The sequence below is a fragment of the Miniopterus natalensis genome, chromosome 11 (genome assembly GCF_054644295.1).
Source record: "Miniopterus natalensis isolate mMinNat1 chromosome 11, mMinNat1.hap1, whole genome shotgun sequence".
Lineage (NCBI taxonomy): Eukaryota > Metazoa > Chordata > Mammalia > Chiroptera > Miniopteridae > Miniopterus > Miniopterus natalensis.
The window spans coordinates 50505735-50636694 of record NC_142091.1 but is presented as its reverse complement, the minus strand read 5'-3'; the positions used below and the strand labels follow the sequence as shown (position 1 = coordinate 50636694).

Here is a 130960-nt window from a genome sequence, read left to right as displayed (position 1 = left end):
ATGGGGCCCAGTGCCGTCACAGTTTTTGTTTTTCCAAGATAAGCTGGATTTTTATATGCGGTTTTCCTATGTTTAAACTTTGGCTTAATTTTTAAAATCTACATGGCTCAAATAATACTAATCTGGGGGACATTTCCTCCCAGTTTATCAATTTGAAATCTCTCATACACGTTGGAGTACATGGGGTGGGCTCCCAGGTCATCTCCCTCTGTGGGTTGGTCTGGTGTGAGGATCCTGGCGGAGCTGTGTGTGGAGGGGACTGCTGTGCTTATCTTTGCATATTTATGTGAAAGAATACAAGATATGTAAAGTTAAAAATAAGTCATAGAATAATATGTACAGTTTTATTTTATTTATGTAAATTTTTTTTAAAAAAGATGTATATGTAGAATTTTAAATGCATAAAAATTTCATAAAGGCCAAAACAAAGGATACACAAGAAACTGGTAAAGGTGTGGCCTCTGAGATCGACACTGAATTGGAGGCAAGAAAGGGAACCTCTGCTTTTTCAGTTTATACCTTTTTTTAGTTTATACCCTTGTGTAACATGTAGTACTTCATTTTTGGAAAGTAAAATGAAAAAAGTTGTTGGGAAGTGTTGTTATATGAAGAGTGTAAGCCTTCAGTGCTGAGTATTGAGGATGTAAAAAAGCAGAGTGTTATGGAGTGATCGGGAAGGACTACTGGGAAGACAAGGTTGGGCAGAATTCATTAAGGGAAAGGATGGCAGGAGCCCAAGCCCAGAGGTAGGAAAGATAGGGTGATTTGGGGACTGGTGAATAGTAAAATATGACAGGAGCCAAGGGTATAGAGAAGTGATGAGAGATAAGGAGGCTGTAGGAGCCACAGAGGGTGTGTGACAGGAGACAGTGGAATGAGAGCTGTGCTCCAGCATGACCAATTTGGCAACAGAGATGAGGAAGTTTGGAGGCAGGGCCACAGGGCGGGAACCTCTCATGTGACCTCTTCAGGCTCCCAGGTAGCTGTCACTAATTCCTGCCAGGGTGTTGCTTGGTGAACAAGGGTTATACCTATACACCTGATGAATAAGCTCATGGCACTTTCCGTTCCTCCACTCCCAGGAGTATGGGCTTGGGAAGCTTGCCAGCCTCTGCTGGTGCTCAGTGAGGTTTGTGCACCCCTGAAGCCAGCACATCTCCGAGACATTTTGGAGGTTCTGTAGGGTGACTGGCCATTTGCTGAAGTGTAGCCGTTAAGAACAAGCCCACACTTGGGAGTCAGGCAGACCTGGGCGTGAATTCCTTTTTTTTAAAAAATATATCTTTATTGATTTCAGAGAGAGGAAAGGAGAGGGAGAGAGAGAGCAACGTCAATGATGAGAGAGTCATTGATCGAGCCCACAACCTGGGCATGTGCCCTGACTGGGAATCGAACCCGGATCTCCTGGATCCTAGGTCGACGCTCAACCGCTGAGCCACGCCCAGCCGGGCATGGGCGTGAATTCTTGCCATTTACTGGTTATGTGGCCTTGGGATGGCACTTGACTCCTTTGAGCCTCAATGTCCTTGTTTGCAAATGAGGGTAATGTCATATACCTTCTAGGGTTGTTGTAGCTAACAGATTGATACTTAGCAAATAGGTGTGCTTTGCTTTACTTTTCTATGATGACACCTCCTCTGATTTGTAGTTATGTATATTTATATTACAGGGGTGGGCAAAGGTAGGTTTACAGTTGTTCACATGGAAAATAATACAATAATTAATAAATAATAATATAAGAATAAACTGATTCATGTACTCACAACTGTAAACCTACTTTTGCCCACTCCTGTATTCATGTTTAATATATAAAATATATATAGGGTGTCCCCCAAAAATGTATACACACACTTTGAATAATTATAAAGGCAGTGTTTATTAAATACATTTCATTTTCAAAATTGAGCTATCAGCTGTTAAAGTGAGTATACATTTTTTGGGGACACCCTGTATTTGTTTTTATGTATATATGGCCATATCAGTCTAGTCTGTTGGGTTGTAAGTTCTTGTTCAGTGGGGATAATTAGCTTAAAGCATGCAGAATGTTAAGCACAAAGTAGGGCTGAATAAATGTTGGATGAATGGAGTTTGTGTTCTCAAACCTACTCCAGCCTTTATAGCAGTTGACCTGTGATTGAACAGGAAGTGCCTGTAGGCTAGGACATATCTCCTCCATGGTTAAAACAAGTTTTGTTCAGCTGACATGTCAGGATGGCTTGTGATCATTTTGCTGTGGCAGATCTATATTTTGTGGTGCTTGATGTTTATACATTTTGGGAGGCCTTCTTTTAAAATATATAAAATTGCAGAATGCATGTCAACACATTGCTAGGGGCCTTCCTGGAGCTTTGGAAAGGGGCTTGTGAAAGTGAGGGGCCCTAGGGTTTGAGTTTTATTAGTTTCATAGTAAATCATCTCAGCATTTAGAGATTTATAGACCATTCACTACAGGTAGTAGCAGGAGTTATGAAGGGTGTGGAGATTTCTAAAAAGGGAAGAAATGCTGGTAACGGGTATGGGTTTTAGTAAAACTGCCATCCCCTGTATTTTTTTTTATTCAACAGGTATTTATTGAGCACCTACTATGTGCCAGGCACTATGTAGGCACTGGAATGTAGCTGTGAAAACCTGTGTTGTTTGTATCTAGACCTAGGTTGCAAAGAGTCCCAGTGTTGATCTGAGGCTGTGGCTTTATTGCCACAAGCAGAAAAGGCACTTTGGTTTCTTAGTTTCCCGTTCTGACCCCTCTCGCTTTCTCCTTTCTAGGCATTTTCTGGGAGTGAGAGCCACATGGTTAAATCAATGCTGATCGCACCTTAGCCATCCTAAGCAGTGATGAAAGAATCATAGATTGTTACCAGGGGGAGTGGCTTTTAACTGCTTAACCCTTCCTGACCCTGACTGTGTGAAATACATGTTTCCCCCATGTATCTAAAAGTAGAGCTTTCCTATGAAACCTTTCATAAGCTGAAATAGTGTAAAGCGAAGTAATTACCATAAATTTATGTGGAAAAATTTTTGAGTATCCAAGACCCCCCAAATAACTTACCAAATCACACTATATAACACATAAAACCTAAAATAACACAACCGTATAGTAAAAGCAGTATGGACAAAATAAGTTGAGATAAAGCACAGATGCTCACAGACACCATTCGAAGTCATGGCAGCTTGAGGCTGAATGTAGACCCCTGGGAAGGAGCTTGGCAGTGCCACTCTCACCGCTCACCGCTTGGGGTGAGTGCTGCCTCTCTAATAGCTCGCTGTAAAACAAATGCTGAATGCTATTTTTGCTTTTCACCGTTTTCCATAGAAGCAAAGATCCTTTGGATTTCAGTTTGCAAAAACAGGTACTAATGTAGGTCTTTCATAAAAGCGAGAGGTGTAACTTGAACTTTCAAAAAGTGGGGGACACCTCTAGTGATACAGGAGCCATCATTTTTCCATCGAAGGCTCTGCAGAACAAAACTGAGCAATTCCTTCTGACTCCAGAGCTTGTCAGGTGGGAGTGTTTCTTATGTCCTATTTCTGGAGGGGCAGCCGACCCCACAGCCTCAAAGAACAGAAGAATTGAGGCTTGGAGACACAGAGCACTGCCTCACTGTTTACACACAGCCAGTGCTCCGCTTGGCCACAGCGGGGTAGTGACTCAGACCTGGAACTGTGTTCCTGCACCGTTGCCAGATTTTGCATCAGGGGCGGGGAGGAAATTGAATGAATGAGTAGGAGCAAGTGGCTGCTAGATTTGTAACACTTTGGGAGGGAGCTGCTCCAGAACTGAAATTGAAAGCAAGCAGGTGAGCTGGGAGCCTCCACTTTACTCTTCAGGTGGCTGAGTCCTCCCTGTCTGATCTGAACTGGAGTTTTCTTAAGACCAACATGAAGCTCAAGGAAAGAGCGAGTGTGTCTGCTGCCTTTCCCGGCGAGAACAGGAGAGAAGGTTAGTCCTGTACTGGTTTCTTAAGGATTCAGTTTGCTGCAACGTAGTCTGATTCATGAAAACCAAGTAATGACTGAGAGAAAGGGAGTTTTCTATGGCTTGGTTGGGAGCGCCTACTGTTAAAAAACAACGAGCCTGGCCGGGCGTGGCTCAGCAGTTGAGCATTGACCTAGGATCTAGGCGATCAGGGTTTGGTTCCCATTCAGGGCACAGGCGCGGGCTGCAGGCTCGATCCCCAGTCGGGGGCATGCAGGAGGCAGCTGATCAATGATGACTCTCTCATCATTGATGTTTCTATCCATCTCTCCCTCTCCTTTCCTCTCTCTGAAATCAGTAAAGATATATTTAAAAAACAACAACAAACAAAACAACAACGATCTGCTTTAATTTGGAATGAATAGGACAAAAGTATCATTAGCTACACCTCCCTGATGTCATTACAAAAGATATTCTGTTGGCAAGTGGCATTGGGGAGGATAGCTGTTCTGCCTGGCTCCTTTGTGTTTTCAATTATGTGTAGTGTTGTTACATTTCAGCATGTGCCTCTGGCAGTAGTCTGAGATGAACCTCAGCGCCTTAAGATGGTATAGCTAGAAGATCCCTAAAACATCACCTGGTCCAGCCTTCTCATTTCACACTTAAGGAACCTTACTTATTGAAGAACATTAAACAGAAGCGTAAAACTGGGTGTTCTCTGAGATAGAAAGTGTTTCCTGTGCAGTTAGAGTGTCCCTAGCTGAGCACAGCCTGCTGGAAGGCTTTTCTTCTTGGGCGGCACTTTCTGAACTATGGGACTCAACCCTGTGAGGGACACAAGTGTGGCTGAAGGAAGGCGCCTCTTGATCTTAAATGGCTTTGCCTGGCAGGCGAGTTCTTTAAATAGAAGTTTAAGCAGGAGGCTGGGTGTTGTGCCTTAACTAGAAAGGAAGAAAATGTGTTCCTGAGCTGTTGTTCTGTGGCGGGCTGATGATACTGGAGCTTGCCGCGTGGAAACAGAAAAAACAGCTTGATTAGAGTGGAGTTTTAGAGTGAGCACAAGAAAAATCTAACAGGCACTGAAGCTGGAGTGTGTGCTGTAGGCCAGACACATTATCAGCCCTCTTCATAACTATCTTGGGGTTTCAGTGGCCTTCTCTTTTTACAGATAAATAAACCAACTCTCAGAAAGATCACTAACTCATTCAAGGTCATGCACAGCCAGTGTGCAGCAGAGCTGGGGTTTGAACTCCTGTCTGTATGACTCTAAGTGGTCTGGGAGTTCATGCTCTGCAGGCCTCACATGGCCTCTCCACAGGGGAGTCTAACCCCTCCTTGGACAGATGAGGAAACCAAGACCTAGAGAGGTTCCTTCCCCCTGGGGGCTGGAACTGGTTTGGTAGTAACAGAACTGGTACCTCTGCTCCTGTTATGTTGCTTCCCTGCCACCTTTTAAAAAAGAATTTGGGGAGGGGCGGCTATCTGGGTTTGATTTCCTCATTCTATCAGGTGTTTGGCTTTAATCTTTTTCTGATTATTGAGGTCCTATGAAGCCAAAATTAAAACATCCTATTAACCAAGGAGCAATTCTAAGTACTGAGGCCCCATGTGGGAAACTTGGGAAGCAGACGAGTCTGCAGCATGGGTTACTGGGTCAGAAGAGGTGATTTATGAAATGAGTTGGCCTCTGAGTGGATCTGAAAACATCTGGAGAGCCTAATGGAATAGAGAGCTTTCCCAGTCATGCTGGATGGCTTCAGTCTGTTGAATTCAGAGCTTGGAGAGGACAGACTTCCCTCCTTGCAAGATATGAGAGCTTAACTTCTCTCAGTTAACTTAGTGACTCTGTTATGCCCAGCTCCTTCTATGCCAGGCTCTGCCCCTTTTTGTCACCTCTGGGTGAGGAGAAACAGTGCTGACGGCCCCTCTGGGTGGTGGGTCAGGGGTTTGGCTGGATTTCAGTGTTTCTGCCTAGTTGGGTGTGCAATTGAGTCAGCTGTCTGTGGTGGGGGTGGGGAAAGCTCTTTCTTGGTCTGTGTCATGCACCCCAGGGCTGGTGGAGTCTCTCAGCCCTGGTGTAGGATCCTTTATCAGGGCCTTGTGGCCCCTGCCTCTCCCGCTCTCTCTGGGGAATCTGGGATACGTTGGGCTGCTGACATCAGAAAATGAGAGGGGTTCTGCATAGCCTCTCTCTGAAGGCGATGTGTGTTTGTGCTGAGGAGGTTGAGATAAAGGAGTTCAAGTGCCTGCTCTACGGGTATCGCTGCTCCGTACTGTAGGAGATACATGAGAAATAAGTGAAGGACTGCTCTCAGCCCTCCAGGCACTTAGGATCTTACTGGAGATAGCGGAGGGGTGAGGAGAACACACACACGTGAAATAAGTACAGAGCAACATGAGAGAGTTTATAATCAGTCACCAAATTGTAGGTTTCACGCCAAATACTCTCCCGTTCACAAAAGGGAGGGCCAGGTAATGTTTGTATTGTCCTCCGATGTGTTTTTAATCACTCAGTAATTCCTCTCTGGTGTTTGCATTCCATTCTTTGGTTCTCTCTGAGTGTGCTAACTTTCCCTTGCAGAGGTGGGGGGAGTGTTGCAGGGGAAGGCTAATTTCTTCAAATTATATTGTAACACAGCTGGGAGAGAGCCAAAGATGAAGCGTTCTTGGCTTGTCGGCGTCTCATTCTTCCTTCCTCTGGCAGTAAGAGCGGGAAGCCACTGCCCTGTATGGCTTATGATCCTTTAAGTTCTTGTTTCTTTGTTACCTGAGTCCAGACTTCTGTAGGGTTAGCGAGCCTGTTTGGAGGCATGGCCTCACTTTAAGGTAGGCGTCTCCTTAGTCATTTCTCTCATTCATTCAGCAGATACAACAATGCTACCCTCTGTCATAGGCCGATAATAGCAGTGAAAAGACAGGCAAGGTCCTTGCTCTTCTGGAATACACACACTGGTCAGAGAGACTGATAATAAACACACACATAAGTAAGACAAACAACAGTTAGTAATAATTAATGTAGGGTGATGTGCTGTGATGTGACTGGGAGCCTACTTCAGTGCGTGGTTGGGAAGAGCTCTGAGGTGGTGATGATTCTGCTGAGGTCTGAATGACAAGGAACCAGTCATGAGAGTGGGAGAAAGAGCATCCAGGCTGAAAGGACAGCTGGTACAAAGGTTGCTAAGTAGGAAAGAGCTTGGTGTTCAGGAAGCAGAAAGGAGGCCAGTGTGACTGGGACAGGATGGGGAAGGAGGAGAGTGGTATAAGAAGAGGAGGAGCTGGGCAGTGGTCAGGGCACCTAGGATCTTCTAAGACAAGGTAAGGAGCTTGGAGTGATGCTGTTCATGGAAATAAGGACACCTAGAGGAGGAGCATCAGGGTTGGTGGGAGTGGGGGAAGGAGGCTCATTCTATTTTTGTCCTGTTAAAGTTTAGACACCAGCAGTCATTACTGTACCAAGGCACAGCCAGGTTTAGCAAACGTTCATTGAATACCTTCTGTATGTCAGGCGTTGTGCAAGGCTCTTTAATGTATGTTTCCTCATTTTATCCTTACAGCTACCTTTTGGAAGGATATTATTATTATTATTATTATTATTTTTAAATATATCTTTATTGATTTCAGAGAGAGGAAAGGAGAGAGAGAGAGAGATAGAAACATCAATGATGAGAGAGTCATTGATTGAGCCCACAACCAGGCATGTGCCCTGACTGGGAATCAAACCCCGATCACCTGGATCCTAGGTCGGCTCTCAACCGCTGAGCCACGCCCGGCCGGGCATGATATTATTGTTATTCTTTATTTGCAAATGGGAGAACTGAGGCTCAGAGAGGTGAGGTGGCTTGCTCTGGTTTGAATCCAGGTCTTCTGACCCCAAGGCTCTGGGCTGACTTGTTGCTGACATACTGAAGGAGGCTGGTTAGTATTGTTTCTACTTGGAGAGAGCATGGGGACCATATGTTGGCTCATCAAGGCCTGATTCCCGTGATTCTGGAAGAAGGGCCTGTCTGAGTTCACTCCCATGTGCAGTGAGCTGTTGAAAATCTTGACATTTTCAAAATAGTGTGAACTCCAAAGACCCTTCCATAAGATTCTCAGTCCCCTTAAGGAAACTCCACATGGACAAGGTCGACACTGTGCTAAATGAGCAATTTTGTGAAAGTGTTAAGTAAAATGAAACAAAAGGGACTTAAGAAATGTTGAAGGAATGTGGAAAGCTGTTTCAGCGCTTGGTTGGTATATCTCTGCACTCTACAGCCCAAGTGGAAACTGAAGAAGATGGGGAGGCAATTCATTGTGTTCTTGGAGTTTCAGTTACCAATTTTGGGACCGAACTAAGAGCGTATTAGGTTTTCCAGAATCGTTGGTTTTCATGAAACACTGGGATTTGGAACAAAGTGCCTTGACTAGCCTGCAGGCAGTGCTGCAAGTGGCTTCAGGTCTGCAGGGTGATGCTTTTACAATATTCTGGCATCCACACTGAGGAGCCAGGAGGTCCAGAGTGGCTCATGCTGCTGAGCATACTGATGGAAGAGCCCTGATAGAGTCCCTCCTTAGGCTTTGAGGCTTATACTTTTCTTGCATTTTAAACCATTTCTTCTCTTTATAACATGGGCCAGATAAGAGCTAATGCTGACAGAGCAGCTTCGCCACACTCTCAGCATACCAATACCACCACTGTCAGAAAGCCAGATTCATCAGGAGACTATGACCTCCACTCTTGAGCGCTATGCGCATAACTCCAGGACTTCTCCCCATGCCAGAAAAATTATCATGCTAAGTCATTGGAACCTGTATGTGTAACCAACCAGAGTCACTGCTCACATTATAGTAAAAATCTATATGCATGGAAAATGAATCTTGCAAAAACGTTGCAAGAAACTACAGGACCCATTTACATTTTGACTATTCCTGTCTGTGGTTGTAGGTGGGCTCTCCTTTACGTTGAGCTCAAGTTGGTCTCCACATCTCCCTGGTCCTCACTCTGTTCTCTTTTGTGTTTGCTGTCCGACTTCTTTAGGGCCTAACCCAAGTCCTTCCCAGCCCAGGGCCTGTGAAGACGTGCTTATTTACGTGGATGGTTACCCGTGGCTCGCCTTTACGGGGCTCATCCTTCCCTGTCACCTTCCATCCGTGCTCCCTGGTCCTCTCCCAGTTGAGACTGGCTGCTGTTCAGCATGGAGGGGCTGTTCCAGGGAGGAAGAACAGGATCGAAGAATAAAGGCTAGGCTGTATTTGAGCTCATTTGCAGCGTTACTTTCTCAGTAGCATAAGAGAAACAGAAGCCCTTGCATGGAGGCGAGGGAGTTTCTGTGCTCCCTTGAAACCAGCCACTTGGCTTCCAGCCGGGCAATCTCCTTCACTACCAGGGAGCAAGGTGGCAATTCAGGTTTAAGAACAGGTATTTCGGGGGATTTGTCTGTGCCTGCTAAGTGCGTCTTGAGACATGGTTATAGTACATGAGATTCTTCATGAGTTTTAGAAAATCAAGAAATGGGCAGGCTGGGGGCTTTTGGGTGAGGAGACAGCAGGAAAAGCCTGAACACTTGGCAATCTCCAAATGGGTGTAAGGATCCATCATTTAATAGGCAACCTTGGTTTGGTAAGGGTGAGCCTGGAGTAGTAGAAAGAGATTAGAAGGATGATGGTATGCAGAAGTTGACTATTGTGGGCAAGTCATCTACCCTTTCTGGGCCTCTCTTTCCTTACCTGTAGCCTGGTGTGATGAAACACAGACTGCCCTACTGGGTGTTTGGGAAGATTAAATGAAATAAAATAGCCCAAGGACCTAACCCTCCCTCCTTTGCTCTCCAAATGCTGAACTGGAACCTTTGCCATTAGCAAGCTGGGTGAGTTTGATCAGAAATGATCAAATTTTAAGACCTCAATATTTTAGAGGCATTATTTTGGTTCATCTCTTTTCTCAATATATGAGTCTTTTTTTTTTCTTTTAAATTTAGTGTTCCAATAACATCCCATAACCCGAATACTCCTTTTCCGATTATGTAACATGGGGATAAAATATCTGCCCTGCCCAACTCAGTGGGCACTTGGGAGGGTCCAATGCGATGACGAATGTGACTACACTTAAGCCTTCGTTTAAATGCAGGAAATGATGCTGTGGTGGATACCTTTTTTGGCAAAAAGGGCCACATTCATGTTAGGGAGGAAACACTGGGGAGCTTCCTCTGTATTTGATGAAATAACAGCTGTGTTTTTGTCCACTTTTTAAAACTATCTTCCTTCTAATGTTAGAATGTAAAATTCATCTTAGCACCTACACTGTCCAGCTCAGGATTTACTTACCCAAGACTCTGGGCTTAGTTAAGCTGGTACACGTTGGGTGTGGGGAGCCCTGGAGTCACTATTAAGGTCATGCAATGTATATGAAGTGGTTGCTGGATGCTTCTCCAAGCACATAGAAGATGCCCTGTTTACTTGATTCCACCAGGGTTCCACTCAGCTGACCTTGTGATAAGACCGAAGGTTGGGAGTTACTGAGTGCCACATTGGTGGTGTCAGTCAGATTTTGGCCTTGGGCGCAAGGGGAGGGAGGGGGGAGAGGGAGTGGCAGTGGATGGCGCTGTTTTCCTGATCCTCTGTCTTTAGGGATTTCTATCACGGCCAGGAAGTTGCCAACCCCACAGACTCCTAAGAGAAGGGACAGCAGGTTATCATGCAAAGAGCATCACATTTAGAAATAGAAGGCCTGGATTCCTGTCCCAGTCTTGTCACTGATTGACAGAGTTATCTTGAACAAGTCACTTAACCTCTCTGTGCCATTTCCTCATTCATGTGATGGGGTCGACGGTGTTAATTGGTAGGATGTGTAAGGAAAGGCTTTTCTGACTGGAGAACCCTTGAAAAGTGATAGTGGATAGTGGTGGCGGTCCTTATTTTTATTCCCATTAAGAGCAGGGCTCCCCCTTCCTCCCCCCCCTTCGCAGGTAGAAATGAGGCAGGCTTAGATTAGAGTTTGCATTTTCAGATTCCCCAGTGCATGGGATGCCTCTCTCAAAGGAACTGGGGGGTAAGAAAGCCTAACCCTTGAACGTGGCACAAGAATTCCTGAGACAAGTGTTAAGGGAGCTTGCTTCCTGTTCTTATCTAGATGCTCATGTCTTGACTGATTTTTTGGGAAGATCAGGCTGCTGCCTTCCAGGTGAAGTCATAGGATTCCGAGGGCTTGCCTGAAACCAGGAGCTGGGAGTCCAGAGGCTGGCGGTGGTTGGGAGGGCTGGGAGGGCTGGGTGGTGCAGAGTTGCAGGACCGGGGAGCAGCCTGGCTCTGCCTGCTTTACACTTGGCTTGTTAGGATTCAGGCTGCCCTAACCTCAGTGCCAGCTTACCCCAGACACCAGAACACAGGGTGCTCTGAGCAGGCTTCAGGGCAGAGTAAGACAAACTTTGTAGGCCTAGGGATTTTTTTTCTTTTTAAATCTTCATGCTTTGCTCATTTAAATCTACTCATCTCCAGGCTCAGTGCTCAATTTGGAGATGGGGCTAATATTTTAACACTACCAAACAGATGAAATATGAACTCTGACAGCAAAAGCATTTTAACCATCTGTGTTAGGAGCCTTAAAAAATAACCATGTCCTGCTCATCTTACTTCTGGGACTTTCACCCGAGGAAGTCATTTGAATTGCAGAAAAAGCCTATATTCAAAGGTGTATTTATTATAATAGGGGGCAGGAGATTGCGCCTAAAATGTGCAGCATTAGAAGATGTTCATCCTTCTAGAATGTAAGTGTCACGGGGTAAAGACTTTCTGTTCACTCAGTATCTCTGGCACCGAAAGCAGAGCCTGGCACACAGATGGCCAGGAAATATTTTTTGAACAGTTGGTGATATGAGAAAAAATTATATCTATATGATGAGACTACTATTCAGCTATTTCAAATGAAGAAGTCTTAATGACATAGGAAATTTTCTGTTAATAGGATGTGATAAAAATAGGATGAAGATTTCTAAGTACAGAAAAATCACAACTTTTTTTTTCTTTTTTCTTTTTTTAAATAGAAGGGGGAAAAAAGCTAGGAAAGAGAATTTACCCAGGTATATGTCTAGATGGTGAGATCATGGGGTGGGTGTCCTTTTTACTGTCTGTATTTTCTAAAATTTCTCAAAGGACTCTGATTTTGTGATTGTGTAAAACATTTTAAAATAAGTCATATTCTTATAAAAAGGAGGTTAGGCTTGTTTGCTCAGGGAACAAACCAGCAGCTCTCGACCCAGCTCCTCCTTCCTTTCAAAGCACCAGGCAGCCTTTGTGAATACAAAACACCTACACACTTGGGTTGTGCTTGTCAGCCTGGCGTGGAAGCTGATCCCTCCTGACTTCAAAAGGGCGACAGAAACTCTACAGTGTTGAAATTGTGCAGGTCATGTTGCAGAGACGTGCCCATACATTTCCATCCATCACTGAAGTGAAGACATTTTATAGTAGGGAGAAGAATTTTAAGAAGATAGATTTTTCTGGGTGGGCGGTTAATTCTTAGCATTCTTTCCCTGGTTCATGGGTTTTGGAAGCTGTTGAAAGTGCCGTCTGCTTTCCTTCATTCTCGTTTTAGATCATGCCATCTTAAAGTAACTTTTTGCTAAGCCACTCAGTTTGTTGGAGTTGGTGCTTCATGGAATGCCTTTCTAAGATGTAGTGTTCTCCTGGAGCCAAGATATCCCTAGAACTAAAATCCCTGCTTCTTAGGTGGCCTCTGGCACTTGAGCTAAAAGTTTTTTTAAATTTTTTTTTATTGATTGATTGATTTGAGAGAGAGAGGAAGGGAGGGAGGGAGAAACATCAGTTTGTTGTTCCACTTATTTCTGCATTCATTGGTTGATTCTTATATGTGCGCTGACCAGGGATCGAACCCGCAACCTTGGCGTATGGGGCGATGCTCTAATCAGCTGAGCTGCCCCTCCAGGGCTGAGCTGGAAGACCCTGGCTTTTGAATACAGCTGGGTTGCAGCAGAGTAAGGGCCTCTCATCAGAAAGCCCGCTTTTTCGCCTGGGAGGAACCCGTGGTGACCGGGCCCTCAGACACTCCCGACCTGTTGTGTCTGTAATCCTCAGTCGCAGCACTTGTCCTTCATTCTCTCTCTTCCTCTCTTTAGCCACAACCAGCAGACCACAGCGTTCAGGCATCCTGTGAGTGGGCAGCTTTCTCCAGAAAACAGTGACTTGGTTCTTCAGGAAGAGTAAGTACTTTTATATATTCTTCTCGTCCAGGCAGAGGTTGGGAGCGTAAAGGCATTTGCTCAAAACAAAGCTCGTTGGACTGTTTCGTCTCTCAGCTGGAGGGGCGCTGAGTGGGTTGCTTGACTGAAGGTGAAATTCGAGAATTTCATTTTTCAATCTCTAGACTTCTCTCTGGGGCAAGAGGTGGAAGAGGGGAGATGATACGGGGATGTGTATGTGATTGGTATTGTCAGAGCCCCTTAAAAGCCCTCTTTCCCTTGAACAAATTCTTTTCCTCGAGTGATGTCTAACACATCCATCTGGTGTGAAAGTACCTTAAATATAGCCTCAGACCGAGCTGAACCAGCCTCTAAAGGAAGCCCCAAGTAAAGAGAGGAGGACTGGTGACACCCGTTGTCCCTGAATTCTTTGAGCTCTTTATGCTTGCTTTTCCCAACCCAGGAACTTTCTTGCTCCTCAATCCTCCCTCAATAGGGCCTCTGGGGTGCTCAGAGGTGGGTTCTACCACCCAGAACTGTCTACTTAAAAAGGCATGTGCAACCCAAGCAGGATGTGCTCTTCAACCAAAAATGAAGGCAGAGGACCCATGCAGGTGGCTGTGTTCCCTTCTGCTCGTCTAACTCCACTGTTTGAAGAAAACAGTTCTGTTTGAGAAACTCATAGAGACATTGACTTTACTTTTTTTTTTCGTTTAGAATAATTTTTCTTCTGTTCAATCACCTAGACTAGATAGGATCTTAAAATAAATGATCAGTATTCCCATTTTTACAGCATTTCACGCCCTTGGTACTTATATACCTTTAAGCTTTATATTATGGAAAATTTCAAACATATACAAAAGTAGAGAGATACAGTTATAAATCCAATGTATTCATTGCCCATTTTCAATACTTTGCAAAACATGGCTGATTTTATTTCATCTATACACTCCCCTCACCCTCTAGATCCTTTTGAAGCAAATTCCAAACACATCATTTCATCTCTATAGTATTTTCAGCTTAGAATAATTATTTCACAGAGCTTTTAAAGTTAGAAATCTATAATTACAATAATACTGTCATTCCTTGCGTGTTTACTCTGTGCTGGAGGTTTTACATGCATATCTCATTTAATATAGTAATCGTGAGGAGTAGGTCATCATCATCATTTAGAGATGAAGACACTGACACTCAAAGAAATAGTCACTTGCCCAACATTGCATGGCTAGAAGTAGAACAGCCAGGATGTTTTCCCAGCTTAATCTCTTTAGTCAGGTCTAACCCTGGCCCTGGTCAGATGCTGCTTGCTCAGTTATTTGGACACTGGTGGCCTATGGGACATGATGACCAGACTGTGGGGTTGGGGGTCTGTCTTTGAACACATTAGTACTATTAGAGAGAGAATAAGTAGAAGGTAACAACTATCTTGTCTCCTACATCGAGAAAGAACTGATGTGTAAAAACAGGCCAAATGTGGATTCTCTGAATTCCAGCTTGGAATGAGTTTGTTTATAGAGTCCTGAAGGTCAGAAGCTCTTGAAAGGTCATTGAGGTCAGCCCCCCCCCCCCCCCTTTCTTAGGCATCCTGGAGACACAGACGCCTGTCATTATTAAAGGTCTGGATAGGAAATCCATCAGAATGCTTAAACTGGGAAGTTATCAACTTAAATAAGAGCTTCTAGAAAAATGCAGACTTTTAATCGCTAAATACCTCTGTCACACCCTCTTTTTCCTCATTGTTAACAAAAACATTTTCCCCTGACCACTTCTGAGAAGGTAGCCTCTTTTATCCTATCTGTGTAGCCAAACTCAATTCCATTCAGTTTCCAAGGAAAAGATATTCTCTTCAAGGGTCACCGTTTCCCTCTAGAGTCCATTTCCTGGCTGTCATAAGGAGTGCTTGCTTGTCTCAGGTGGTGGGTGAAACTCTATGGCCAGACACTCCTTGAAGAAGGCAGAATGTGCTTTAGGCATTGAGAGGAAGGGATGATTTCTATGAGCTGATGTGGTGATTCTGCACTTACTCATTAAATAGTGAATGCCCACATTGTGTCAGAGGCTGTGCCAGACCCTGCAGTTATAGCAGCAAGTAGGGCAAATGTGGTCCTGTCTGTGAAGAGCTTACGGTTGAATAGGGAAGATAGATAATTAAACAGGAGATCACAAATGTGATCAGTGTTCATGACCAAGGAAACAGAGGGTTCAATGGGAGTTGATAGCAGAGGGTTCTAACCTGGCTTTGGGATCATGGAAGACCCCTCCATCTTGGGAATGTGTGTTAACTTGAGACCTGTCCAGTCAAGGTGAATAACCTGGGCAAGGACCTCAAGGCCAGAGAGGGTAGAGTGTGGGGGATCTATAGCAGCTCTAAACTGAAGAGCACCAGATGGATTCTGGAGATACTTGGGAGGTAAAATTGACAGGGTGTGGTGATCGATTGTCTGTGATGGGGCTGAGAGGGAAGGCCTTCTTGGAGTGGCTGGCCCTAAAGGGGAGGAAGGGGGAAGATTTAGATAAGTAAGGATAAGTGTGCACATGTATGAGAGTCAGTCACAGCTGGGGGAAGCGTGACCAGTCTTGGTGGGGTCAGAGGGCAAGAAGACTGATGTGTAGTGGAGGTTTGGGGAGTGTGGAGATAAGGTTGGAGGCGAAGGCTGCAGCCCATCATCTAAATGGCTTCCTCCTGAGCCACACTCGGGTTTACCTCCTGGTGGAGCTCTGGAGGGTGAGTGAGGCATGATTTCCCCTCACAGAAACCATTTAAAAAAAATAATGTGCCAAGGAATAAGGACTGTTTTCATCTTGTAAAGAGGAACTTAGTTTTGTTGTGTAGTGTGTTATGTGGCGAGGAAAAGAAAGGCTGAGAGGACCGTTTTTGTTCTTCACATATCAGTTCCCAGACTGTGTTGGGTGGAAAAGGAAAAATTGGCTCTTTTCTTTTTGTGCTTTAGACAGGGCCGGTTAAGGCCACATTGACTCCACTTGCAGAGCCTTCACCCTGATCTCTTGGTGTGAGTCCTTTTAGAGCAGTGGTTTTCAAAGTGCGGTCTCTGAACTAGCATGACCTGGGAATTTGTTACACGTGCAAATTCTCGAGCCCACCCCGGACTTCCTGAATCAGAGGCTCTGGAGTAGGACCTTGGAACCTATGTTTTAACAAGCGTCCAGGTGATTCTGATTCAGGTAAAAGTTTGAGAACCATAACCTACTGTCTCTGTCCCTCCTAAGTTATTCCCAGATTCTTCCATTCATCCTTGTCTCCTCCAGATACCCATCATTCTGTGGGCTGCAGTGATAACCTTAGGTGGTTTTTTTTTGTTTTGTTTTTTTTAAAATATATCTTTATTGATTTCAGAGAGAGGAAGGGAGAGGGAGAGAGAGATAGAAACATCAATGATGAGAGAGTCATTGATCGGCTGCCTAGCCCACAACCCGGGCATGTGCCCTGACCGGGAACCGAACCCCGATCTCCTGGATCCTAGGTCAATGCTCAACCACTGAGCCATGCCCAGCTGGGCACCTTAGATGGTTTTGAATCAGATAATCTTGGATTCCTTCTCCTGTGGGAGGGGAAAAAAAAGGTCTCCATTGTGATTCCCTTTAGAGTGTTACTGATATGAACAGATGACACATCTCCCTACTGTTGGCAGGTGGAGCTCACCTGAGTTGCTTGGTGTAACATGTGCATGCCCACCAAAAGATGCTTTCCCATCTTACATATTAGAAGCATGGAGAAGAGAAATACTGTGAAAGCTATGATTTGGCGGATCCAGTGGACATAAGCTCTGAGTATTCTAGTTACTGTGTCAGTAATACAGAATTAGTCAGGATAGGCTAGGGCCTGCTGTGGTAACAACATGAAACAAAATCTCAGTGACTTAAAACAAAGTTTATTTCTCGCTTTTACTGAGAAGTAAACCTTAATTGTCACCTTTACTGAGGGAGGCTCCATCTCTGTGGCTCAATGATTGCCAAAGGGAACTTTGGTGAATTGTGCACTGGCTCTTTCACTTACATTTCATCAGCTAAGGCAAGTTACATGACCACTCCTAATTTCAAAGGGGCAGGGAAGTGCATTTCTATCATGCACCTGGGAAGAGAATTAGAAATATTTGTTGGTCAGCACTAATGACTATACTTAATCCACAGTCTAGATTTATTAAGGGAAGTAGGACCTTTCAAATCTATCACTGACAAGCTTCGTTTGCTGCATGACTAGAGTGTTTACTACATAAATAGAGTATTTTCTGTTATGCTGCTGAGTTTATTGTCAGAACCAAGTTCCTTGTCAGTCAATGGGTCCTGCAGCCTTGTTCCCCAGAGGACACCCCTGCACACCCAAGCAAACAGGCATGTGGAAATCTCTGTTGGAGGAGCTAATATAGGCTCAGGCAGCATTAAGAAAAGTACAGTATGTAGAGAAAGGGGAGAATAGTTCTGGTATACCATGGTGTTTGTGGACTACTTTGTTTGTTCATTTCAAGTTTATAGAGCACCAAGGACATGGCAAGCCACAATCACTGTGCTCTGGGTGATAGAAAATTTCAAGAGGGATGTTGAGCAGTTGAGATTCCCTGAGGAGGGGGACCATTATGGTGAGGGGTCTGGCCTAGCATATTTAGTCTGCGGGAAAGAAGATGAAGGAGGATGAGCTGTAAGTCTCCAAGAAGGGCTGGATGGAGGAAGTGGGGTACATTTATTGTGTGGCTGCCAGAGGCAGGCATCCAGATCAATGGGTAAAATTTATAGGGAGGCCAATTCCAGTTCAGTCCACAATTTTCTAGGAAAGAGATTTTCTAGCATCCTTTGTTTCAAGATTAGAGTTTCTTTTTAAGAAAGAATAGTTTATTGATTTTTAGAGAGAGAAAGGGAGAAAAGGGAAACTTTGATGTGAGAGTGCAACATTGGCTGCCTCCTGCATGCCCCCTATTGGGGATCAAGCCTGCGACCTGGGCATGTGCCCCGACTGGGAATTGAACCAGCAACCTTTTGGTGCATGGGACAACACCCCACCAGCTGAGCCACAGAGGCTAGGGCAGGATCTGGAATTTCATCTTTAACAGTAAATGAAGTGACCTACCTTTTAGAGTGAGAGATGGCTTTTCCATTAACAATAATATTGTTATTATTTTTATTTACTTATTTTTAAAATATATCTTTATTGATTTCAGAGAGGTGGGGGGGAGAGAGTGAGAAACATCAATGATGAGAGAGTCATTGATTGTCTGCCTCCTGCACGCCCCCTGCTGGTGATCGAGCTTGCAACCCGGGCATGTGCCCTGACCGGGAATCGAATGCGATCTCCTGGATCCTAGGTCGATGTTCAAACGCTGAGCCACGCCTGGCCGGGCTTGTTATCATTTTTATAACTAACACTTATAGCCCTTACTATTTATTGCCAGGTACTTTTCTAATTGCTTTATGTATATTAATTTCCACAACAGTCCTATGAGGAAGATGCCATTATTATCATGGATACTGAGGCACAGAGAGGTTAAGAGTCTTACCAAAAGTCTCACAGCTAGTAAGTGACAGAATTCGGATTTGAATCCAGGTAGTCTGGTCCCAGATGCTGTGCCTCTGACCACTACACATGCTGCCTGTCATTTCTGTGATCTTCAAAAGACACTCCCCCTTCCTTGGCTGTACTCAGGCATTAGTGTGCTGCCTAAGTTGGCTACGGCTGCTTAGAGATTTTAATTGTAATTGTATTTGCAGTAATGAAATTTGATCTAATAACTGCATGCTTGTTTGGAAGATGCCAAGCCTCCTTGGTAGTCTTTTCTTCAGAAAATGGTCTCAAGCCTTTTAGCAGAGCCTCATTTCTAGTGATTGGATCATTTGGGCTCCTTTTCTTAAGCCTCTTTCCTGATTCTCAGTGATTTTTCTTAAATTGGAAGCTTGTGGTTGCTTAAATGGCCACACACAGGGGCCCTCCTGGAGGGGTAAGCCTTGGCACAAGGAACTTCCAGGCTGTGGTTTTGGTGCTATGCATAGGAGCATTTTCTCTTCGGTGCTGGTCTGCCTAGGAAGCCGGTGACAGACGCCTCTGCAGCTCTCGGTGAAGAGGAGAGAAGCATTCTGGAGCCTTGACGCTAGCAGCTGACTGACAGCAGACTATGTACACTGATCCCCAGGCTCTGTCGTGCACTTGATGGTGAGGTGGGGCCTAGTTGAGAGAGTATGCGCTCTGGAAGTTCAGATGCCTGCTGTTGTGCTCAGAGAAGCCAGCTGCAAGGCACCCAAGATCGCCTTCGAGTTTCCTAACAGGCAGAGGACCCCGGCCTAGCCTGTCTCTCCAGGCATCCTAGTGAGTTTAGCTTGCTTCTTCCCTTGGGGTCTGAGCAGCCCTCTGTTTTCTCATTGGATCGTTTGGAAAAGAACTACAAGTTGGAATCGCCTGGAATGTTATGAGTGGTGTTGGGAGGATAACACTTAAAAAACTATTATCTTGCTTAAGGTAAGAATTACCTTCCTTACCTTTGACTTCTATGGCGGTTAATTTTGCAGGCTTCAGGGCAGGCTCCCCAAGGTGGATGCCGATTATGGGCCTGGGGGTGGGATAGCTCCTGCTGCCTGGAGATGGCTGTCTCTCTTCCCTCCTGCAGTTACAAATGGGTAAAACCTGATAGTGAGAGATTAAGGGCACAGGATGGGGTGGCGTGTAATACAACTGAGCGGGAGAAGGAGTCTGTCCTGTTGCTCATCAGCTGAGCCCTGGGCTGCGAGGCCAAGGCTGATGCTGACGTGTTGCTCTCTGGCTATATAGCCAGTACCTTATCTCTCCAGACTGACAGTCTTGGGCTAGCTTTGCCTGTTGCATTTGGTTGCCATGGCAGCAGAAAAAATGAGGAAAAATGGAAATACCTGGCAGATACAGAAACTTGTACTGTTCAGTTTTCCTTCTTGGCCTAGGAGACGGCATTGGTGACAGTCACAGGTAGGGGAAGAGGTGGTGATAGTGTCCTTAGTTCATCCAGACACCCGGGTGCTGGCTTTGCTGTTGATGTTGATGTTGCAAAGGGCATTGGCACAGGGGATGCAGTCACTGCCACACAGCCATAAAGTGTCTGGCTTTGTATCGCTGGGTGACAATGCTGCAGCCTCGCTGTGTGTGGAAGGGAAGCTGCCGCTTGCAAACAGTCATTTTGTTTCCTCCTGTGACTTCCCTGGTCCTCTTCTTTTACCTCCCCCAGTCTGGGGTGTGCCCAGATCTCCATTAGAAAAGGCTGTTTTCTAGTGAGAGAAGTGGCTGCCTGCTAAGCCAGGAGGAGCAGGTAGGCTAGAAGAGGGCTCCTAAAGGCTTTTAGAATTGTAGCATCTCTGCAACAGCATAGCAGAGGTGGGAGGAAAAGCAGAGGTCAAGGTCTAGTTTTCCCTGGCACAGATAGAGACATGCACCCTGGACAGCAAAGAGCTTGGCCAGGGTCATTTGGCAGAGCGGGACTCATGCGGAGTTCAGGGCAGTGCTGGGGCTTGGGGGTGCAGGAGGGGAGCTCGCGAGCTCACTGGATTATTTTCATGCCAGCTGAGGGGTGCTGTTTGGGCTGGTTTCCAGCTCCCCGGGTGGGGTGGCGTGGAGAAATGGAGCTTGTGTTCCGGAGAGGATTGTGGGGGAAGGGGAAGAACACAGAGAGCCATAGTTGAGTAATGAGGCCATAGTTGCTGAATGAAAACCCGTGTCAGCCAGCCTCCCGGAGGTGTGGGGCGTGTACAGTGAGCGTTGGCGGTCTGTCTGTGTGTGTCTCTTTCTCCGGGAAGAGGGGTGTGGAGATGTCTGCCATTTGGGACAAGAACTTTCTTTTATTCTTGCTTTTCCTTGTGCATTGCTTTTCCGTACCCCTTAGATGGTGGGTGTCAGCGTCTTAAAAAATTTGCTGGTTGTTTTTTAATGTACTTCCTTTCATAGCAGTAGTTTTAGCTGAGTTCTCTGTGTAGGATCCTTGAGGACAGAACATGAATTTGGGGGCCTTTTCCTCAGGGATTAATGGAATATAGGTATCATCTCATGATGTTTTCTCAGTGAGAGAGCCCTGATTCCCCATAGCTCTCTAACCTCCTACCCTTGCCTTGAAGACTTCTGACATTATTATTCCCCTGGGGAAAGGGTGGGAGCCCCATGCCTCAGCCACGGGGTTACTATACTTTAAAGAAGCCGCAGATGAAGTGCTTATAGGGGTGTTTATAGGAAATTATTGTTGTTTAGAAGTTAATTGTTTGGCATCTTGAGCTTTCTAGAGAGAAGTGCCTTGGAAATAAAAATAAGGTACCTGAGATTTAAATTCTGGGGTCTCCACTGGTGATAGTCACAGCTGCTTTTCATTTAGTGGGGTGCTTTGTGGTTTTCTAGGTATTGTTTCAATCCACACAACCGCCTTATGAGAGCAGAGTGGTTTTCATCCCATTCTGCAGTAACGGAAACTGAGGCCCAGGGAAGCGATGTGACTTGTGGAGGAGCCAGTAAGCTGCAGAGCTCTGTCGAGACCTGGTTATTCTGGGCTCATGGTCTTTCTAGCACCCTAGAACCCTCTTGGTTTGGGGTTAGTCTTGGCTGAGAAGAACAAAAGCCTGCCTCTCTCATACTAGGGGACTTGCTGTGGGCTGAGGTCTCTGTGGCAGAGCCCAGATTTTCGGAGTCTAACTTCTGTTTTGGGCAAGTCGTGAATCTCTCTGAGCCTCAGTTTCCTTCTCTATTAAAAGGAGATGGGAAAACTGGCTTTGCAGGTTAAGTGAGATAATGTGGGCAAAATGCCTGGCACATAGTAGGTGCTGGACAAGTACATCCCAGTCTCTCTGCTTGCTTGACCTTGTGTACCTGTCCCTAAGGGTTGGTTACACTGGCTTGGCGACCTACCTATTGTGGTCCCATTTCAGTCTGCTGCTGTTCACAGTGTTGACTGTGAGGCAGCTGAGGATCCAATCCATTAACCAAACTCATCTAAGTTCAGACTCAACAGAAAGAAATGACTTCTGAATTATAACCTCCCTTTCTTACTCTTTCTGTCAGTGTTATATGCATTGGCCCCTTGGTATGCAGGAAGCAGAAGCAGCTCCTTTTACGGACAGAAATGGAAGAACAGAGAAAGAAACTTCCTACCCAGGCTCACCTGACACGTCCTTGAGGAAATTCAGAGTAAAATGAAGCCATTTTCCTGTTGAGCTTCTCCAGACTGATTTTTCTCTGGTCCTAACTTCGTTTGTTCCTTTCAAATGGGAGGCAATTGAGTTACAACTCCAGTTCACTGTTTTGAGCTTGAGCCCACACCCTTCCAGCAAAATAATCAGCATTCATATAGCACAAGTCAAGGAAAAAGTCTTTGTTCAAATCATCCCACTGTACTTTGGGAATCCAGATGGCACAGAAACCTAGCAAATAGGCTTTTATGTTAATAGAGTTTATTTAATGACATGGAGAGCAGGCCTTCCCATAGCATGTGCAGGGGTTTTGTTCCTGTCCTGGGATCTGTGTGACTCAACTGCTTGAGGACAGGCTGTTGGGAACTGAACCATCTTCCCCGCTGCTCAGCTCAGAGCCACATGCACTTCTCTGGGGAAGGGTTCTTGGGTAAAACCTGGTCTGAGGAGTTGAGGACAAATAGTGTCTGCCCCTCCAGGCTCTGAAGTGGGGACACACCCTAATGTGTAACTGGCTGAAGCAAATGTACCAGAAGGTGCGCATCCCCATGAGTGATGATCCCTTCAGTGTTGTCTCCTCAGGAGGCTTCACACAGGTACCATTGATATTCCCGTTGCTTAAAACGGTGTGGTGAGAAACCTCTAGAAGTTTCCATGAGAGCTAGCTTTCCGGCCAGGTGAGAAAATCATTTTTGAGACTTTTTTTATATTCTCATTTTTGGATACCAGATGGTGTCCCAAGCATGGCCACCACTTTTTAATTAAATTAATTAATTAATTAATTAATTAATTTTTAGTGTTAGTTGTAATTGTGGATAACTTGCAGTTATTTCCAGAAGTCGCAGTCACCCACGGAGCACCTATAGGCTCATTACCCACGTTGAGGAGATTCAGAGGCACATCCTCTGAAGACAGATCTTGTTACTCAGCCGAGTGGGTGGCTGTGCGCACCTTGTTCTGTGAGAGAGCCAGGCCGGGGGGCGACCAGGTAATGGTTGAGTCTGTTGCTTCAGTTGGGAGCTGTCCCTGCCCATGTGAGCCCTGGTGAAGACATGCTCCTTGTTTGTAGAGACAACAGGATCCCCTCCCTGCAGGAGGATTTAGTTTGGACTTCAGTCATATTTCCTAAGAAGCCAGCTTTCTCTGGGTGTGGCTTAGCAGAGGCCTCTGTAGTCACGGAGAATGGAGCTGTCTTCATGTGCCCGGCCCCATCCCTCACTGATGGTCAGTGTTGGAGCCACAACCAGTCCTCCTCCAGCTGAAATATGCTCACAGCTGGCTCCCTAAGTGGTCGTTGTACCCTGTTTCCTCACTCACCCAGGGCTGCAGGGCAGTCATCTTTTTTCCTATACTATTGGTCTGGGAGTTCCCTGGCCAGCCAGCATTTCAGAAGCTGGTGTGGGGAGGAGACAGGGCGTTGGAATGCAGGGGGATAAGTTTAAAGGAATGGGGAAAATGGTTATAATAAGTTTTCTTAAGATGCAAAACCATAAACATAGTATGCTCACAGTTATATAAAAACAAAACACCCTCCACTAAAAACAAAGGAAAATAAATATACCGGTTGTTAAAAATGATTTTCCTTTGGGTCGTGGGAATATGGTGATTTTTTTTTGTTCAGCTTTTTTCTTATATATCTCAAATATTCTATATATGCCTTAAATAAGTCTTAAATGGGAGCAAATTAAACTTGATAAAATCTCAAACATCGTTGGACTTTATGTTCTGAATTTTAGCTCAGAGTATAGCTGCCATAACTGAGGTGACCTGAGATTTCTTCTTATCTCACACCTCAGAAATTTGAAAAGTCAGGCAAGACCAGGTTCCAGGAAGGCCTTTGGGACATAGTTCTTCCTGGAAGCAGGGCCTGGACAAGGCAGCCTCTCAGAGCCCCTTCCCACCCCCGTCGGCGAGGATCTCTGCTGCGCACAGTCTCTGCCAACAGTGAGCAGGCTGAGTGTGGTGACATTCTCTGAGTGGGGAGCAGTAACAAAAGTCTGGCTGGGATGGAGGCGGGGGGCGGGGAATCTAGAGGGAGCGCTTGAGCTGATAAGGAGCCAGTGATCCTTCTGCCTGAAGGGACTTGCACCTCCAGTTGCCAGGCATCCGGCAGAACCCAGCCCCTTGGGAAGCTGGTGCCCACTGAAGTGGTCCTTCTGTGAAGAAGCTCCCTAATGCTGCAGAATACCGGGGCTCTGGCTCGGGGCGTGGGAAGGATCACTTATCCTTTGAGCAGCAGTGGTTTTTCAAGGAAGCGGCATATTTTATCTCCAAGGTAGAAACTAGGATTTTCCCTAGTCGCACCTCTGTAAAAGTGACGCTGGAGAAAGGCCATCAGAACACTTCTTCCTCAGCCGTGTCCTGCCTGGATCCTCCATCTCCATCTCTGTGGGGTCCTGGCCCAGGGCTCCAGGTCAGATTTTCTCCACTCCTCAGGCAAAGAGCCTCAGTTTTGCAGCCTCCTGGATCCTGTTGCCTGGCAGAGCAGTGGACAAAACCCAGCCACCTCCTGAGACTTCTGCTTTTAGGAAGGCTCACTGATCCTGGAGTTAGCAGCATCTGGGAATCAGCCCCGAGCCATTCAAGGATAGTATTGAATTTTCGTGGAGGCATTTGCCACCACACTGCTTTGAAAAACTCTTGCAAATGCTGGGGCTCTGTGGAGGCAGGTGAGAAGGGTTCTCTACAGTGTCTGTTGAGTGTTGGACCAGTATGTTCCCAAAATGCTGGCTGTCCCAGGGCAAGTGGAGCTTCTCCGTGGGACAAATGGTGTCACTGGATGCTGATAGGGGTGCACCCAGGGGACCCTCACTGGCATGCTTCATTTTTCCTGCTCTCCAGGCATGGCACAAGGGGTTAATATCTCCTGTGGCTCTATTTTGGGGCAACTGGAGTGTTCCCAGAATAGGACTCTTTGTTGAGTAGTCTATTTTGGGAGGCAGGCCCTACTGGCGTTTATGTAAGCGAGTCTCTGTGTGTATCTGGGGGTGTGGATGTGTGCGCAAGTGATTTCTTGTTACTAATTATAAGCAGCAGCTTTTGTGAGCCAGGGAATTGAAGGGGTGTGTGTGTGTAAGGGGTATGGATTGCTCTTGCTGTGAAGAGTGGAGTGCCCACTGTGTGTGCCCATGTCATGGGGCAGTTGCCATAGACACAAGAGTAAGAGAGTAAATGTGGGGACCTTAGGACAGCAGGCAGGGATGCCTGCCATGGCCCCTTTGTGGGGTGTCAGGATATGGAGATGTGCCCATCTGTCATCCTCTGGATTCCCTGATGCACATGGGGAGGCTGAGCGTGATGGCCCTCAGTCTGTAATCTGGAGTCAAGTGGTCTCCAAAAGGTTGGTCCTAGGTTATCTAAGGCCCATCAACCAGTTCTAACCAGGAATAAATCTGAGATTCCACTTCCTACTGCAGTCTGGCACTTATTCACTAGATTCTCCTACATCTCCCCACAGGCCAAATCCACATATGTTGAAGCAAGAGAGAAACCAAAGACCTTCCAGCATGGTCAGCGAAACATCCACGACTGGGACCACTTCCACCGTGGAGGCCAAGCCTGGCCCCAGGGTGAGCTCCTGGCTGCTCCTACCTTCTGTCCCCTCTTTGTAATCAGAAGCCCATTTGACCTTCACCCTAGTTTTGCAAAGGAGACATGCGAGAAGTATACTCCCACAATGATAGATAGGGAAATCGAGGCCAGTTGGGGGTATGCCACTTGTCCAAGAAAACAGGTGGTTGCTGACAGAACTGGGACTGGCATCTAGGCCCTTGGATGCATTCCTCATTTTCCAGGCATATCTTGGAGAGGACACATGTGTGCTGGAGACGGCCTGGAGAAATCTGTGACAGATGGGCCTGAGGAAGGGTGCCCTTGAAAAGAGCCCATAGGTTTCTGGGCTCAAGATATGGGAGCACTGACTGAAGGGCAGGGAAAAGAGCCAGCATTAAAGAGGAGACAATGCTGGGGACCTAACCCAGCTAGGAGGGAGACATATCTGGTCACTGGCAAAGTCTGTGACCAAAAAGTAGCTTTGTTCCAGGAAGCTGTAGGACATGTTGGGGCCAACAGCTGCTGATGAAAGTTGATTGAAATATCCCTTTAAATTTTTTCCTCTGTGACCCAGATGGGAAGCTTGCCAGGCCTTGGACTGGCCTTTTAATTAGAATGCTGTGGCCATGTGCGTGCCTGTTCCATGTCTCCTCACTGTTCTTTTGATCGGAGGCCTGGCACTTAGAGAAAGGCAGAGGGAGCCTGCAGCCCTCCCATCATATGAGTGCTTTTTTGTGCCTCCCTGAATCCTCCCTGCTGCTAGAGTTCAAGTCTGTTTTTTCCTAGATCATAAAGTCCAGCAACAAAGTCCACAGTTTTGGGAAGAGGGACCAGGCCATTCGGAGGAACCTCAATGTTCCCGTGGTGGTGAGGGGCTGGCTGCATAAGCAGGTGAGCAGGTTGAGGAGGGAGGGTGGGGAGGGAGGATGCCTTTCCTTACCCTGGCTCCCCTGGGAGCTGGGGACGGAACCCTTATTAGAGGGTTCTTTCTGTTCCTGAGTTTGTGTGAAGCAGGTAGATCTCGCCCACCGTGCTGAGCGATTTGCTGTTCATTTTTATGAATGGATTGTCCACTCAATGGCTACAGCATCCCTCCCGAAACCTACTTGACCACTTTGGCCCTTGGTGCCATTTGCCACCCTGGGGCCCAGACGCTAGTGTGGGTGGGCTAACAGGAATCCAGCCCTACTGCCAGCACTTGCCTTCCGGATGTTAAAGAGTCTTTGTTGTTGGGCCGAAAAATCCCTTTTTTCCCTCTTCCCCAGTCCACCACACATATCTAGCTCCCTAGCACCTCAGGTTCCACATCAGCCAAACTCAGCTCGTTGTCTCCTCACCTCTCACCTCTTTTACCCCCAGTCTGCTTTTCTGGATCTCAGGTTAGAACCCTCAAGCACCATCACCAGCTCCCCCCCCCTCCCACATCCATCTGGTCAGGAAGCCCTGTCGCCTGTGTCTCCCCGAGGCCATCCTTCATCTCCGTCTTCTTCATCAATTGCTCTGCCTCTGGTCCTCTGGCCATGGATAGGCTGTGAGCTCCCAGGGCCAGAGACCATGTCCCTCTCGCCTCCTTCCTCTCCTCCATTCATTCACCAGGTATCTGCCATGTTCTCACAGCAGATATAGGACGTGAATAACATGTAGTTCCTGCCCCTGAGGAACTGATGGTCTGTGGGGGGGCAGCAGGAGGAGCACAAATAGACACATGCCTCACATGTCATATCCTCACCCAGCACATTCTCTCACGTATCATAGTATCTGAAAAACACACAAATCCAAGTCGCTCCACGTTGAATGGAAGGGAAGTACAGTGTCTTATGGTAGAGACAAAATCAATCTCTTATGGTAAAGAAGTGAACTTAATCAAATGAGAACTTTGCTTCATTGATTAGTTAGCTAACTTAAACTCTTTGTTTCATACTATGTAAATCAGTTTTCTCATCAGCACAAGTGAAGGCATTTTATAGAATGGCATTTACTTAAACAAAACTTTTTCTTAAAAACTGATTTCATTTTTAAAGGAAGAACTATATTTATATTTTTGAACCTATATGTTTCTTTCTAAAAGATGGATGCTTATAATATAGTAATGTTTCCAGAAAAAAAAAAAATCTTCCTGGGGATCAATCACCATTGAATCTAAAATTTAATTTCCTAGTGAAAGAATGTCTCTGTGATAAAAATTCATTAATTTATTGGAAGAGAGAGTGCATATGGGCAAGTTAAGTTTGGGGGGGGGGGGGAACAGCATGCTCAGACATCGCCCTGATTTGTTTTTTTGCTTTGCAGGACAGCTCTGGGATGAGGCTGTGGAAAAGGAGATGGTTCGTGCTTGCTGATTATTGCTTGTTTTACTATAAAGGTGAGCTGGGGCTCGGGCCACCAGGGGCTCGAGGGGTGGTGGGTGATGCAGCTGGTGCTCAGAGTCGGTGAGTGAGCTCATTAATAACCTGTTGACCTGCCGAAGTGTTCATTTTTCCATATATGGATGGTTGGTGATGTCATGTTTACAAGTCCCAGCACTGGAAATTCCATTTATTGAGTTAAAATAAACAGGATCTGCTTTGCTACTACTTAGGGTCTCAAGATCTGGAGTTGTGTGAGCTTCTGCACCACTTAGGGCATCGGCACACCTTTGACGTAATCTGTAGAGGTGGGACATATAGGTGAATCATTGTATTTTGTAACCTGTTATCTGGATTTATCCACTGTGATATTGGATGGACAACTGGTGGATTGAGTTAGCCATGTGAACATTGATAGAGCCTCAGTACGTAGTTAGGCTGTGCAATGGTGAGGAGGAATTTAAGTCTTAAAATATGGAGGAAGAAATAGCTTATTTTAGGACAAGACTAGACTGGTAGGTGCTTTAGAAGACATCTGAAGCGCTTAGGCAGTTTAGGGGGGGTAAGAAGTTAATTGCATATTGGAGCATTTGGGGAGGCTTCTTAGAAGAGAAGGGATTTGATTTGGGCTTTTAAGGATAGGTACTGCTTTGCTTGTGTGGGGGGGGCAGGGAGTGGACATTACTCGCAGAGGAAGTAACTTTAGTAAAAGTACTAGAAGCAGAAGAAAGTGGAGTGACAGATCTGTGAGGCCAAAGTGAGTCTCCCATGGAGGCTGCACTGGGAGATGAGGCTCAGGAGGTGGGTTAAGGCCAAAAGGCAATAGGACTGTGACACCAGCCAGAGGAGGTTGGGCTTCATTCTGTGTCCAGTGGGCAGTATGTTTCCAAAGTGCTGCTGAGTAGGAGAGTCACAGGACTACTGTCGTCAGGAAGTGGCCTCTGGTGAAAGATGATTTGGAGGAGAATGGGAATAGAGTTGGAAAGTAGGACATTTCACACACGCTCTAACTTTGCCTGTGAGGTTTGGTCCACCCAGGTGCCCTTCCCCATCCTTGAAAACACTCTAAATATCACTTTCTGAAGCCTTCTTGACTTCCCTAGACTGTGTCAGCCCTGCCTTTGTGTTCTTGCAACACTTGGTATACTGTCGTATTTCAGGTTTTAGCAGGTTGAGTTGAGTGTGTTTACCTGTCTGTTTTAGCCCTTGGGGAGAGGGCCCCGTCTGATTCACCTGTGTAGCTCCAGCATTAGCACAGAGGTCCCTGGGGGACAGCTGAATGGACCATCAGTGAATGCAGTCATCCCGGGGAGAGATAAGGAGCCCTGAACTAGGGCAGTGGGATGGACCAGCCCAGGGAAGGTGCCACAGAAGGTTATTCTGATGTGTTTTTCCATTCAAAGACAGCCGAGAAGAAGTGGTCCTTGGGAGCATCCCTCTGCCCAGCTACGTCATATCGCCTGTGGGCCCTGAGGACCGCATAAGTCGCAAGTATTCCTTTAAGGTATAGCTTCCTCTCTTCTAGGGCTCAAATTCCATCCTATGAAACTGTGTTCCCAAAAAAGGCTTTATAAAAGCAGTTATTTTTTTTGGGGGGGGGGGGAGAAGTTAAACTGGAGAATTTCAGACTCATGTTAACAAAGTTATAAATTCTTTACACAAGAATAATATCACATCTTTAATTTGTATCTGAGCTTTTGAGCTCCCCAGCCTTGCTCAAATATTTAGACCTTGTTTTTCCTCTCTCTTCTAGTCCTATGATTGCAAGTTGGACACAACCCTTCTTATGCTTTCTTATCATTGTAATCGGCCATCAGTTACTTAGTGCAAATGATGGTCCCTCATAACTGATTTATATCAGTTATGTTATGAAAACTTACATTGAGCCCAGCTAGTGTGGCTCAGTGGTTGAACATCTGCCCATGTACCAAGAGGTCACCAGTTCAATTCCTGGTCGGGACATATGCCCAGGTTTCGAGCTCGATCCCCAGTGTGGGGCATGCAGGAGGCAGCCAATCGATGTCCCTCTCTCATCGATGTTTCTGTTTCTCTTTCTCTAAAATCAACAAAAACGTATTAAAAAAAAAAAAAACTTACTTTGAGGGTTAGGGGGCCTGCCTGTTGAAGAGATTTTCAGGTTTGTCTATTTTGTTTATCTTGCTGAAAAGCAATAAGAATCAAATTTGGTTTCTTTTCTGGATCATTGAAGATTCCTAGGGAAATCCCTTTACCAGTAAAACCCCTTTTGTATTTCCTTCGTTGCCATGCAATTTGGAGTGAGTGGGAGCATGATAATTGATGGCCAGCCTTTGGCAGCCTCTGGCATCTTCACCACCAGGGGTGGAGGCTCCAGAAAGGTGGTGATCAGGCCCAAACTTGGGAATCTTGAGGTCCTCTCCTTCAGTGGCCTCCACAGTTCCTCCACTGCTGATATTTCTTGGATCCCTGGGGATGGTGAGGGTAGGATGGGTTGAATGTCCACATTATTGGCAGTTGGAGGAGAAGTCTCACTGAAGCAAGTGGCTGCTGGTACCAGTTGCCACGGGGAAACACCTCTCAGAATAGAAGGCAGTGACATGCGTTTCAATCTGCTGTAAGGGCGCCTGCCTACACTACTTATACAGCTTGGCTATTTCCATGTTGGGGTACAATAGGAGTACTAGGCAGTAGGTACTAAAGCAGAGGTTGAACAGAAGTCAATTTTTCCAGCCAGATAGTTAAAGGACCATGGAAAGCACATGATAAGACACCTTCAGTTCTTTGGGAGGGTTAAGGGAAAGTGTTGATGTGCAGTTTCCATGGTATCATTGGCAAGTGGTCATCTGTATCAGCGTCTTGATCTGGGGTCCATTGTGGTGGTTGGAAAGTCAGGTCTCATTTTTCTCACCTTACCTTCCTGAGCTGATGCTTTGGCTGGTCATCGACAGGTGTGAGCTGTTGTCTTTCCCTGGACTGTCACTATCCCCGTGACTCCAGAATTGTGGTTTGATTCTTGGATCCTCTCCCTCATCATGTTGCATAATACAGTGTTGCCTTTTCTGATTTGAGTACTTTAATCCATGTTATCATTGAATACTTGTGGGGAGCCTGTGAGGTCAATATTATTAACTTCATTTATTTTTTAAAAAATATGTCTTTATTGATTTCAGAGAGAGGAAGGGAGAGGGAGAGAGAGAAACATCAATGATGAGAGTCATTGATCGACTGCCTCCTGCACGCCCCCTGCTGGGGACTGAGCCCGAAACCTGGGCCTGTGCCTTGATCGGGAGTTGAACCGCCATCTCCTGGGTCCTAGGTCGATGCTCAACTGCTGAGCCACGCCCGGCCGGGCTATTAGCTTCATTTTATAGGTCAGGAACACAAGGATCAGAGCACTGAAGAAACTTGCCCAAAGTCACAAATATGGAAGGTGATGGAGACAGAATCTAGACCTGCGCTCCATCCTCTTTGAGTTGAATTATAGGGCGGGAAGACAATTTCTTTCTCTCCCTCCCTCTTATTTCGGTTACCTCCTGCACACATTGTCAGAGGTGGGAGGTGACTTGCCTTAATGCTCATTGTTTCATTTTAGCAATGCTCTTCTATTTAGTAGTTCAGGAGTCTCTCCTGCTTATTGTTGGCTCTGAAAACATTTTGTTTAATGCGTTTCAGACTGGTCTTTTGCAGCCTGAAAGTCTCCCTGAGAAAACCTTCCTTTCTAGGGCCAAGTGTCGCTGTTGGGCAAGCAGTCAGGTCAATGATGTTGTCTGTCATTTTGGGGGACAGCATTTGGAATATTCTCAAAGTAACTGATCATAACTATTTACATCTCATCTTAACTCTTTATTGGGAGTTGTGAAAATAGATTCTTGGAAAACATCTTTTATGTGTTGTAGATTCTTCAACATTTTTTTTTCTTAGACTTCACTAAGAGTGTTCCCTAAATCTTTTGTCTGGGGGACAGATGGCATGCATGTGTTTGCAGGGGGACCTTTAGGGGAGACTCTCAGGATCTGAGAGCAGAGAACAGCTATTGTTGACAGATCTGGTGGTGGTCAGCTGGTTCTCCAGAAAGGGCTGTGGTTTCCTAAGGATGAAAGGGTACCCTTTCCCTTTGGGTTGCAGCATCTCTTTCCTTGGATTGTCCCTTTTAGGGGCCAGAGAGTGGGCACCCTGGGCTCAAATATTTATTGAGCACTTACTATATGCCAGGCATTGTTCCTGGAGATACAGCAGTGAACAAAATACACAAAGTCCCTGCTTTCATGGAGCTTATATTCTAAAATATATAATGTATAATGGCAGGTAATTATAAGTGCTGTAAATAATCTGTCACTGGATATCGAAATCTGGGGAAGTTACTTAACATCTCAGACCTTCATTTGCCACATCTGTAAAACAGAGATTCTGTCCCTACTTCTGTTGAGTTTAAAATGAGATTAATCTCTGCCTTGGCCGGTGTTACTCAGTGGTTAGAGCATCGGCCTACACACTGAAGGGCTGTGAGTTCTGTTCCCGGTCAGGGCATATGCAGGAAGCAACCAGTCAATGTGTCTCTCTCACATCGATGTGTATGTCTCTTGCTCCCCCTTCCTCCCTCCTTTCTACTCTCTGAAAAGCAAGAAAGCAATGGAAAAAATATCCTCATGTGAGGATTAACAACAAAAAAATTGAGATTAAACTCTTGGAAGTACTCAAGAGACACATAGCAGTTATTCAGTAAATCTGCACCCCCTGCCTTTTTTTTTTTTTTTTTTTTTTAACACCATCTTCCTATGTAGATTTGGTTAGGCTCTTCCTTGCAAATTTAAGACAGGTCCCTGCTTATCAGAGCACAAGGGAAGCAACTGGTGTTGCCTCTTGTTTGGAAACTACCCCCCAGTGCTTCTTAGTGCCTCCTCACAGGCTCTTTGCAAGCACCCTGAGGCTTCCTAGCACATAGTAGGTGCCTGGGGATTTTCAGTCAAATGTTAGCTCTGTTCAACTTTGTAGCGCCTCTCAGGAGAGACAAAACAGCAGCCTCTTTGATTGGCACACAGCACATTTCATGCCCGAGCTGTAAAGCACAGTGACTATCTGCAGCTGCCTGCTGTTGCAGCTAATTTTTGACTCAGTTCCAGTAATTGTGTGCTTCAGAAGAACCAAAACAGGGATTCCCGAGAGTCTGCTGCCAGGGAATGAGGGTTTATTTAAAGTCTTTCTCACGTAAGCCTTGGATGTGTGTACCTCCCCATGCGTGAGTAAGGTAAGTCAGAAGCAGGTGACACCTGCATGGCTTCCCTGTAGGGGAGCAGACACAGCTGTCCCTGGGCCTAATTGCTCTAAGAGAGGGGAATGCAGCTGTGGTGTTTTCCAGGTGTGGAAACAAACTGGGTGGTACTTGGACTTTTAGGCTGGGACAGGGGAGAACATGGCCCAAGTATCTCCTTGGTTTGCTCCTGGAAGTGAAATGTGTGCTAACCTCTGTGTCCTGGGTTTCCATCTCAATCTTACAGGCTGTGCACTTGGGGATGCGAGCGCTCATCTATAACAGCTCTGCCAGGGGCTCTCAGGCCGAGCAGTCTGGCATGAGGACCTACTACTTCAGTGCTGACACCCTGGAGGACATGAACGCTTGGATCAGGGCCATGAACCAGGCTGCGCAGGTGCTGTCTCGGTCGTCGCTGAAAAGGTCAGTCTCAATGGAAGGTCCCTGTCTGAGTGCTTCCTACACCAGGATGGGGATCCAAATAAGAACTCTTTAGTGCCCTAAGTTTCACCATTCATTCACTTGTATTAAGCATTGCCCTCTCTTTGAAGTCATTTTTAACAATGAATTTTTCTGGGAGGAGAAGGAAATACATATTCCCTCACAGGTGCAAGGTCCCCTGGAAGTGGCCCAGTCCATGCTCTCCATTAAACAGAGAAACACACAGACCTGGGAGGGGGACATGACTGCCTGGGATACACAGCCTTGGAACTTAGTGTGTGCTACTTTTTTTCCTCTCTTCTGTGTGGTGGAAGGGACACCTTGGGGCACCAGATTGGGGAGGAGGGAGAGGGCAAGAAAGATCTTGCAAACTGACAGTGTGCCACAGACTACCCACCGTGCTGTGGGGGGCTGACCAGAGAACTGTCTTCCAGCTGCCCCTTCCCTCCAGTAGGCAACCCAAGGGTACAATCAGGGATCTTGAAATTTCCACATCTGTTGGCTGTGGTTTGTTCCCTGAGAGAAAAAGCAGAGAGGCTTGGAGAGGGTTGGGTCGCCCTGGAAAAGTCAGGATGTGCTCTTAGCCAGTCCCCATCTGACACGAGCTCCCTTCACTATCCGGACACCTTGCTCTGCTTAGAGTCCTCTTTGATAATGGCCTTCTTTTGTTAAGGCCTCAAAACAAAAGGGAATGCAAGTGGATTTCACCTGGTATGTTTTAGTTTGTCAACCTTTTCCAGTTCACGTGTATGTGATTTTTGATATTAGTGGTATTTCCTAGCTTCATGCTCACTTTTGGTGAACAGACCTTTGGTATAGATGGTAACCTCCTTCAAGAGGCCAGGTTGGGGTCAGGGTCTACCCTCAGAGCTTCCGCAACAACTCAGTCGAGTGTGTGTCATGCTGTTTTTTTACTTTTCTCTTCAACTTTAAAGTATCGTAGGCGTCAGGCAGAGGTCATCTTGTTATCTTTTGCATGATGACATAGTAAGCTCTCAAATGTCTGTTGAATGTGTGAGAGATTGAGAGAATGAATGAATATGTTGGATAGGACGGACCAAAGACTATCGTGGAAGTTTCCACATGGGCCCTGAATCAGTAACTCTTAATTACGGGCAAGTTTGACTGTACCTCCAAGCATTGTCATCCAGTCTGAGTTTTTCTGTTGTGCCCATGATAGTGATAGGAAAGCTCTGCCATTAGCCTGTATGAACTCTATTCATAGTGCCACTGACATCTCCTTTCTCATCCCAGGAGAAGGGATGACACATTTTGGGTTTGACACATCTTCGAGTGCACTTGCTGGTCCCCAATACTCACTGTGTCCTACTTTTCTGTTTTATATTTATATTTATATATTTATATTTGTTAAATATATATATTTAACTACAATAAGTGAAGACCTTTTATTATTTAAAAAATGAAAAATGTCAAAGACAAAGATATCCTTAATCACCTTCCTGAGGTCATCACTGTTACCAGGTTAATGAGTATCCTGTTAAACTATTTTTTATTCATTTATATACATACAAGGTGTGGCAAAGTAGATTTACAGTTGTGAGTATGCAAAACATAGAGTTTATTCTTATATATTATTATTTATTAATTGTATTATTTTCCATACAGACAACTCTAAGCCTACTTTTGCCTTACCCTGTATATGCACTGAGAGAAATATACAGGTTTCTTTTGTGCTTTTTAAAAGCGTGAATGATCACATCTTGATAATCGTTCTATATCAGTGTATATGGACCGACTTTATGTTTTGACGGTTGTATGGTATTTCATACTCCCATAATGTATTTCAGCATGTGTTAAACTTGGGATAGTTTTTCTCTCATCTTTAACTGTTATACATAGTCCTGTAATGACAAACTTTCTACAAGCCTCTGCATGTGTGAGTCTTTTAGATCGTTGGGTCAAAATACAGTGTATTTTAAACTTTAATCAGTATCACCAAATTGCCATTTAAAGAAAGCTGTGTTTCACTAGTGAGAGTACTTATTTCCCTGCATCTTTGCCTGTATTTGATATTATGCGGTTTTTAAATTTTTTGCTGAGCTGCTGCGTAGATAAATAGTATCTGATTATTTTAATGTATGTTTGTTTCCATGATATGGGGATCTTTCTGTTTATTGGCCACTTGTATTTCCTCTTCAGTGAATTGCCTGTACCTGTCCTCTGCCCATTTTTCTACTGAGTGTTTGCCTTTCTCGTAATGCTTCCTTTCCTACATGCTCTGAAGTCTGCCTCGTTGAGGCTGCAGCTTACTTCCTTGCAGAAGTTGGTGGTAGGCTCTCCAGTCTTGTGGTTCATGGAATCTGTTTTCCCCCTCTTTTGACAATCGGAATGCTCTTTGCCAGTCTCCAATATTCTGGCATTTTCCTGTTCTCTTTGATTCCTCAGAGAACACCTGAGAGGTTTCTTGAGTCCATCTCTGAGTTCCCTTAGGGCCCTGGAATGCTGCTTGCTGGCCTGGAGCTCAGCCACAGGAGGCTGGGCCTCTCCCGTCTTCCTCCGCATCTTGGTCCTTCAGTCTTTCTTATCCAAGGTGGTTCTCCTTTTCATGGTGAAGATCATTTTTCTTGATGAAGATACAGAACTCAATCCAGAAGTTGAACAATTCAGCTTTATTTAAGGTGTGTCATCTTCCCCAAGTAGAGATACTGATGTCTCATATTTTTTAAGCCCTTTGCTCCTATATGTTAATTCTTTGAAAAAGAGAAAGCTTGTTTTTGTTTTGCTTTGCTTTAAATGAACAAGTGGTGGCTCTTTCTAGATTTTACCCCCTTTGTCGTCACTTGCGTGGGTCCATTCCACTGTGGCTCTGTGCTTGACCTTGTGCCCCACCTTCATTTCTCAGGCATGTCCTGTTAGAACATGGACTCTGAGAGCACCTTGTGCTGTTACACTGGTTTCTTGAGACCAGCAGTGGAAACTGAGTTCATTCTTGTGTTTCAGCTTTGGTTGGTTCCTCATGGCTGACTAGGGCTCTGGATCAAAGATAACCTGAGAATGGGATTGGGCTTCACAGGCAGAGGCACTATGATGGATAAACCGTGTCTGCCTTTAACCATTCAGGATTAATTTGGTAGCTGAGACTTGGAGATACAGGATATAATATTTATTTATTATACTCCATACAAACATCTGTAGACCCACTTTTGCCCCACCCTGTATTTTACTTTTTTCTACCTGAAAGTTTTATAATTAACTCTAAGGTTTTGTATTGTCCCTAGATTTCTTCTGAACTTTTAAACTTTGTTCTTATTATTTTTTAAATAAACTCTTAAAATCCCATAATCATGTTTTCCCCAAGGTTCCTTCCTTTAAAAAAACAACAGTTTGTTCTACCTTCTGAGTCAGAAGAAAGACAGTGTAGCATTTCCTCTTAATTTTATGAGAGACGAATTGCCAGCCAAGCAAATGCAGACTTATTAAGTGTTCCTTTTTTTCAGAATAATATGTTCAGACATTTGGTTAGTTAGAATTATTCATCAGGCAGAACTAAACCTTGCCTCTCCTCTAATTTGGTGATCTGTATTGGAAAACTGCCATCTCTGTTAAGTGGGGAGCCCAGTAGTAGTGCTTTGTTCCCTCCCCTCCTTGATTCTCACCCAGAAGCTTCCATCCTTCGTCATATAGGCAAGTGCTTTCTGCGAGAATGTGCTATAGTGGGACTCCTGATTGCAGGTTACAGAAGGTGCAGACCGATTTACCTTGAAGGGGGAATTTATTGGTTCATGGCACTGAAAGGTTCTGGATTGATACAGCTTTAGAAACAGCTGGGTTTACAACTCAGGCAATATCATTATAAGTCATTCTCTGGGCTCTGCCCACCTCTGGGTTGGATTCATTCTTGAACTCCATGTGGAGGTCCCTGGCAGATCTAGGATCTGGTGGCAAGGTAGCTGCAGTAGCCCTGGGCTCATGTCATCCAGGATTAAGTCCAGCAGGAAAGAGGCAGAGTTGGATCCAAAGCTCTGAGATCCATTATGATTAAATAGGCTTAGATTGCATTTATACCCTAAAGCATTACTGTGGCCCGGGAACACACGTGCTGATTGTCACAGGCCTGGGATACATGCTCCATTGCTGAGAACCAGACCCTGGGCCTGAGAGTGCGGCAGGATGAATGCCCAAGTAACTTTAAGACTGTGGGCAAAGGAAGGTGAAATAACCAGGCCAGCTGATTCACCCCTTACTTCCTATTATATTGATTTCTTATACCTTAAGTATCTCCTCCCAGAGCGTAGTCTCTGAGGTCAGGTAGACCTGGTTCATACCCCAGCTCTACTACTTCCTACCTGTGTCACCTGTGCAAATTAGGTATGCTTTTTAAACCTCAGCTTTTCTTAGTTCTAGGGTTGTTGCAAGTATTAAATAAATGAATGGATAAAGTGCTTACAGAGTGCGATGCCTAAGACGTAGTAGATACTCCATATCACATATTCTGGCTTCCATAGGGTTTGGTTTAACAATATCATTGGCTCTTTCTTCTTTACACCCTTCCAGTTTCATCGTTAATCCTCTGGATCACACGGATGATGACTTTCCTGTGGGAAAATTGCACTCCCTTCCTTGCCAGGATGTGCCCAACCTCTAGCAGTGTGAACTGTAGTTCAACAACCCAGGCTCCTGCAGCACCGCCCCTTAGCCTGCTCTTCACCCCCCCCCCCCAGCCTCTTCCTACAACATTCCTCTGACCCAGGAGCAGAGCCGAGCACCCTCATATGTGTATCGTGCTTGGCTCAGGGTTTTGCAGTTACCAAGTGCGCAGTCAGCAATGGCTATTGCTGCCATTGTCCCCATCCCAGTAGCGATAACTTATTGTAAGTAATGGTACTCTTGTAAGTGCCCTCACCCTCTTGGACTTGACAGTACTGACCTTGCAGGATTTTTGTAGGGCTTAGAGATGGGCTATGTCAAGTTTGTGGCATGCAGTAATAGTAGACCCAGCATGTAGTAGTGATAAGCATTGGCCACAAAAAATGAATGACCCAGAACTGTGACCGCCATCTAGGGAGATGGGAAGTGAGTGCCACCTGTGCCAGAGCTCCAGACCAGCTCAGGTTGAGCTGGGCCGGTTGAGTGTGACTTGCCCAGGTAGAAGGAAGAGGGAAGAATTCTTCAGGCAGGAACAAACGAAGTGAGAACTGGCCAACATAGAATAGCTTTCCGTTCTTCTTTGTCTGGTTTCTCAGTCCTTAAACCTTCACAGGGGACTTTGCCAATAGTCACTCCACCGAGGCAAGAGGCACGTCAGCCTGGCAGTCTGGTGTTTCATTTCTTCTCCAGCCTTGCTCTTCTCTAGGGGAGGGCAGCCTGGAGAACTGGGAGTGTGTGCTCAGAGCTGTGGGCCCTCTGTTGTTCATTTAGAGCAGAGCATGAAAGGTACCAGATACCTTTCCCCTCCCAGGGGGACTGACCTATTTAGCTCTGGGGAAAAGAAGAAACCAACCTCTGTCTTCATTTCTCTTCCAGCCATTTTCTTCCTCAAATGCTAGGAGCTCATTCAAGTGAGCAAGCCTGCCTTAGGGCTCCCTAGAGAAGTCAAGTCCCTTTTTCTTCAGCCTTTTGTACAAGTCTGTGGACGGTGTCCAGGATGGGTTCTGGCCTTTGAGCTCACTGTCCTCCCAAGGCTGAGGGTCAGTCCTCGGGACTCGGCATCTGTCGTCACAGGCTGAGCTGGGTTCCCAGGCCAGGACTTCTGCCACGTGACCTGGCTCAGACCAGACTCTCCAAGAATATCAGCGGCCTGGCCCTGGTTCTCAGGCTGCTAGTTGGGTCGTTTAGGTAAGGTGAACAGGCAGGGATCCTCCAGGGGATTGCGACAGAAGGGCTGCATCCACCAATAGGACCGAGGTCCAACCAAGCCCCCCTACAAGTTGTCATTCCTCTGCCCACCCGAGTCTTCGAATGAGTTTTAATGTGTGTGTGTTTAGCAGTAAGATAGAGAGGGAAATATTATTCCTTATTTCCTGGTGAGATAAAGGGCTTGGCGTCAGAATAAAATGATAACCAGTGCACAGTTGCTTAGTGTGATGTTACCTTCCCAGTTCTTGTGAAGAAAAGGGATAAGAGAATTATCCCCGGTCTGAGATGTGTTCTCGTCCCACTTGCAGGGGAAAACAAAAATTTGCTCAAAGCAGACATGTAGCCTTGCTTTGATGTGCTGAAAACGGAGGGGCACAACCCCTGCAAATAAATAAAAAAAGGCTTAGCCCCAGTGCAGTTAGGAACTGCATTTGGTTGTTAGTCATAGAACAGCCCAATTTCGGATGGTGTGCTCCAATTGGATGTTAGTTTGTTCACAGAACAAGAATCTAGGCTGGCATAGTAGCTCCATGATGCTGTCAGGAGCCCGGCTCTTACTTTCTACCTAGGTTTCAGCAGGTGGCTTTCATTCTCATTTTTGTCACCTTGCTTTCCAGTACAGAGGCTAAATTCCAGGCAGGAGGATGGGAAGGGTTAGCTAAGCCAGCTAAGTGTGCCTTCTTTTAAAGACTTGAAGAAGTCTTCGTATGTCTTATCGGTTAGATCTGTGTTGCATGATCACCCTCAGTTCCAAAGGGAGGTTAGGAAATGTAAGTATTTTGCTGGGTACATTGTTGCTTTGAAAAAATTGGGATAAGGAAGGAGGAGAGAATAGATGTTGGAAATCAACCCATTTGAATTTGAAGGCACACTGTGTGCCATACGTGTGCTGTGCTTATTCTGTGCATTGTCTCCTTTAATCCTCCCAACGACCCAGGAAGGCTGGTGTCCCCATTTTGCAAACGAGGAACTTGAAACCAGAGAGGTCAGGGACTTGCCCAAGGGCACCCAGCTTATATTGGGGTGAAGCCAGCGCTTGAGGCCAGGCCTGACTGGCTTGAAATCCTATGCCCTCTGTGTGTGTTGTGCTCGAGGAGTGACGTATATGGCTCAAATGTCAGGAATGTCACCAAATGTCAGGAATTTCCTGTGTTTTGAACCGTGTCTGGTTCCAGGTGTTTACCGTGATAGCAGTCACCTGCACAGGAAAGGCTGTTTCATCTTACCTAAACAGCTATGCCCTGAACGGCCAGCTTCTCTGAGTGACATGGTCATTGACAGCTGAGGGGTGCTTCATTCTTTCCCATCACTGTGCTAAATCGAGCATTGTAAGTCTATTTGATGACAGGTGTCCTGATTTGAGAAGTCGTGTGTTAAATTTTTGGGAATACAAGGAGACAGGGAGAAAACCAAAAAACGTTTTTGCCTTCAAGCCTATAACTTAGTAAATTCAATGTTTAAGTCAGGTAGGGTGGGGGAGTAGGGAGCATTACCTCCCCTTTCTTACCTGTGGCCATAGTCTGAACATTTTGGGCACAAGGCATCTTCTATTCATCTCAGCAGCCATGGGACTGGGAGTTGTTCATAACCCCAAGTCTTAGGGCCTAGTACGCTGCCAGGCTATCCTTCTTTTAGCTACCCTCTAAAGGTTTGTCTTGCAGTAAATGCTGGTGTTAGTCTGAAGAAAAGGATTTGTCATACCCTATCACATTTACTTTCAGAAAGTACTGACATATACATGGGTGTGTACCCTCATGTGTGCACGTACAGTAAGGACTAAGGCTTTTAGTTATAAGGTTAGGAGAGCCTGGCACACGCCATGATTTGGAGTGAGTTTATGAGAACAGTACTAATGATTAGATTGGGCTTTAGGATCATCTGGCTTTGATGGCAGGAGCTATTTTCTGTATTCCTTCCTTATACCCCCAAGTGCCCATCCCAGTGGGTACATAGATGCTCAGTAAATACATGATAGTTGATCAGGAAAGAATGAGAAATCCACCTTACAGTTGGCGCTGAGACCTTGTACCACAATCCTTCAGTCCTGGAGCGGAAGGAAACCTTTTTCCTTTCAGTTCTAATGTCATACATGTAAGTGGTATATTTGTTTCATAGTCTGGCTTGTATGACAAAGTGCTGTTTATCTTTGGGGTGTGAACAATAACGACGTGCAGTTTCTTAGGCCTCACAATTGGAGTAGCCAGGTGTTAAAGCTTCTTAGCCAGGGCATGACCCAGAGGGCGGCCAGAGCTTTAGGCTTCTAGGCAGCAGCCTTAGCACATCCTCCATGGATGGTTTCCTGAATCTGAGAAATAGTAAAGAAGATACAGGCCAGCTTGGGGTCACACTGGCGTGGTTATGGAGGATTAAAGGAAGAAAGAAAAGACGAGGTTAAAAAACCTTGAGTGTGTACATTGTGGAGCAGAGTTGTCCCTTTATAAATTTCCAGTAAGAATGGCTGTTTCTAAACATGTAGAACCCGGAATATGTCCTATATATTCTTACTGCTGGAGTTTATAGGAATGGAAGGGCCCTCAGACATCACCATCTAAATATGTACTATAAAATGATATAATAGGATTCCTTCCACCATAATAACAGAGACCAAACTCAAACTAGCTTAAATGAGAGAGAATTTATCGGTTCACAACCAAAAAGCCCAGGGATATATCTGGTTGCGGTATGGCTCAATCTAGGAGCTCAGGCTAAATATTTAGGATTCTGTTTCTCTCCATCTCTTTCTCTGCTTTCCTTGGAGTTGGTTTTATTTTCAAATAGCTGCTTTCCCTGTAGTTGTAGCAGCTCAGGACCAATTCCAACCAGTGTCCCAGGGCTGACTCTGATTGGCCTGGGTAAGTTCATGTGTCAACCCCTGAACCAATTGCTGGGACTTTGGAGCCTCAGCTGGGCAGGGACTAGTAGAGTTCAAAGCAGCTTCCAAACCACGTGGACTTGAAAGTGGGGGAGGGTGATCCCCAAACGAAAATTGAAATGCCGTTACCAGAAGGTATAGGGGGTGGGGGTAAAGAAACCCCCTAGTGATGGATAAAAGGAGGTCCAAAGTTTTTTGTTGTTGTTTCCCACAAAGCTTTGGGTTTTTATGGAAAAGTCATGAGCACATGAACAGTGGGATGTGAGATTGCTTTTCTCAGTTCTCCAGGCCCAAGTTAAGGCCAACAGTTAGTATACACTAAGAAGAAGATCCTGTATTAGGGGGGGTATTTTCACTTTTTATTGACATTTTAACTCAATTTGAGCTCCCACACTAGATTGCATTTGCCCTGAATCTGTGCTAATTACTGGTAGCTGAGGTTCCAAGGTTGTTGCAAGGACACCTGGGTCTGGCCACCTAGATGTAAATGCAGCAGCATTTCCATTGTATGCTTCCATGTTGAAATGGAGAACTCTCTGGCTTGTCCAGTTGAGGAGTGATGGATCTCAAGGCCAGGACGTTTTTACCCAGGAGTACAAGTAGACTGGCTGCCCTATCCAAGGATCCCTGGTAATTTTTCTGATCCTTCTGGGATGGAGTGTTTTCCTTTCCCCTGCTTCCCCAGTCTAAAGTCTGCAAAGCTTGTGGAGCCACTGCTGTGTCCCTGGTACCAGGCAGTGGGGATGCAGACATACCTAGGACCCTGACCCAAGGAGGTGGGGAGAAAGACAGCTTACAGTAGGAGATGGGCCATTAAAGAGGACTGGTTCTCTCTACTCCAGAAGCCCTTCCTCTAGCCTCAGTTCACACCCTGACCTCTCACCCCTCCCACCCTCTTCTCCGTTACAGTTTCCAGGCTTGCACGAATGTAGGCCGTGGACATGCACATGAACAGGCAGAAGAGAGTAGTGACTAAACATGTGAGCTCTGCAGTCTGCCTGGGACTAAGCCCTAGCTCCACTCTTTTCTAGCTGTGTGATCTTGGGCGAATCATTTATCTCCCCTGTGTCTGCAGAGAATTGTTGTTAGGTCAGTGTTCTTGTGGGTGCCTATTTGAGCAATTTCCTAATGAGATAGATAAGTGGTCGTATAAAGAGGTTGCTGTGCCTGTTCTCTACTTAACGTCTTGGAGGAATGTTAATTATGCTGCCGTTGTATTGGGGCTGTGCTAGCAGCCAGTGGGAGAGACTGTGGGCTCAGGAGCCTTCAATCCAAGTGGGATAGCCCCAGATAGATAGGGAAAGATATGGGAATGTGTTACGTGTATCATTTATTCACTCAGTAGTGTTTATAGAGCACCTATTCTGTTCTAGTCTCTGCACAGAAGTTCTGGGCATATGATGCTTGGCAAGATGGGCCTCTTGCCTCATGGAACTCATTGTCTACTTGGGCAATTATAGTCCAGTGTGATTAGTGTGACCATGGAGTCAGTTAAGGTTCCTATCTAGACTGGGTGTGTGTGGCTGGGGTGGCTTCTGGGAGGAGGCAACATTTTAGTCAGATCTCAAAGGAGTCGAAGTTTAAGTAGGCAGAGTGAGCGACCAGACATGACAAGGTGACCCAGGCAGAGGGAACAGTCCATGCAAAGGCCTGGAGGTAATTTGAGTGTAAAGTGTGTTCTTTGGGGAGTCTTGGCTGCCGGCTGTGCTGCCTAGTACGGGCTGAATATACGCTGTCATTGCAGGGATATGGAGAAGCTGGAGCGGCAGGCAGTCCCCCAGGTCAACCATGCAGAGTCCTGTCGTGAGTGTGGCCGCGTGGGACCCGGACATGCGCGGGATTGTCCTCATCGCCGCCATGAGGACTCCTTCGGCTTTGAGAGGCGGGAGCAAGAGGAAGAACGGTACCGTTCCCACCCCGCGGAGGGCAAGAGGGACAGGAGCAAGGCCAGGTCCCCGTACTCGCCAGCCGAGGAGGATGCCTTGTTCGTGGATTTGCCTGGTGGCCTGAGAGGTCAGCAGGCACAGCCCCAGAGGGCAGAGAAGAATGGCATCGCATATGGCCCAGGAGAGCAGAATGGGACTGGCGGATACCAGCGGGCCTTTCCTCCCAGGACCAACCATGAAAAGCACAGCCAGAGGAAGAGCAGCCTGGCCCAGGTGGAGCACTGGGCTAAGGCCCAGAAGGGGGACGGCAGGAGGTCAGTAATAGACTCAAGATTGCTGCTACCTATGAGCGCAATAATGAAATGACAGTAGCTGTTCTTTACCTAGCATGCTGGCCTTTAGCTCTTCCTCCATTATCTCAAAAAATCACTTAACAGTCCTGCAAGGAGGGGCAGTAGTCCCAATTTATAGATGAGAAAACTGAGGCTGGGAGAAAAAAAAGGAACCTGCCCAGGGCACACAGATTAAATGGCAAAGCCAGAGTTCAAACCTGGGTCTGTGAGCTTCCTGAGCCCACATGAGGTAGCGTGCCGAGGCTCCTTTGTTCCCCAGGAAGCGTGCTGTGAGACAGCTTCTAGATAGTAACTCTTCTCTTTTTACACGGCTCCTTCTCTGCATCCGGGAAGTATTTGTAGAAAGAAGAGTAAGTACAGACCCATTTGTAACTTTAGGCACATATTGCAGTGCTCAGACAGTGTTTGACGATAGACTTTATCATACCCATTTCTTCAAGAAGCAGTTTTTAATTATTTAGAGTGCACGCATCCTTGCTATTTGTAAAGCACTGTCTATGTTTTATTATAATTTTAGATGAATTAGGACACATTTATGAACGTGAAGAATTCAGAGTCACCCAGCTTCCATTGTCTCCAGAAGCCACTGTTTTTGTCTTCATTGTGAAGACAGTAAATCCCCCTCACTGTCCTCAGGCTTGTAGAACAAACCACCTACTGGAGAGGTGATACCAAGGCCATGGTGCATTCAGAAAGCTCCCCACAGGCTGGAAGGGCCGCGGTGAAAGTGTCAGAGCTCAGACCAAGTCTCCCACAGGCCTGATAGACATGAGCTAAAATGCCACACTTCACTTTCCCTGTTTCTGAGCCTCATACTTTGCACCCTGTTGGCTCTGGAGGCAGCAGTGCTCCTAGGGGAATAGCCTAGGCCTATTTTCCGGTGTGTGGGTCTGGTGTGCATGTGTGGGTTGTGTAACCTCTTTAATCTGGTCCAGTTGGGCAGTGTGAGGGTAGATGGTGGAGAAATCACAGTGGAACCCCCCTAAGCAACTGGTGGACATTGTTGTGGGACAGACACGAGGAGGAAGGCCTTTTGTGTTGTAGCCAAGATACTTTCCCATTCCCACCTGGGAGTGACCAGGTGTCCATTCTGTTTGTTCACATTTTGTGTCTTATTGAAAACAGAAGCTGCTGCTGAAGGACACAGGGGAGGGGAGCTGCTATTCTTGGTGTTGGACTAGGTGGTTTTAAGTGACCTTCCTGCCGAATGAGGCTGGAAAGCTAGGGTTGTATCACGTAGCTCCTCATATTAATGTAAGGAATTTGGATTTTATTTGAAAAAGCAAGGGGGAACCACTGGCAGGTTTTAAGCAGGTAAATGATGTAATGTGATTAATAATTCACAAAGAAGTTAAGTGCCTGGGAGGAGGCTGCTGTTGTGGTCGAGAATGGTGACAATGGATACAGAAAAAAAGATTGGAGGTACACTTTGGAGGCTTAAAAGCAAAGCTTGTCAGTGAATGGGATGCGCAGGATGAGAGAAGGGGAGAAACGAGGATCCCTAGAATTTTAACTTGAATAACTGGGCAGTTCTAATATGGGGAAGGCTTAGAAACAAGTTTGGGGGGGAATCAGGGTTTCTATGTTGGACATATAAGTTTGAGAAACCTCTCACATATCCAAGGGGAGATGTCAGGTAGACAGCTGGGTATGGATGGTGGTGGTGAGGTCTGAGGGCTGTTTGGACGTGCTAATTGGAGGCAATCGGCACAACACTTAGAAGTTAGCAGCGGAAGAGGGATCCTGCAGAGAAGACAGTGTGGTCAAAGGGAAACTCATGCTAAGTTAGCCGTTTCCTCTTACATGTAACTCTTAGGAACTGAAGTCAGTGTGGAGCTGGCTAGGGGACATAAGAGCAGGAGAAACCAGAGGCAGGGGCAAATGGGAAAGGCAGGGGTTTCACCCTCATGAGCCTGTGTTTCCTGATTAGGAGTTTGGATTTAATCCTGAAGGTCTGTGAAGGCCATTGGTGGACTTTCAACAGCAGCCTGGCCTGCCTGGCACTGTCACTGAGAATGGGGGCTCAGAGGGTATTGTCGGGAAGAGGCAGGGGCGCAGAAAGGACTTCCCAAAGCCGTGTGACTGCTATGCAGTTATAGGTTATTCACTGTGAAATGTCTCTACATGACTGTTCCTGGCAGCCCACAAACCCGCATTATCCTGCTATACACAGTGGTCTGTATTTGGGGGTAGGGGTGCACATTGAGGAGCTGAAGGATGAGATGTCAACATCAGGAGATAAGAGGTGCCTGGGAAGGTGCTGGACTGTCCCTAGGATGTGAGGTGGGAATTGCAGCCATTCTTATCTAAGGGGCAAGGTGACATCAGGTCTGCGGATGAAAACAGTTCATTGACCTTGGAGGTCACTGAGCAAGCGGTGAGAGGAGTTTCAGTCTAGTGGCAGAGGCACTTCTCAGTGGGTTGAAAAGCAAAAGCGAGGAATTGAAGGCAGAGCATGGACTACCCTTTGAGAACAGAGCTGTTGGTCTCGGAGTAAGCAGAGTGCTCCATCTCTGATCATTCACTTGTATCTTGAAAGGACTGACAGAGCCTTGCATTCCCAGAGGTTTGTTTTTTTTTCTTTTTTCCTTAAAGATATATTTGAAATCTCTTGCAGTCAAGTAATAAGTCGATCTGGCTGCTCAATAAAGGAACCCCCTCTATTTGAAGATACAGACGATGGATATCTCTGTTTTGTGTATGATTTAGACTTTGCTAATCTCATTAGATGGAGCACGTTGGACATTGGAAGGAGGGTTTTTTTGGGCTGTACTGGGATCTCATATTTGTGGCTTTAGACCATATAAGAAGTTGTTTCTAACTGTTCTTTCAGTACTTGGAGATATATATTTTATTTCACATCATTAAATTCCTTTAGAATGATGGTTTGTGGGGGACAGACTGATGTACCCTTAGAATCAACACATTCTAAGGGATTGTTCTGAAATTCTAGCCTTCTGTCTTTGCCCTGGGGTTTAAATTAATGCACACTTGTAAATTAAGAAGGCATGGGAGAGGTTGGGGGTGGAATCAGGGACTCAAACATCACAGTGAGAAGCAGAGTAGAAAGTGACAGTCCTGCACAATTGATAAGGAAGTTAGGGTGAGGGATATCTGCCGAATAAGTAATTGGTTATAAAATTTGATGCTGTGTTCTGATGTGACCATTCTGTAGTGGCCATATCAGAATATCCTGTTTGGTTTGGTGCCTTTTGGAACAGGGAGGCCCCATAGCCACAGAGCAGGCTGTGAGAGCAAGAGACCTTAAGCACCCCTTTGGCGTGCTAAGGCTGGAGTTGGGGCCAGCAGGTGGATCTGCTGTCAGGAACTAAGCTGCTGGGGGAGCTCCTGCCTGCTCCCAGGGTGATCTTTGTCTGTCTTACAGCCCTACCTACCTCCTGGGTCCTTCCTTTGGAGCCAGGGCTCACCATTGCACTGGGATCTTCGGGGTTGCCTCCAAATGGCCAGCTTTGGAGGGAGTGGCAGGCAGTGCATAGCCAGAGGGCACAGGCTAGCGGACAAGCTAAGGGCTTTGGGGCACTGCCCGGTGGGGGACTGACCATGGGGCATGTAGGTGCACCAGTGGGCTGCAGAGCCAGACCAAAGGGGTGTGGGAGCACAGGTAGGACATGCTTTGCATAGTTTGCATTTTGCTTCAGGAAGGGTGAACAATGGTTAGTAAAGTCATAAGCTCCCCAGGGGAAGGTGCAGCCTAGTTTGTGCTCCTGCCATCTCCGCTGTTAAGAGGATTCAGGCACTGCCTCTTCCTCAGAGACATGGTCCCCTCCGACGCTGGGAAATCAGTAGCAAACCCTGCCACCTGGTGGCAAGGAGACAAGCTAAACAGACACACTAGACACGTCTAGGTTGAAGAGATCTTAACATTGCCTCTTGTAATTGCAAAGGTAACACTAAAAAGAGAGAAGAAAGCTACCATTTTTGAATGGCAACTATTCCTAATCCTTACAACAATCTGTTAAGTGCTTCTTAGTGTCCCCATTTTATAGTAAGGAAAGTGTGGGCGAAAATGATCCCTGAGGACATACAGTTAGGAAGCAATTGAGATGAGTTTTAGAACAATTAGAACAGTTATAATGTTAGCCACCTGAGGTCTTGTTAAAACACAGGTGGCTGCACCCCACCCCCAGAGTGTCTGACTTGCGGGTTGGGGTGGGACCTGATAACCTGCCTGTCTAACATACCTGGTGGTGCTGCTGCTGCTGCTCACAGACCACACTTTGAGTAGCACTGACTTAGAACATTGCCTTGCTCGTAGCCAGCACTATATAGGAGTTTGTTAGATAAAATTGATAGATAAAGGCGGAGTCAGGATTTCAGCCCAGGCCTATCTGATTCTAATGCCTGTTCTCTTTTTACAACATCATGCACCTCTCCGGTTTGACTTTTAAGGCTGCATAAAACTCTGTACTTTGCCCTTGACTGAATTTTTCTTTCACAAAATAAGATGGCTGGTCGGTTGTAGTTTTCACAGTCGCATCCAGCTTTTATGTGCTAGCGTATTTGTATCAAGACTTTTTCAGACTGCAGACAATCTCTCAGATCCCTGCCCTGAAAGGATTTACAGCTTGGCTGGGAAAGAGATGTCTTTAAGTGTGAAAAGGTTATGGCAATATAGGACATCAGAAAAGTTGCCGACCAGACTGTGACTAAGTTAGAGCAGAGCAAGACCCCAAGGGCTGTGACATTGCAGAAGGCCTCTGGAAGAGGCGTGGGACCGTGTCCTGGAGAATGGGTGAGATTGGGGTGAATAGGGCCCCGAGGAGCCCATGTAGGTAGGGTAGGGAAGAACAATATTAAGAGAATGAGGAGAGCTGGGAAGGGAGCACCGCTGGTGAAGTCCCTTCTATGCATCAGGCATGGAGCCTGCATTCTCTCACTTCTTATGGACTCAAGAATAGCCTTATGAGGCAGGTAATTCTGTCCTCATGTTCCAGGTAAGGAAGCTGAGCCTCAGAGCAGTGGGGCACATAGCCAGTGGATGTTAGAGCTAGGATTCAACTCCAGGTCAGACTGCCTCTGCTTTTTCCACTGTGAGAAGATGCCCAGGGGTGTAGGAGGCTGGACAGGATTAGGGTGAGGCTCTCGCTCTCAGGCTCCAGTAAGTACGGGGCTGCCCCTGAGTGGGAGGGCCTCCTTACCTGTTGGGCATGAGATGCCTGGCTCACCCCAGCTCAGTCCTTGCCCCAGTAGGAGCAGTGGAAAGACAGCAGGAGTTGAGGTAGGTCAAGATCAGATGCTAGAGAGCTATGAGGATCTGGTTAAGGGGTTTAGATTTTATTTCATAAGCAGTGGGGAGCCACTGAGGTTTATGAAGCACGGGAGTGATTGGATCTGAGCACTTGACTGTGTGCAGTGTGGAAACTAGTGAGGAAGGTCTCAGAGTTGCTGGGGGGTGGTTGTTAATCAGTATAGCCGCTTCCATTAAGAACCTGCAGTACTTGGTGCTGGGATACCGGGCAGAGGGAAAGTCTTGTAAGCTGGAGAATTGTGAGGTTCCTCCTAGAAATAGGCACACCCATCGGAAGAGCTGACGGGGGTCTAGTGGGAGAGAAGGCAGGATTCATCACGCTGCACTTGGAGCGATGGGCGGGGGCAGCCTGGTAGAGGGTTGACACTCCAAGGCTGACAGAGAAAAGTAGTTTTGGAGTCCTGGATGTCTGCCAAGAGACAAAAGTCTGGGCTGTCTGCTTTGATTGTCCTTTGGGGTTCTTACCAGGCTCACTCATGCCTGGTACATGTCCTTAGCCATGTTTCTAGAAGCCTGGCTGAACCTTGTTGGTCTGGTTGTCTTACCTGCCCTCCTTTCTCTTCAGCCTGCCCCCGGACCAGACCCTTCCTCGCCACGGTCCCAGCCAGTCCCTGTCCTTCCCAGAAAACTACCAGACTCTTCCCAGGAGCACCCGGCACCCCTCGGGGAGCTCCTCGCCACCTCCCCGCAACCTGCCAAGTGACTACAAGTATGCACAGGATCGAGCCAGCCACCTGAAAATGTCAAGTGAGGAGCGCCGGGCACACCGGGATGGCACCGTGTGGCAGCTCTACGAGTGGCAGCAGCGCCAGCAGTTCCGGCATGGCAGCCCCACGGCGCCCATCTCTGCGGGCTCCCCAGAGTTCACCGACCAGGGCCGGAGCAGGAGCATGCTGGAGGTGCCCCGCTCCATCTCGGTGCCTCCGTCTCCCTCGGACATCCCACCCCCGGGACCCCCGAGGGTCTTCCCACCCCGGCGGCCACACACGCCAGCGGAGAGGGTCACTGTGAAGCCACCAGACCAGAGGAGGAGTGTGGACATCTCGCTGGGTGGTTCTCCCAGGAAGGCATGGGGCCATACCACCAAGGTGAGACTCCAGAGTCCTTCCCTGCTGCTGGGGTCCAACATTAGGGCGCTGGGAGCCTCACGTGGTTTGAACACAAATTTGAGCAATTTGCTGTAATTGGTAACACTTAGGCAGTACTTTTAGGTGTCATGTGCAGTGCTAAAGGCTTTACTCTAATTTTTGCAACAGCCCTTAGAAGTAGGTGCTGTTATTTTGCCCATGTCAAAGATGAGAACTCTCATGGCATTAAGAAATGAGTAACTTACATGGGGCCACACATCTAGAAGTCTGCTTCCTTGCAGCTTGGATGGCAGGAAAAGCTGCCAGTGTTCCATTAGTTTAATTATGTATTATAACCCAACTTAAGTTTTAACTTGTCAAGGAGCTTTCATAGTTTGTCATTGCTATAACCTGGTGAGAAAGGGGTATATCCCCATTTTACAGAGGTGAAGCACCTGAGCTAGGCTGCCCTGGCAGTGAGTGGCAGAGGTTCTGGCCCCAGCCCGGCCCCCTTGCCCGGCCCTCAGTGTGACTTCTTGTCTCCCCACCTGCAGAATTCCTCTCACGTGGACCGACGCTCCATGCCTTCCATGGGTTACATGACCCACACTGTTAGTGCTCCCAGTTTACACGGAAAATCGGTAAGTGGGGCTTCATCTTTTCCAGGTAAATGATATAGTACAGCCTGCAAAGGGCTAATCTCATCTGTTTTTCCCCCCTGAGCCAATCACATGTGGTCTGAAGGGCAGTTAGCAACTGCCATTTTAGAGATGAGGAAGTTGAGGCTCAGAGAAATCGAATGACTTGCTCAGCGTCACCCAGCCAGCACTGGGTCCTTCCCAGATCCAACAGAGAGCTTGGGGGGAAGTGAGAGAATGTGGGCTTTTCCTCTCTTTCAGGCAGTGTTTTCCAGCGACTTGCTTTTCTCTCGTTAGCTCCTCTCCTGGTCTTTGCTTTGATTAGTTAACTGCCTTCAAAGTGTGAATCTGGGTGAGGGTGCACTGTTGGCTGCTGTTTTCTGAAAAAAGTACTTCCTACAGCCCCTTTCCTACCAGTGCCTTTATTTGTCCTAATGAGAGAATTAATGCAGTAATTACCTAACGGTGTGACATCAGTGCTGTCCCGACACGGGGCGAAGAGTAATTATAGCGTCGTGCTCCTGCGGTGGCTAATTTCCTCGTGATGTGTCTGCACACCTGCAGCTGGAGGAGCTCTCGCTGCTTGTCACCCGGTTACGGCGGCACCAGGCCAAGTTGGCCAGTGTGCGAAATTTCGCCGTGGGCCAGTTACTGCAGCACCAGCTGACCTTTCCCACCTGCCAGGTCAGCGCCGGCGGGCTCTCGGGGCCGGGGCCACCCCGGGGCGAGGGAGTGATGTGCTGGCCCGCGTTTCCTCGTGCCCACGCTCTAGTCTGTACTTGCTGTCTGGCTCTCTCCCTCGTTGCCCGCCTGTTTGCTTCTGGATGCTACTGCCGGACACTGTGCCGCGGTGGTGGGGCCCCTGCCCGGGCTCGGGGGAGGAGGCTGCATGTGGTGTGAGGGCCATCAACGGTGGCTTCTCTGGCTGTGAGTAGTGACTGGCAGGCTGGTGTGTGGTCATGTCCAAGGGGCTGTGCTGGCTGTCGTCCTTGTTGCCATCTTGGGCACTCCTGGGATGCCAAAAGGTGTGTGTCAGCCTGGAGGGAGAAGACAGAGCAGCCTCTCATCCCTTTTCCCGGTGAACCTCACAGTAACCTGGGAGAGGTTAGGTAGGACAAGAATTATTAGCACACAGCAGACAGCGGATCAAGAAGGGGAAGTGACTTGCCCAGGATCCCTCAGTTATATCCAAAGCCCAGGGCGCGCCTGTCACAGTGTTCTAAACTTTCCAGGACATGGGGCTTTGCAGGCAGGCTCCTGGGGATTGTCCAGGCAGTCGCGCTCCAGCATCTGGAGCAGCTGAAAGAGGGTGCTGGTCCAGATGAGGCTGATCCCTCTGAACTACACAGACATCAGAAGTAGACAGATGAGGGTAACGGGATTGTCACCTTCCTTACTTGTCCTGTTTTAGCTAGACCTAAGGGACTCAGGAAATTTATTTGGAAAGATGAATGTAAGGGAACACTTATAAAAACCCCAAGTTGTGAATTTGGGTGATTTTAAAATAACACTTATTTAATAATAATTTATTAATAACTTAATAATTTAATAGCATTGCTCTGTCCTTACTGCTGTGGAAAGTGTATAGGGACTGGGCTGATTAAGGAACTAGGGGTGGGTAAGGGGACAGTTTAGGGACAGAAATAAGATCTTACAAGCCACTAGTGTCCCTGGCAATGGTCTGTCAGGCCTTCTCATGCTTAAAAGCACTGCCTGAATGTCTCACATTGTTTATTTGTGTGTTTGTTTTACATCAGAGCTATAAATGGACCACCTTCCCAGCCATGCTCACCTCAGCTTGCTGGGAGGCCTCTTGGTCTGCTGAGAAAGTGGTGCCTGGGCTGCTTTTCTTAAGTGTTCAAACCCCCCGCCTTACAGTTAGCTTCCGTGATCAATTCCATGGGAAGCACAAGTTCTAGGAAAGCAGTTTTTTCTCACTTTTCCTAGTAATTATTCTGAAGAACTCGACAGACTGTCAGAGATGATATGAGCTGGTAGGTCTGACACTGGACCTTCCTTAGCTAGCTGCTGCTGTGGCCACACCGGCTCCATGCTGAACAAGGAAGCCAAAACTTCCAGGAAACCCCCAGTGGCTGCTGGTGCTTATTGTTCTGAAACCTGAGGTCACAAGGGGATCTCCCTGGGCCACCGTGGTCATCTCCCTGCCTCTTCCAGGCATTTATCCATACCAGTCATGGGGTCATTGCTTTTGCATGTGAATAACCCAGTGCTAAGGTTTGGTGACAAAATTTGGAGTACTGGTCATCAGTGGGACCCTAGCTCAGCTGTAGCATGTCCTCTTTCAGGTAACTTCTGTGGTTCTGCCTCAGGAGATCACCTCTACCTCAGTTGCATTGCTGTCCTAGCCTTCCAGTGGGATGTGTGCTGTCCCCCTCCTTGCCATCAAACTGTCCCCTCAGCTCATGAGAGGACAAGCTAGCTTTCCTCACAGTGGCCTGCAAGATCCACCATGCTGAAAGCGGGCTCCAAGCTGCACCGAGACATTTGTGCTTCCTCTGTGGCCCTGGATGTGTTGGTCTGCTACGGTCCCTGTCCCCGATGCTGTGCAATGTAAATGATTCATAAAGCCCTGAGTTATGGAAACCCTTGGTGCTCATCACTGGTTTCTCTGTGCTTCATTTGAAGGCTGATGATACCTACCTCCAGCTGAAGAAAGACCTAGAATACCTGGACCTAAAGGTGAGCAACATCAGGGGGTCTCGCTTCCCTTGGACACTCACCTTTCTGAGAGTGTCAGCTCCATTGTAGCCAAGCCCAAACCAAAGTCAGTGCAGGTCTGATCCAATCTGGGTCCCGAATGGAGATGGCTGCTGTCAGAAGAGTTTGATTTCTCACAGCCTCAGATTCTGGGCTCAGTTTCTTGTGAATTCTGCTGGAAGGTCTCTGTCTTATAGAATGAGGCCACGAGATTCGGATCTCTCCTGTCCTTCGTTAGAACCCACAGGTCTTCCAAATAATAACTGGTTGCTTCTTCCAGCCTCTGGTGGGGTGGGGGTGAATTCGGTTCATAGGGCACCACTGATGTGTGCTTTTGGTCACAAGTAGGTTGGTGGATTGTTCATTGCTGGAGAGAAGGTTCCACATAGAATTATGTGGCTCTGAGGGATGCCGTCATCTCCCATCTCCATTTGGGAGATGATCACTGGTGATAAAGCTCCAGGCTCTAAATCAGACTCCGTGGCACAGAGAGCCCGAGAAAGCATGGAATTGAGAGGCATTCTCCCTGAAAGAGCTGCTATTGTTGCATTCACAGGGCTCTCTGAAAGCTCCCACTGTGAAAAGCACTTCTTATGCCTGAGCCATGAAATAGACTGAAGGCATGTGACCTTTAATTAACTGCGGGTGTGAGATGTGGGTGCTGGGCTGTGGGAGGGCACCCAGGTGACTGCCACAGGGGCAAGCCTCCTCCGGTCCATGGTGTACCTGGCTTGAGAGATTTTTAACACAGGGATTGTCATCCAGCCTTGTAAAAGTGGGATACGAACATTAAGCACTATGGTAGCAGATGGGGAGTCTCCCCACACTGAGGCCTGTTTAGAAATCAACTAGTTAACTTCTGTATCTAATGAGCACTTGCTGTGTACCAAGCACCGGAGAAGCCTAAGGGAGGTGCAGGAGTAAAATTGAGGCTGTCTGGGTTGGGGAAAGAAAACATCACCAAATAATAGACTTATTTAGAAAGATCTGGCCCAGTGCTCAGAGCTGAGACAATGAGGATCACTATGGGCTGTAGTGCTGGGAAGGCCTTTGGAGGAGGTGGCATGTGTGTGGAGCCTTGACGAGCCAGAGGGTGTGGGTTGGCTGAGATTAAAGGAAAGGGGATGGAGGGAGCCAAGGAGAGCCAGGGTGAGGGTAGGGGAGGTGGAGGTAGGTCATTCACGTTCCAGCATCTGTCCCAGGCTTCAGGAAGGAAGGTGCAGTGAATAAAAGTCTGACTTGGATTTTGGACATGAGCAAACCAGGGCTCTCTCAAAACCAGGGCATTTTCTAGTTTATCTAGTGTGAGTGAGGATTCTAAATATCGCAGTAATGCCTCAGGGTACAGAGTGTGGGCTAAATGTGCAGCCCAGCCCATCCTCCTGCACCATGATGGAACAGGGTGGGTCCTTCCACCACGCCCATCATCCCCACCTGACCTGGGGACGCCTCCACCAGCCCCCAGCCTCCATCTCCCATGTGTGCTGCCACATCCCTGATCCCAGGCCTTCCTGACCGCCAGTCACCATGCTTTGTTTCTTCTCACCCCTGTTCTGGGGCCATGCAGTGGGCACAGAAGGATTTGTAGAGCATCCATGTACCTCAGCCTGTGGCAGAGGCTTAGCCCAGCACCAGCACAGGTGCACGTTGCAGGAGGAACTTAATAAAGTGCCTGAGCCAGAAGAGTGTGACTATCTGTCTTCTGACTCCTATTTGTATGGGAGAGCTGAAACTCACAGTTGTCCTGGAGGAAAGATCCCGCTCAGGTTTATTTCAAGATAAAGTGAATTTAGAGAGAAACTGAGGCACAGAATAGTAGAGCATAGCCAGAGGTTCCTGTGTGTCCTGACTTGGAACAGAAGCTTAATAACAATAGAGAGTATAATGCATGCTGGCCACTGTGTTTTACTCCTATGAAGTTTGCGAGGCCTGCAGCAGCCCTGGAAGGGAGATGGTGGTGGCATCGTTTTATTGTAGACTGAAGCTCTGAGAGATGAGTGACTTTCTCAAAGCCATATGTAGTTACTGGGAGTCAGTATTTGGGTGTTGCTCTGACCGAAGCTCCTGCTCTTAATCACCTTGCCTCCCAGACGCTCTTAAAATGCTGCTTCTGCTACCATGGGCCCAGAGGAATTAAGTTTTTTATGAACTGAGCTGGGGTCATTATGCCAGGAAATGTGTTTGATGTGATGGAAACCAGGTGTACCCTTGGGGTGTTTCATTTGCTAGGAGCTGTATGTGCCTGGAACGTTAGTAATTGAAAGTTGTCACTGTCATGAAAAACAGCTATGTTGATACCAGACTTTCCCTGGTCTTGTGGCTGTTGCTCCAGTTGCAGGCTCCTCTCAGAGAACTGGTCTCCCAGATAAATGTACCAGCAGCCTGTGTGGGAAGGGATGCTGAGGCTTGTGCTGCATGTGAGTCATCAGTCTGGCATGGCTGCCAGAAAGGCTGGCACCACCTGGCCTGCCTCCAGGGGGCAGGTGCCCAGATTAGGGAGGCAGTGGGCCTGCTCTGCTCTGACCCCACTAGCTACAGCGTTCCAGATGGGTGTCTCATTTCAGGATCCAGACGAGGGAAGGGCTGGAATCAAAGGAGAGGTGCTGAGGACCTGCAAGAACCATGGCTGAGGACTGTATAGGTGGGGTGCTTTTGTTTGCAGGTGTCTGAAATCCACATCAACCCACTAAGCCAAAAAGGGAATATACATTCCAGGGGCTCAGGCCATGTCACTGTTCTGCTTTCCTTAGTGTGCAGGCTGCCTCCACATGGCCAGGGAAGGTGGCCACCTGCAAATTCAGGTTCATTTCCTCCCAGCGTAGCCTCCCTGTAGAGTAAGGAGAGGTCCCTACTGGGAAGGCATGCTGGGCAGAAACAAGAAACATAGCAGCAGCTAGCACAGCCTCAGTGCAGAATGGTCGAGGTAAGGGTGATTCAGGGAAGACATAGAGACAGTTTACAAAGCTCTGAAATATTACCAGGTGCCTTCTGTGGCCCTAACGGGGGATTAGACAAGTGAGGATTAGCTGCAAGTAGAGAGGTTTCAGACTAGTAGGAGAAATACTTTTCTAAAAGGGCCACCACAGGTCATGGTGACTCCCCATCATCACTGGGGTGCAGCTGAGGCCAGAGGAGCACTGGGTGGGATTAGTGACTGGGTTAGGAGCACCCCGAGGCCTACTGGCTCTTGAGATTCTATGACATGGTAGAAAAAGGAGCTGATATTGAGCCCAGCTGGGGCCCCTGAGACGAAGACCTCTGTGAACACAATTGAATGGGCCCTGGGCGTGGAGGTAGTGACAGGCACAGTCCCCACTGTCACCAGCTTGTGAGAGGTTCCTCCTGGGTCCTTGTGGGGAGAGTAAGGAGGTAAGCCTCTCTGGAGAAAGACGGTCCCCCCATCTCCACCAGATTGGCCTAGAGTCCCCCTTGTTTCTGCCCAAAGGCCATGGACTTAAGGATCTAGAGCCAACCATTCCCTCCATCAGCAGACACTCAGCTTCCAGAATCAGCTGGTGGTATTTGCTTCCCCCCATGTTTTGGAGATTTTTCTTCCTGAGATGAGCATTCCTGATGCGGTGCCCAGTGATCCCACAAGGGTGTACTCCACTGTCTCAGAAGAACCTCTGTTTAATGTTCTTTTTGGGAACGATTACTTCTCTGGCGTTTTACTTGGTGCCAGATTGGAAAGGACTCCACACTGATTAAGCATCTATTTCTGCCTGGCAGTTAGGGCACCTGGTGTTCTTACCTCACTTAATCCTCTCAGCATCCTCATGCAATAGGAATTATTATCCCCACCTTACCAATCGGGAACCCAAGTCTCAAGGAGGTAATGGCTGTAAGTCGCAAGGCTGGGATTCGAACCCACTGACTAACTCCACACCTGTCTTCTTTCTTCTGTGTACCATGTACTTCACCCACCCTAAAGGTATATCCGCTGAACTATACTTTTTTTTTTAACCCTCACCCGAGGATATTTTTTCCATTGCTTTTCAGAGAGAGTGGAAGTTGGGTGGGTAGAGAGAGAGAAACATCAATGTGAGAGAGACATATTGATTGGTTGCCTCCTGCTCACACGCCAACCAGAGCCAGGGATTGAGCCTGCAACCGAGGTATGTGCCCTTGGCCAGAATCCAACCCTTCAGTCCCCGGGCGACACTCTAACCACTGAGCCAAACTGGCTAGGGCTGAACTTGCATCGAAGTTCTGCTCTTTAGGACCCTATACCCTGGCTAGGTCCGAGGAGAGGGTGTGGGGGTCTGCTGTTGCTGACAGCTTCAACTGTTTCTATGCAGCTATGAAGCACAGCTGGGATGGGAGGCGGAGGGCAGGGTGTCTGCATACTGCTCAGGTGAGGCCTTTGTAGGTAGAGTAGGTTGCAGTCAACTTCAGAGAGGCTCTTGTCCCTGGTGAGGGACATGTCACCAGTGGCTCCAGATGTCTGGCCTCCAGACCCTTCCTGACTGTTGGAGCCCGAGATCAGGGCTTCTCTGTTTGGGGTCTGTTTCCAAAGTCAGCATCTGGAGCAAAGTTTCTCAAGTTGTGCTCTGGGACACCCTCTGCTTCAGGACCACTGGGGGCTTGGTAAATCACTGCAGGTCTGGGGGGTTCCACTGAATTAGAATCAACTACATTGGAGTCTCTTAGAGTGGGACTCAGGCATCAGTATTTATTAAGGTTCCTGGGTGATTACAGGGCTCAAGCCAGGGTTGAGGTCCAGTGTCTTAGCGGGCGAGGACAGTCTTCCCTCAAAGCGGCTGCAAGCATCGGGATCGTGGGTGAGACATAATTATTTGGATGCAGCACAGGGGTGGAGGCGGGGGTCCGCAGGACTGATGAGGGAGCCTCGCTGAAGTAACGTATGTGACGAGGGAGGGCGGTGGGGAAAGCAGAGTTGCCTCTTGCCTTCCATGGCAGACCCAGCATGAAGTGGGACTGAACTGGGCCCGCTCATGTAACTAGCCTGTGCAGAGACCCTTCAGGCAGGGTGGATTATCCCCCGTTTTACAGACAAGGGAACTGGACTCCAGAAAGGTCCAAGAGCTGGGAAGCCACGCAGGAGGGCTGAGTCCCTGTCACTGACTCACACAGCAGCATCCTCCCTAAGGTTCCCCTTGCCTGTTCTCCAAATTCTGGCTCCTTCAAGTGCTGTTCAGTGTCTCACCTGTTACATTTTGTTGTATTTACCTTTCTGTTTGGAACAGATAAAAAATAATGAACCTTTGATCAACGTGCTTTACAAAGTGCTGAAGAAGTCAGCACGGGGCTGTCGGCCCAGGAGAAGCGTAAGATGATCCGATCTGTGTCTCCAGGCGGGGCCATTCCATTGCTTCTGGCTCAGTGCCGATTCCATCACTTGCTTAACCAGGGGCTCTCCTGACTGCCCCCCCGGCTTCCTGCAAGTCATTTCGGTTTCTTTTCTACTGAAGCTCCCGTCAGCGTTTTGGCTGCTGCACCAGGCTGAGCTTCTCATCCCTGCTGTCCTGTGACTCCATCTTTTGTGCTGCCGTAGGGGTGAGGGTGAGGGTGAGGGTGGGGGGCTTGCCCAGCTTGCTACCAGCTTGTGTCATGTTCCCATTGTTGCTCATCTGCCTCCATGGTGAGGCCCCACCTAGACAGAGACCAGCATGGCCTGGGTAGTTGAGCATGAGTTCCCTGGTCACCTTGGAGGAGCTGGGGTGTCCTCAGATTCCACCGTGGACCTGGGATTAAGGTCGCTCTTTTTCAGGGCAGGGTGTTGGTGTCTGGAGCTGGACTAGAACAAAACGAGGCCTGCCACCTGCCCTTTGACTGATGCAGAAGTACTGCCTGAAACACGGCCAGCTTTTGTCGCATTCCAAGGGAGACTGCAGGGTGGGGAGCAGGTGCCATGTCCAGTCATCCTGAGCCCTGAGAAGAGGTGTCAGGGATGTGGTGGAGGGAGTATGATGTCTGGGTGGCCTCCAGTGCCTTTCTGATGCAGACACTCTTTCAAATGGACAAGTGCCCACTCACTTCCACTTTTTCCGGTGACAGTGATGCTGGGGACCCATAGTTGATGTTTTCAGTTAATTTAAACATAACTAACACAAAGCATGATTTTAAGAGGAAAGTTAGATGTAATACATTACTTGTGGATGTGTCTTAGTAGCCTGGCTCTCTGGAACAGAGCTAAATTCAGAAGTTTAAAGGGCCTCCGGGGCTGTGTAAACATGATCACAAAGCCCCGCTCTAAAGCCTGTGGTCTTTATCCATAGGAGGGGGTCTCGGGCCCTGAGCACAGGCAGCTCCCCTTGTTTTGTTACATTCACAGACTCACTAAGCAAACGTTTCCCGAATGTCCTCAGCATGATGGGCCCTGGCTGGGCTTTGAGGATACAGAGAAAATAGGTCACAGTTAGTGTCACCCTAATTAGGTTAGTATCTAGTGAGGGGAGACAGAGCATTTCATCTGATGTACTAAGGCCCTCAGTTGTGGGAGACACTAGGTGTGGGAGCATCTCCCTTGAAGGGCACCAAACCCAGCTAGAGGGAGGGAGACGGGAAAAGCAGCAAGTATTTCACCTGTGTGGGGTTTCTAATCCTAAGAGACTCAGTCTGAGTTTGAATTCCTAACTCGTAGCACCTTAATTAAGAGCAGCACATTAAAAGGAGACAAGAAAAAGTTACTTCTCTGAAAAGGAGTGCTAATATCCTGAGAGAGAAAGGGAATGTTATGTGTCAATCTAAAATAGAAATGAAAGCACAGAAATTTGGGAGCATTTAATCAAGGGGCAAATAGCCCTAAACACAAGCTTCAAAGAAATTCTATATTACTGATTTTTTATAATGACTGATTCATCCCCCCCAAAAAAGGCTGAATATATATTTATCATTCTGTGAAGGCAGTGAAGGGCATACTTTTAGTAAGCTTTCTACCAAAAAATAGAAAAGATTCGGCTTTCTCAAAATGCTCTTTTTGTGTAGAATTCCTGGTGGTGCTGGATAAACAAGGCATTGCTCAATTAGATTCTCTGCCTTGCTATTTGAATATTGAAAAGATATCATCTGTAAAAAGCTTCAGCAAAATGCGGGGAAGAGTTTTGCTGGGAGGAAAAGTCCCCAAAGCATATCTCACTTTGAAAATCATTTCTTCCTGGGATACCAGCCGAGTGTCAGCCCCTTGGAGGGTAGACCAGCTCGGTGCCCTCTGTATTGATGAAGGTTTCTGGCTCAGAGAAGATTCCTATACTCACCTGCTGGGTTCCCCTGAATTTAAAGGCCCAAGTTCTGCCTGGGAAGTTCAGCTGTGTGTGGTTTACCAGGATTAGTTCCACTGCCTCCCTCTTTCCTTCTGCCCTTACAGAGGCCAGCATTCCTCCTGTTTGTTTGTGTATTGTTGCTGTAGTCAGTATGTTCTGTGACTGTGTGTATACGTATATGTACACATGATCCGTCACTTTGAAGAGCAGAATTTGGCTGGAGATCCATTTTTCCAGGAATTCTATAGCACTGACATACAAGTATTTCCCTTTGACCTACTTGCAATGCAGTGAGCCTTTGCTGAGCACCTTTCAGTGTGCCAGGCCTTATGCTTGGGGCTGACTTTACCAAGATAAATAAGTCAGTGTTCCCTGCCCTCTACTGTGTGACCAAAGGGAGCATGGGAATGGGGTAGGGCGCAGTCTGCAGCCAGACTCAGTCCTCAGGCCAAGGCATGGATGGAGAAGGCATTCTCCTTTGACCTTGACCTTTGCTGCTGATGATTGTCAGGGAGAGGGAGCATAGAACGGTTGGGCATATGGGGGCGGGGCTTGAGTTCTGAGGGAAATGCTTGCCAATATATTTCTGTTTCTGAGTGACACTCATAAACTTACTTGACCTCCCAGATGGAGTAGGGAGAAAGCGAGGGCCATCTCTCCAGCAGCTGTCTGTCCATCCACACTGGGACGCTCTGCATAGTGCACACCACCACCTGTCTTGGCCATGGCTAGCTATACCCTGTGTCCCTAGTCAGATCTGCAAAATGGAGTTCAGCAAGACAGCTCCCCAAGCAGGGCACATTCAACCTGGCTATTCCTGCCCATGGCTTGGCCATGGGGGTGGCCTCCCCTCCCCTGCGCAGCTTTTGGCAAGAAGGAGATTTGGGGGAAATGAAAACATGGGCTAAAGAGTTGGGGTTTAGCTTCGTAGGGGTCAGTTAGAGATGGGCAACATGTTGTCCACGTCGGGTCAAGGGAGAGATGGGAACTGTGAAATTCCACCTACCCATAAGTTTGGGTGATTTTTGTCTACTGCTTTGTGGTTTCTTTTCTTGAGAGGACAGGGTAACTTATAACTTATACAAGTACCGCCCAACCTCAGTTATTCCGGGATCCATTGAAAACCCCAACCAGGAATTATCCAGCTTCCTTCTTCCCTTGGCCAGATTCTTTTCCCAGATAGAGTGAGGAAGGCTGACATCACTCATGGGGCCGTGGACAGCTCAGACACTTCCTTAAACTATGGCTTGACTATGTCCAAGGGATTTGCTTGGCCCTCCTGGTCCACTCACCCCACTGCCCTGGGCAGGGTTCATGGACCTTTGTCACTTGTTTTGACCCCAGGTTCAGTAGCAAAACTCACTCTTATCAGTGACAAATCTTCCAAGATTCATACTGATTTTGAGCAAATATAAGCTGCTACAGTTAATGATGCTGTAACTTGAACTCATCTGCATTTCCTTTAATTTGAGAAATTTACAAGTGCTACTAGAATCCTGAAAAGGTTTCAGTTTTTTCCTAAAATGAAATAGGCATAACAATAAAGCAGGTATTGCCCGCGTTTTTGCCCCTCCTGTGCCGTGACCCTCCTGGCCACTGCCAAGACTTCCATACCCATCCATCGTGGGGCTAACTTTCTTTCCTGAGTTTTGATCCCAAACTTTGTGGTTAAATCTCCTTTAACCTGTTCACCTTGCAGATGACAGGCCGGGACCTCCTCAAGGACCGGAGCCTGAGGCCGGTGAAGATTGCCGAGAGTGACATTGACGTGAGTGAACAGAGTGACAGCTGACCCCTTGGCTGCCTGCTGTCCCCAGACCCGGAGTGGGCAGCTTCAGGAGGGTTTGGATGGTTCTGTATCCAGAGGCTTTCTGATTACAGTCCAAGGCTGTGCCCTTTCCTCCTCATCCCAGGCCCTCTCCAACCTGTTCTTGCTCACAGGTCAAACTGAGCATCTTCTGTGAACAAGACAGGATCCTCCAGGACTTGGAAGACAAGATACGAGCCCTCAAGGAGAACAAAGTATGTATCAGTTGTGGATATTCTTAGATTGGGTGGAGTAGGGGGTTGGTCTTTTCTCAGTTAGACTGGATGGTGTCGACCAACAGGTGTTAGTTTATCCAGAACAATGTCTTTAGGTTTAAAGGGTGTTTCTTGGGGTATTGGGGGTGGTTCTTTCTGAACCTGTACCACTGCCCTCCTCCTCCTACCCCTCTAATTCTGCTCTTGCCCACCTCTCCCTGGAGCCTGGAGAGGTGAGCCTGGGAGAGGAGGGCTCCACTGCCTTGTATGTGATACTCCCGGGCCCCTAGGATGTGCAAGTCTGGGGGAGAGGGCAGGAATGGGGCGGAGTTAGCGGGCACCAATATTTGGTCTCCTAGACACTCAATGTGAATTTTTTTCTTTATTGCCTTTTAACAAGGTGTTATATTTGTGATGTTGAAGGTTTATAACATGCCCTTTGTCCCAAGAGCTTAAAGAGTTTTCCATAGACTGATTTATTCTCATCATTTATCCCATAAGGAATTGGTAGCCTTGTGCCCATTTTGTAGATGAGGAAACCAAGGCACAGAGCTTCTCGGTTACTTGCCCCAGGCCATCCAATGGGCAGAGTCAGAGCTGGACTCAGAGACCCTGACTCTCAGGACCCAGTAGACACTGGCCCTTCAGTTATGGTTAGATCTGGCAGCTTTGTTTAGTTCCTGGCACGGTGTGGGAGGCCTCCACGGACTACCCTCTTATCTTCTTGCTCTTTGACTCTTGCCCGGTGTAGGACCAGCTGGAGTCCGTGCTGGAGGTGTTGCACAGACAGATGGATCAGTACCGAGACCAGCCCCAGCACCTGGAGAAGATTGCCTACCAGCAGAGGTTGCTGCAAGAGGACCTGGTCCACATCCGGGCGGAGCTCTCCAGAGAGTCCACTGTGCGTACAGACACTTCCCCCTCAGGGTGGGCTGGGCAGGGGGCTGCATTTCTCATCCCCCCAGTTATAACTGAATTGGTGGCCAGGGGCAAGAGTCTTGGGGTATCTGGCCTCCTGGCAGTAGCTTCCCTTATCCAGGGGGTAACATGTTCAGGGGTGCCTTAGGGTCCTTTCCATCAGCGACTCCTGTATGGCTATAGTGACACCTGAGGGACCAGATTTCTCAGAGCAGCCTGTAAGGCTTTTCCCTGATCTGTGTGCAGTTAATTCTAAGATGTCAGACTTTCCACTTTTATCTGTTCACCTGATGTGGTGCAGGCCCTTCTGCCAGGGCTGAGAACCAAAGTGTCTCCAAGGGAGAAGAATGGACAGTGCAGATGGCCAGGGTCAGAGCATGAATGAGAAGACAACCCATGTCTCTCCCTCACCAGGCCTGCCCAAGACCTGTTGGGCTCCCCTTGTCTCTCCCCGAGGCTAGATCAGTTGTGGCCAGGAGCACAGGTGCTCATGGAGCTTCTGAGGGGAGAGGAGAGGGATAGCTAAGAATCAGAGCGTTTCCTTGGCCAACAGGAGATGGAAAACGCCTGGAATGAATACCTGAAGCTGGAGAGCGACGTGGAGCAGCTGAAGCAGACCCTGCAGGAGCAGCACAGAAGAGCCTTTTTTTTCCAGGTGACTCAAGGGCTCTTTATCCATTCTGGGCTCTGATTTTTTGTGAGAGCCTTCACCTGTGGGGACTTTGAGCCCCACCCAGGGCCTTCTTTCCTCCACCAGGGCTTAGCCTGCGCACCACCCCAAGCTCTCCCTCGGGGATCCCTTCCCCCAGCCAGGCTGTGATGTGCAGCCTCCCCCCCAGTTCTCATCTCTCTGCTCGTAGACAAGCGCTGGGACGTTTTTGTAAGGATTTTACATTTGGGGAAAAAAGCCCTGAGAGGAGACAAATGCCAACCTTGAAACCCTTACAGAGATTGAGAGTGATCTGTGTTCCTTGGTTCTTGGCCCATCTTGGTCTCCTAGCTACTCACTCAGACAGCAGTGGGAGCCCTGCCCCCTCCCTTCCTTCCTCTTGATTCCTGAAGATAGATGTTATCCAGCCTTCACCTGAGGAGGTAGTGTGAATCCAGGAGGTGCCTCTGGTCTGCAGGCAGTCATTAGCATTTCTGGAAGGAGGGCTAGGAGATACCCATCGCTGTGGCCCCTGCCTCACTCAGCAAAGGCAGCCTTAGAGCCCTGCTTCCTCTATCCTTAAAAATCAGGCCACCTTTGGACAGTTGCTCTGTCCCCAGAGGTGAGAGGAGAAAGCTCCTGTGTGGTTTTCCTTCCTTCCTGCTGGGTCCTCTAGATGCCCAGTGTTCTTTCACTGTGATGCCCAACCAGGCACCAGCTTCACCCTCAACATCTTAAAAATGGAAAATAACCCGCTTTCTAACCCAGCTTCAGGTCTGTATCTCCTCTTTCAGGGCCCTGACATGAACTCGATTTATTTGAGTTCAGCGAGCATTAACTGGGGCTTCTTGTGTTGAGGCACCGTGCTAGGCCAGTTTTGGTGCTAGGCTTGCTAACTGATAAACTAGTTCTAGCCAAGGCTCCTCACTCATGTGATTTAATGAATATAAGGTATCCCCAAAAATGTATACACATACGTTTTTTGATAGCTCGATTGATGTCTTTCTTTTCAGATTTAACCCAGTGGAATTAATAATTATTCAAAGTGTGTATATTTATTTTTGGGACAACCTGTATGTTGACTCTCCCCACATCAGCCTCACTCCAAAAAGAGAGAGAGAGATTCAGGACTGAAGGCTTTTCCCAGGCACTGCTGCCCCCCACTCACCATTCAGCGCTGGTTCCAGAGAGCCTGGTCCAGGGCCCTGTGGGCACTTACCTGTGGCTCAGAGCGTGCTCTGCTTCACAGCACTTGTCTATCTCCTGCTGCTGCTACGTTTTCCTATGATTTCCCTCATCCAGGCTGACTAACATTTTCCTACTCTGTTTTGTATCTCCAGCACTTATCATAGTGGCTCAAAAAATACTAGGTGAATATCGACAAAACCCTGCGGACGATTATTTCTGATTACTGGTTTCTTAAACCGCCCCGCGTTGTTATACCTATCTCCCGTTATACCTGTCCTCTTGGACTTCAACGAGCCAGATTCATTTTTGCAATAACTTTTTTTTAGCTCTTTATTCTTTATGTTTCTATGACTATCCAAATAACATGTGAATACATCTCTCTGAAAAGGGCCAAACAATGAGAAGGAAAACCAAAATATAAACAAAAGCTTCTCTTCCCTCCGCCCCCTTTCTGCCCTCGACCGCCACCTTCCCTCTGTGTAATGGGTTCCAGCAGTTTGCAGCGTTGCCTTCCCGACCATTTTCTTTGCATTTCCGAACACGGGCACACACAGAGAATTATATCATTTATTTGGGGGTGGCAGGTTTCTTTAAAGAGGAATCATTCTTACACCTTGAACTCACTTTTTTGTCATAACCTCATGTTGTAGAAATCTTTCTAGGAAAGATACCCCCAAGTCTATGCTGCCCAATACAGTAGCTACTTAAATTTAAACACAAATTAATTAAAGTGAACTAACATTAAAAATATATTCCTCAGTCACACTAGAATCATTGTAGGTGCTCAGTAGCCACATGTGGTTAGTGGTCACTGTGTGGACAGCACAGATGATGGAAGATTTCCATAATCTCAGAAGGCTGTACTGGGCAGTGTTGGTCTAAGTCAGTGATTTTCAACTGGTGCGCCACAAGAATTTTTAAAACATGCAGTACCTGACTAGTCAAATGGAAAAATGAATTTAGATTGTGAAATGAAAAAATGACAACAGGCAACACAACAGTAGCTGTCCAGTGTGAATGAATAAAAATTATACCTATTTTTTTTTTTGGTCAGATGGGCCAAAAATATACTTTTTGGTGTGCTGCAGAATTTTAGTAGTTTATGTGTGCCATGAGATGAAAAAGGTTGAAAAGCACTGGTCTAGGTAAATTAAATTAGTTTTTAACTGCTTCATAGAATTTTATAGTCTGGATAGTCCAAGCTTATCTATCCATTCCTCTTCTGATGGGCATTAAATGTTATTTGCAGTTTCACTTTTATAAAAGGTGCCACAGTGAGCATCTGTGTAACTGCCTTTTCAAGCTCACTTATGAGCATTTGTCTAAGACAGGCTCCCAGGAGCGGACTCGGTGGGTTGAAATGAGTGTGTATCTTCAGTGTGGATGGATACTGCCTGATCACTCTCTAAAGGCTGTACTCATTTGCCCTCCCACCCACAGTGAATGAGGGTACTGAACCTATCTACTCACATCCTTGCCAGCACTTGATGTTATCAGTCTTTTTAGTTTTTGCCAGTCTACCTGCTGAAAAAAGACATCTTGTTTTAATTTGCATTTATTTACTTGCTAGTAGGTTAAACAGCTTTTCATGTGATTATTGGCCATTTGAATTTCTACTGTGCCTTATTTCATGGTGATTTAACATACAGTGGACCCAGGAACCTTTTTCCCCCTCTGCAAAACAAATGGGTACAATGTACAGGTCTTGTCACAGACTCCCTAGTACGTTACTAAAACATGGGCCAGTTTGGAGCCTGGTCCCTGCTGCTTGATTTGCACCTAGCTCGGTGGCACTGCTCATGCTTTCCCTGAATGCCACAATACCTGGGAAACTCACAAAGCCCTTCTTTGAGCAGGCTCTGTGCTGACTTCTTGGGTGTAATTCTAGGCCAGGCAAGCTATGAGAGTCCTGAATAAATCATTAACACTGAGGATATGCTTGCGGCCCCATACACACATTCTCAGTAGTGGGGCCTGGCAACTCACCTTTAGCCAGGTTTGGCTGTGAGAAAATTCATAGCCTTTTCATTACTGATGAGTGGCTTTATTTATAAAGATTTTCATGGCCACCTGGACGAGGAAGCCAGGTGAGAGGCAGTGATAGGTGAGGCTAACTGTAGGTGTCCCTACTTCCGGACAATGAGAGCCTTTGCTGAATGCAGTACACAGGAGCCTTCCTGCCCAGCCTGGTGGCAGGATTCAGGAATGAAAGCCCACTGCCTTGCTCCCCAAAAGCCTCCTTTCCTTTGTCATTAAGTTCTGAAATTCCATCGCCCTTGGGGAAAGATAGAGGTTCTCTGGCCTTCGCTCCTCTCTGCTCTTCTCTTACACGTGGGGGTGACAGAAAGGCAAAGCGGGGACAGGGTTGTGAACTGGCAGGTAGAAGTGTGCCAGGTAGACCGCCAGAGGAGGAGCGAGTTGATTTGAATCCCATGCTCCTTCACCTGCACCCAGCACTCTGCTTGGGGACCTCAGCTCTAGAGATAATCCTGTTAACTTGGGCTCAAAAGCATGGCTGTTTTAGGACACCTGTACTTAAAGTGAGGAGCTGAGCTCATTATTTGCTTGTCAGCCCTGAGGATGTGTGTTGGTGTCCTAAGGGTGGGGAGAGCATGAGAGTCTGAGCCTCGTTAGGAAGGAAGCCCCAGACATCTGTTGTCACGGCTGCTGCACAGTATTTGATCAGGGCCTTTTAAGTGATTGGTCCTTTATTCATTCAACATATGTGTACCAAGAATCTGCTGAGAACCTGCCCCTGGGGGATGGTTCAGGGAGCGCATAGCCCAGCTGTAGAATCAGGTCCTTAAGCATCGCAAGTGCGAGAACCCTTCTGATTGAGGGTGGCCAGGTGCCTTGAGAGGAGATGGGCATGTGAAACTTTCTGCCCTCCCCCATGATAATTTAAAAACGGAAAGAATATTCTATTTGATGTTTAAACAAGTCTATTAAAAGATGCCGGCAACCCCTTAGTCACGACGGACCCCACTCTCCTCTTTCTAGGGCCTCTTCCCAGCTGGTATTGGTTATAAGTTGTCAAGTGTGCATATGGTCTTGTAGCCTGAGTCTTTCCCCATTACTTTAAAAAATAACAGCTTTGTTATATAATTCCCTTTTAAAGTATGCAATTCACTGTTTTTTTAGAATCTTCAGAGTTGTGCAGCCTTTCCCACAATAAATTTTACAACATTTTCATCACCTCCCAAAAGAAACCTTGTACCTATTGATGGTCACTCCCCACCCCCACCCTCAGCTCCCCACTCCTGCTCTATCCAGGTACTAATCTACTTTCTGTCTTGTGGGTTTACCTATTCTGGACATTTCATATAAATGGAATCATATAACCTGTGGCCTTTTGTGTCTGGCTTCTTTCACCTGGCATAATGTTTTCCATGTTGTAGCATGTGTCAGTACTTCATTCCTTTTTATTGCCAAAAATTTCCACGGCCCATTGTACTCTGAACTAAACTTCAAATCCCAGGATTAGCTCTCTTTTTAAAGATGCTCTTTATATTCTAGGGAAGGCGTAACCTCTAGTCCTTGCCTTCTCTTCCCTTATGCCATAGTTGCCTAAGACAGTCTGTATTTTTAAAGTGTGGTAAAGTATACATAACATAAAATTTATCACCTTAACCATGCTCAGGTGTAGAGTTTGGAAGCATTAAGTGTTCACATTGCTGTGCACCCACCTCCACAACTCTTTTTGTCTTGCAGAACTTGAATTCTGTACCCATGAAATAACAGTCCTCACTCTTCTCCTCCTGCCAGCATCTGGCAGCCACCCTCTGCTTTCTCTCTCTGAATCTGACTACAGTACCCTAGATGCCTCATATAAGTGGAGTTGTACAGTGTTTAAGGCAGCCTGTTTTTAAATTAGGTGGAACTAGGCAAGGTAGACTGGTTAGGGCACCTCTGAAACTCCTCTCCGGCGCCCTGGGCATCCTCCATGTCTGCGCTTCCCCGCGAAGCCATGAAGCAGGCTTGGCTCTATCTGTGGTGGGGTTTCCCAAGGAAATGCTGCTCCCCCTCCCCCCGGATGAGGGGCTCTGTCTTAAACAACAGCACAAGTCCTAAGAAGGAGATGAACCACTGCCTTGCCTTCCTTAGGAAAAATCGCAGATACAGAAGGATCTCTGGAGGATTGAAGATGTCACTGCAGGCCTGAGTGCGAATAAAGAGAACTTCAGAATCCTGGTGGAGTCGGTCAAAAACCCGGGTGAGTGGGCTGTCTCCCGAGGCCAGCACCCAGGTGGGTGGGATGGCCCTCAGGAGCCCAGGACCTCAAGGTGTGTCTCCCCTCTGAGGAAGCGGCTCTTTGTTCCAGCCCATCCTTTGCTTCCCTCTACGCCCCTTAGAGAGAAAAACGGTGCCTTTGTTTCCTCACCCGCCTGTGCCTTCACTCTCGACTTCTGAGAGCAAGCCAGCCCCACAGCCCAGCCCTCCCACCAGCCCTGTGCGGACCCCGCTGGAGGTTCGGCTCTTCCCTCAGCTGCAAACCTACTTGCCCTACCGACCTCACCCGCCCCAGCTGAGGAAGGTGACGTCGCCTCTTCAGTCACCAACCAAGACGAAGCCCAAAGTTGTAAGTATGATGACCAGGAGCTGAGCGCTGTCTTTTCCTGTCTGGCAGATGACTGTCCCTCTGTGCACTAGTCAGCATCTCTCAGGAGAGAAGTTTTAGGTAAACTTGGGGAGACAGACCCAGCCAGAGTCCTGAGCCATGAGAAATTAAGGAGTGGAAGAGCCCTGCCATTGGACCTCAGACTCCCAGAGTTAGAAGGGCCCTTCGAGATAATCTAGCCCAACCCTCCCATTTTGCAGTTGGGAAAACTGAGGCCCAGCCAGAGGAAGTGACTGTGACGAGTAGGTGGCATTTGTGATCTACACTGTGCACAGCAGTGTGCTGCTGCTCCTTGCAAACCTGCAGTTGCACACATCTATCCTCAGTAGAAGAGGATCCTTTATCTTCACCTACAGTTGAGCACTCTGCTGGATTGTAGGGTACATTTGATCCTTGGAATAACCCTGTGGAATATAGACAGGAAGGTCAGTGTCCCCATCCCACAGATAAGAACTGAGGCCCGAAGGTGTTAAAATTTGCTTATGGTCTCCACATTAGTAAATTCAATCTATATCTCCTGACCATTCTCTGTTCCATCTGTCATCTTATTGGGCATTCATCCCAGGTCCTCAGGTCAGGTTTGTGGCCCTTGTGACTGCCTTGGCTTGCCTGGCATAGAGAGGGGCCAAGCCCTTGGCAGAGTCTGGGACAACAGGAGACTTTAAGGAAAAAGAAGGTGTGGTCAGGTACTAGGATAGCTCATGTCTCCAGGGCCAGGCCAGTTTGGGCTGGAGAACACAGGGGGTCTGGTCCAAGTGACTGGAGAGTCATGGCAGAGGGGACATTGGAAGGGGGACCTTTAGGACTTTGCTTGGAGGAGCTTTGCCTGTACACCATGATGAGGTCATGCACAGCAGTGGCTTAAACACATAAATTCCCACATCCAGGTCCTCACCATCTACCTGCTTCTAGCCAGGGCCCAGGGCCCAGGGTCATTGTGAATTTCTTCATCTTGAGATCTTCCCAATCCTAGATCTAAGAGGCACAGAGCACCAGCCACAAAACAGGAGGTAGAAATAGCAAATCCAATAGGAATGGCTGGGGAAGACGACTGCTGACATACGGCAGGTTCCTGCCAGTCAGGACAAGCAGCAGAGGGGCAGGGTGCTAGCCTGGATTCCAGCTCTTGTTCTCTCTGGGCCTCGGACAAGGCCCATCTCCTCTCTAAGCCTCCTCAGTTTCCCCTTGTGCACAACAAGCCGCTCTGAATAGACGTCACAGAGGCTCCTCTTCACGGCTTGGTCCTCTGTGGCTCAGGGGCAGGGCTTTTCATGTTGGGTCAGCCTCAGGGTCACCAGTTTCACCATTTTTTTAATTATTGTTTGCTATTTTATACTTATATTTGTGATAATGATATACTGAAATTGACATAAAGCCTGAATATATAATTAACACATAATAATAAAGAGACCACCCATGTTATACCAACACCCAGACCAAGAAATAGAGCTTTGCAGCAACCAGAAGCCCTCGGGCTGGTGGGTCCCTTCCCAGGGCAAGGCCCTTTTTGCCAGAGGTAACCACTATCTTGACTTTTTGGATAACTTCCTTGCCTTTTTTTTTTTTTTTTTTCAAGTTTTGCTGCCCATGTTTGCATCTCTAAATAATTTTACTCTTTCATACCTTGCATCTTTTCTTCAACAATATGTTGGTGTGATTCATCCCCATTGTTGTGTGTAGCTGTAATTCTTTCATTTTTATTTTGCTTAGTTTCTTGAATTTAATGTCATTTACTTTATTAGATAGTACTGTCAAAGGGTACAAATCAGAAGATATTTTTAAACAATAATAAAATGTCCTCCTCCCACCCTCTGTCTCCAGACATTCTGTTGCCTTCAATCAAGGACAGTCAGTGTTTTGTGTTTATCTTTCTGGAGAGCTTTTTAGAAATTGGTGACTCTGAGATCTTGTTGGGGTTGGAAACCACTGATGCTCAGAGAGCCTGTGGGGATAATATTCGCACAGCGATGACAGGTGTTGCATAAGAATGCTGATAGGCTTTGCAAGGCAAGCTTGGACACCCTTTCCCAAACCCTGCAAAATTCTGAAAAACTAAGCAAAATTACTCTAAGGTGGGGAATTTAGGAGGAAGGAGTCTCAGTGGTCATTTGTCCCAGGAGTAGGTGTCCATGGCAGTTGGGAGCCAGGCTGTTGAACTGTAGTGAAGCCACAGCCCTCAGAGTGTCATGGGCGGGGCGGGGTGGGAGGGATTTTGAGGAAAATAGTGACATTCGTCATCCTCAAGGAGTGGACTGCAGGGCAGGCAGCGAGTCACCAGTCCTGGCCGCCTGCTCAGCCCCCAGGTCAGGAAGGAGGAGATGTTCTTTAACTGTTCACATTTCTGATAGAGGGGGCAGGAAGAGGTAGACTGTCCTCGCTTGGCTCTCCAGCCTGCTAAGGGATCCTGAGACCATGCGAGGCTCAGTCTGAGCACTGTGGAGTGGGCGGATGTTTGGGGGCGGGGAGGCTGTCGTAGGCTTACCAATATGTGCAGAGTGGCCAGCCTGTGCCCCCTACGGTACATTCCAAGCACTATAGGAGTAAGAACATGGACCTAGGAGACCTGAGGTCTGGGTTTGGGGACACAGTGTAGGCAACACTTTGAAAAATGGGAAATGTGTGAATCAAGGGGAAGAGTGGATTTGGAGGTGAGGTATCACTTTCTTCACAGCTCTGCCAAGGCAAACACTGGCACCTTTGGGCTGAAGTGGTCATGCTCCACAGACCCGAGGTGGCCAGTTCTGCCCTTTGGGCCACCACTGTGGTGGTTCCACTTGGCACCCTTCCTCCAGCTCGCTCTCACTGAGCACTGGTTCTACTCCTTTTTCTGAGCAGGAAGACGAGGCACCTCCCAGGCCCCCACTCCCTGAACTCTACAGCCCTGAGGATCAGCCCCCGGCCGTGCCACCTCTGCCCAGGGAGGCCACCGTCATCCGGCACACTTCAGTGAGGGGCCTCAAGCGGCAGTCGGACGAGAGAAAGCGAGACCGGGAGCAGGGACAGTGTATGAATGGGGACTCTAGGGTGAGCAGAGAGGACCCTGGGATTGCCCACTATGGGTGGGGACAGGGAAGGTGGTGTGACTCTGGGCAGGTATGACAGCCTCAAATTCTGCCCACAGGTGGAGCTCCGGTCATACGTTAGTGAGCCTGAGCTAACGACTTTCAGTGGTGACGTGGCCCAGTCTTCCCTGGGACTCGTGGGCCCTGAGAGCAAGTATCAGACGCTGCCTACCAGAGGTAAGGCAACACTCTCCCCAGAGGCTTCTGGGAACCCCCAGCACAGCCAGTCACTGCTCCCCAACCCTCCCCTGGTACCTCGCACCCTCTGCCTGCAGCTCTGGGCCTTGGGCAGCAGCTGTCACAGGGCTCTGGGCTTTGGGGAGGGCCTGTCCTTCCTTTCTCTGGCTCACATCCTGCTTCTTTTTCTCTTTGTTACATCTGTTCCTGGAAATGATGATAATAGCAATTACTGTAAAGCTCAGCACTGTGTTGTGTTAAGCACTTTGTAATCACTTAGTTAATACAATATTCCTCTGAGGGAAGTACTATTATTATCTCCATTTTAGAGGTAATAAAACTAGGTCTCAGAGAAATTAAGTAACTTGCTAATAAGCTAATAAGTGATGGAGCCAGAATCCAACCCCAGTGTTCTGGCTCCAGAGCCGCTGCACCCTGTAGGCTGGGACATTGGGTGACTGCATCAGCATGGCCATCTTGGGCCTTCAGAGAGTTAGTTCCTCTTCTATGTCACTCTAAGACTCAATGAATTCTTTCTTTAAACAAACACACTTTTCTCTTCAATTGGGTCTTTCTCTCACTGACCTTCCCTATCCCTTCAAGGTGGGGATGGGAACAGACTTAGGCCCTTAGGCTCACTCGTACCCCATTTCCCCCATATCAGACCCTCTTCCTCAGACATCTCCATAAAGGGAGGCCTCCTGGAACCCTTGCAGGGGCCATGCTCCCTCTCTGTTCCTCCTGTCTGCTTCTGGAGGTAGAAGGTCCAGTGCTTTCCCCCTTTGGCCAGGTGGACACAGAGCCCTGGTTCCGGCACGTGTGGGGGTATGTGACCCCCAGGTCTCCACACTGTCTAGGCTTGCTGTGGCCTGAGCTGTCCCTGCAGAGTGTGGGCTCTGGGTTTTGCTGAGTTGGTGTCACAGCAGCCCTTGACACTGTGCCTAGGGGCCCTGTCTCTTCATTCATTACGGCCTGGAGGTGCTTATCAGTGGCAGTATTGGTGACATTGTGGGCAGGACAATTCTTTGTTGCTTAGGTTTCTCTGGGCACTGTAGGACACTCATCATTCTCTTTCCTACTTGTTATATGCTAGTGGTGTCCTCAGTCAGCGGGTGCCCATTTCCAGATATCACAGACCACCCCTAATAACAATGGCTGCTAGTGGAGAAAGTGCAGGCTGTGGCACCAGCTGGCCAGGGTGACCTGAATTCTCAGAGCCATCGGACCCAGATGTGGGAAGCACGTGGTCAGCGAGACCCCTCCCCTATACCTTGGACCAATCTCTTAGTGTCTGTGAGCACCTCTACACTGGTCAAGTGATGCTTATTCTGTAGGGCCAGTGGGACAAAGTCTATATAACAGTGCCTGACATAGCAAGTGCTCAGTAAATGTTTGGTGCCACCTTCTTTATCTTCATTCATTCAGTCAGTCAACCAGGCGTTGTTGAATTCACAGTCTAGTTAGGTATGTTGACACTGGTCAGTAACCAGTGAATATCCTGAGGGCTATTGGGGATAACTGATTCTGCCAGGGGCATTTCAGGAGCCTCCATACAGGCAGGATATTGGGTCACGCAGGATGCCTGGGAGTTCATCAGAAGGAAGGGATGAAGGATATTCCTGCTCCCCCATCCTTTCCATGTGCCAAGCAGCCCTGGGTTTCTGTATGTGAGGGAAGACTAGAGTGGTCCACAGATCTGTAGAGACACTGTCCCCCACTGGGGCCAGAGGGCACGCCTGGCTGGGCCCTCATCCTCTATCTGGGTCTCGCTCTTCCAGGCCCTGGGGAGGAAGAAGGGTTGTTGGCTGAACCCTCATGGTTCCTTCATGGCAGTGGGAGGTGATTAGGGAGGGGCTGAGGGGCTGTCCATCACCAATACACTTGCCTTTCTCTTTCCTCACTAAGGGCTCTCAGGGTCCACGTCAAGGCTCCAGCAGTCGTCCACCATTGCGCCCTACGTTACCCTCCGGAGGGGTCTGAATGCCGAAAGCAGCAAGATGACCTTCCCTGTGAGTGGCCTTGAGAAGTTTGCGAGGAGCTCACTGCTCCCTCATGCACAGAGGGAAGGGCTCCAAAGTGGATGGTGACTGCGATCCTGTGAGCCCTGGGCATGGTCTCTGAGGTGGTCTCAGCCCCTCTGGAGCTGAGGGTCCCTGTCACCATGTGCTCAGTGACGTCTTCCCCACTGCCCACCAAGAAAGGCATCACCCTGCCCTTTCCATTTCCTGAGGACCCCCCACCTTTCTCCTCAGTCTGTGAGGCTCAAAGGAGGGAGCCCAGGAAGTCTGCACCTGAGTTCTGACCTCGCCACATGCCGCATGTATGCCCGACTGGACAGATCTGGGCCTCAGTGTCTGCATCTGCAGAATGAGCTGCCGCCCAGGGAGGCCGTGAGGGCCAGGGGTGTCGTGTCTAGGAATATGCTTAGGGGAAGTGGTTCTCTGTGGACAAGAGGAGCCCAACTAGATAGAGTGTTTTGTGTGATAGAGACAGACAAAGACCGGGAATGAAGCCAGCAGCATGGCTGCCCTCCGTGTTCCCAGCCCAGCTGCTCTGTCTCACCTCTTCCTCCTCAGAGACCCAAGAGTGCCTTGGAGCGCCTGTACTCAGGGGACCACCAGCGGGGCAAGATGAGTGCAGAGGAGCAGCTCGAGCGCATGAAGCGGCACCAGAAGGCCCTGGTCCGGGAGCGCAAGAAGACCCTGAGCCAAGGAGAGAGGATGAGTCTGCCCTCGTCGCGCTACCTCAGCCACCCGCTCCCTGGAGATCTTGGCTCAGTATGTTAGGAGGGTCCAGGCAGGTGGGGCTGGGACAGGGAGCAGAGCTTCCCCGAGGCCCCCAAACAGCACGTCACACCCCTGAGAGAGGGCCGCTGACCTAGATGGTTCAGAGAACACCTCATGGGGATGTTTTGTTCACAAACTGGGACACGTGTGTGACCTGGTCAGAGGGTGATTGGGAAGCAGAGCTGGAGTGAGGATGTCACTGCAGGAGTCAAGGAGCCGGAGGAAGTGTCCAGTCAGTTATCTGAGTTGAGCTTGAAAGAGGCCTTTGTAGGCATTCGGAGTCTCTGCTGAATCAAGGACTTGGGAGCATGTACTTGGTTCGAGGATTCAAGGAGTGGAGCAAGATGGTAATATGATGCGGAGGAGCACACGCCACCAGCCTCCCAAACTTCCAAGCAGATGCCCTGTGGGGCAGCTGAGCACAGGGTCACGCCCGCGACTCCGGGCTGTGGGCTGTGGTCTGCTGCTGCTTGTGGTGCTGACAGGCCTCAAGTGCCCCAGGAGAGTCAGGGGATTTGTGCTGCCCCCTGGTGGTGCTTCCAGGCACTGCACCTGCCCGCTGTCGCCTTAGGTCCGTTTTGGATACATCCCATTTGACTTCCCTGTTGTTTGAAATTAAGTGTTTCTCTAGACCTCTAGCCTGATGGTTCTTTCCCTGATTCACTGCACAAGCTCTTTTGCTTTTAGTGTTGCCGCTCGTTGCCTCTCTAATCCTGCCTGATTGTGTTTACAGAAGCTTCTAATTTGCATTGAACATTCTCTAACTGGCCTGTGCTCTTTGTTACCAGGCTTATAATAGCAGCTCTTGTCTCCATAGCCTAGTGAGCACTCCCATGTGTGACTCACCTTTCTGCTGCCCCTCCAGGCAGGCCTACTGACTCATAATTCACTCATCCCAAAGCTGCTCCGCAAGACTGAGCCAGCCTGCTGCCCGAGGGCCGTGGTCACTGGCAGAGGTCTGGGCATTATGAATTTATCAAAGTCCACGTCTTACGTCTGGGCAGTAGACACAGACTTCAGAGATTGTACATTTGAATAAATTTTATCAAGTCTAAGTTGGTTTGGTTTGGTTTTAATTCCTTTAGTCCCGTTGCACAATTTCTTATGGAAAACTCTTTGTGGTTTTAGTATTTAGTAAGATAGCAAGGTATGTTATGTTCTGTAGTCAGAGGCCCCTCTGCAGCCTTAGCTCAGACACCAAAGGGGTAAGACCCAGGACACTCATATCCCGAAGCACTACAAAGCCAGTAACTTTTAAACTTTATAAGCAAATGTCATGTGGGGGAACACTGACCTTTTACAACCTGATGTCTCAAATGTGGAAAGGTTATCTAAAAGTCGTAACTTGAATACCTTGTAATTTTTCTCTTAAAAAAGAAAAGACTTGTGTAAGTCTCTGTATCAACGCCAATAAATGTGTTGCTAATGATAATGGATTGGCGTGGTTCTTCCCCAGGATGCACCGCAGAGTCTAGTGGCCTTTTTCTGTTTGTGGAAACAATCAGGCTGGGTTTGAATGAGGACTTCTCTCTCTATCCGGGGCACATGCGAGCGTGTAAGAAAATGTGCTTTTTCTTTGTGAATCATTAAATTAATTTTTCATCCCTCAAATGTCAACTGCCTAATCCTTTCATACTGTGATTGGAAACCTAAGATACTGGCTTGGCATCAGTATCGAGAGCTTGTGCATGAATGGGTGAAATGTGCTGACAATGGCTATGGGTTTGGGGCTTTGGGGGCGCTTGAAGGGTCATCGGAGACAATCATGACTGCTTGGGACTCTGTCAGGTGAATGGGATGGGAGGGAGGAGGTGACCTGTGATGGAGAAGCATCTGTTTGGCTTCCTCTCAAGAGAAGAGAGACTTTGAGCTTGTTCCCTTTTCTCAAACCTGCTCAGCACCAAAGGCCTGTGAGGATATGGGCCACATGGGATTAGGAAGGTTGCCTCCGTGTCGCACAATTGTGTTTAGATCTTAGAATGGCCAGTTAGATTTTTCCCTCTGTAAGGAGACACTTGTTAAAAGGTTGATACCACAGAATAGCCTTGGAAACGTTGCATGTGATTTAGCATTTCAATTTTACATGGTTTTGTTTTCCGACTTAAAACTTTTGCCCCAAATAGATGCCATGATACACAACAGTTTATCTGCCTCACTGGCCCCAAGCTGCTCCTGCTTGGACCACCCCAGCTCCACCGTGGGTGCTATAGGCCCACCCCTAAATGTATCCTGTTGCGAGTACCCCTTACAGAGGCTCTTAGCGATTCCACTTGCTTACCAGGGCCTTAATGGGCTTGTTTCTTCCATTATTTCTGAGCTGGGACCTATGGATCCTGAACCAGAAAGGCTCCCATGACTGTGGGGCAGCAGAAGGGCCAAATCCCTTCTCCAGAGTTCCCCCAGGTTGTGTAGGTGTCACCCTCTCTGATCTGGGAGCCTCCTGTATCCCTGGGGACCATAGTGAATCTAAAGTCATATGTCTTCAGCCTGTGCCCTGGGGATGCATGTTTGAACCCTCGAGGGACTTAAAACAGAAAGAAATCAGCCGTCTGGAATCAGGCCGTATAAAAGCGGTAGAGGCCCCATTCTCCATTCCTTGGAGAGTTACAGCGTACAGCAGGGACATTCCGCGTCATAAAACTGCTGCCTTATTTTAGAGATGAGGAGGTTGAGGTCCATGGTCACCCAGCCCATCTTCCCAAGGACTCCAGGGCCTGCAAGACCACTCAAAATAGGACCAGCGTGGCTCCTGCAGCAGTCGGGAAGGGACTACATTTAACCCTCTTGTTCTGTTGCCAGTGGAAGCGCGAGCAGGACTTTGACCTGCAGTTGCTGGACCGCGCCATGCAAGGGGAGAGGAAGGACCAGGAGAATGGCTGGTTGAAAGTACAGGCCATGCCTGTGACTGAGTTGGACCTGGAGCCTCAGGACTATGACTTGGACATCAGCAGAGAGGTGAGGGCAGGGGCTTCCTTCGTGCTCCCCCAGGAGGCATAGCCGTCAGGCTCCCAGCCTCACCCACACTGCCCAGCGTACAAGGGGAATGTCCTCAATGGGGACAAGGCTCAGCCTCAGTGTGGCCCAGGAGACAGGATGGATAGCAGCTTGAGGCAATTAAAGGAGCCTGGTATTTTGATGCAGGTTCAAATCTATCTGTAATTTGGGGCAAGTCATTTAGCTCCCCTGTGCCTCAGTTTCCCCAGTGGTAAAGTGGGCTATGATGAGGATTAACTGACTCCGTGTGTTGCTGGAGGATTAGCAGTGATCAAAAGAAGGCCATGAGCACTGGGCCTAGCGCATAGTAGGGATGGGGCAAGGTAGTTATTGTTAGGAAATGTTCCTTGCAAAGCCTGGGATTGGCCTTGCATCTGGCCTCTCAGGCTGACTTGGGCGACCAGACCTGGGGAAAATGGGGAGGTTTGAAAAGCGCAGTGAAATTTCCAGCCACTGCAGAGGCTCGGAGACCTGCATAGTTCTGCTCTGAGTGCTTCTGGCGCCCTCTGGTGGCGCAAATGCATCATGACCGGCAGACCTGGGAAAGCAAGTAACCTCTGGATCTTTACTGATCAGGAATGTTGCTACCCAGGAGAAGAGAAAGGGAATCAGAATGACAGATGCAGGGTCTTCAAGACATAGGGTGGTCTCCTGTGACCTCTATTTTGTCATTTGTAATCTCTTTAGGGCATATTCTAATGGCTGTTTGGTTCACTTTTGTCCCCCTAACACTGGGCCAGCAAATAGTAGATGCTCTATAAATATCTGCTGAATGACAGCTCTGTTGAATGAAACACAGTGGCCCACAGATATCCCAAAACATTTGTATGAGGACTAGCCAACCCTGATGCTGCATGAGAGGAAATGCACTCACCACATGAAGGATAGGTTAGTGGTCTGGGGCAAATTGATGCCCCTGGAGGATGAGTTCCAGGGTTGGCTGGGGCTCCAGGGGTTCAAGAGCCTCCTGTCCTCAGACCTTTTGCCTTTGGCACCTCTGAAACAGCCAAAGGTTGGTGCTTTCTCAGGTTCACAAAAGAAGCTTCTGCACGCTGCCCTGGCAGTGAAAGTATGTTCTATAGTTAGTGTCCTAATTGGCCTGCCAGCCAGGGGAAAAAGTCTGCCCTTATCTCTAACCTAAATCCCTCCCGCTACAATGTAATCTGCTTCCTTCCTCTGGATCTGCCCTCATTGGGAACAACAGAGAAGAGCTTATTTCTTGCCATCTTTCACCAGAATGAAAGGCCTGCATGGGTTTAAATTTAAGTCCAGATTTGCCCTGGGATTGGAGTTAGCTCCTTTTTAGAAGCTTCAACCAACCCCATTTTAATGTGCTGTTGGTAGTTCAAGGAGGAAAAAATTCCCCGGGGTGTGCAAAGGTTGCCTTTAGCGAGATTTTCCACGCTGAGGTTGCCCCTGGGTTTGTGTAAAAGCCTAGGGGTTGGGCAGGAATTGGGGCCCATTTTCCTGTAGAAGGAAATAGAAAAGCATGGCTGCCTCCTGTCTAGGTCGCAGGAGCATTTGTAGGAATAGGAGGCACTGTTGCCACCCAGCCATCCACTCAGCCATCCCTCCATCCTCACACCTGCTCACCCACCCATCCACCTACCCATCCACCCCCCACCCAGCCAAGGAGTATTTGCTGAGGAGTTACTAAGTGCCAGGTCCTTGCGCAGACAGGAGGGAGCAATGGGGGCGGGGCGTCAGGGAAGGCTTCCCGAGGTGAGGCTGGGACGGCGAGGCAGAGTCCGAGCGAAGGAAGAGCATCCCGGCAGAGGAAGGACGGGTGGAGGCGCACAGTGGGTCAGCGTAGCTGGAGAGGCCGGCAGGGGTTGGAGCACACTGAGGGTGCATTTAAGGACGATCATTTCTGTCCTGAAGGCTTCTAGGCTCGTAGTTTTGCCTACCCTTCCCCTCCCCTCCCCTGCAGGAGGGGGTTTGGTGCACTGGAAAGAACATGGGTTTTGGAGTCAGACCCAGATTCTGATCCTGACTTCTCAGTGGACTGCATTGTGATCTTAGCAAGCCTACCTCTGTGGGCAACATGAGCTTCCTTGTGGTGGGTGACAGGGTGTGGGAGCAGGTCCCAAACCCAGATATCTGAGTCCCCCCATCTCCCACCGCCTCTTGCTCCTCTCCTCAGCTGTCCAAACCAGAGAAGGTCTCCATCCCTGAGCGTTACGTGGAGCTGGATCCTGAAGAGCCCCCCAGCCTGGAGGAGCTGCAGGAGCGGTATCGCAAAGCCGAGAAGATCCGCAGCATCCTCACCCGGTCCAGGTCAGTCCGCCCGCTGCCCAATTCCTGCGGACCCGCTAGGTCTGGATCCCATGGGTATCTGAGTTGAGTGGGCCGTGGGCCAGGCTGGATAGGAGGGTGCATGTTTTGCCAGCTTCCTCCTCATCGGAAGGGGCAGCTGGCACTCAGTACGTCACCAGCAGATCATCGAGGAAGCTTGCCTAGGTCATCTGGGAAGTCCTGAAACACAGACGGCCTGTCCTGTGTCCCAGGATCCTGGCAAATGTGGGGAGTGGAGCCACGCATGGTGGTGAAGTGGACACAGCTGGAGCTCCCAGCATTAGTGCCCTTACACAGACGCATAGACCAGAGCCAGGGTCCCCAGCCTTGTTCTCAGGTGCCAGAGGCCTTTTCCGTTTCCCTGGAGACTAGGACAGGGCCCTAAGAAGTGGCTCCTTTGTCCCCATTCTCCATAAACCTGGTGTTTGAGGGCCTCCCTTTCAAACCTGAGTTAGCCATTTCACACTTGGATTTAACAGGAGCCCAGAGCTGGCGCTCTTATCTTGAGTTCTGTGATTCCCCAAGGAAGAACAAAGCTGTGATTTGGGGGATATTTGGGGAGAAGCATGCACACCTTTATCTAGAGAGAAAGTGCACTATTTTTATCAGCGCCCCCTAAAAGGATGAGATTCCCCAGGCCAGGAGACCCTCCCCTCCCGAGGCGATGGTGGGGGTGGCGAGGGCCTACCACCTGCTTTCTGCCCATCCCGCAGCATGTGCAACCTGCAGCCGACCTCGGGCCAGGACCGGAGGAACAGTGTGGCCGACCTGGACTCGCAGCTGCAGGAGCAGGAGCGCATCATCAACATCTCCTATGCCCTGGCCTCTGAGGCCTCCCAGCGCAGCAAGCAGGTGGCAGGTGAGGCACGGAACCCGGGTCCTGCTTGCTGCTTCTTGGGGCTTAGGGCCAGCCAGGCCTCTTAGGGAGTTTGTGGAGAACCAGGTGTCAGGTGTAGTGGTTGGGGTCCAGTGGTGTGCTCTCCTGTTTCTCGAGCACAGTAGGGCTTGGAAGATGATGAGGGGCCGGCTGGGCAGTGGAGGAACTGGAGCTCAGGAGTGTCAGAGGAAGGAGGCCTCCGAGGGGGGTCCCTAGCTTCTTCAGTAGCGAGTGGCACTGCTCTTCAGCTTTCCCGGAGATTGTGGGTTAAGAACAGGTTTTTAGGCCCCTGACCAAGGGGCCAAGGCTAAGGTTTCTGGCCTCGTGAAGAAAGGGGCAGGAAAGCTGTGGGTGCTTGGATTTCTTGCTGGGACAAGGCAGGACGGGGCCCTCAAGTCCTCTCTGGGACCCCTGCTTTGGTCCCCAAATCAAAGCTACCATGCACCTTAGAGTGACAGAAAGCAGGAATTGGGAAGTGGGACTTTGGGAGTCAGTGGGGAGAAAAATAACACCGTGGGATGGGAGGGTGGGTGTGTGCCCATGCCTGCAAGTGTGTGCGTGTGGAAGAGGCTTTCTCTCTCAGCCAGGAAGGAGACTCCTGGCTCCTCCCTCCTGCCCCCGCGCCCCTCCCTGTGCGTGCCCTTACGGTTCACCTGCTACTCTTTCTTCCACATGCAGAGGCCACCGTGTCGCTGGGTGGTACCCTTGGCAGGTGTGCTCTAGGCCTTCTGGAGAGAGGGTGGCTGTAGAGCCTGAACTGGTGGCACAGTCCTCACCAGTCCTCCAACCCTGGCCAAAGGGTCCAGAAATGATCAAGGTTGGGGCCTCCAGGGCCCCCAGGTGACTGGCCCTGGGGAGCCTGGTCCGGGGAGCAGAGCTTTAATGGTGCCTCGGGAAGCCATCAGAATTACCAAGGACAAGCAGAGGGACCAAGATCTCAGTGGAAGCCTGTTCTCTGTCCCCATGAAATCCCTGCTGTCCTGACTCCATTTGGGGACATTCTGAGTGGGCTGAGAGGTGGTCAGTGTGGCTTTCTTTGGGGGGGAGACAGTAGATGGCTCCCCCAGACCCCTCCTCCTAGTGACCCTGGGGGCTCCCTTTGACCTACCTCAGCAATTTTGAGCTCCTTCCTGTGTCAAGGTTTCCGGGGGGAGGGTACTCCCCCACCATGCGTGCCCCCCTCCAGCCTGTGCTTGCTATGTGGATCTACTGCCCTCCACTTCCTCACCACCAGCAGGCCCCAAACCTAGCACCTGGGCACCTAGGGCCTCCCTCACCTCCTGCTGAGTGGCCACCCTTGCTGCAGCCTTTCCTCCCTCTTGCTCCCTCTCCCCATCCAAGAGACATAAGTGGATCTGTCCCAGCCAGGCCCAGTGGATGTGCCCCCCAAAGCCCAGGCCATTAATGGTGGGCAGCGGGGCCTGCGCCACCCGGCCCTGCCGAGTGGGGCATCTGCACTGCGGGAGCAGATGAGGAGCCTAACGCACCACTTAATTCCTGTGTGCCCGTCTAGCGCAGCAGCTGGCCCTCCTCCCGCCTAAAGGCCCCCTGTCCTCCAGGACGGTGCCACCTTATCCCCCCTTAAGCAACGGACTTCACTACACCTTTGTCTAACACCACCTTCCAAGTAAGAGCATCTGCCTGGCGTGCCCCTCGCCTAGTGCTGAGCATGCCCCACCCCGCCCTGCTGCTGAGATGATTGCCGTGCCACCTGCTCACGCTTCCTTCCTTTGGCAAAGCGGCTGCTGGGGAGACTGCCCTGGACTGGTAGGCAGGTGGGGGACTGATGTTTTTGGGGAACTCCATTCTCAGTGGCTCCAATACAATAGAAACTATGAGATCCAAGTCGTCGTTGTCGTGTCCCCCCCCCCCGCCTCCTAGAAATCTCAAGAGCTAAACTACAGGCCAGAGGATGCCCCAAGGGGCCAATGCAGGCCAGCTGGCCAGTTGGAGGATAGGGTGGCTTGGAAAAGAAGAGTTAGATCTTGGCCACTCTGGGCTTTGGCCAAAGAAATCAAAGAACTGGACGACTGGGAAAAGTCATTTACAGATGAGGAGACTGGGGATGGGGCTCTCTCTAGGTCACACAGAGTTGGTGTGGGAGCCAACCTGAGAACCACCCTTTTGGTCACTTGAGCACTTTAGCAAGGAGAAGGGAAGCTTCCTGGGGAGGTTGCCCAGGGCAATGTGAGATTGGCTCTTGGCCACTCAGAAGGTTCTGGCAACAGCTCTTTTGAGCCCTCCCCATGTGAGCATTTAGTAATGTGAGGTAGTGTGGGATTAGAGAAGGAGCCCTGGACCAGGGTTGGAAGGCCCAGTGTCTGATCCAGTCTTGTGAGTTGCTTCTGAGCCCAGTGGTCTCACCTGGACAGGGAGGGGTCAGAGTAGAAGTCTCAGCAGTCCTTTCCCTAATACTCATTTTGTAGGGTTTCCCCTTTTCTTTCCTTTATATGTACTTACGGTTAACACTGTTGCGTGCCTACTATGCTCCAGGCATTGTAAGCATCTTTGATCCCCACAACAACCCTATAAGATATTCATCCCCATTTTACAGATGAGGAATTGAAGCTCAGAGACCTTGAGGGACTTGCCCAGGGAGTCGCAGCTGTGTCAGAGCCAGGTTTTGGCCCCTTCAGTGAGAATTCAGAGCCTTTGCTCTTCCACAGCACCTATGGACTTACCTGGGCCACCTCCAGGAGCTCCAGGTGTTTGGAGAAGAGAGAGACTTGAGAGACAGAGAGTGTCCATAGGGGCAGGGGCATGCTTTTTGGCAGGTGTCCGTCAGCCTGGGCTCCCCCAGCTTCAGAGCAGACTCAGCAGGCCTGGCAGCCTGGGGGTGGAAGGAAGAGGCCGGCAGGCTCTCAGGACGGATGACGAACCACAGGGGATGCTCCAGCTGGGTCCTTTGGAAAGGCCACAGGGACTTGCTGAGGCCAAGGTAGTATGTGGCTCTCCTGGAGATCTGAGTGTGTCCAGGCCATAGAGGCAGGGGAGAGGTCTCCGCCCAGCTTCTGGTGCCCCCATGCTATGAAATAGGCCTTCACTGCTCTTCTCAGAGTATCCCCCCCATTTCCTTTCACCCTCACTGAAGCCTCAGTAGGAGGTGGGTGTGATCACCCTTGCTTTAGATTAACTAAACAAGGCTCATGGAGGCTGAGTTACCCCAAGTCGCTCAGAGAAGGAAGGGCAGGGCCAGAACTGGACCCCAGAGTACTCTGCTCAGGCCTTTTACTCTGTCAGAGCAGGGACCCAATTTAGGGGCCAGCATGTGTCTGGCGAATTTCCTAGAAGTGGTGGTGGTGGTGGGGGGCAAGCAGCCATGAGTCCTGGAAGCCGAGGGTCCCCCTGCAGCTGCCGCATTGCCTTAGCCCTCTGCTCTGCTGCTCTGTGTGTCTGTCTGCCGTTCTGTGTCTCATGTGTGTGCAGACATGCCCTCTGCCTAGTCCCAGATGTGGGCAAGGGCCTGCCAGTTTCTCAGTCCCCTGTGCTTTTTGCAGCCCAGGCAGTGACTGACCCGTGACCCAGTGTGCGGAGGAGAAGTCTGGAGCCAGGGGGCCAGTGGAACCAGCATCCTCCAAGAGAAGATTGACTGTTTCTCCCCCAAGGAAACCCTGCCCGCTGGGCAGGAGTTCTGGCTGGAGGAGGGAGCAGCTCACCAATTGCAGGTGCCCACCACAGAGTTAGGTGCCCTCCCCCCCACCTCGTGTTAGTTCAGACTCCTTTTTACATGTGACAGACGCACTTTTGATACACACTGTAAAATACTCACACTGTATTTTAGAATCAGAGTATATTTTATAATATTCACCTCAAGGGCTGAGTGGCTGGAAAGCTGAGGATGCAGGATTTTGGCTGCACATAGAAATTCAGGGACTGTTGGGTGGTAGGTGTGGGTGGGGGGAGAAGGGCAGGGCAAGCGTAGGCAGGTCCAGCATCCGATGAACTCAGGTGACAGTTGGATCTGAGAATGTGCTTCCAGTGGATTCTGGCATCGGGATCCTCGGCGTGCTATCTGGGGGAAGAAGGGCCCTTTGGCTGCAGAGCTCAGCTGTCCCTGACCTGACCGGATGACCAGCTCTGGAGTGTGAAACCCCATCAGGATGGCACATGGAGCCCAAGTCTGTGCCTTGGCCCTTGGGCTTGGTTTCGGGAAAACAATGTGTTCAAGAGCTTCGGTTCCCAACCTGCCCATGAGGTCCTCTCAGCAAAGGGCTCTTCTCAGAAAGAAAAAAGCAGTTTGCTTTCATTTAAAGAATATGCTTTGAAATACAGAAAAGGTGAGAGGAAGCACCTTTTGTTGTATCACAAGCAATAAACTCCACACTGGGTGGCATCTACCTAACACTGCTTGACTCCACAGTAGGCTGTCATTGGAATCCTGGGACCTTTGCTGGCTGTCCCTGGAGCACCCAAGTCAGCTTTCCCAGGACTCCGTGTGCTGGCAAGAGGGCTGACAGTGTGCCCCCACCATCTCTGCTGGCTGGCAGCCAGCGGGGCCACGATGGCAGGACTTTGACTTGACTCCCAGCCCCAAAGGAGGAGGGGCTGCCAAGCCGGTCGCGGTGTTTGCGGCCCTTTATTTAAATGGAGCTCATGACACTCTGCGTACAGAAAGCGATGTTTAAAGGAAAACAAAAAAACTCCATTGGGTGGAGCCACACTTTAGATGAAAATTGGTCTTTGGCTATGGTCAGAAAAAAAAGATCTTGAATATATTTAGAAGTTGCTGTCTATTTTTAACTAACTCCATATGCTGCCAGTATCTACGTCATGACATTTGCCAAAATAAGATTTTATTTTTGCCTTTATAAGATTTTGTTGGAAAAATGAAATGAATATTTTGCAAGAAAAAGTTAATTTAAATAAAAGTGTAATGGTTTGCAAAAAAAAAAAAAGTGATGTACAGTTAAAATATTAACCTGATATGCTTCCTGCTTCTTGCAGGCTGTAATCTTACCAGTGGCCTGTGTTAGTTTTTTTCCCATTTCTTTGGAAAATTGCCACTGTCAGCTCTTGATCCTGCTTGTGTTCACCTATGAAGTTTCTCCCAGTGACAGTTCCTTGCCACTTGATTGACTGTGGAGGCCTGGGGGAGAAGGCCTGTGCTCCGGGGCCTCAGCAGCTGCTCAAGGTGCCCCCCACCCCTGTGGAGAAGCCGCTGGGCTTTGGCAGGCAGACTGCAATCCAAGATACAGGAGGGACTCCACGGGCTCTCTTCCAGCCCACACCGCCGGCTCGTTCCAATGAGGTGGGTTAGCGAAGGACCGCTGCAGACTGGATTTGTATTTAATTCCTTCTGACTTGTGATATCTGCTTAAAACAGAAGGCAAGAGGTCAGTCGAGTTTAGGGACGGGTGTGTTTCCAAGTTTGTTGTAATGGCAGTTTTTCTCTCTTGCCAAGAGCACCCAAGGTTTAGCGTGAATTTCCAACTATTTAAACCAGGGAACTGCCGCTTTTTTAGCTACTGATCCCTTTTTGAATTTTACAATAAAAAATACTTTCCTGTTGTAAGCATTTCTTGGAGCTATCTCCATAGCAGAGGACTGGGGTTTGGGGGAAGAGGATTCCTCCAGGACTGAGCGCAAAGAGAAAATAAAAAGGTACAGGGTGCGCCCTGGCCAGTTTGGCTCAGTGGTTAGAACGTCGGACGGCCTGTGGGCTGGAGGGTCCCGGTTCGATTCCAGCCATGGGCACATACCTTGGCGGCAGGCTCAATCCCCAGTCCCGGCTCGGGGGGTGTGCTGGAGGCAACCAGTTGATGTGTGTCTCTCACGTCGATATTTCACTCTCTTTCTTTTTCTCTCCCGTCCACTCTCTGAAAATCAATGGAAAAAATATCCTAGAGTGAGGATTAAAAAAAAAGGTACAGGGCGCAGTGCCCCCCGCATGGTGAGACCATGTCAGTGGCTTTCTTACTGCTGGTCTCTGTTTCACAGAGTCCCCTGGAAGAGGGAATATGGTGAGTGTTCTCTCCAGCTCCAGCAGGACGGAGGTGTAGACTGTTCTATGAGAAGCGTGGCCCAAACTTCAATCCACGGAGTATTACAGGCCCCAACTCCCCATGAAGAGCTCCAGCGGCAGCGTGATAGCCGCCTCTCGAGGGCTCCTGTTCCCTGAGGGTGAAAGTACTGGCTGACCAGGGGCCCTCCAGGTGGGGACAACTCTGGGAAAGTCCATGTGGCCAGCTTCGCTTCTTTAGAGGGGACCACAGCGCCTGAGCAGAGTTTTAAATGATGGAATTGCAGTTGACGCAGGGGACGCAAGCAAGCTCTCCTGAGTTTTAACTTCAGCCCGGGCCCAGATTTGAGCATTTTAGGATCTAGTAGGCGATATGGGGGCTGGGAATAAAATATTTTCCTAATCCCCAGTGGAGCCTCCCGACTGCCCAGATTCTCAGCGTGCCCAGGGCTTTGTTTTAGCGATTGGAGTTGAGATGGGTGCACATTTGTGAGTGCACACGAGGCGGACGTGGCCAGACTGATGGGGATGCTGAAAACAAGCCTTTTGCTTGCTCCGTGCCATTAACTTTCCTATCTAGCTGTGGGGTGGAAACTGCCGCCAGCCCCTTCCCCACCTCGCCATCCTCAGGTAAGCTGGGTTCTCCAGGATTTTCCTGGATATTGTAGGTTGCAGCCCAAGGCCAGGGAAGCCTCTGTCTGCCCAAGGTCAGCTTGGGGATAGAAGGAGTGGAGGGTGAAGTGGATGTGGACCCTTGCTCAGCCAGATGGGAGCCCATTTTAGGCTTTGGATGTTCCCCCTAGCTGTGGTACAGTGCTCCATGGCAAGTCCTTCTTTGGGTGCACCAAGGGTGGGAAAGCAGCAGCAAATTGTCTAATTTACAAATCACATTTCTGAGACGTGACAGGCAAATGCTGGGAGCTCTCTGCTTCCGATCAGCGTCAGATGCTGGGACTTGTGAGGGACTCTGCCCACGTGGGTTTTGTGCTGTTATGAAAAGAACAAAGAGATGAACCTGCGCGGGGGGTGTGTGTGTGAAAAATGGCAGCCCCTCCCGGCCCGGTAAACATGCCATTGCTCGGGCGCCTCCACTCCAAAGGCGACCACTTTCATTACTCTCCGAGCAAAGAAACCTTTCTTCAGAGTCAGTGGCGGTACAAAGGCAGAGTACAAAATGTGCGCACATCAGAGTCCCTGCAATTCTGTTTGAACAAGCATATTGATTGGGTCTGACCCTGTTACATTTTTTCCCTATTATTTGAAAAGGTGCATCTAAGTGTAGTGAATTGAACCAGCAGAGCTGAACTTTCCATGAGAACTTCTCGAGGTATTTCTTTAGTTCAAAGCTTTTGAATTTTAAAGGGCATTTTTAATATGAGTCTGTGGAGTATTCTCTGCCACAGCCCAACAAGGAATGTTAAATGCAGATGAGGCTGGAGCATGGGGGTGGACTTGCCTGCCAGGCAGGGGCTGCGGGTCGTGGTTGGAGGGTGAGGACCAGCCAGGAAGGGCTGTGCTTTGGGGTGGAGGCTGAGCCCCATGCTGTGGAGCAGCACACACAGAGGCCTTCTCTGAGATGACTGGGGACAGCTTAGGGGACAGGGACGAGGCTTCCCAGTTGAGCTTCTTGAAGGCTTTTACGTGGAAAGCAGGGTTTTATCCTCATGAATGTGGGGTTCCTTCTCAGTGGCTCACTTTCCCTCACACTGTGCTTTAGAAGTGAGTAGGAATGAGAGGCACAGTCCCTTGGCTGAGGCCACAAAGTCCACGGGAAGCTGCTACTGTCCTCAGCCCCTGGGCTGACATCACTAATCAGTCCCAGATGCTTTCCCACTGAGCCCTGAGTCACATTCCAATCCTTAACTGATTTGACATATTGGGATGTTTTGCTAGTTGTGTGGTCCACTGATGGTCCCTCTCGCCACCCTGGCCTGGGGCCCTGGGTCATCCACCAACTCTCATTTTCCCCACACACAGTGGGGCGGTCCTCGCCCACCGAAGGCACACAGCCCACTTTGACCTAGATCCTGGCTCACTGTTGGTGTGAATCTCTGTTGGCCTCCAGATGCCTCTTGGATCTAGAAACCACCTCCTTCTCAGACCCAGAATGTGGGTTCGGAGGCTGAATTGTCCCTGGGAAGAGCTAGAAAGTTGGATTCTCTGCTGAGAAAACCCAGGACCTGGGCCTCTCAGCAAAATCCTCCCAGTGTCCTTGCCAGCAGGTGGTTACCACGAAAGTCAGGAGAGTGGTTATCCTTTGTGGGAAAGGGAGGGCCTGCTGAGTGCTTCCGAAGGGGCATGGCCAGGGTCCTACGACACTTCCATTTCTAGATTGAGCTACACAGGCATTTGTTTTCTGATCATTTACTGAGCTATACTTTATTTTGTGTACCTTCTATATGTATGTTACATTTTGCCATAAAGAGATTTCACAAACCTACACACAAACCCACATCCTATTACCCAGACCAAGGGCCTGACCTAAGGTAAGTGCCGGGTAAATGTGAGCCACTGTCCATTTTCAGGACTCCTTCAGGTGGGAAATCCTTTCTGTCTCCCCTCTTGATGGTGCTGAGCACTGGAAAGAAAGGAAGGCAGCGGGGCTGTGCCTCCCAGAATCCCTGTTAGCAGCAGGCTTTGGCTCGGAGGGGGCTGAAACAGGGTTCAGTCTTCTCCCAGTCACGGCAGGGCAGGAGTGTGGGGCTGGCTGCTTGGTCCTGGTCAGGAGTCAGGCATAGGGAGCCCTTTTGGAGCAGCCTCTGGAGCTCTGCTCTCAGAGACAACCTCCCTGCCCCATGTCACTTCAGTGAGAAGACGCGAAAACCCTCTCTAACCACCTCCTTCCACCCCGAACTTCAATGAAAAGGTCAAGGGAATTTTCCTCTCCTTTAAATGGAATGAATCTTTCTTGGGCCCAGAAAGAATTATTTATCAGTTGTTGGCGGCACTCCGTTTGCCTTTACAGGGCCCAGCCATGCTCTGAGGCACAACAGACAACTTTCCTCCTGAAAGCTCAGATTATAGGCCGACTTCAAAGCCCAGGTCGTCAGAGCAGGGCGAGGGGCTCCAGTTTGGGAGTTGACATCAAAGGGGCACACACAGGTGGATCTGATGGCCGGTGGGCGGCTGCAGGCTGCAGGGGAGGTCTCAGAGGACTTGCCTGTCCTCGCCTGGAGGGCTTGGGGAAGCAGCCTGGTAGTGGTGCGGCCTTGAGAACCCCAACTTCAAAAGCCAAGGTCATTGCTTTGCTTGCAGGCAACTATCTAAAATGGCAGGCAGATGGTGGAGGGCAGAAGACCAGGACAGGGGGACAGAAGATGCCCCCAAATGTTTATCCTGCTGAGACAGGTAAAGATAGGGTTTCACTGTGGAAGAACCACCTGGAGCTGTGGTGTGTTCATAAGGGTCACACATGAGGGCACCCTGGTGTGGGGGCACTCACCATGGTCAGTGCCTAAGGGTGGTCCCAGTCCTCACAATCACCCATGGAAGGGAGGTACTGTTTTTCCACTTTCCAGAGGAGGAAACTGAAGCTTAGGGAGGCTCGGTGACTCGCCCAAGGGTAGTGTTCATAAGGGTGGATTTGAATTCCACAATCCCTGCTCTTAGCTACTACTCGAGGAACATAAAAATAGGCATTAGGGATGCTCTCGGGGCTGGAGCACACGTAAAGTACTAAAATTCTGACCCCCACATGTGCGATTGAGAGGGGGGAAGGGAGATGCCTTTTCTTGGGGGGCCACTGCTTCTGTCCCCCTCACAATCCAGGCCTTAGTGTGAAGATGGCAACGGACTCCTCCCTGCTGCTGCACTCACTGGAGCTGGGGTGGGCACCGAACATCCACCATGCCTGTCCATCCTGCCAACTCCCCTCCCCTATTAATTCCTGTCGGCCCACCTTCGGATGTACTGGTGTGTGGGTCTTTCAGTCATGTTTGTTGAGCAGGGCATCCTTTGTTGAGTTATATTGTCTGACTTGTAAATTTAAGGAGAGAAAAAAGGAGAGGACCTCTCACTCCGCCGTGAGGCTGAGGTCACTCTGCACTTCTCTTTTTAGTTCACAGCTCTTTTACTATAATTTTCCTAGGTGCAATTTTTTCTTTATCCAGGTTGGGATTTGTAGATCTCAACTTTGTGGGTGCATGTCTTTTGTCACTTTGAGAAGATTGTCGTTTATCTCTTTCAAAAAGTTGACTTTCCCCATACTCAGTGTTCTCTCTTTTCTGGATTTCAGTTATATGGATGCTAGCTCTTTTTACTCTATTTCCCACTCCGGGGAAGCAGTATCTCATTATGCAGGAATCCATGACATCCACGTGAGAATTCTCTTACTGAAATGCTTTTGCCACTCAAATTCTCCTGTATCCCATAGCAGTGTCTGTCTCTGCCATCAGCAGTGGCAACACCCACAAACATTCATGGAATTTGGACATAGTCACCTTTGTTTCAAGGACATAGGGCAAAAGATATGGAGAATTTTCTGGGCCACAAGGTTAAATATTTAAGGTTATAGGCTGTACTCTGCCAGTCCTCTGTGGCAGATTCTGAGTGACAGAGGTACCTACATCTCTTTGATGACTATGTATTTGTGCATGCAGGGCCCTCTAATGCATGGGTCCCAAGGCAGCAGCCCATTTTACCTGGGTCTAAAGGTAGCATTTCTCAATATTAACACTACTGATATTTTGGGCCAGATAAGTTTTTGTTGTGGAGATCTGTCTTGTGCATTGTACAATGTTTAGCAACATCCCTGTCCCTCCCCACTACCTACCAGTAGCACCTCCCAGTTGTGACAAACAAAAATGTCTCCAGACATTGCCAAATGTTCCCTGGTGGGCAAAATCCCTCATGGTTGAGAACTACTGATCTAAGGATAATATTCCAGACAAGAAAGACCCACATGTAAGTTCAACAATCTGCTTTATAAAGGAAAAAAAGCATGTCAGTTTAACTAGAGACACAGGTATGTTTCCCTTTAGCTTTGGTTGTTGGGAAGCTCAAAGCTAAGTTTTATGTTCACTACGTTAACTGTGAGCCTGTTTTCAGGACTGATCTTATTTTGAATATGAGTCCTTTAGAAAATGGCCTCACGTAATTTGAAGATTGGAAGGCAAAATGTCTCCATGTGAAAGCCTTCGGAGGCAACATCTTGGTGCTGGTAATGGCACAAGAGGCACCATTTTCAGTAGTGCAAGTTAGGGTCCCCACAGTGGCTTTGAGGGCCGCGAAGAGGGTGGGTGTGGGGGACAGGGAAGCAGTGTTTGGTGACTGCAGCGGGTCTACCTCGTGAGGAGCATGCAGGAAATAATCCTTTGGCTTTCCTCATGCTGGAAGTAACTGTGGGACACTTTCTGAGCGGGGGAAAGGCTGCTATGGAAGGAGAGTTTGTTTTCAGGGGGATCAATTTAGGAAGTACAGTAGCCTCGCCCCCCCCCATCTGCAGTTTCACTTTCCCACGGCCAACCATGGTCTGAAAATGTTAAAAAAAAAATTCCAGAAATAATTTGTAAGTTTTAAATTGCATCCTGTTCCGAGTAGCATGAAACCTCAAGCCATCCCGCTCTGTCCCGCCTGGGATGCGAACCATCCCTTTGCCCACCGCATCCACACTGTATATGCTATTTGCCGGACAGTCACTTCGTAGCTGTCTTACAGGTCAACTGGGCGTCGCAGCGCTTGTGTTCAGGTAACCCTTGTAGCCAAATGGTGTATCACAGTGCCTGAAGCGTTCACTTCATTGTCTTCTCTCACGTCATCACAAGAAAGCTAAGTACAGCACACAATTTTTTATTACAGTATATTGTAATAGTTGTATTATTAATCTTATGTGCCTAATGTATAAACTTTATAATACATATGTATGTCTAGGGAAAAACACATGCGTAGGGTTTTGTACTATCTGCAGTTTCAGGCATCTACTGGGGGCCCTGGGACATCTCCTCCACAGATAAGGTGGGGACTACTGTGTGTGTGTACAGGTTTGGGGGATTAGATTGAGGAGGGAAGGGATGGCAGTGAGGAAGTAGAGAGTAAGAGAAGCTATTAAAATTGGATGTAGAGGTATGGAATTAGGGTTACAGCTGAAGTACATGGTACCTAGGAACAACCTTTTCAAAAAGATGTGAAATCTTTCAGGGTACAAATGCTGACGGAAAAGGGTCAGTAGATTGGGGAGGAGTTGAAGACTCAAAAGATAATCAAAAGCATGAGGTTCACAAGATGCAAAGGACTTAGTAGCCAGCACTTACTGAGCACTTATGAACTCTTGGTGCGCTTCAGGAGCCTTTTACCTGTTTTATCTAATTCTCACAGCTATTACTATGCTCATTTGACAGCCAGGGAATGGAGATTCAGGCTTAGTTATGCTCAAGGTCACTCAACCAACTAAGGTGGTAATCTAGGATGTGACGTAGAGTACTGAGACACTTTTCTGTGGTTGTGGATTTAGGTGGAAGTTCAGAGAATTTCTGCCTGATAAAATCTCTATTTCTTATGGAAGCTGGAAGGCAAAGACATGTTAAGAGTGAAGGAGAAAAGAGAGGGTCACAAGTTTGAGAACAGGTTTAAAAAGTTGTTTTGGAGAATGGGAGAAGAGTTTGACGAGGGAAAACACTAAGATAACATGCAGTGTTGAGGCCAGTTAACATTTTTAGTCATACTGATTTGTGAATTTGGTGTTTTTCTCTAATCTGTAGAGGATTAGCTATTTCAAAGGTTGGGATTTTCCAGGAGGGTATTACATAGGGGAGGGTTATCTGGGATACTGACAACAATGATATTGAATTGACAGATCAATTAAAAATCTAGATAGGGCTTATGAGACAGATGCAAATAGATGGACAATAACCTGATTTGAACACATGTAAAGAAATAGAGCTGTTATGGTCAGAGGTGAATTCCTAAATTGGTGATTTCAGAGGTAAAGTTGGTATTGGATATTGAAAGTACCTAGGACATGGCTTTCATGGAGACAAAGTAATACAACTAAAGCCCTTAATGTAAATGGTCATTGACATCAACCAGATAGTTGAAATTTATTCCCTCAAAATTCACTGAAAGACTGTGACTTTTCTGCTCTCAAATTACTGTTTTATCACAATAATAATTTCAAACTTTCTTCTGTACCGTTAATGCCCCGAAGTTTAAGAAGTTATAGATTTGAGGAGAGGAATTTTACTTAATACACACAAAATTGAAATCTGTGTTCCTGAATATCTTTTCAATCACAAGGTAGTTACCCCTTCTCCCCAGATAGCTCCTCTTGCTCCTGTCAACTCTGGGTCTGTTGTGGGTGGGCACAAGGTGAGTAAACAGCATGCTGAGCCCTATCTATTTAAACCACCCAAAACTAGCAGTAAATTCCACATTGTCAGGTCCAGACTTTTCTTTCAGCATTGCATACAAAGTTTTTGCTTGTAATCCATTATAATGTGGCACCACCACTGTATATGGGTCCAACACTGACTGAAACACGAAGCAGTGTATGACTAGATTTTTAAAATAAAAAAATGGAATATTCTGAGATAGATCCAAGATGGCAGCATAGGACACTGAACTTGCTGCCACCCAAGAACACACTGAATGTACACCTCTATTTAAAGCAATTCCTCTTGAAAGACAATTGAATAGCTTCTGCACAACAAGAAAGAGAGGCCATATAAAGAAGGCTGGGGAACCCCAGGAGCTCTTGAGGAGCCAGGGGAACTCCTCAGGACCAGAACCAGTAAGCACTATTGTTTACGTCCCCCCTGCACTTGGGTAGTGGGTGGGAGCTCTACCCAGGTGCCTGGCTGACCTGCAGGGCCACTGTATTGCGCCCTCAGGCACCCCTTCCAGAACTAACTAAAGCAGGAACAGGAGGGTCTCACAGCATGGGTGGACAGGGTCCCTCCACCCCAAAATTGATCCAGCAGGTAAAACAAGGTGCTGTTGCACATGCACACAGGGCTGCCTCGCTCAGACCTAGCTCTGGTAATAAAGCAACAAGGGGCACTACACACACTGGGCTGCCCTGCCTGGATCAAAGGGCAAGGAAGTGCATACATATCAGGCTGTCCTGCCCCAATTCTGTTCTGCTCATGGACAGACAATAGGGAGCTACCACACACGTGTACAACAGCTGCCCTGCCTGGAACCTGCTCCTTCTGGCCAAGTGGCACACCAGGCACTGCATGCACCCACTAAAACTCCAACCTGCCTGCCAAAGCCAGCTGGCACAGCCTACACAGCAGTCACTTCTATACAAGACCACTTTTTCAAGACTGGGAAAGAGATAGACCATCTAACTTACAGGAACAAAATAGAAAGTCAAATACGGAGAAAGGAGAATATGCCCCAAATGAAGTAACAAGAAAACAATTTGGAGAAAAACTCTAATGAAATGGAGATAAGTAATCTGCCTAATAAAGAATTCAAAGAAATGGTCATAAGGATGCTCAACAAATTTGAGACTAAAATAGAGGAACTTAGAAGTTCAATAATTAGAAAATACAGGGATGGGCAAAAGTAGGTTTACAGTTGTATTTGAAACGCTTTATTTTCTATATGAATAACTATAAACCTACTTTTGCCCATCCCTGTATAACAAAGATCAGAGATGATGAATACAGTAACAGAAATGAAAAATATATTAGAAGGAATCAACAACAGATTAGTTAATACAGAACAGATTAGCAACCTGGAAGACAGAATAGTGTCAACAGCAAAATGGGAAGAAAAAAAATGATTGTACAAGGGTCCTCTGGGGCAACATCAAGCACTCTAATATTCGCATTGTAGGGACCCCAGAAGGAAGAGAAAGTGGCAGAAAGCATATTTGAAGAAATAAATGGCTGAAAGTTTTCCTAATCTGGGGAAGGAAACATGACATCCAGGTCCAGGAAGCACGGACAGTTCCAAACCCGATGAACCCAAAGAGTCTCACACTAAGACATATTGTAATTATACGGCAAAAGTTAAGGAGTAAAGAGAAAATCTTGTAGTCCGCAAGGGGGAAACAAAAGTCACATATAAGGAAAACCCTCAAAGGCTATCAGCTGATTTCTAAGCAGCAACTCTATAGGCCAGAAAGGAGTGGCAGGAAATATTCCAAATGCTGAAAGAAAGGAACCTAGAATACTGTACCAGGCAACGTTATCATTCAGAACTGAAGGAGAGTTTCCCTGAAAAGCAAAAACTAAAGGAGTTCACTACCACTTAACTGGCTTTATAAGAAGTGTTAAAGGGGTTTCTTTCTACAGAAATGAAAAGGCCATAACCAGAAATAAGAAAATTGAGGAAAGAAAATCTTATTGGTAAAGGCAAATATATAATAAACACAGTGAACAAACCATTTAAAAAGCTAATATGAAGGTTAAAAGACAAAAGTAGCAAAATTAACTATAATAATCTATCAGGCATACACAAAACAAAAAAACATAGATGATGCCAAAAATGTAAAATGTGAAAGGGGGAGTAAACAGACTGCTGTATAATATATACGAACCTAATCTAATGGTAACCACTAACCAAAAACCTTAAAAAAAATAAAAATAAAAAAGCCCAAACAAAACACTAAAGAAAACTAGCAAACCAAAAATAAACCAAGAAAAAAGGAACAGAGAAAAAAAATACAAAGAAACACAAAACAATTAACAAATGGCAAATACCTATCAATAATTACTTTAGAGGACTTCCAGGCCAGATGGTGGATTAGAAAAACACTGTGCTCGCTTCCTCCCACGACCACATCAAAATTCACATCAAGACCGGTAAGAAGGGCAGAACAGGCAAGTTCCACATCCATGGTGTGGCAAATAAGAATCAGAAGGGATTATCTTGCCTATGGTGGGCCCCACACCAGGCTCTGCAACCTGGGGCATCAGTGCTGAAAACAGGAGTCCCCATAACATCTGGCTGGAAAATTCAGAGTGGACTGTGACCAAGACAAAGGGCTACCAGAGACTGAGGCGGTTCTTTTAAAGGGACCACATACAGACCCACTCGCTCACAAACCCACTCACTGTAAGCTCCAGTGCAGAGGCAGATGCTCAAAGTGCCTCAGCTCATGCTGCACATTTCCCCCAAACCACACAAACAAGCAGCAGCTGACCTTAGTGTGCCTTGTAGCTCTCACTAAGCATCCCCAAGCCCAGCATAAGCTGTGTGACGTGGTCTCAACTTGCATTGTACTCCTATCAGCTGGTCCCAAGCCTGGCATAAATGGCGGCCAGTCTTGGCCTGGAACATAGCTTCAACTAAGTGACCACAAGCTTGGCACAAGTGGCAGCTGGCCTCAGTTCATGTTGTGATCCCAACAAAGGGTCTCAAGCCTGGAACAAGTGGCAGCCAGCTTCGGTGTGCAGCATAGCCTCCCCCAAATGCTTCCAAGCTGAGCACAAATGGCAATCAACAGATCACTTTGTAGCTCCTACCAAGGCCCCAAGCCAGGCACAAGTGGTGGCTGACCATGGTCTAAACCAGAGCCCCACAGAGGATCCATACTCAACACACCCAGTGGCCAGGTTCAGACCATACTAGAGCACCATCCAACTGCATGAATGACACACCAAAGGTCAGACACAGCTGGTACTAGAGCCCAGTTAAAGTGACTCCCACTCCATGGGGTCAGCCCCAGTATAAAAGCTCATTTGCTGTAGTCACAGCCAGTCCTCACAGCCAGTCAGCTTGAGGGTCAACCCCACCCACTGATGTGCCAACAGCAAATGAGGCTCAACTACAATAGAAGGGCACACACAAGGCACACAGAAGATACGCTTAGAACACCCAGCTCAGGTGATCAGGGAGACTGCACCTCTGGGTCCTGTAGACTGCACACCTTCTACGTAGGGGCACTATCCCAGAAGACTGGGATACAAAGATCTACCTAATACATAAAACAAACACAGGGAGTGAGCAAAATGAGACAAACATGTCTCCAATAAAAAAACAGGACAAAACTCCACAGAAAGAACTAAAAAATGGAGACAAGAAATCTGTTACACAGAATTTAAAACACTGGTTATAAGGATGCTCAATGAACTTAGGATGAATACATAAGATGGAAAAAAACAGTAATTAGATGAAGCAGAGGATCAAATCAGCAATCTGGTAGATAAGGTAGTGGAAATCACCCAAATGGAACAGCAAAAATAAGGAATTAAAAAATTGATAGTTTAAGGAACTGCTGGTACAACATGAAATGTATCAATGTTTGCATCATAGGGGTTCCAGAAGGAGAAAACAAGGGATTGAAAACCCATTTCAAGAAATAATGGCTAAAAACATCCCTAACTGGATGAAGGGAATAGACATATAAGTCCAGGGAGTCCCAAACAAGACAAATCCAAAGAGGATCACATCAAAACATAAAATTAAAATGTCAAAGGTTAAAGACAAAAAATCTAGAAAAGCAGTTAGTATGTACAGGCCCACTTCCGTAAGATTCTCAACAGAAACTTTGCAGGCCAGAAAGGATTAGCATGGAATATTCAAAGTATTGAAAGGTAAAGACCTATAATCAAGATTACTCTATGCAGCAAGGCAATCATTTAGAATCAAAAGACAGACAGTTTCACAAACAGACAAACAAACAAAAAACTAAAGGAATTCACCACTAAACCAATATTACCAGAAATGTTAAAGGGACATCTTTAAAAAAATAAGTAAGAAAATATTGGAAAGAAAAAAATTCTCACTGACAAAGCAAGAACTTAGTAAAAGTGGTACATCAACCAACCATAAAGCTAGTACAAAGGTTAAAAGACAAAAGTAGGAAGATCATGTGTAATTACAACAATTAAGGGATACACAGAAACACACACAAGAGGTAAAAAATGAAAAAAACAGGATTAGTAAAACTTGTAGTGATTTTAAAAATGTTTGAACTTAAACGACCACCAACTTAAAACAGACTGCTATAAACAGTGTCCTGATGAAGCACGTAATAACTACAAACCAAAAATCTATAAGATATACAAGAAATAAAAAGAATTCAAACACAACACTATAGAAAGTCATCAACAAACAAAAATGAGCAAGAGAAGAAACTGCAAAAATAATCAGAAAACAATAAAATTGCAATAACTAAATATCAATAATTACTTTAAATGTAATTTAGTATGAACAATTAATTATATACCAAGAAATGGGAAAACCTAGGGGAAATAGATGAACTTCTAGAAAGATACAACCTTCCAGGACTAAACCAGGAATAAAGAGAAAGTCTGAATCAATTACTAGCAATGAAATTGAAACAGTAATAAAAAACACACCAAACGAACAAAAGCCTTCACGAGTGATGTCCACTAAACATTTAAATACCTATCCTTCTCTAACATTTCAAAAAAATGGAAGAGGAAGAAAGAGTTCAACTCATTCTATGAGCCAGCATTACCCTGATACCAAAATCAGACAAAGAAAGGCACAACAAAAATATCTCTGATGAACATAGATGCAAAAATTCTCAAAACACTAGCAAACTGAATTCATTAAAAGATTATATACCATCATCAAGAGGGATTTATACCAGGGATGCAGGATGGTTCAATATCCATAAAACAATGTGATACATAACATCAACAAATTGATTAAAATCATAATCATCTCAATAGATGCAGAAAAAGCATTTGACCAAATTTAACATCTCAGCAATGTGGGTATAGAAGGAACTAACCCCAAAATGACAAAGGCTATATATGATAAGCCCACAACTAGCATCATATTCAATGGTGACAAGCTGAAAGCTTTTTCTTTAAGATCAGGAAGACAACATATAATTGAAATCATGTATTTCCCCACCTGGTACTTTTCAAATAGGGATATCAGGAATGGCAGAGCATCTGTCCTCCTATGTTTCCCCCTCTAATTTGATAAGGGAAAAAACCCAGTGTTCATGCTTAAAAGACAGCCATGATGTTTAATGTGCTGGGACATGAGGTGACAGGGACCAACAGACTTAAATTTATTCCAACCCTGAATTACGTTAATATACACTAACATATGACTTAATTGAAATGAGAATTTCTCTACTTGGAGATGAAGAAAAATGGTCTTCCAGTGCAGTTATTTTAGAAGGCTTTTCTATTTACATATAAGAACTAGGACTTGTAAACAACTCAGCTTCTGAACAACAAATCAATGAAAATACTTTAAAAAACATAATACTTGCCTCTCCCTCTTCCACTCTTAAACATGTATCGGTCGTAATATGCAACACTACAGACCGGATATTTGAAAATCAGTGGCCAAAGTGAAATTAGTTAAATAAAGCCCAATTAGTTTAAACCAAATTTTGTTAAATGTCACACATCTTTTCTACTATCCACTTACTTAGTATTTAACTATAGGGTGGGGCAAAAGTAGGTTTATAGTTGTAAGTATGCAAAAGAGTTTATTCTTATATTATTATTTATTGTGTTATTTTCCATATGAACTGTAGACCTACTTTTGCCCTACCCTGTATATTGGGTAGCACCTATTACAAAACAATGTGGGAATTAAGAGGGGAAAAAAGATAAACATTGGAGTCTAATATGAAAAATATTTCAGGATGTATAAACTAGAAATTATCTGTTCTAGTTGCTACACTCTTCTTTCAAAAGGACATAGAAATAATTTAAAAAACCCAACACATCAAATAATTAAGTATCTAGGTGTATAGTAGTTCAGTAAACAGGTTTGATTCAAGCCTCTGAACAGGTTACTAAGAAACATTAATATTTTGGGGCCAATTACTCAAAGTTCATTGACTAGCCCATAATGCAGTTTGTGTAAATCTGATGTACAAATCAACCACGTAAGAGTAGTAGATGACTGTAATCTTACTCTAACAGAACTAGCAATTCAATCAGAAAGCAATACTACATTTTAGGAATTAGATAATCAAAATAAAAAGCATTGGGATAAAATGAAGAGAACTTGTTTCAGCTTCTTGTTCAATAAGCCTGTTCCTCAATTTTAGATAATGAGGTTAAAGGTATCACAACCAAATATGGGAAACTGCTTTCTCTTTATTTAGGCCTTAGGAAAGAAAATTAATTTTGGTCACATATTACCTAAAAAACAACAACAAAATCCTCCAAAAAAACAAACAAAAAAACCCTTTTACATATTCCTAGATAGGACCAAATAATCAGAGAAATAATTTCTTCTGTATAACTTTGCCAAAAATTATTAAAAATTTTAACATTCAATGAAATTCAACTTATATAAAGACTGCTTGGGGTCATAGCATTCCAAACGTATGACAATTGTAACTCTATCCTAACAGGTGTGAAAAGTATTTGCTCTCATGTTGCTTTGGTCCGAAAGAATAGAGCTGAATCAGTAAGAGTATACTAAGTACCTAACCGTTTGCCAACATTAATTTAGCTTATTACTGGCAGCAGAAATATCCATGATGAATAGTTCTACTATAATGAAGTATAATAAAATAATTTTTTTCATGAACACATCACAGTACAGATAAACTTTTTATAAGAGAAAAATATGAACACACAAAAAAGCTACCATAAACAAAAGATAATGTCTCCCTCGTAACTATTTGAAGGGGTAAAACGGTGAGATTAGAGGTTTGATGATGCTAATATCAAAGGAAATTGAGTATTGTATTTATTTCTTATTTTATACAACTCTTACTCTTTACAAAATTGATTTTAGTCATGCCCATAAAAGTATAACCCATGGCATCTGAAAGCAAACACTCTTTGTAATTACTTAAAAGGGCCTTTTTAAAAATTATAATACAAAGGTCTGTGCTCTATAAGCAGTCCTCCACTGTGCATTATAACAATAAGGCTTACTTTTAATACAAAGACTAAGTGTTTGGGAGTTATGAACCACTGGATTTAACAAACATCATTTTATAGTTGCTTTTTGCATCTTTTTTGTTTTTGGGATCCTCCACTTCATCAGGGTGCTCAGTAGCCTGGAGTTCTTCAGCAGATTCTTCTTTCTCTGACTCTGAATCACTTTCAGAATCATCTGGACTTTCGGGATCAGGTGAATCATCATCATCATCATCTCCAGCCACATCACCTTCTCCATCATGATCTTCTACCTAAAAACACCAATCAACAGGCTCTTAAAGAAATATAATCAAGTACAAAAGCTGGAAAAAACCATTTCCTAGCCATTACATTAACAGTTTTAAGACTGTACTATGATCACAGGCTGCCAAAGGAAGAACTGAGGACTTGGGTATCTCCATGTGTTTTACATACTGGGACTTGAGTAGGATTTTATTTTAAGAAAAGGTTTTGAAGACCACTCACCTATGTGTCCCACCCTCTACTTTGTTCGAAAGGGTGAGACAACTTTATTTAAGTAAATAAGGCAAGTTAACTTCTGATTCATGGAAATGTGGAAAAGTGTTTTGGATATCACAGTATCAATGTTTTGCATATTACATTACTTTGGAGTAATAAACCAGTAGTTATAATATGAAAAAAGATGACTTGGGAAACAACTGAGAGAATTCTCCCAAACCAGTACTGACATGATATATTTTATCTAACTTGAATGTTATTCATGCGTATTTAAGATGTCATAGTGGAGACAAACACACACAGGGTAAAAAAAATAATGACAAAAACAAATGTGGGGAGAAGGTGAGTAAAAAATGTAGTGATGTGTTCAAACTTAAGCAACTGTCAACTTAAAATAAGACTACTATAAACACAGCTTGGTATATATGAAATACATGGTCACCAAAACTCTGTAAGAGATATACAAGAAATAAAGAGAAAGGAATCCAAACATAACACTATATAAAGTCATTAACATATGAGAGAAGAGAGCAAGAGAATAAGAAAGGAACAGAGAACTATAAAAACCAACAAAACAATTAATAAAATGACAATAACTACATACTTTAAATGGACTAAATGCTCCAATCAAAAAACATAAGGTAGCTGAATGGATAAAAAAACATGACCCATTCATATGCTGCCTACAAGAGTCCCACTTCAGATCAAAAGACACACATAAAGACAAACAAAATTGGTAACAGACCAATTACTAGTAACAGAATGGAATCAGTAATCAAAAAATTCCCAACAAACAAAAATCCTGGCTTCCAGAGGTGAATTCTACCAGACAAAGAAAAATATCTATTCTTCTCAAACTTCCAAAAGAACTGAAGAGGAAGGAAAGCTCCCAAACTTACTGTAATGCAAAAACCTTCAACAAAATATCAGTAAACTGAATTCAGCAATACATTCCAAAGATCATATACCACTATCAAGTGGGATTTACTCCAAGGATGCAATGTTGGTTCAGTGTCCACAAATCAATTAACATGATAAACCAGGTAAACAAAATGAAAGATAAAAATTATATGACCTTATCAATAGATGCAGAAAAAGCATCTGACAAAAATCCAACATCCATTTATGATAAAAACTCTCAGCAACATGGGGAGAGGTAACTCAATAATAGAGACCATAAATGACACACCCACAGCTAACATACTCAATGTTGAAAAGTGAAAGCTTTTCCTTTAAGAACAGGAGGAAGACAAGGATGTCCACTAGCATCAGTTTTATTTGACATAGTACTGGAAACCCTGGCCACAGCAATCAGACAAGAAAAAGATAAAATTTCCATCGAAATTGGAAAGGAAGAAGTAAAACTCATTATTTTACTGACAAACTATATATAGAGAACCCTAAGGACTCCACCAAAAAACTATTAGAACTAATAAATGAATTCAGCAAAGTAGCAAGATGCAAAATTAATATTCAGAAATTAGTTGTATTTTTATATACCAATGAACTATTAGGAAAAAAACTAAGAAAACAATCCCATTTACAACTGCATTGGACAGAATAAAATACCTAGAAATTTAATCAAGGATGTAGAAGATCTGTGTGCTCAGAAAACTGTAAGACATTGCTGAAAGAAACTGAAGACACACATAAATGGAAGGCTATCCTGTACTTGTGGACTGGAAGAATTTAATAATTAAAATGTGCTCATTACCCAAAGCAATCTACAGATTCTTTGAATTCCCTAACAAAACACCAACAGTATTTTTCACAGAATAAATAATCCTAAGATTATATGGAACCACAAACAACCCTGCACAGCGAAAGCATATTGAGAAAATGCGAAGTTGGAGGTATCACTCTACCTAGCTATTGTAATCATAACAGCATGGCACTGGCATAAAAACAGACACATCATGAAACAGAATAGAGATCCCAGAAATAAACCCATACCTGTATGGTCAATTAATCTATGACAAAGGAGGTGAAAATATACTATGGGTTAAAGATAGTCTCTTCAATAAATGGTGTAGGAAAAACTGAACAGATACATTAGACCACTTTCTTATACCATATACAAAAACAAACTCAGAATGGATTAAAGATTTAAATGTAAAACCTGAAACTATAAAGGAAAACATAGGCAGAAATCTTTTAGATACTGCTCTTAGCAATATGATTTTGGATATGTCTCCTCAGGCAAGAGAAACTAAAGAAAACAAATGGGATTACATCAAACTAAAAAGTTTTTGCAGGGCAAGAAAACCATCAACAAAAGAACCTCCTAAATGCAAGAAGATATTAGCCAATGACATACCCAATAAGGTGGTTAATATGCAAAAATATAAGGAATTCATACAACTTAACACCAAAAATAACATCTGATTAAAAAATGGGCAGAGTACCTGAATAGAGAGATGTCCAAAGAAGACACATAGAAGGCCAAAAGACATCAAAAGATGCTCTGCATCGCTTATCATCAAGGAAATGCAAATTAAAATAACAATGAGATTATCACCTCACACCTGTTAGAATGGCTATCATCAATAAATCAACAAACAAGTGTTGGTAAGGATGTAGAAGAAAGGGCACCCTTATACACTGTCGATGGGTGGAAAACTCGTGCAGCCTCTATGGAAAACAGTATGGAGGTTCCTCAAAAAATTAAAAATAGAACTACCAAATTATCTAGCAATTCCACTTCTGGGTATTTATCTGAAGAAATCCGAAACACTAACTTGAAAAGATATATATGTACCCAACCCCTATTTTCCCTGCAGCATTATTTACAGTAGCCAAGATATGTAAGCAACCTATGTGTAAACCAACAGACAAATGGATAAAAAAGAATGTGGTTCATATACACAATGGAATATTATTCAGCCATAAAAAAGAATGAAACCTTGCCATTTGCCACAAAATGGAAGGACCTAGATGGTATTATGCTAAGTGAAATAAGCCAGACAGAGAAAGAGAAATACCATATGATTTCACTTATATGTGGAATCTAAAAAACAAAACAAATGAACAAATAAAAGAAACAGAACTGACAGATACAGAGAACAAACTGATAGCTCCCAGATAGGAGGGGGTAGGGAGGATGAGTACAAAACGTGAAAGGGATTAAGAAATAAAAATTGCCAGTTATAAAAATAGTCTTGAGTATGTACAGTAGAGCATAGGGAATATAGTCAATAACACTGTAATTATTATGTATGGTACCAGATGGGCACTACACTTAATGTGATCATTTTGTAAGGCATATAACTGTCTAATCACTATATTGTATACCTGAAACTAATATAACATTTTACGTTAACTATAAGTGAAAAAAAGGTGCCCTAGTGATTATCTAAGCAGAATTTACAAAAACTTGTATCAGAATATTTATAAATCTCACAAAAATATCTCATTATCTACAAAGACCTAGTTGGGCATATAAAAATATTTAAACTAACTATAAAAACTATATCAAATTGAAAATTATCTTCCCATTTAATGAAAATACATTAATGACTACCTCACTGAAGCCAAGTCCACAATGTCTTCGATATCTTCCTGACAATTTACTGTCCATACTTTGCTGGTATTGAGACTCCAGTTCTTCATTAATTTTCTTGTCTTCTTCCCCTGCATGTCCAGGGTACTTTGGTTATGTTTCAGTCAAATTAATAAAAATATTTGATTACACAAAAAAACCCATAAAACAGATGCTATTATAATCAGGGCTGATTTCTTGAACTCTGACTTATTTTACAGTTAATTTTGTGGATGGGTTTGTATACCATAGGACACAATGAACATAAAATAATTGGAATATATATTTATGATTACTTCTTTAATAGCTAACCCTTTGAACTAAAAAAGCATTTACTGAAGATAAAGAGCTTATATTTCCCCAATTATAAAGAGCTTATATTTCCCCACACTAGACACAAGAGTCTTTGAAAGAAGTGCCAGAAGTTCAGATACTGCGAATATTACTAAGAACTCTAGCTATTATATGTTTTAGCTTATTTATAGTCTAATAACTGTTTGCCTGAAAGTGCATGTTTTCTTCTAGTTACATAAAACCTTCAAACAAAACCTTCTGTATTGGAACAGAAATAATGAAAAGACATGCAATCTTGTTAGAGAATGGTTAAATAAAATGACCTTTGTAATGCCTCTCCTTTATGCCTTTCCTTACATATCAGTTTATTGAAGTGACATAAACGTTTTTATTTTATCATGCAACATTTGACATATATTTTTACATATATACTGTTGTATGTAGTTATTAAGCAGAAAACTAAACAACTACCTGTGAACTTAATATGCAAGAATTAGAGGTCACCAATACAATTAAAGCTTTCTGTGCATGACATTTTAATTTGTAAATATAAGAGGAATTTCACATTTTATCACAAATGTTGGTGCTTTTCATTATTGTTATTCATAAAGCTCCCAGTTTTAAAAAGCAGTTGAATATATTTCCATTCTGCAAAGCTTGGGGACTCTTAGTATTTTGTAGCAATGCAAATCAATATGAAATTATTTAATACCAAAAATATAAAATAACTATTAACTTCTAAAATGTGCTACATATTCTAGGCCAGTATAATGTTAATTCAAATCCAAATCCATTTTCAGTTTTTATTTAAAAGTTTTTCCCCCACAATTTTTTTTGTTAATTTCTTCAGGTTTTGCAATGACTTAGTCCTTCAAAGATTTCAGAGCAAACTAGTGAATAAACTATAAACCAGTATAATATGCCAATTAGAACATTATATGCTAAATAACTTATAAAGTAAAAAATATATCAATTCACTACATACTACAGTTGGCAAGATGAGACATAAAACCTTATTACAATTAAAGTATATGTTGTGAATCCGTAAAAATGAAGACAAAAAGGGTCAGTTTTTTGGTTAGAACACCATATTGATGTATACTCTTAAATCTTTTAAAAATCAAAGTATATACTAATTGTTACATAATATATGTAACATGTTTACATATACTACATACATTTCCAGTTCTAATGTTTTAAATTATAAACACAATTATACCTAGAAGTTAGAATATACCGAAATATGTACAAATATTCCATATTCCAAATTTAGCTCCTTCACTTTAATTATGTTTTAAGTTTCTTACCTGTTCGGAAGTGAGATGTTGATTTGTGATCTCCTATAACTAGACGACCAGTATGTTCTTTCTGTAAGGAGGCAGAAAATGTATTAGAATCTGAGACCACTAATCTAACATAATTATTGAGCGCCTACTAAATGCCCAACACTATTCCAGGCTTCTGGAATACAATGTAGAAAAAAGATTAAAGGCCGATTAAATGAATTGCTTTAATTTTCCCATCTTCTCTTTCTGGTGCCTCAGGTGTATCTTATGGAGATTGCAACTGAGACTATTTAGCTAACTAAAAATGAAATAGACTGATAATGAACAAAGTGAAAGATCTTTAAAAATATAAAAAATGAAAATCATTATTACTATTGACACATCACACTCAAATAGCTAGCTCATTAGTATGTGGCTGCAATGAACACCCAATCTCAAACTGTCAAAAACAGCAATTTAAAACAATCTAGTTCTATAAAATAAAAAAATAAATCTGATTCAAAGTTACCAACTGATCTGGCTACATAATCATTCGTAATTTATCAGTTGCAATCCATTCTTTATGGTTCATATTCAGTTTCACAAGGTAAAGAAATAAATTGATCACTAAGATATAGAGTGACTTTGCAAAGCAATCTTAATCATCTGTGAAGGTACAGTAAATAACAAATCTTTCTATTGTGAAAGGATGACAGACACATTCTCCATAACCAAAGATACTACTGAAAGCTTCAAGCATTAATGCTTATTACCTTACATGCCATTAACACATAAGCAAATCAATAATTCAATATGCTATTTCTTTAGATTGCAGAAAATACATCAAGAAGATCTGAATGTATAACGGCACTGATCTATTCATACTTTCTCAGCTAGTTCTCTCTGTGACCAATGAAATACTCATGGTAGCTGGCTAGGATTAAGTATATACTTTGTGGTCACAAACCAGAACAAATCTAACCAGCCTACATAAAAGATCTAAGCTACAATCTTTGCCTTGCTAGCAAAGAATTTAATGTATGCTAAACAGTCCATTTACTGGTAGCCAAATTTGTTTTTCAATTGTTCAATCTGTTCCCTCCCACTTTTATCAATATAATTGACTACTGGTAGCTAAATTTCATACATTTTGTTAGGGTGTTCTTCTTAAGTATTTGAGGAGCTTTCATTCTACTAGGTTGAGCATGACCCCTAAATGATTACCTACTTTATATATACTTAGTAAATCTTTTATTTGCATGAACCTAGGCAAACTTCAAACTACTTTCTATCACAAATTACAAATTATGGAAAACCTGGATTAATAAACTACACAAATGGTTCCTTTGTATAGGTCTTCCTGTTTTGTATGGTCTCTCCCTACCCTCAACACCACTGCTGTAGTCTGGCTAACTCCTCATTCTTCCATATTCAGATCAATTCTATTTCTGGAAAGGTTTCTTATACAGCTAAGCCAAGGTTAGCTACCCTTGTCTGTGATTCCACAGCATTATGTGTATAGCTCTTTCACAGAAATTCTAATTCCATATTGTTATTATCTAAGTTTCCTCCATTACACCATAGCTCCAAACATGTGTTATTGCTTTACATGATCCCCCTCCCCCAGAACCTAGTACAGTACCTGGCATATAGCAGTCAGTAATTGTTGGTAAAACTAAAATGCGGAAATATATTTCCATATTAATAACAAAAAGAAAAAGCGGAATCTCATTTTAAGGATCTTAAAGGAGGGAAAAGTCTTCCTATTTCTTTCACATTACATTTATAGGAAGGCTATTGGCACAATGTTACAAAAATAAATTTACTTGCTGACAAAAAATTAAATATCTAGAGATCACTGTATTTGCATATAAAAATGAATTGCTAGGAACAAGAGTTTATTCCAATTGGTGATGCTTTCCTGGCACCTACATTTTGCATCTTCTATTATGTTAATCAAAACAAAGGGATTTCACAAAAACATATCAAGTATTTTAAAAATCAGGGGTAAAGGTTATTCCCTTGGTTACTGCTTCAAGGGCTGAAAGGAGCTATATGACCTACCAATTGGTCTATCCAGAATACCTTGTATTAAATCACCAGTCTAACAAATGGCAAATCACAAACTTTAACAACATCTTTCTTTCATAGGAGTCTCTTCAAACCAAATTTTTTTTTCTATATAATCTCTAAACCTACTGCCCAGAGGCAATAAGAATCCTAAGAAATAGTAAAAGTTTTAAGCGCTCGGTTTGGTCAGCTATATTCTCCAAAGCCTAAAATAATCATGCAGAACAGGGAAATGGGATCCAAGTATATTTAGTTCTTCTCACTTAACATACACAAAAAACGACATTATTTTCACAGGAAAGATAAAAATGCATACTATCTGATGCTTACCTTTCCTGCGCCCATAAGTCTCAAGAACTTTTGTTTTCTTTCTTCATTACCTAAGTCTGCTGCCTCCCAATTGCTAGATCCAAGCTGGAAAAGAAATTTGCCTATTAATTTTTTTTGCATAATAATAAATATTAAAAGATTTAAAGCCTACCAGTAAATCTTGTTTTTCCCTGTCAGTTTTAACTGTAAACAGGGCTCATTCTTACTTAAGAAATTAAGCACATGTATCATAAATATACAGCCAGTCCCCAACTTATGATGGTTCAACTTAAGATTTTTTAACTTTATGATGGTGTCAAAGTGATACCCATTCAGTAGAAATTAGCCAGACAAAGCTATGATGTTTGGTAAGTTAGGTTTGCATTTTTGACTTAACGGTATTTTCAACTTATGATGGGCTTTATTGGGATGTAACCACATAGGAGGAGCATCTGTTTTCCTTTTGTTACCTCAAGGCAGAAGCTTTCAGTTCTTCTGCAGCCAGAGAGTTTAGTTCTCAAGTTTGTTTCTATCAGAATCATCTGGAGGGCTTGTGAGAACACCCCAGGAGTTGCAGATTCAGTAGGTCTGAGGTGGGTGTCATGGATTTCATTTCTAACAAATTCCTAAGTGATGCTGATGCTGTTCATGTGGGCAACTGCATGTTAAGACCTACTGTGCCAGAGCCTTATTAAACTCTAGAGACCTAGTACTTTGAACCCAGAAGGCTGCCAAAGTTGTTAGTTGAACTATTTGGCTTTAGTGATATTCTAAAGGGCAGTTTAACACCAGAATCTACTGGACCTAATTTTAATTTTTCAATTTCTTTTTGAGCAGTTCTAGTTTTTGTAAGGATTGATATGTTATGACTTTCATTCTTTCTTAAAGGTCTTCCAAAGAACAAAGAGAAAATTTACTTATTTTTTAAAAGGACAGAGTAACGCATTCTATCTTATAATTATCAAATGGGCCAAATCAATATCAAATATTGAACTCTTTGATAAATCTAAGAAATATTATAGAATACCAATGCTAGTTTTCCCTATATCTTGAAACAAATGTAATAATTACTTCATTTTAATTCATCAATTATTCCCAACTATGCTAAAAATGACTAAAATAATAAAAGAGAAAATGGTAGAAGAGTTTTCTCATATGTTGTTCAAAGTATTGCATCATCTTTCAAGAAAACATCACCCCTCTGTTGATCACTTTTGGCTTTCTTTGGATACAGTTGATAATTCAGAATTTTTTCATTTCTACCCATAACTGCAAGTAGGTAAAAAATTGAAAACTGACAAGGTATTTCACAATTATTACACAAATAAGTAGTTGAATGCAAAATGACAGGTGATGGCAATATTAACTGTATATGCAAAAATCTTATGACTACTAGTCTTTGGATGATGAAATACTAGATAACTTTTCTCCAACCCAGAAATCAACGATAGACAAAGAAAAAAAAAGAAATGTAATACTCTCATCCAGAGAGTCACTCAACAGGAAGGACTTCATCCTGCAATATTCTGCTACAATAGCCTGGACCATCCTGTTTTTCTAAAAAGATCTGTGACTGCTTCATTTCATCTTTTATGATATCTGTACACCAAAACTTACTTGATATGGTTTTTAAGTGGACAAATGATGAAGGCAGGTGTGTATACAAAGGTGACTAGAAGGAACGTAGAAATGAAAACATTCATTGATCATTCTAATTGAGTCTATAATCTAAAAATGAAAATGTTTCACAATTATGGAGCAAAGATGACAACCCCCTTTTCAACACAAAAGTATAAGCAATCAAACGTTTTAAATAAATTTAAGTAGTATATTTTGATGATGCAAATGTAAGAACTAGAATAAGTTCATAATAAAGCTAAAATCTATTAGATATAGGTTTGGAATCTGAAATTGTATGTTCCAGTTTCACACATGACAACTGATAAGCAGCTGTAGTCAGAGGATGCTAATAATTTTGAGTATGTATATCATGCAAAAGTAGAATACAAATTTGGTTTGTTATGGTGAAATTCTTATTAGAATTTCTCATGACGGTGATTTTCACTATCCCTTTATTCTTACTTCTGAAAATTATTTGTAAAAAAGACTAATAGAATAAAAAAGAAACAATGGCCATTTCTTCTGGGCATATGAGAATTAAAACTATCTGTACTATATGGACAGTCATGGCTCTTCTAAATTCCTTTTGGTAGGGGGCTTACATGCTCTCATGACTTTGGCTACTGAAGTTCCAAATTTCTGCTTCTTTCCATCTAACAGCTCATCTTTTCACAGACCAGTTAGTTCTTAGCTATTTCTGGTTCAACAGAGTTAAAAAAAAAAAAAAAAAAAGTATAAAGTACTAGTGAAACTTAAGTTTTGACTCCCACTAAATTAACTTGCTCTCTGGGAACCTAGACCTGGCATTTAACTTCTTTTCATTCCTTATCGACACAGAGAGGCTTCTTTAAAAGACTGTCTTAATAACAACACCTAAAAACTGCCTAATGTTTTACAACTTACAAACTGCTTTCACTTACAATCTCTCAAGAGTCCATTTAATAAATAAGGGCAATGAGGCAAAGAGGGTAAGGGACTTGCTTCCATCCTCTGGCCTTAAGTCCTCTGCTCTTTCTACATCATACTGTACATGATCAAATGAGATAGAATATGTGGAAGTAGTTTATGAACTAGTTATAAAAATATATAAAATTAGGTTAAAAACAACTGTCTAAAAACCAAAACTTTCCCAAACTCTATTCAAAGAGCAAGTGTATTCAATGTCTTTACATAAATAACCTTATCATTTACAATTTATAATCCTAATTTTTTTCAATCATGAAGTCCTCTAGTTCTTCCTTTCAAAGACCTTAGCATACAACAGCAAGTACCTTGCCCAAGTGCTACATTCTGAATAGCACATGGGTGCCCTGACACATTCTCAGAGGTTCTCCACTGGTGACTAAAATTAACCTCCCCACCCCCCACTCCCTAAAAGATAGCTTTCATTTCTCCACTCTAATTAAGCCAATGAAACCATTTTTAAGCTGTCTATATACTATAGAACTGCAATCAATTTACCTCCAATAATACCATAACAACTATATTGGAATTCACTTCTAACATTGTCTGCATTTTCCTAGAGTTGGATTCCGTGATTTAACATCTACTTTTAGTATCTTTTTAAATGTTTTGCAATCCCCATTTAACGTATGAGGTCAGTGGGCAAAGAAAACTTCAATTATCTTTTACAGGCAATGTATGTTCATTACACTGTTGACCAACTACATCTTACAATTAGTAATTTTCTACAATTTAGATGTCTATTTAAAAACATTTTAAATGTTTTCCATATATTAAAATATTTTTAAAATAAGTACTTAAAAGATAACTCCCAAATACCAGCAAAAATAAAATTCATATGAAAGAAACTGACTGAAAAAAATTATTATCAAGGGATAGGTTACTGTATTGAACTATAATATAAAATTAGCAATATAATCAATTTTAGGGAGTGTGTGATTTGCAACTCTAATGATCACCTTCAAAAAGAATGCTTATAGAACTGGAAAAGGGCTTAAAGGTCACCTAGTTTCAACTGATCTCATCAGAAGCTGCAGAGACTTAATTACTTAATCCCTTTAACTTTGTGTTAAATTACTTAGTATCACCAAGACTTTTCTGTCAAGCTAAAAGTGTATGTCTCTGTGTCTAGTAAAGCAGCTGCCTAACAGTCTAGCAATCAACTCACAGTTAAATACCAGGAGGAAAACAATGTAATAGCTTTTAAAATGGCACCCAGGTTACTCACAAGCCTACATAAATTCATGTCATGTACTGGATTACCGTATCAACAAGAAAAGATCTAAAAGCCAGTTGTAGGGAGGAACAGAGGGCATGAATAAATCTCACTATAACTATTCATCCTCAAATCTTTACTGATTACTAATTTTTCCGCAAAGCTAAAAGAGCCTTATTATTCTGGACCTAACCCTTCCACCCATCCAGAGTGATGGGTCTTAACCATTAAGTCGTTTGCTACGAAAGATGCACTAGTAGTATTCAGTGAGCCTTTTATGGTTCACAAAATAAGATGCTATGAAAGGCACTGAACTGCACTATAGATAACAAAAAATTCTATACATTCAGAAGTTGACAGTGCTTTAAACAGTAAGGGAAAGAAAACCAGACGTTATCTTCACCATCCTTAAAGATGACCTACCATGCCATGCCCCCTCCCCCAAACTTCCCCATCAACCTTCCCGTGGCATTTATTTACCCATTGTAAGAAGGACCTAGTTTTAAGTTTATTGGCTACTGCAGTCTTCCTGACAATGAGCTAGGAATTGGGGCAGATATAAAAAAGGCCTAGGATAAGCACATACTTATTTATCTTTGAATTTTCAACACCTGGCATAGCAGTAAATATTTAATATGTTACTTTAAGGAATGAATGGTTTGCTATTTAAACTGACATGCTGGCAGGGTAGAAAAGGGGGGAAGGAGGGGGGAGGGGGAAGGAGGGGGGAGAGGGAGGAGGGGGAGAGGGAGGAGGGGGAGAGGGAGGAGGGGGAGAGGGAGGAGGGGGAAAGGGAGGAGGGGGAAAGGGAGGAGGGGGGAGAGGGAGGTACTTGACATCAAAACGAGCTTCTAGGTCTCAATGTCTTAGACCTCACCACCTTGCGCCATAACAAATTACTCCCCTGGTACAATTTGTCCATTCAATACTGTTCTAACTTTTAACAGTAAAGTTTAACTGTTAACAGTTCACTGCAAAAATAATCCCGGCCGGAACATTTACTCAAATTGCACGAATATCTTGACACTGTCACAGGAACATTTTAAGCCTAAAACAGGGAGGGTCTTCCCGTCTCTATCCTGAGCAGAAAGGCCCGATCAAGAGGCTTCATCAGCCTCGGAAGAGGCAAATATGATCTCCTGACTACGCTTTCACTTCTCCACTGTCCGGGATTCCCTTCCTCTATCCCACTTCCTACGCAGGCCTCTGGCTCTTAGCGTGCGGCCTTCATCAAACCTTCCGGCTCTAATTCAATAGGGAGACATTTCCCATTCCTCTGGGTCCCCCACCCTCCCTCCCTTTTTGGGCCACTTCAGGCTCTTCCTCCTTCTACACCCACCCTTCCCGGTCTACCCCAACCTTTAGTAGGCCTCAACCCTCAGCCGTTTCCGCCATTGTTATTTACATCGTCGTCTGGGGAGGCTGAACGCTTCACCCCGTGCGGATGGGACTCCCTGGCAGCACTCATCGTTGCGGGGACCCCGACTGCCAATGCCAAACGGACTCGCTGTTCTCCTCAGCCGCGGTACCAGCAGCCTGCAACCTGCCTCCGGAACAAGCAGCGCCACTCCAGAACGCAGAGCCCCTCGGGCCTTCTCTGCCACAGTCGTCACGCCGCAGCCGCTCGCCACCCCGGAGCACTCTGGGAGTTGTAGTTTTCTGGCTGACTCCATACCGGCTTAAACAAAAGACAAAGCGGGTGACTAAACCTACAATTCCCAGGAAGCCCAGCGGCGCACCCCGCGCTGTGTGGCAGGAGTGTCCTCAGAGGCTCCGCCTTCTCCGGCTGGTGAAGGGAGCTTTCCCGCGGATGGGTATGGCGGTGAGCGTGGTGGTAGAACTTCGTTGGCACAAAAAGAGGCATAGGCTGGTTTTCGCTTTTCAGTGTGAGATGCCTCACCGTTGACATAGGTATCCGTCATAGTTAAGCACCTAGGTTTAAGTGTAGTCTTTGAGGCTTATTTAATGTTAAGGAGTAACCTGCTCCTAAGACAAAAACCTTTGAAAAAAATATGGCTTCTACCGTTTCCACCCTGGTGTTCTGTATTGGTGGCAGAGGTTTCTCGGTGATCCCTCGGGCAGCTTTCTAGAAGTTTCTGATGAACATTTTGCTGCTTTCTCTTTTTCACCGAAATGAGGCTAAAATGGTGGTGTACCAGTTTATCGGATGTTATTGAAACTAGGGCCCACCAAAGGGAATTTTGTAAGCTTTCCACATGGCTTTGTGTGAAGTGGAAGTGACCCTATCTGACCTCGCTGCTGGTGTGTAGGTATTGTATTTTGGGGGGCCTTCAAGTGAAAACCCTGCACCCCCGTGACCCCCCCCCCCCCGCAAGCCATCTATCTTTTTTTCCCTTTAAACATTTCCTTTTTTTTTTTTTACTGAGGTGAAATTCTCATAACATAGAATTAAACGTCTTAAAGTGTACAATTAAGTGGCATTTAGTACCTTCACAGTGTTGTGAAATCATCACCTCAATCTAGTTCCAAGACATTTTCATCACCCCAAAAGGAAATTCAGTAGCCATTCAGCAGCCCTTCCCTATTATCTCCTCTCCCCAGCAACCACTAATCTCCTCAGAAACTGCTGTATCTAAAGGTTTTATTTGGATATTGGAGATTTATTCATGCAGAATCAAGGTATCTGAATTTTTAACCAGGCCTGAACCTGGCTGCCTTCAACCCTAACATTCTGTCAGGATCCTTGTCCTTACTCTGAAGCTTTCTGACCTTGATCAAAAATTTGGTGTTTTTTTTTTTTTTAAGCAAAAATCAGTAAGTGGGATGACATTACAGATAGAGTTGCATTTTGGTACTGAAAGTAACCTGTGAAACTGCATCACTATTAGCCCCTGAACTCCACAATTGCTCTAGTTTGACTGCCTGTGTAGAAATAGTATTACTTCCCTAGATTTCAGATGATTACTGGCCATTTATAGAACTGTGACCAGTGGAATATAGTTCTATGTCCAGTCATATATCCAAATCTGCTCCTTTATATTGGAAGCAAAGGGATAACAGTACTAATTAGGAATTTATGAGAAAAAAAAAAATCTCAAGGCTATTTTTATAACCAAGCAAGGTCACCTTAGTCAGTTAGTTTTTAAACCATAAATCAAGGTGGAGAAGGGTAAACCCATGAGGAGAAAAAGTATTTTTCGGAAGTGGTTGTTTGCTCTTTACTGAGAATTAAAATATTTTTTCTACTAACTATGATTCTACAAAAGTTCTATAAATATAATTACAATGAAATTACAGTTAAGTTACAGAATTTTCTAGGATGGACTAAGGTTCTCCAAAGCATTTGACAGACTATTAATATATATAATTTAGAACTCAGCTTTATTACCAGTAAACAAATGAGATGCCTGAATAGGTCATTTAAATTGCTAAAAGAATTCTGAAAAAAGGACAACCAATAAGGCTAATAGTTACTAAATAGTTTTAACTTTAATTAGTGAAAGTTTGGAAAAGCTTAATGAACTGGCAAACCTGTCTTTTATTTTTTCACCAGAATTGTTTGGTACCTGTAAAGCTAAATCTTCAACTTATAAAACAAGATCACAAGCCAAAAAGTAACATAGGAGATAATAAAGACTGGATCACTTAATCAGATTTTACTCAGCTTCAAATACAGAAGGCTATAGGTAAGGATGAAATTATACAGTGTAATAGAATTGCATATATGGCATAGAAACTCGGTAATACAAGAAGATATTCTGTACTGGGTGGAACTTTGAAATAACATCTTTGGGATAGGGACTGTTCCACCTTTATCTTTTGTTCTGTATCTTCTAGCACAATGCCTGATACAGAGTAGTTAATAACTTTTTTTGAATTAATATATGAAGTATGAAATAATATAATGTAACAGAGCAGTATTTCGTATAAGGTCCAGAAACTCAGCAATGTCCTTTCTTGGGTAATAAAGACAAGGAGAGGAGACCATCTTGCTAATAGAACTTTGAAATACTTTCATGAGAGTAAAGACCATGCCTTCCTCATTTTTTATATACCCAGTGCTTAGCATGTAATAGACATTCATTTTTTTGAGTGCATATATTAATATACAACCAAGGGTAGTCATAACTGAGTATAGTTAACAATCCTCAAGAAGAAATAATGCTCTGTATATGCTCTGTACAAAATAACCTGCTACTAGACTAAAATAAAAAAAATCTTGGAACCATAATTATAACTATTATTTATTTAACATTCACTATGCACCATATACTTTGCTAGGTGCTTTTTCTAATTGATCTCAAAACTTCACAATATTTGCAAGAACTTATTTTCTAGATAATGAAGCTTAAGAAAAGTTAAATACTTGCCCATAATCAAATAGCTAATGAGTGAGTAGCTAAGCTGGGATTCATTCCTCATGTCTGTCCAATTTCAAAAACCCATGCACTTTCCACTGTGCCTTTGTATAGAATGCTTAGTACGTGTCAGGCAGTGTGCTAAATTTGAGGAAAACCAGAATAAATAACGTATAATCCCTTACCTCAAGGAGTTTACTGCAGTCAGGCATGTAAAAGAGATGTTCTTGGAAAAGCAAAGAAAAAAGAAAGAACATTTAAGGGCAGAATGAGGCAGAAGAGCCTGAGATTAAAAGATAGATGTGGAAGTAGAACAAGGAAAGTTGAGTATCATTGAAGCCAAGGGGAAAATAAAGAATGTTCAACTGTGAGAGACTAAAAGATAAAACCTATCTTAAAGCTAATTTTAAAGGCATAATATAAAGGAAACTATAGAGCCTAACATAGAATGCTGAAGACAAAGTATTAAAAAAAATAAATCTTTGTGGTTGATAATAATCAGTGATGATGAGCTGAATTTCCCTTCTGTCCTTTGGATGTGCAGATTTGCCACTGTTATTGTGGTTGAAAATCTGGTGTCTTAAATATTGGCTTGATTGTTTTATACATACCTAGAAACTGAAAGGAATAAAGAATGAAAAAGGAGATGAAAATGTATTTGCTTATAAAATTGCTTCAATAAAATTATTGTTGATGCATATCTCCTAATCTGGTCATAAGGTCTGTGTATACATAAAGCAGCAACATTCCAGTATTTGGAATATTGGAACATTTCAATATTCCAAGAGAATTTATGAGTTTAAATCAATGAGTGATATTCTTTTTTAAGGGAAAATTGGAATTAGAACACTCTAGTTTTTTCTCCAAAGTCACTTTGTTCTTCTTGCCAATTATAAAAGTAATATGTCAATATGAGGCTGGCTAAGTAAATTATGATAAACCCATACATTAGACTACTATGTACCCATTAAAAAGAAAGAGGAAGACTAACAGCTGTCAGAAGGGAGGGGGGTTGGAGGTCTTGGTTAGACTTAAATTTTACACCACTGTAAGACTTTTGATATAAAGTACTTTACAAAAAAAAAAGGTAACAGGGATTTAGCAGTACAAATTGGTAGTTACAGAATAGCCACAGAGGTGCAGATTACAGCAGAGGGAATATAGTCAACATTGAGATAAATATGTATGGGGCCAGGTGGATACTTGAAGCAATGGGGGTGACTACTATGTAAAACACATAATTTTCAAACCATTTTGCTGTACATCTGAAACTAATACTGAATAATATTGAATGTATACTGTAATTGAAAAAATTTCAAAATGAACAAAAAAAAGAAAGAAGTTCTGATATCTGGAAGTCTCCAAGATAAATTGTGGAATAAAAAAATCAAAGTGTAGAACAATGTATATTTTACACTGTATTTGTGTTAAAAAACAGAAAAGTGTGTGTGTGTGTATATATATATACACACACACACACATATATACACATATATATACATATATATATGTTTACATAAAATATTTTCACAGAGATACCCAAGAAACTGATAAATATTTGTAGACTATGCTTGGGGTAGTAGGTGGCTGGGAGGCTGAGGTGCACAGGTAGCAGGGAGACTTTTCACCATACTTTTTGTATCTGTTGAATTTTAAATTATCTGACTATATTAACCTATTTAAAAAATTAACCAAAAATGACTACACAAGTAAAGTGAAATGGATTTTTAAAAAGTTAGAGTCACAAAGATAAAACAAACCTATTGAAGAAAATGCAGAAAATAAAGTAAAAAAAGAAATAAAAATCACTCATAGTGTCATAGTTCTGAGGTAACTACAGTTAACATCTAAGTGTAATTCCTTCTAGTTTCTTTTTTCTGGTGATTTGGAGGATATGCATTTAATTTTTAATAGTATTAATGGTTATAATTCAGTTTTTTTTACTCGAAACAAGAGTAAAACAATACCTCAGTGTCTCACGACCCCCCTATATGTGTGAAGAATTTAGCACCTTTACTTTTCCCGTGTTTTTTCTTCCTTCACTTCCATGATAATATGATTTAGGGTTTAGGTACATATTATTATAACTACATCAATTTTTTTTTTTTAATTTTGAAATTTTATTTTTGTTTAAAATATTTCAGATGTCCCTTTTTCTCCCCAATGACCCATTCCACCCTGTCCCATCCCCCTCCCCAGTCCCTCTCCCCACCATTGTCCGTGTCCTTGGGTTGTGCATATATGCATATAAATTCTTTGGTTACTCTCTCCCCCTCCACCCACCTGCCCTCCTCCATCCCTCTGACATTCGTCAGTCTTGTCTATGCTTCCATGTCATTGAATCTATTCTGTTCATCAGTTTATTAAGTTCTTTAGGTTCCACGTATAGGCGAGATCATGTGATGTTTGTCTTTCCCTGCCTGGCTTATTTCACTTAGCATAATTTTCTCCAGGTCCATCCGTACTGTCCCAAAGGGTACAATATGAGATTCTTCTTCTTTACAGCTGCGTAGTATTCCCTGGTGTAAATGTCCCACAGCTTTTTTATCCACTCAGCTACTAATGGGCACTTGGGCTGTTTCCAGATCTTAGCTATTGTAAACTGTGCTGCTATAAACATCAGGGTACATATATTCTTTCTGATTAGTGTTTTAGGATTCTTAGGATAAATTCCTAGGAGTGGAATCACTGGGTCAAAAGGCAGCTCCATTTTTAATTTTTTGAGGAACCTCCATACTGTTTTCCATAGTGGCTGCCCCAGTCTGTATTCCCACCAGCAGTGTACTAGGGTTCCCCTTTCTCCACACCCTTGCCAGCACATGTCGTTTGTTGATTTGTTGATGGCAGCCATTCTCACGGTGTGAAGTGACACCTCATTGTGGTTTTAATTTGCATCTCTCTGATGATTAGCAATGTTGAGCATTTTCTCATATGTCTCTTGGCCATCTATATGTCCTCTTGGGAGAAGTGTCTATTCAAGTCCTTTGCCCATTTCTTAATTGGGTGGTTTGTCTTCCTCTTGCTGAGTAGTATGAGTTCTTTGTACACTTTGGAAATTAGCCCCTTATCAGATACATCCTTATATTACATATATTTTTCATCAATGATATTTTTGGCATATGCCTTCAGGCTTTCGAAATAACAGCTTTTTAAAAAAAAAATATAAATCTTTATTGATTTCAGAGAGAGGAAGGAAGAGGGGGAGAGAGATAGAAACATCAATGATGAGAGAGGCATCATTGATCGGCTGCCTCCTGCATGCCCCCGGCTGGGGATCAAGCCCACAACTCAGGCATGTACCCTGACAGGGAATTGAACAGCCATCTCCTGGATCCTAGGTCAATGCTCAACTGCTGAGCCACGCCCAGCTGGGCTCTAAATAACAGCTTTATTGAGATATAATTCACATATCGCATAAGTCACCTATTTAAAATTTACAATTTTTTTTATATAGTCACAGAATTGTGCAGCCATCACAACTTTATAGCACTTTTATCACCCCCAAAAGAACCCCTGTATCCATCAGCAGTCAATCACTATTTTCCTCCTACTTACCTAGTTTTAGGTAAGTAGAGCTACTTTCAGTCTCTATAGCTTTGCCTAGTCTAGCCATTTCATATAACTAGAATAATACAGTGTGTGCTCTTTTGCTACTGGTTCTTTCACTTAGCATAATGTTTTCAAGGTCTATCCAAGTTGTTGCTTTACTCCATTTTATGGCTGAATAAGATTCGGTTGTATCAATAATACTGCATTCATCACTTCATGAGCATTTGAGTTATTTCCATTTTTTTGGCTACTATGAATAACCCTGCTATGAACATTTGTGTGCAAGTTTTTGTTTGAACATGGTTTCTGTCTGCCTGAGTATATGTCTAGGAGTGGAATTGCTGGGTCATGTGGTTACTCTATGGTTAACTTTTTGAGGAACTGTCAGACTGTTTTCCAAAGTGTCCACACCATTTGACATTCTCACCAGCATGATGGAAGGGGCCAATTTCTCTAAATGCTGGCCAACACTTGTTACTGTCTTTTTTGGTTATAACTATCTCAGTGGATGTGAAGTTACCTTCAGTTTTGAAAACTAATCTTTGAGTAGTTTTGTGACAAAAGATAGGGTGTGTAAAACACCAAGTATACTAATGGCTATATATATGTCAAGAGAGAAAGAGAAATTATTAATTTGCACCAGTAGTTCTCAAACTTTAGTGCGTGTTAGAATCACCTGGGAGAGTTTTGTGAAAGCTTATATTGTTAGGCCCTATCCCAGAATTTTTGATTCAGTTGGACTGCAATGTGTCAGAAATTTTGCATATGTTAATTTATATAATCTTCACACAGGTATGTCCTATTATTATCATCTCATTTTATAGATCAGGAAATTGAGGATATAAAGACTAAGAAATTTGCTCAAGAAAATTGAGGCATATAAAGGTTAAGTAACAAGTTCAAGATTACATACCTAAATATAGTGGAACTGGTGGTCTGGTGTGGCTCTAGTATTTATGCTCTTAATCACTATGCTATACTGCTACAAATAGAGTTAATTCATACATGGCATACATGATGTTTATTGAGTGAAAACTTGGGATACATCATTTTCTACAAATTTGGGATGCTTCGTTCCAAGGAAGAATTACAGTATTCTCTTTTAAGACAAAAAAAAAATCAAAAAAAAATCAAGGATTCCCTTTAATTTGCTTGTGTCTAGTAATTAATTCATTCATTATTGTGTCCAGTAATTCTTAAAATATGTTCATGTTTATAATCCAGTTTTATGTAGCATATAGCATAAGACTACTGTAAATTATAATTTTTACACTAACAAGTGTTGTTGAATGTCTAAGTAATTCTGTGATCTTGGAGAGTCATAGAAATTATTTGGGCCTCAGTTTCTTCATCAAGCTTGCTTCTGTGATTTGAATTTAGGTGTTCTGTTGTAAAATTCAGATGTTAATTTTTTAGTTGAGAGGGGAATTTAGTTCAGTAGATGAAATTTTCTGTTTTAAGATTTTCTCCCTCAAAATTTTCTCAACTTCAGTACAGTCACAATAATGAATGAATTGATTAATTACTAGACACAAGCAAATTAAAGTACAGTCACTGATGGAAGAACTCAGAGTCAGTCATGCTTTGTTTGACAGCTTGTTTTTTATGGACATTTGTGATTTTATATTACATACATATACATTATTCATAATTTCTTTATGTAATTTTTTCTATTTCATATGTCAGTATTTCATAAGGTTCTGTAATTTACTAATGTTCCATCATTTAAACTGGTCTGAAATTTCTAATGTTTGTACTACCCCAAATATTTGTGATATATTAAGTTCAGAACACTTTACTAAACATTTCCAGGGGATACATAAGAAAAAGATATGATGTTTTCTGCATTCCAGGAATTTAAATTTTAATTGTGACAGTTTTAGTTCAGTTTACTAATTAGTAAAATATCTCAGAAAAATTTGTCGATGAATTGGAAATGAACAGAAGTGATTACTGGGTTTCCTTTCAAGGGAATGCTGAATGTTTAGGGACCTTGCATAATTCATCTGATTCTAAATGAGTGTGCACTTTTGATCATCTTTGATTAGTCTGTTTTACACATCTGTAGAGATAAGTGTTAAATTGTAGAAAACTGAAATGTTTCTGTCCATAACAATGCAAATGATTCCTGTCCTTGGCAATGCAAATGTATTTTGTTGAGTGAGAATAGAAATCTCTTTAAGTGAAATTCTATTATGGTTTTCACTTCCTACTAGTTTCTTTTTTAATTAATATGTTAAATAAAATATCTGACACAACATTTTGGCTTTTTATATTTATATGAGAGTTATGACTTTACCATTTTGGAAATTATTCTTTTTTTTGTTAATCTTCTCCCAAGGATATTTTTTCCATTGCTTTTCAGAGAGAGTGGAAGGAAGGGAGGGAGGGGGAGAGAGAGAGGGAGAGAGAGGGAGAGGGAGAGGGAGAGGGAGAAAGAGAGAAAGAGGAAGAGAAAAACATCAATGTGAGAGAGACACATCTACTGGTTGCCTCCTGCAAGTGCCCTGACCCGGGGTGGGGAGCAAACCTGAAACCCAGGTATGTGCCCTTGACTGAACTGGAGACCCTTCTGTGCGCAGGCCAGTGCTCTAACCACCGAGGAACACAGGCCAGGGCTGGAAATTATTCTTTAGAATTTTTATCTACTTATATAATGCACATATAAATAATTAAATATAAGTATATATATTTAAGAAGTATCCATATGATGTGCTGAAAATTAATAAAAAGCACTTATTTTTAAAACTAAGAGTAATATTTTCCCTTATAACAAGCAATGCATATATAAATAAGATGAATTAAAATATATTCATAAGCAAGAAGAAAATTAAAAAATAAAAACACTTATGATCTCATTGTCTAGAAATAATAATCACTGTTAAGATCTTGGAATATAGTGTTCCTAATTTTTTGTATTTGTGTAATTTTTTTATGAAATAAAATAATATGGTATTCTGTATTGCTATAAGCTTTTTTAACATGAGTATATAAATGAGCACCTTTTTGACATTTAGCTTTTGAAGATTGTATTTTGGATATTTCTAAGGAGAGGGAACTTACAAAGGTATCTTGTTAGCTATTTTAGCTCTAATAACTTTGCAGGTGACATGTCTTTTTTAAAATGAAAGCACATTAAATAGGCATATGAAATAACCAAATATAGAAGAAATTAAAGCAAAAAAGTTTTACTACTCTAAATTACAAGAGGTAGGCACTCTCTATGTGATCTTAGAAGATGGTTTTACACACATCATGATAAATAAAATCTTTTCTTTTTCTTACTGTTTTGGTTTGTTTTGTTTCAAAAAAGAAGCTGGCATGGAGGTTCCTGGGGGGTTGAGGGTGGGGAGGAACCCAAGACTACAAAGGAAATGAAGCCTAGAATATCAGTACAGGAAAGCAGTCCTATCCTAGCTGTTAACATTTAAAAAGCCCTTTCAAAGACCAAAGAAATAAAGGGTACAAATGTCTGGAGCTTGAAATGGCTTTTATACTTTTGAACCTGCTATGAAAGCTTTTCTTAGAACTCTCCTTCCTCCCCTTCCTCCAAAACAAAATACAGTAGTTAAAAAAAAAGAAATTAAACAAGAAAAGACCAAACATAAAGGATACAACCATAGCTTATTTTAAATATCTGAGCCAGAACAACAGCTTATTCTTAAAATATATGTGTGTGTGTGTGTGTGTGTGTGAGAGAGAGAGAGAGAGAGAGAGAGAGAGAGAGAGAGAGAGAGAGAGCCCGCGCGGGAATTGCCATATTTGGAAGTCTGAAAGAAACAAAGAGAATAAAGAGAATAAGCGGTTATAACCTTGAATCCTGTGAATTGCTAGTAGCTCAAATGCAGGCGCATTTCCAGGAGAAATCAACACCTCTTGACTTTGTTGCTCCTAAACTTGTTTACAAACAAGTTTCAAAAAGTAAAAGAGAAAGAGACAATGTGCATTGAGACTATTCTGTTTTTAATATATTATTTGGAATACCAATATATAGTATTGGAATACCAATACTATATCTGTCTTCATAAATTTTAAAAAATGTTCAAAAGACATGGATTGCTAATTCTATAAAGTTCCTCACGAAAAGGCCAAATGTGACTTTTCTCTCTTCTTTTATGATTTATTCATTATTTTATTAAACTGAAATGGAGGAATGAATGACTGACATTCAATGACGTGTAGTTTTTGTACTTTTAGCATTATAAAACATCAAGATTAGAGAGGGAATTCCAAGTCTCTACTGAAGTCTAACTCTACTTAACTTTAAAACTTCTGCAATATAATGTGAAAGTTCTGAGTTTTAGTTTTATCACTGCTATTAATTTAATCTTGGCCAAACCATCTTACCTCTCAGAGCTAGACTAGTTTATTCTGTTTCTTGCATCTCTAAAGCTCTGCAATTCCTCTGAATATTCCAAAAATATTCCTAAGTTTCAAATGATGTCTTAATTTAAATAGTAATATAAAAAAATTTTAGTATGACCATGGAATTTTATCTTTTGAACAAATATTTTTATTGAAATATAATAGACCTACAGAAAAGTACACAAATCATAAATGTATAGTTTAGTTGTCACAAAATAAACATATCTATGGAATCACTGCCCACATCAAGAAATAAAACATTTTCAATGTCCTTTAAGTGTTCCTTCCCTCCCAGTTACTACCTTTTCTTCCTTCCCTAGCTATGTTGACTTCTAAGAACATAATTTTCATTGTTTTTGAGCTTTGTTTAAATGGAACCATGTATGTATTATTTTATATCAGCTTTAAAAAAAAATGTACTGATTTCAGAGGGAAGAAGGGAGAGGGAGAGAGATAGAAACATCAATGATGAGAGAGCCATTGATTGGCTCCCTCCTGCATGCCCCCTTCTGGGGATTGAGCCCTCAACCCAGACATGTGCCTTGTCTGGGAATCGAACCAAGATTTCCTGGATCATAAGTCAGTGCTCAACCACTGAGCCACACCAACCAGGCTATAGCTAGCTTCTTTTATACAAGTTATATTTGTGGGGATCATCACTGTTATTATGTAGCAGTGGTTAGTTCATTTTACTTCTGGATAATATTCAGTTGTATGAAGTTCCCTGTTGATGGGTGTATGGGTATATGCTTAGTAGTAGAAAATAATGCCAAAAGGTTTTCCAAAGTGTGTATGCCTATTTATACTCCATCTGGCTCAGATAATAGAATTTTAAATGTTCCTTTATGATTACTGAAATGAAATGATCTCCAATATGAAGTATTTGAACTTTCCCAAGAGAAAAATTATATATGGGTACTGATTAAGCTTACTAATGCTTATTTTTTGAAAATGTCATAATGCTACTCTTTGGTGATTAGGACTGTGGAATTTCTCACCACCTACCATTTGATACAAGGAAAAACAATGGATTTTTTGTTGTTGTTGCTGCTGATTTTTGTTTGCCCAGAGAACTGAGAGTGGTTGGGAAAAATAACTCTTAAAAATCATTGAACTGTTGTTTTCATTTTATTTTTTATTTCCTCGGCTAAGCAGTATTCTAATAATAAACTTCTTTAGCTGTTATAATGTTCTTGAATATATAGTACTTTCTGCTTTGAGCAGAAAGGAGATCAGTATTTACTTATTCCTATAATGTTTCTGTCCCTCCTTTATTTTGTCTTTAGTCTCATTTAAAGTATACATTTTTATTTAAAGACCTTGCTTCTATGGGTTATCCATCACAACACATTAATCAAAAGCTATTTCTTTGGGGAAAAATAAACACCAAAAACTAACTTGCTACAGAAATCTGGATGTCTTCAAAGGCTTTTTATCTACTAGTGTCCTGATAGTTTTGTTCTGTTTTTAATTCAATTCTGGAAAATAGATTTTCTCCAACCAAAGCATTACAAAAATGCAGGGATCCTAGATGGTGATGGTTTGAGTTGATGTGGAGAGAGTTACTAACTCCAGGTAGAAAATCAAAAGAATCAAATGAGGTCATATATTTGAAAGTACTTGGTAAAATTTAAGGTGTGTTTCCATCATCATCATGATGTGGTGAATTTAGTTAAGAGAAGGAGGAATAAACATTCTAGGTGCAGTAGAACTCTATTTATTACAGTGGGGCCAGTGCTGTTCTATAGAAATAAAAGTACAAATGTGTGCATCATGTATGTAATTTTCTAGTAGTCACACTAAAAAAAGTGAAAAGAAAGGTGAAATTAATGTTAATATATTTATGTGATTCACTATATTCAAAATAGTATCATTTCAACATGTAATCGATATAAAAATGATTGAGATACTTAGCATTATTTATTTATACTAAGTCTTCAAAAATTCATGGTGTATTTTATACTATAACATATCTCAATTAAGGCTAGTTACTTTGCCAGTGCCCAATAAGTCACAGGTTGCTATTGGCTACCACATTGGGGGCTTTCCATGATAGAGTGGAAGAATGTTCCATACTTTATGGAGTGGACATGATTTAGTCATTCTTCTAGGGATATTACACTGTAATGCATACTGATAGTGGGTTGTTAGTCTATGTTTGAGATAGAGGATTTTGCGTTTCTAAAGTGAGAAAAAGAGAGCTTGAACTTTACTACTGAAGTTCATATTTTGAAACTTTTCCAACAGGACTATTGCCAGATTGTGAATGACAACTTTTAAATCAGAGCCTTGAAACCCATAGAAGTTCAGTATATTCTGAGGTAATTTGCATAGTAATGAGCAGCAGCAAGAGGCACATCCGGCATAAGAAGACCCAACGAGAATTAAAGACAGAACAATCAGAACAACTGGTAGGTAAATAACAAAGATATATATAAAAACTGCGAAATTTTTATGAGGGAGAAACAATGAACATGACTGACTATATGTAAAGAACTTTGCTATAGCCTGAATGTTAATGTCCCTCACCCCCCATATTCATTTGTTGAAAGTTAATCCCCAATGTGATGGTATTTGGATGTGGTACTTTTGGGAGATGATAAGGTCATGAAGGCATGGCCTCATGATTAGGATTAGAGTTCTTTTAAAAGAGACCACAAGAACTTCCTTGTACCTTCTACCATGTGAGGGCACAGCAAAAAGACAACTGTGTATGAACTGGGAGGTAGGTTCTCACCAGACATGGCATCTGCCAGCACCTTGGTCTTGGATTTCCCAGACTCCAAAACTGTGAGAAATACTTTTCTGTTGTTTAAGCCTCACAATCTATGGTATTTTTGTTATAGCACCTTGAACAGACTAAGACCAACTTTGAAAGTTTAACATAGTAACTTTAGGGAAATTGTATACCAAACAAAAGATCCATAGAAACAGATTTTTTTCATAGAACAATGTTGTAAATAATGTCTCATTCACTAGAATAGCCTACGTAATCCTATTTGAACTGTGATATAGCTGAAGTGTTTATCA

General features: G+C 44.8%; 2 protein-coding genes across 2 annotated transcripts; one reads left to right on the top strand and one right to left on the bottom strand.

Annotated features, from left to right (window-relative positions):
* Window positions 1-13074: 13074 nt before the first annotated feature.
* PLEKHA7 (pleckstrin homology domain containing A7) lies at window positions 13075-88730 on the top strand. The gene is made up of 24 exons (XM_016225165.2): window positions 13075-13110; window positions 25682-25793; window positions 26563-26667; window positions 28066-28138; window positions 29525-29625; window positions 33596-33771; window positions 44223-44678; window positions 50552-51074; window positions 51608-51694; window positions 54338-54391; window positions 63332-63400; window positions 63574-63654; window positions 64406-64555; window positions 65126-65227; window positions 70514-70622; window positions 70762-70988; window positions 73863-74051; window positions 74149-74266; window positions 76172-76275; window positions 76843-77043; window positions 79852-80007; window positions 82190-82323; window positions 83055-83200; window positions 86716-88730. Exons 2-24 carry the CDS (start codon window positions 25695-25697, stop codon window positions 86736-86738), a joined length of 3483 nt encoding a protein of 1160 aa, XP_016080651.2. The 5' UTR covers window positions 13075-13110; window positions 25682-25694; the 3' UTR covers window positions 86739-88730.
* A 14415-nt stretch (window positions 88731-103145) lies between these two features.
* Window positions 103146-117214, bottom strand: C11H11orf58 (chromosome 11 C11orf58 homolog). The gene is made up of 5 exons (XM_016225167.2): window positions 117103-117214; window positions 111920-112003; window positions 109562-109622; window positions 107943-108052; window positions 103146-104214 (listed from the first exon to the last, which is right to left on the bottom strand). Exons 1-5 carry the CDS (start codon window positions 117163-117165, stop codon window positions 103987-103989), a joined length of 546 nt encoding a protein of 181 aa, XP_016080653.1. The 5' UTR covers window positions 117166-117214; the 3' UTR covers window positions 103146-103986.
* Window positions 117215-130960: the final 13746 nt, after the last annotated feature.

Coding starts and splice junctions, on each gene's coding strand:
- PLEKHA7 (XM_016225165.2), top strand. CDS start 25,695: ATGTTGAAGCAAGAGAGAAACCAAAGACCTTCCAGCATGGTCAGCGAA. Junction 63,401..63,573: donor TTGCCGAGAGTGACATTGAC/GTGAGTGAACAG, acceptor TCTTGCTCACAG/GTCAAACTGAGCATCTTCTG. Junction 82,324..83,054: donor AGCATCCTCACCCGGTCCAG/GTCAGTCCGCCC, acceptor CCCATCCCGCAG/CATGTGCAACCTGCAGCCGA.
- C11H11orf58 (XM_016225167.2), bottom strand. CDS start 117,165: ATGAGTGCTGCCAGGGAGTCCCATCCGCACGGGGTGAAGCGTTCAGCC. Junction 112,004..117,102: donor CAGCCTCCCCAGACGACGAT/GTAAATAACAAT, acceptor TTTCTTTTCCAG/CTTGGATCTAGCAATTGGGA. Junction 108,053..109,561: donor AACATCTCACTTCCGAACAG/GTAAGAAACTTA, acceptor CTGGACATGCAG/GGGAAGAAGACAAGAAAATT.